This window comes from Zootoca vivipara, chromosome 13 (genome assembly GCF_965207765.1).
Source record: "Zootoca vivipara chromosome 13, rZooViv2.hap1.1, whole genome shotgun sequence".
Lineage (NCBI taxonomy): Eukaryota > Metazoa > Chordata > Lepidosauria > Squamata > Lacertidae > Zootoca > Zootoca vivipara.
In genome coordinates, this window is record NC_142596.1 from 14,238 (window position 1) to 158,416 (window position 144,179).

A 144,179-nucleotide genomic window follows, 5' to 3' on the forward strand; every position below is an offset into this window, starting at 1 on the left:
GAGTGAATATGCAGTTCTACTCAACAGTAAGCAACTAAGCGAAATAAAGCCATGGAACGCTTATTTGCCTTCTATCTATGCATTCTGACACTCCAACAATGTGTTCTGCTTCAATTTGGCTCATTTTTCAAAGATGCTTATTCCTGGAGTGAATATGCAGTTCTACTCAAGAGTAAGCAACTAAGCGAAATAAAGCCATGGAACGCTTATTTGCCTTCTATCTATGCATTCTGACACTCCAACAATGTGTTCTGCTTCAATTTGGTTCATTTTTCAAAGATGCTTATTCCTGGAGTGAATATGCAGTTCTACTCAAGAGTAAGCAACTAAGCGAAATAAAGCCATGGAACGCTTATTTGCCTTCTATGTATGGATTCTGACACTCCAACAATGTGTTCTGATTCAATTTGGTTCATTTTACAAAGGTGCTTATTGCTGGAGTGAATATGCAGTTCTACTCAAGAGTAAGCAACTAAGCAAAATAAAGCCATGGAACGCTTTTTTGCCTTCTATCTATGCATTCTGACACTCCAACAATGTGTTCTGCTTCAATTTGACTCATTTTACAAAGGTGCTTATTCCTGGAGTGAATATGCAGTTCTACTCAAGAGTAAGCAACTAAGCGAAATAAAGCCATGGAACGCTTATTTGCCTTCTATCTATGCTTTCTGACACTCCAACAATGTGTTCTGCTTCAATTTGGCTCATTTTTCAAAGATGCTTATTCCTGGAGTGAACATGCAGTTCTACTCAAGAGTAAGCAACTAAGCGAAATAAAGCCATGGAACGCTTATTTGCCTTCTATCTATGCATTCTGACACTCCAACAATGTGTTCTGCTTCAATTTGGCTCATTTTTCAAAGATGCTTATTCCTGGAGTGAATATGCAGTTCTACTCAAGAGTAAGCAACTAAGCGAAATAAAGCCATGGAACGCTTATTTGCCTTCTATCTATGGATTCTGACACTCCAACAATGTGTTCTGATTCAATTTGGTTCATTTTACAAAGGTGCTTACTGCTGGAGTGAATATGCAGTTCTACTCAAGAGTAAGCAACTAAGCGAAATAAAGCCATGGAACGCTTATTTGCCTTCTATCTATGCATTCTGACACTCCAACAATGTGTTCTGCTTCAATTTGGCTCATTTTACAAAGATGCTTATTTCTGGAGTGAACATGCAGTTCTACTCAAGAGTAAGCAACTAAGCGAAATAAAGCCATAGAACGCTTATTTGCCTTCTATCTATGCATACTGACACTCCAATAATGTGTTCTGCTTCAATTTGGCTCATTTTACAAAGATGATTATTTCTGGAGTGAACATGCAGTTCTCCTCAAGAGTAAGCAACTAAGCGAAATAAAGCCATGGAACGCTTATTTGCCTTCTATCTATGTATTCTGACACTCGAACAATGTGTTCTGCTTCAATGTGGGTCATTTTACAAAGGTGCTTATTGCTGGAGTGAATATGCAGTTCTACTCAAGAGTAAGCAACTAAGCGAAATAAAGCCATGGAATGCTTATTTGCCTTCTATGTATGGATTCTGACACTCCAACAATGTGTTCTGATTCAATTTGGTTCATTTTACAAAGGTGCTTATTGCTGGAGTGAATATGCAGTTCTACTCAAGAGTAAGCAACTAAGCGAAATAAAGCCATGGAACGCTTTTTTGCCTTCTATCTATGCATTCTGACACTCCAACAATGTGTTCTGCTTCAATTTGGCTCATTTTACAAAGATGCTTATTTCTGGAGTGAACATGCAGTTCTACTCAAGAGTAAGCAACTAAGCGAAATAAAGCCATGGAACGCTTATTTGCTTTCTATCTTTGCATTCTGACACTCCAACAATGTGTTCTGCTTCAATTTGATTCATTTTACAAAGGTGCTTATTCCTGGAGTGAACATGCAGTTCTACTCAAGAGTAAGCAACTAAGCGAAATAAAGCCATGGAACGCTTATTTGCCTTCTATCTATGGATTCTGACACTCCAACAATGTGTTCTGCTTCAATTTGGTTCATTTTACAAAGGTGCTTATTGCTGGAGTGAATATGCAGTTCTACTCAAGAGTAAGCAACTAAGCGAAATAAAGCCATGGAACGCTTATTTGCCTTCTATCTATGCATTCTGACACTCCAACAATGTGTTCTGCTTCAATTTGGCTCATTTTTCAAAGATGCTTATTCCTGGAGTGAATATGCAGTTCTACTCAAGAGTAAGCAACTAAGCGAAATAAAGCCATGGAACGCTTATTTGCCTTCTATCTATGCATTCTGACACTCCAACAATGTGTTCTGCTTCAATTTGGTTCATTTTACAAAGGTGCTTATTGCTGGAGTGAATATGCAGTTCTACTCAAGAGTAAGCAACTAAGCGAAATAAAGCCATAGAACGCTTACTTGCCTCCTATCTATGCATTCTGACACTCCAACAATGTGTTCTGCTTCAATTTGGCTCATTTTACAAAGGTGCTTATTGCTGGAGTGAATATGCAGTTCTACTCCAGATTAAGCAACTCCGCGAAATAAAGCCATAGAACGCTTATTTGCCTTCAATCTATGCATTCTGACACTCCAACAATGTGTTCTGCTTCAATTTGGTTCATTTTACAAAGGTGCTTATTGCTGGAGTGAATATGCAGTTCTACTCAAGAGTAAGCAACTAAGCGAAATAAAGCCATGGAACGCTTATTTGCCTTCTATCTATGGATTCTGACACTCCAACAATGTGTTCTGCTTCAATTTGGTTCATTTTACAAAGGTGCTTATTGCTGGAGTGAATATGCAGTTCTACTCAAGAGTAAGCAACTAAGCGAAATAAAGCCATGGAACGCTTTTTTGCCTTCTATCTATGCATTCTGACACTCCAACAATGTGTTCTGCTTCAATTTGGCTCATTTTACAAAGATGCTTATTTCTGGAGTGAACATGCAGTTCTACTCAAGAGTAAGCAACTAAGCGAAATAAAGCCATAGAACGCTTATTTGCCTTCTATCTATGCATTCTGACACTCCAACAATGTGTTCTGCTTCAATTTGACTCATTTTACAAAGGTGCTTATTCCTGGAGTGAATATGCAGTTCTACTCAAGAGTAAGCAACTAAGCGAAATAAAGCCATGGAACGCTTATTTGCCTTCTATCTATGCATTCTGACACTCCAACAATGTGTTCTGCTTCAATTTGGCTCATTTTTCAAAGATGCTTATTCCTGGAGTGAAGATGCAGTTCTACTCAAGAGTAAGCAACTAAGCGAAATAAAGCCATGGAACGCTTATTTGCCTTCTATCTATGGATTCTGACACTCCAACAATGTGTTCTGCTTCAATTTGGTTCATTTTACAAAGGTGCTTATTGCTGGAGTGAATATGCAGTTCTACTCAAGAGTAAGCAACTAAGCGAAATAAAGCCATGGAACGCTTATTTGCCTTCTATCTATGCATTCTGACACTCCAACAATGTGTTCTGCTTCAATTTGGCTCATTTTTCAAAGATACTTATTCCTGGAGTGAATATGCAGTTCTACTCAAGAGTAAGCAACTAAGCGAAATAAAGCCATGGAACACTTATTTGCTTTCTATCTATACATTCTGACACTCCAACAATGTGTTCTGCTTCAATTTGATTCATTTTACAAAGGTGCTTATTCCTGGAGTGAACATGCAGTTCTACTCAAGAGTAAGCAACTAAGCGAAATAAAGCCATGGAACGCTTATTTGCCTTCTATCTATGGATTCTGCACACTCCAACAATGTGTTCTGCTTCAATGTGGTTCATTTTACAAAGGTGCTTATTCCTGGAGTGAACATGCAGTTCTACTCAAGAGTAAGCAACTAAGCGAAATAAAGCCATGGAACGCTTATTTGCCTTCTATCTATGGATTCTGACACTCCAACACTGTGTTCTGCTTCAATTTGGTTCATTTTACAAAGGTGCTTATTGCTGGAGTGAATATGCAGTTCTACTCAGGAGTAAGCAACTAAGCGAAATAAAGCCATGGAACGCTTATTTGCCTTCTATCTATGCATTCTGACACTCCAACAATGTGTTCTGCTTCAATTTGGCTCATTTTTCAAAGATGCTTATTCCTGGAGTGAATATGCAGTTCTACTCAAGAGTAAGCAACTAAGCGAAATAAAGCCATGGAACGCTTATTTGCCTTCTATCTATGCATTCTGACACTCCAACAATGTGTTCTGCTTCAATTTGGTTCATTTTACAAAGGTGCTTATTGCTGGAGTGAATATGCAGTTCTACTGAAGAGTAAGCAACTAAGCGAAATAAAGCCATAGAACGCTTACTTGCCTCCTATCTATGCATTCTGACACTCCAACAATGTGTTCTGCTTCAATTTGGATCATTTTACAAAGGTGCTTATTGCTGGAGTGAATATGCAGTTCTACTCCAGATTAAGCAACTCCGCGAAATAAAGCCATAGAACGCTTATTTGCCTTCTATCTATGCATTCTGACACTCCAACAATGTGTTCTGCTTCAATTTGGTTCATTTTACAAAGGTGCTTATTGCTGGAGTGACTATGCAGTTCTACTCAAGAGTAAGCAACTAAGCGAAATAAAGCCATGGAACGCTTATTTGCCTTCTATCTATGGATTCTGACACTCCAACAATGTGTTCTGCTTCAATTTGGTTCATTTTACAAAGGTGCTTATTGCTGGAGTGAATATGCAGTTCTACTCAAGAGTAAGCAACTAAGCGAAATAAAGCCATGGAACGCTTTTTTGCCTTCTATCTATGCATTCTGACACTCCAACAATGTGTTCTGCTTCAATTTGGCTCATTTTACAAAGATGCTTATTTCTGGAGTGAACATGCAGTTCTACTCAAGAGTAAGCAACTAAGCGAAATAAAGCCATAGAACGCTTATTTGCCTTCTATCTATGCATTCTGACACTCCAACAATGTGTTCTGCTTCAATTTGACTCATTTTACAAAGGTGCTTATTCGTGGAGTGATTATGCAGTTCTACTCAAGAGTAAGCAACTAAGCGAAATAAAGCCATGGAACGCTTATTTGCCTTCTATCTATGCATTCTTACACTCCAACAATGTGTTCTGCTTCAATTTGGCTCATTTTTCAAAGATGCTTATTCCTGGAGTGAATATGCAGTTCTACTCAAGAGTAAGCAACTAAGCGAAATAAAGCCATGGAATGCTTATTTGCCTTCTATCTATGGATTCTGACACTCCAACAATGTGTTCTGCTTCAATTTGGTTCATTTTACAAAGGTGCTTATTGCTGGAGTGAATATGCAGTTCTACTCAAGAGTAAGCAACTAAGCGAAATAAAGCCATGGAACGCTTATTTGCCTTCTATCTATGCATTCTGACACTCCAACAATGTGTTCTGCTTCAATTTGGCTCATTTTTCAAAGATACTTATTCCTGGAGTGAATATGCAGTTCTACTCAAGAGTAAGCAACTAAGCGAAATAAAGCCATGGAACGCTTATTTGCTTTCTATCTATGCATTCTGAAACTCCAACAATGTGTTCTGCTTCAATTTGATTCATTTTACAAAGGTGCTTATTCCTGGAGTGAACATGCAGTTCTACTCAAGAGTAAGCAACTAAGCGAAATAAAGCCATGGAACGCTTATTTGCCTTCGATCTATGGATTCTGACACTCCAACAATGTGTTCTGCTTCAATTTGGTTCATTTTACAAAGGTGCTTATTGCTGGAGTGAATATGCAGTTCTACTCAAGAGTAAGCAACTAAGCGAAATAAAGCCATGGAACGCTTATTTGCCTTCTATCTATGCATTCTGACACTCCAACAATGTGTTCTGCTTCAATTTGGCTCATTTTTCAAAGATGCTTATTCCTGGAGTGAATATGCAGTTCTACTCAAGAGTAAGCAACTAAGCGAAATAAAGCCATGGAACGCTTATTTGCCTTCTATCTATGCATTCTGACACTCCAACAATGTGTTCTGCTTCAATTTGGTTCATTTTACAAAGGTGCTTATTGCTGGAGTGAATATGCAGTTCTACTCAAGAGTAAGCAACTAAGCGAAATAAAGCCATAGAACGCTTACTTGCCTCCTATCTATGCATTCTGACACTCCAACAATGTGTTCTGCTTCAATTTGGCTCATTTTACAAAGGTGCTTATTGCTGGAGTGAATATGCAGTTCTACTCCAGATTAAGCAACTCCGCGAAATAAAGCCATAGAACGCTTATTTGCCTTCTATCTATGCATTCTGACACTCCAACAATGTGTTCTGCTTCAATTTGGTTCATTTTACAAAGGTGCTTATTGCTGGAGTGAATATGCAGTTCTACTCAAGAGTAAGCAACTAAGCGAAATAAAGCCATAGAACGCTTACTTGCCTCCTATCTATGCATTCTGACATTCCAACAATGTGTTCTGCTTCAATTTGGCTCATTTTACAAAGGTGCTTATTGCTGGAGTGAATATGCAGTTCTACTCCAGATTAAGCAACTCCGCGAAATAAAGCCATAGAACGCTTATTTGCCTTCTATCTATGCATTCTGACACTCCAACAATGTGTTCTGCTTCAATTTGGTTCATTTTACAAAGGTGCTTATTGCTGGAGTGAATATGCAGTTCTACTCAAGAGTAAGCAACTAAGCGAAATAAAGCCATGGAACGCTTATTTGCCTTCTATCTATGGATTCTGACACTCCAACAATGTGTTCTGCTTCAATTTGGTTCATTTTACAAAGGTGCTTATTGCTGGAGTGAATATGCAGTTCTACTCAACAGTAAGCAACTAAGCGAAATAAAGCCATGGAACGCTTATTTGCCTTCTATCTATGCATTCTGACACTCCAACAATGTGTTCTGCTTCAATTTGGCTCATTTTTCAAAGATGCTTATTCCTGGAGTGAATATGCAGTTCTACTCAAGAGTAAGCAACTAAGCGAAATAAAGCCATGGAACGCTTATTTGCCTTCTATCTATGCATTCTGACACTCCAACAATGTGTTCTGCTTCAATTTGGTTCATTTTTCAAAGATGCTTATTCCTGGAGTGAATATGCAGTTCTACTCAAGAGTAAGCAACTAAGCGAAATAAAGCCATGGAACGCTTATTTGCCTTCTATCTATGGATTCTGACACTCCAACAATGTGTTCTGATTCAATTTGGTTCATTTTACAAAGGTGCTTATTGCTGGAGTGAATATGCAGTTCTACTCAAGAGTAAGCAACTAAGCAAAATAAAGCCATGGAACGCTTTTTTGCCTTCTATCTATGCATTCTGACACTCCAACAATGTGTTCTGCTTCAATTTGGCTCATTTTACAAAGGTGCTTATTTCTGGAGTGAACATGCAGTTCTACTCAAGAGTAAGCAACTAAGCGAAATAAAGCCATAGAACGCTTATTTGCCTTCTATCTATGCATTCTGACACTCCAACAATGTGTTCTGCTTCAATTTGACTCATTTTACAAAGGTGCTTATTCCTGGAGTGAATATGCAGTTCTACTCAAGAGTAAGCAACTAAGCGAAATAAAGCCATGGAACGCTTATTTGCCTTCTATCTATGCTTTCTGACACTCCAACAATGTGTTCTGCTTCAATTTGGCTCATTTTTCAAAGATGCTTATTCCTGGAGTGAACATGCAGTTCTACTCAAGAGTAAGCAACTAAGCGAAATAAAGCCATGGAACGCTTATTTGCCTTCTATCTATGCATTCTGACACTCCAACAATGTGTTCTGCTTCAATTTGGCTCATTTTTCAAAGATGCTTATTCCTGGAGTGAATATGCAGTTCTACTCAAGAGTAAGCAACTAAGCGAAATAAAGCCATGGAACGCTTATTTGCCTTCTATCTATGCATTCTGACACTCCAACAATGTGTTCTGATTCAATTTGGTTCATTTTACAAAGGTGCTTACTGCTGGAGTGAATATGCAGTTCTACTCAAGAGTAAGCAACTAAGCGAAATAAAGCCATGGAACGCTTTTTTGCCTTCTATCTATGCATTCTGACACTCCAACAATGTGTTCTGCTTCAATTTGGCTCATTTTACAAAGATGCTTATTTCTGGAGTGAACATGCAGTTCTACTCAAGAGTAAGCAACTAAGCGAAATAAAGCCATGGAACGCTCATTTGCTTTCTATCTATGCATTCTGACACTCCAACAATGTGTTCTGCTTCAATTTGATTCATTTTACAAAGGTGCTTATTCCTGGAGTGAACATGCAGTTCTACTCAAGAGTAAGCAACTAAGCGAAATAAAGCCATGGAACGCTTATTTGCCTTCTATCTATGGATTCTGACACTCCAACAATGTGTTCTGCTTCAATTTGGTTCATTTTACAAAGGTGCTTATTGCTGGAGTGAATATGCAGTTCTACTCAAGAGTAAGCAACTAAGCGAAATAAAGCCATGGAACGCTTATTTGCCTTCTATGTATGGATTCTGACACTCCAACAATGTGTTCTGATTCAATTTGGTTCATTTTACAAAGGTGCTTATTGCTGGAGTGAATATGCAGTTCTACTCAAGAGTAAGCAACTAAGCGAAATAAAGCCATGGAACGCTTATTTGCCTTCTATCTATGCATTCTGACACTCCAACAATGTGTTCTGCTTCAATTTGGCTCATTTTACAAAGATGCTTATTCCTGGAGTGAATATGCAGTTCTACTCAAGAGTAAGCAACTAAGCGAAATAAAGCCATGGAACGCTTATTTGCCTTCTATCTATGCATTCTGACACTCCAACAATGTGTTCTGATTCAATTTGGTTCATTTTACAAAGGTGCTTACTGCTGGAGTGAATATGCAGTTCTACTCAAGAGTAAGCAACTAAGCGAAATAAAGCCATGGAACGCTTATTTGCCTTCTATCTATGCATTCTGACACTCCAACAATGTGTTCTGCTTCAATTTGGTTCATTTTACAAAGGTGCTTATTGCTGGAGTGAATATGCAGTTCTACTCAAGAGTAAGCAACTAAGCGAAATAAAGCCATAGAACGCTTACTTGCCTCCTATCTATGCATTCTGACATTCCAACAATGTGTTCTGCTTCAATTTGGCTCATTTTACAAAGGTGCTTATTGCTGGAGTGAATATGCAGTTCTACTCCAGATTAAGCAACTCCGCGAAATAAAGCCATAGAACGCTTATTTGCCTTCTATCTATGCATTCTGACACTCCAACAATGTGTTCTGCTTCAATTTGGTTCATTTTACAAAGGTGCTTATTGCTGGAGTGACTATGCAGTTCTACTCAAGAGTAAGCAACTAAGCGAAATAAAGCCATGGAACGCTTATTTGCCTTCTATCTATGGATTCTGACACTCCAACAATGTGTTCTGCTTCAATTTGGTTCATTTTACAAAGGTGCTTATTGCTGGAGTGAATATGCAGTTCTACTCAAGAGTAAGCAACTAAGCGAAATAAAGCCATGGAACGCTTTTTTGCCTTCTATCTATGCATTCTGACACTCCAACAATGTGTTCTGCTTCAATTTGGCTCATTTTACAAAGATGCTTATTTCTGGAGTGAACATGCAGTTCTACTCAAGAGTAAGCAACTAAGCGAAATAAAGCCATAGAACGCTTATTTGCCTTCTATCTATGCATTCTGACACTCCAACAATGTGTTCTGCTTCAATTTGACTCATTTTACAAAGGTGCTTATTCGTGGAGTGATTATGCAGTTCTACTCAAGAGTAAGCAACTAAGCGAAATAAAGCCATGGAACGCTTATTTGCCTTCTATCTATGCATTCTTACACTCCAACAATGTGTTCTGCTTCAATTTGGCTCATTTTTCAAAGATGCTTATTCCTGGAGTGAATATGCAGTTCTACTCAAGAGTAAGCAACTAAGCGAAATAAAGCCATGGAATGCTTATTTGCCTTCTATCTATGGATTCTGACACTCCAACAATGTGTTCTGCTTCAATTTGGTTCATTTTACAAAGGTGCTTATTGCTGGAGTGAATATGCAGTTCTACTCCAGATTAAGCAACTCCGCGAAATAAAGCCATAGAACGCTTATTTGCCTTCTATCTATGCATTCTGACACTCCAACAATGTGTTCTGCTTCAATTTGGTTCATTTTACAAAGGTGCTTATTGCTGGAGTGAATATGCAGTTCTACTCAAGAGTAAGCAACTAAGCGAAATAAAGCCATAGAACGCTTACTTGCCTCCTATCTATGCATTCTGACATTCCAACAATGTGTTCTGCTTCAATTTGGCTCATTTTACAAAGGTGCTTATTGCTGGAGTGAATATGCAGTTCTACTCCAGATTAAGCAACTCCGCGAAATAAAGCCATAGAACGCTTATTTGCCTTCTATCTATGCATTCTGACACTCCAACAATGTGTTCTGCTTCAATTTGGTTCATTTTACAAAGGTGCTTATTGCTGGAGTGAATATGCAGTTCTACTCAAGAGTAAGCAACTAAGCGAAATAAAGCCATGGAACGCTTATTTGCCTTCTATCTATGGATTCTGACACTCCAACAATGTGTTCTGCTTCAATTTGGTTCATTTTACAAAGGTGCTTATTGCTGGAGTGAATATGCAGTTCTACTCAACAGTAAGCAACTAAGCGAAATAAAGCCATGGAACGCTTATTTGCCTTCTATCTATGCATTCTGACACTCCAACAATGTGTTCTGCTTCAATTTGGCTCATTTTTCAAAGATGCTTATTCCTGGAGTGAATATGCAGTTCTACTCAAGAGTAAGCAACTAAGCGAAATAAAGCCATGGAACGCTTATTTGCCTTCTATCTATGCATTCTGACACTCCAACAATGTGTTCTGCTTCAATTTGGTTCATTTTTCAAAGATGCTTATTCCTGGAGTGAATATGCAGTTCTACTCAAGAGTAAGCAACTAAGCGAAATAAAGCCATGGAACGCTTATTTGCCTTCTATCTATGGATTCTGACACTCCAACAATGTGTTCTGATTCAATTTGGTTCATTTTACAAAGGTGCTTATTGCTGGAGTGAATATGCAGTTCTACTCAAGAGTAAGCAACTAAGCAAAATAAAGCCATGGAACGCTTTTTTGCCTTCTATCTATGCATTCTGACACTCCAACAATGTGTTCTGCTTCAATTTGGCTCATTTTACAAAGGTGCTTATTTCTGGAGTGAACATGCAGTTCTACTCAAGAGTAAGCAACTAAGCGAAATAAAGCCATAGAACGCTTATTTGCCTTCTATCTATGCATTCTGACACTCCAACAATGTGTTCTGCTTCAATTTGACTCATTTTACAAAGGTGCTTATTCCTGGAGTGAATATGCAGTTCTACTCAAGAGTAAGCAACTAAGCGAAATAAAGCCATGGAACGCTTATTTGCCTTCTATCTATGCTTTCTGACACTCCAACAATGTGTTCTGCTTCAATTTGGCTCATTTTTCAAAGATGCTTATTCCTGGAGTGAACATGCAGTTCTACTCAAGAGTAAGCAACTAAGCGAAATAAAGCCATGGAACGCTTATTTGCCTTCTATCTATGCATTCTGACACTCCAACAATGTGTTCTGCTTCAATTTGGCTCATTTTTCAAAGATGCTTATTCCTGGAGTGAATATGCAGTTCTACTCAAGAGTAAGCAACTAAGCGAAATAAAGCCATGGAACGCTTATTTGCCTTCTATCTATGCATTCTGACACTCCAACAATGTGTTCTGATTCAATTTGGTTCATTTTACAAAGGTGCTTACTGCTGGAGTGAATATGCAGTTCTACTCAAGAGTAAGCAACTAAGCGAAATAAAGCCATGGAACGCTTTTTTGCCTTCTATCTATGCATTCTGACACTCCAACAATGTGTTCTGCTTCAATTTGGCTCATTTTACAAAGATGCTTATTTCTGGAGTGAACATGCAGTTCTACTCAAGAGTAAGCAACTAAGCGAAATAAAGCCATGGAACGCTCATTTGCTTTCTATCTATGCATTCTGACACTCCAACAATGTGTTCTGCTTCAATTTGATTCATTTTACAAAGGTGCTTATTCCTGGAGTGAACATGCAGTTCTACTCAAGAGTAAGCAACTAAGCGAAATAAAGCCATGGAACGCTTATTTGCCTTCTATCTATGGATTCTGACACTCCAACAATGTGTTCTGCTTCAATTTGGTTCATTTTACAAAGGTGCTTATTGCTGGAGTGAATATGCAGTTCTACTCAAGAGTAAGCAACTAAGCGAAATAAAGCCATGGAACGCTTATTTGCCTTCTATGTATGGATTCTGACACTCCAACAATGTGTTCTGATTCAATTTGGTTCATTTTACAAAGGTGCTTATTGCTGGAGTGAATATGCAGTTCTACTCAAGAGTAAGCAACTAAGCGAAATAAAGCCATGGAACGCTTTTTTGCCTTCTATCTATGCATTCTGACACTCCAACAATGTGTTCTGCTTCAATTTGGCTCATTTTACAAAGATGCTTATTTCTGGAGTGAACATGCAGTTCTACTCAAGAGTAAGCAACTAAGCGAAATAAAGCCATGGAACGCTCATTTGCTTTCTATCTATGCATTCTGACACTCCAACAATGTGTTCTGCTTCAATTTGATTCATTTTACAAAGGTGCTTATTCCTGGAGTGAACATGCAGTTCTACTCAAGAGTAAGCAACTAAGCGAAATAAAGCCATGGAACGCTTATTTGCCTTCTATCTATGGATTCTGACACTCCAACAATGTGTTCTGCTTCAATTTGGTTCATTTTACAAAGGTGCTTATTGCTGGAGTGAATATGCAGTTCTACTCAAGAGTAAGCAACTAAGCGAAATAAAGCCATGGAACGCTTATTTGCCTTCTATCTATGCATTCTGACACTCCAACAATGTGTTCTGCTTCAATTTGGCTCATTTTTCAAAGATGCTTATTCCTGGAGTGAATATGCAGTTCTACTCAAGAGTAAGCAACTAAGCGAAATAAAGCCATGGAACGCTTATTTGCCTTCTATCTATGCATTCTGACACTCCAACAATGTGTTCTGCTTCAATTTGGTTCATTTTACAAAGGTGCTTATTGCTGGAGTGAATATGCAGTTCTACTCAAGAGTAAGCAACTAAGCGAAATAAAGCCATAGAACGCTTACTTGCCTCCTATCTATGCATTCTGACACTCCAACAATGTGTTCTGCTTCAATTTGGCTCATTTTACAAAGATGCTTATTTCTGGAGTGAACATGCAGTTCTACTCAAGAGTAAGCAACTAAGCGAAATAAAGCCATAGAACGCTTATTTGCCTTCTATCTATGCATTCTGACACTCCAACAATGTGTTCTGCTTCAATTTGACTCATTTTACAAAGGTGCTTATTCCTGGAGTGAATATGCAGTTCTACTCAAGAGTAAGCAACTAAGCGAAATAAAGCCATGGAACGCTTATTTGCCTTCTATCTATGCATTCTGACACTCCAACAATGTGTTCTGCTTCAATTTGGCTCATTTTTCAAAGATGCTTATTCCTGGAGTGAATATGCAGTTCTACTCAAGAGTAAGCAACTAAGCGAAATAAAGCCATGGAATGCTTATTTGCCTTCTATCTATGGATTCTGACACTCCAACAATGTGTTCTGCTTCAATTTGGTTCATTTTACAAAGGTGCTTATTGCTGGAGTGAATATGCAGTTCTACTCAAGAGTAAGCAACTAAGCGAAATAAAGCCATGGAACGCTTATTTGCCTTCTATCTATGCATTCTGACACTCCAACAATGTGTTCTGCTTCAATTTGGCTCATTTTTCAAAGATACTTATTCCTGGAGTGAATATGCAGTTCTACTCAAGAGTAAGCAACTAAGCGAAATAAAGCCATGGAACGCTTATTTGCTTTCTATCTATGCATTCTGACACTCCAACAATGTGTTCTGCTTCAATTTGATTCATTTTACAAAGGTGCTTATTCCTGGAGTGAACATGCAGTTCTACTCAAGAGTAAGCAACTAAGCGAAATAAAGCCATGGTACGCTTATTTGCCTTCTATCTATGGATTCTGACACTCCAACAATGTGTTCTGCTTCAATTTGGTTCATTTTACAAAGGTGCTTATTGCTGGAGTGAATATGCAGTTCTACTCAAGAGTAAGCAACTAAGCGAAATAAAGCCATGGAACACTTATTTGCCTTCTATCTATGCATTCTGACACTCCAACAATGTGTTCTGCTTCAATTTGGCTCATTTTTCAAAGATGCTTATTCCTGGAGTGAATATGCAGTTCTACTCAAGAGTAAGCAACTAAGCGAAATAAAGCCATGGAACGCTTATTTGCCTTCTATCTATGCATTCTGACACTCCAACAATGTGTTCTGCTTCAATTTGGTTCATTTTACAAAGGTGCTTATTGCTGGAGTGAATATGCAGTTCTACTCAAGAGTAAGCAACTAAGCGAAATAAAGCCATAGAACGCTTACTTGCCTCCTATCTATGCATTCTGACATTCCAACAATGTGTTCTGCTTCAATTTGGATCATTTTACAAAGGTGCTTATTGCTGGAGTGAATATGCAGTTCTACTCCAGATTAAGCAACTCCGCGAAATAAAGCCATAGAACGCTTATTTGCCTTCTATCTATGCATTCTGACACTCCAACAATGTGTTCTGCTTCAATTTGGTTCATTTTACAAAGGTGCTTATTGCTGGAGTGAATATGCAGTTCTACTCAAGAGTAAGCAACTAAGCGAAATAAAGCCATGGAACGCTTATTTGCCTTCTATCTATGGATTCTGACACTCCAACAATGTGTTCTGCTTCAATTTGGTTCATTTTACAAAGGTGCTTATTGCTGGAGTGAATATGCAGTTCTACTCAACAGTAAGCAACTAAGCGAAATAAAGCCATGGAACGCTTATTTGCCTTCTATCTATGCATTCTGACACTCCAACAATGTGTTCTGCTTCAATTTGGCTCATTTTTCAAAGATGCTTATTCCTGGAGTGAATATGCAGTTCTACTCAAGAGTAAGCAACTAAGCGAAATAAAGCCATGGAACGCTTATTTGCCTTCTATCTATGCATTCTGACACTCCAACAATGTGTTCTGCTTCAATTTGGTTCATTTTTCAAAGATGCTTATTCCTGGAGTGAATATGCAGTTCTACTCAAGAGTAAGCAACTAAGCGAAATAAAGCCATGGAACGCTTATTTGCCTTCTATGTATGGATTCTGACACTCCAACAATGTGTTCTGATTCAATTTGGTTCATTTTACAAAGGTGCTTATTGCTGGAGTGAATATGCAGTTCTACTCAAGAGTAAGCAACTAAGCGAAATAAAGCCATGGAACGCTTATTTGCCTTCTATCTATGCATTCTGACACTCCAACAATGTGTTCTGCTTCAATTTGGTTCATTTTACAAAGGTGCTTATTGCTGGAGTGAATATGCAGTTCTACTCAAGAGTAAGCAACTAAGCGAAATAAAGCCATGGAACGCTTATTTGCCTTCTATCTATGCATTCTGACACTCCAACAATGTGTTCTGCTTCAATTTGGCTCATTTTTCAAAGATACTTATTCCTGGAGTGAATATGCAGTTCTACTCAAGAGTAAGCAACTAAGCGAAATAAAGCCATGGAACGCTTATTTGCTTTCTATCTATGCATTCTGACACTCCAACAATGTGTTCTGCTTCAATTTGATTCATTTTACAAAGGTGCTTATTCCTGGAGTGAACATGCAGTTCTACTCAAGAGTAAGCAACTAAGCGAAATAAAGCCATGGTACGCTTATTTGCCTTCTATCTATGGATTCTGACACTCCAACAATGTGTTCTGCTTCAATTTGGTTCATTTTACAAAGGTGCTTATTGCTGGAGTGAATATGCAGTTCTACTCAAGAGTAAGCAACTAAGCGAAATAAAGCCATGGAACACTTATTTGCCTTCTATCTATGCATTCTGACACTCCAACAATGTGTTCTGCTTCAATTTGGCTCATTTTTCAAAGATGCTTATTCCTGGAGTGAATATGCAGTTCTACTCAAGAGTAAGCAACTAAGCGAAATAAAGCCATGGAACGCTTATTTGCCTTCTATCTATGCATTCTGACACTCCAACAATGTGTTCTGCTTCAATTTGGTTCATTTTACAAAGGTGCTTATTGCTGGAGTGAATATGCAGTTCTACTCAAGAGTAAGCAACTAAGCGAAATAAAGCCATAGAACGCTTACTTGCCTCCTATCTATGCATTCTGACATTCCAACAATGTGTTCTGCTTCAATTTGGCTCATTTTACAAAGGTGCTTATTGCTGGAGTGAATATGCAGTTCTACTCCAGATTAAGCAACTCCGCGAAATAAAGCCATAGAACGCTTATTTGCCTTCTATCTATGCATTCTGACACTCCAACAATGTGTTCTGCTTCAATTTGGTTCATTTTACAAAGGTGCTTATTGCTGGAGTGAATATGCAGTTCTACTCAAGAGTAAGCAACTAAGCGAAATAAAGCCATGGAACGCTTATTTGCCTTCTATCTATGGATTCTGACACTCCAACAATGTGTTCTGCTTCAATTTGGTTCATTTTACAAAGGTGCTTATTGCTGGAGTGAATATGCAGTTCTACTCAACAGTAAGCAACTAAGCGAAATAAAGCCATGGAACGCTTATTTGCCTTCTATCTATGCATTCTGACACTCCAACAATGTGTTCTGCTTCAATTTGGCTCATTTTTCAAAGATGCTTATTCCTGGAGTGAATATGCAGTTCTACTCAAGAGTAAGCAACTAAGCGAAATAAAGCCATGGAACGCTTATTTGCCTTCTATCTATGCATTCTGACACTCCAACAATGTGTTCTGCTTCAATTTGGTTCATTTTTCAAAGATGCTTATTCCTGGAGTGAATATGCAGTTCTACTCAAGAGTAAGCAACTAAGCGAAATAAAGCCATGGAACGCTTATTTGCCTTCTATGTATGGATTCTGACACTCCAACAATGTGTTCTGATTCAATTTGGTTCATTTTACAAAGGTGCTTATTGCTGGAGTGAATATGCAGTTCTACTCAAGAGTAAGCAACTAAGCGAAATAAAGCCATGGAACGCTTATTTGCCTTCTATCTATGCATTCTGACACTCCAACAATGTGTTCTGCTTCAATTTGGTTCATTTTACAAAGGTGCTTATTGCTGGAGTGAATATGCAGTTCTACTCAAGAGTAAGCAACTAAGCGAAATAAAGCCATAGAACGCTTACTTGCCTCCTATCTATGCATTCTGACATTCCAACAATGTGTTCTGCTTCAATTTGGCTCATTTTACAAAGGTGCTTATTGCTGGAGTGAATATGCAGTTCTACTCCAGATTAAGCAACTCCGCGAAATAAAGCCATAGAACGCTTATTTGCCTTCTATCTATGCATTCTGACACTCCAACAATGTGTTCTGCTTCAATTTGGTTCATTTTACAAAGGTGCTTATTGCTGGAGTGAATATGCAGTTCTACTCAAGAGTAAGCAACTAAGCGAAATAAAGCCATGGAACGCTTATTTGCCTTCTATCTATGGATTCTGACACTCCAACAATGTGTTCTGCTTCAATTTGGTTCATTTTACAAAGGTGCTTATTGCTGGAGTGAATATGCAGTTCTACTCAACAGTAAGCAACTAAGCGAAATAAAGCCATGGAACGCTTATTTGCCTTCTATCTATGCATTCTGACACTCCAACAATGTGTTCTGCTTCAATTTGGCTCATTTTTCAAAGATGCTTATTCCTGGAGTGAATATGCAGTTCTACTCAAGAGTAAGCAACTAAGCGAAATAAAGCCATGGAACGCTTATTTGCCTTCTATCTATGCATTCTGACACTCCAACAATGTGTTCTGCTTCAATTTGGTTCATTTTTCAAAGATGCTTATTCCTGGAGTGAATATGCAGTTCTACTCAAGAGTAAGCAACTAAGCGAAATAAAGCCATGGAACGCTTATTTGCCTTCTATGTATGGATTCTGACACTCCAACAATGTGTTCTGATTCAATTTGGTTCATTTTACAAAGGTGCTTATTGCTGGAGTGAATATGCAGTTCTACTCAAGAGTAAGCAACTAAGCAAAATAAAGCCATGGAACGCTTTTTTGCCTTCTATCTATGCATTCTGACACTCCAACAATGTGTTCTGCTTCAATTTGACTCATTTTACAAAGGTGCTTATTCCTGGAGTGAATATGCAGTTCTACTCAAGAGTAAGCAACTAAGCGAAATAAAGCCATGGAACGCTTATTTGCCTTCTATCTATGCTTTCTGACACTCCAACAATGTGTTCTGCTTCAATTTGGCTCATTTTTTAAAGATGCTTATTCCTGGAGTGAACATGCAGTTCTACTCAAGAGTAAGCAACTAAGCGAAATAAAGCCATGGAACGCTTATTTGCCTTCTATGTATGGATTCTGTCACAGTGGCCGGAGTGGACTACTTCAGAGTAACGACGCTACGCAGCTCTGCATTTTATTCTTTTATTGGTGCTGCGTATTTACAGTGCTCAAGTCATTGCTATTTACACGGAGCGATGTTGTCAGTCGGTTTCAGAACCTCCTAATGGCTTTTGGCGCGTCTTTCTCCAACACAAAAGCTTTGGCAGACCCATCCTCTTGCCCCTCCTCTTCCTGCGTAATTCTGGAGTTGGGGGGATGGGTCTTCCCCCCTTACTTGCCCCTTCCTGTCCCACCTGGGACCCTGGCTCCTCTACCTTGCCTGAGCCTCGGACACGACTTCCTGCTTCCCCACTGGAATCGGAACTCTCCCTGCTTTCCCCTTTGCTCGGGGACGGGCTTGAACTCAGGAGGGGAGGGACTTCGCGATATCCCCTGTCCCTCACATCCACCCCCCTCCCAAGCTCTCCTTCACCCCTCCCCAGGCCCCCCCCATGTGTCGGTGACGACTGGAAGCCTAAAAACTCGGTGCTCTCCGAGCCCGTTGGTGTGAACACCTCCCCCCAGTCCTGCGAGCCCCCCCCTTCCGCCTGGGAGGACGGGAATCCCAAAAAGTCCGTGGCGTCAGAGCTGGTGGGGGTAAAAATGTTTTGCCAATCTGCTCCTTCCTCTGACTGGGTGGATCTCGGCGACACCCATACCTCATCCTCTGGTTCCTCAAACTCCGCTTCCCAGCGCCATGGTGAGCTGTTCTCCCGTGCCTCCTCCTCCTCCCCCTCCCTTTCCATGTGCCAGGGCTTGGGTCTGTGGGGAAAGAGGGCGTGAAATTCTTCCACCAAGAATTCCTCCTGTATCTGAGTGGCGGGAACCCATTCATTCTGGGACGGTGGAGCATCCTCCCATGCCATGAGGTACTCCAGGCCCCCCACCCCCCACCTTGAATCCAGGATGGCCGTGGCCTCATTGAGTTGCTCCCTGCTTTCCCTCTCCCCCCCTCCCTCGGGGGTTTGTTCGCTGTCTCGGAGCCTGCTGCTTTCCCTGTACGGCGACAGCAGCGATCTATGAAACACTGGATGCACCCTCATGTCCTCTGGCAGTGCCAGCCTGTATGCCACCGGGTTGACCTGTTGCGTGACCGTGAAGGGGCCCAGCCATTTGGGTGCCAGCTTTTTGCACCTCCCTCTGGTGGGAAGGCCCTCCGAGGACAACCACACCTTGTCCCCCACCCTGATGACCTCCCCTTGTCGCCTGTGGCGATCTGCCCCCTTTTTGTACGCTTCCTTGGCCCTCTCCAAGTGTTCTCTGAGCTGCTGGTGCACCGTCTCCAGTTCCTCTGCCCAATCCTCAGCCTGTGGGCCCTCCTCCTCCTCCTCCCTCTCCCTCTCTGGGAAAGATCTGAGGTCGCGCCCGTAATTGGCCTTAAAGGGCGACACCCCTGTGGAGACGTGCACTGCATTGTTGTAGGCAAATTCTGCTAGTGGCAAGCGATCCACCCAGTCCGTTTGCCGCTGGCTGACGTAGCATCTCAGGTACTGCTGCAGAATGGCGTTGACCCTCTCCGCTTGTCCGTTGGTCTGCGGGTGTCTAGCCGTCGACAAGCTGACCTCCACCTGCAGGAGGTTCATGAGCCGCCGCCAGAACCTGGAAACAAATTGGCGGCCACGATCCGAAATAACCCTTAAAGGTAATCCATGCAGTCTGAAAACGTGATCAACAAACAGTTTGGCTGTCTCTTCTGCCGAGACTGCCCTGGCACACGGTATAAAGTGACACATTTTGGACATGAGGTCCACCACCACCAACACTGCAGTCTTACCCCTGGACGAAGGCAGATCTGTGATGAAGTCCATGGACACCACTTCCCACGGCCTGTGTGGTGTGGCTAAGGGCTCCAGCAACCCTGGTGGCGCTGCTCTGACCACCTTCGCCCGCTGGCAGGTGGTACAGCCCCTTACATAGTCTCGAACATCTTCCCTCACCCCTGGCCACCAGAAGTGTCTCATGACTAGGTGAGTGGTCTTGTCCCTTCCAAAATGCCCCGCTGTAGGGTTGTCGTGCATCTGCTTGAGGACCGTACGTCGAAGCTGGGTGGTGGGTAGGTACAGCGCACCCTTGTAGAAAAGCAGCCCTCTGCGTTCTGCAAAGTCTTTTGCCTGCTCCCTCCCCCCTCTCAGTTCTCTGAAGATGCGGTTGGCAAATTCATCCGCTGCCGTCAGTGCTGTGAGTTCTGCCTCGCTCACCACTGCTGCTCCGCAGGACCATGCCGACGGGGGGAAAATGTGCCTTGGGGCTGGTGGCGCCTCCTCCTCCATGTACTCTGGCTTGCGGGAGAGGGCATCCGCCCTGACATTCTGCTCTCCTGGGATGTAGTGTATGGAGAAGTTGAAGTTCGAGAAGAACTCCGCCCACCGTATCTGCCGCTGGTTGAGCACCCTGGCAGTTCTCCAGAACTCCAGGTTCTTGTGGTCTGTGCACACCTGGATGGGGTGCTTGGCGCCCACCAGGAAGTGTCTCCAGTGCTGGAACGCTGCGTGGATCGCAAGAAGTTCCCGATCAAAAACTGTGTAGTTTCGCTCGGGCTGGGTCAACTTCCTGGAGAAGAAGGCACAGGGTCTCCACTCTCTGTTGGCGTCCAGTTGCAACAAAATGGCGCCCACAGCCTTATCAGAAGCATCTGTTTCAATGCGTAGGGGCGCGTCCTGAACCACGTGGAACAGGTTCTGGTCTGAGGCGAACACCCTCTTGAGGCTTTCGAACGCTGCTTGCGCCTCTGGTGTCCACCTGAACTTCTGCTTGCCTCTCAGGCAGTCAGTGATGGGAGCCGTAACTCGAGAGAAGTTCTTGATGAACTTCCTGTAGAAGTTGGCAAAGCCTAGTAGGCGTTGGGCATCTTTGCGCGTCCTGGGGCTGTGCCAGTCCAGGATGGTCTGCACCTTGTCCTTGTCCATTGCCAGCCCCTTGTCTGACAGCTTGTAGCCCAGGAAGTCCACCTCCTTGGTGTGAAACTTGCACTTCTCCAGCTTCACATACAGGTGGTTCTCCTTCAGGCGCTGCAACACCTCCCTGACGTCCTTCACGTGCTGCACTGGGTCGTTGGAGTAAATAAGGATGTCATCCAGAAAGACCAAGCATTTCCTGAAGAGTAGGGACCCCAGGACGTGGTGCATGAAGGCCTGGAAGCATGCTGAGCCCCCTTGCAACCCGAAGGGCATCACCAGATATTCAAAAGAGCCCAGAGGCGTGAACATCGTGGTTTTCCACTCATCGCCTTCCCGGATCCTGATCAAGTTGTACGCCCCCCTCAGGTCTAGCTTGGTGAAAATCTTGCCCCTGCGTGCCGCTGTCAGGAGATCATCCACTCTGGGCATGGGGAAAGCCACTGGCTCTGTCACCGAATTCAGCCGTCTAAAATCCACCACAAGACGGCGCTGTTGCGTGTCTTTCTTGTCCACCCAGAAGACCGGGCTGCCCCCTGCTGCCTTGCTTTCTCTGATGAACCCCCGCTTGAGGTTCTTGTCAATAAAAGCGCGCAGATCCTCCAGTTCCTGGTCTGACATGGCGTACAGCTTGGCTGGGGGTATAGTTGCCCCAGGCACCAGGTTGATCTGGCAGTCAAAAGGCCTGTGTGGGGGCAGGTGGTCGGACTCCGCTTCACTGAAGACCTCCTGCAGGTCCCAGTATGGTTTGGGTATCGCCTCACCCCCTTTGACGTGCATGGTGGCCACCGTGGCTATCGGAGGCCCCTCCCCTGGTTGGTGCTGCATGCAATGTTCCAGGCAAAAGTCCGATCCAAAAGTGATGCATCTCTGATGCCAACTTATGGAGGGGTCGTGGCGCGCCAGCCAGCTCATGCCCAAAACGATTGGGGGGTCTGAGATGGTGGTGACGTTGAATGCCAGTGTCTCTGCATCCAGCTTGTTTTGGAGGTCTACCGCCACCGCCCTTAAATGCTGCTCTTTTTCCTGGAGCTCTCTCACCTGTTCCGCAAGTTGTAGCCGGTCGTCCTGGACCTTCTTAGTCTCCTCTTTAGCTGCCTTCAATTCTCCCTGCGCCTGCAGCGACAGCTGTTGCAGTTCTAGCTGGGCTTGCTCAGCGATCTGCCGCCACTTCTCCGCCTCTGACACGCTCATCCCGGCAACTCCAAAGTAGCCCAAAAATGATTAGGAGGTTGCTGTCACAGTGGCCGGAGTGGACTACTTCAGAGTAACGACGCTACGCAGCTCTGCATTTTATTCTTTTATTGGTGCTGCGTATTTACAGTGCTCAAGTCATTGCTATTTACACGGAGCGATGTTGTCAGTCGGTTTCAGAACCTCCTAATGGCTTTTGGCGCGTCTTTCTCCAACACAAAAGCTTTGGCAGACCCATCCTCTTGCCCCTCCTCTTCCTGCGTAATTCTGGAGTTGGGGGGATGGGTCTTCCCCCCTTACTTGCCCCTTCCTGTCCCACCTGGGACCCTGGCTCCTCTACCTTGCCTGAGCCTCGGACACGACTTCCTGCTTCCCCACTGGAATCGGAACTCTCCCTGCTTTCCCCTTTGCTCGGGGACGGGCTTGAACTCAGGAGGGGAGGGACTTCGCGATATCCCCTGTCCCTCACAGATTCTGACACTCCAACAATGTGTTCTGATTCAATTTGGTTCATTTTACAAAGGTGCTTATTGCTGGAGTGAATATGCAGTTCTACTCAAGAGTAAGCAACTAAGCGAAATAAAGCCATGGAACGCTTTTTTGCCTTCTATCTATGCATTCTGACACTCCAACAATGTGTTCTGCTTCAATTTGGCTCATTTTACAAAGATGCTTATTTCTGGAGTGAACATGCAGTTCTACTCAAGAGTAAGCAACTAAGCGAAATAAAGCCATGGAACGCTTATTTGCTTTCTATCTTTGCATTCTGACACTCCAACAATGTGTTCTGCTTCAATTTGATTCATTTTACAAAGGTGCTTATTCCTGGAGTGAACATGCAGTTCTACTCAAGAGTAAGCAACTAAGCGAAATAAAGCCATGGAACGCTTATTTGCCTTCTATCTATGGATTCTGACACTCCAACAATGTGTTCTGCTTCAATTTGGTTCATTTTACAAAGGTGCTTATTGCTGGAGTGAATATGCAGTTCTACTCAAGAGTAAGCAACTAAGCGAAATAAAGCCATGGAACGCTTATTTGCCTTCTATCTATGCATTCTGACACTCCAACAATGTGTTCTGCTTCAATTTGGCTCATTTTTCAAAGATGCTTATTCCTGGAGTGAATATGCAGTTCTACTCAAGAGTAAGCAACTAAGCGAAATAAAGCCATGGAACGCTTATTTGCCTTCTATCTATGCATTCTGACACTCCAACAATGTGTTCTGCTTCAATTTGGTTCATTTTACAAAGGTGCTTATTGCTGGAGTGAATATGCAGTTCTACTCAAGAGTAAGCAACTAAGCGAAATAAAGCCATAGAACGCTTACTTGCCTCCTATCTATGCATTCTGACACTCCAACAATGTGTTCTGCTTCAATTTGGCTCATTTTACAAAGGTGCTTATTGCTGGAGTGAATATGCAGTTCTACTCCAGATTAAGCAACTCCACGAAATAAAGCCATAGAACGCTTATTTGCCTTCAATCTATGCATTCTGACACTCCAACAATGTGTTCTGCTTCAATTTGGTTCATTTTACAAAGGTGCTTATTGCTGGAGTGAATATGCAGTTCTACTCAAGAGTAAGCAACTAAGCGAAATAAAGCCATGGAACGCTTATTTGCCTTCTATCTATGGATTCTGACACTCCAACAATGTGTTCTGCTTCAATTTGGTTCATTTTACAAAGGTGCTTATTGCTGGAGTGAATATGCAGTTCTACTCAAGAGTAAGCAACTAAGCGAAATAAAGCCATGGAACGCTTTTTTGCCTTCTATCTATGCATTCTGACACTCCAACAATGTGTTCTGCTTCAATTTGGCTCATTTTACAAAGATGCTTATTTCTGGAGTGAACATGCAGTTCTACTCAAGAGTAAGCAACTAAGCGAAATAAAGCCATAGAACGCTTATTTGCCTTCTATCTATGCATTCTGACACTCCAACAATGTGTTCTGCTTCAATTTGACTCATTTTACAAAGGTGCTTATTCCTGGAGTGAATATGCAGTTCTACTCAAGAGTAAGCAACTAAGCGAAATAAAGCCATGGAACGCTTATTTGCCTTCTATCTATGCATTCTGACACTCCAACAATGTGTTCTGCTTCAATTTGGCTCATTTTTCAAAGATGCTTATTCCTGGAGTGAAGATGCAGTTCTACTCAAGAGTAAGCAACTAAGCGAAATAAAGCCATGGAACGCTTATTTGCCTTCTATCTATGGATTCTGACACTCCAACAATGTGTTCTGCTTCAATTTGGTTCATTTTACAAAGGTGCTTATTGCTGGAGTGAATATGCAGTTCTACTCAAGAGTAAGCAACTAAGCGAAATAAAGCCATGGAACGCTTATTTGCCTTCTATCTATGCATTCTGACACTCCAACAATGTGTTCTGCTTCAATTTGGCTCATTTTTCAAAGATACTTATTCCTGGAGTGAATATGCAGTTCTACTCAAGAGTAAGCAACTAAGCGAAATAAAGCCATGGAACACTTATTTGCTTTCTATCTATACATTCTGACACTCCAACAATGTGTTCTGCTTCAATTTGATTCATTTTACAAAGGTGCTTATTCCTGGAGTGAACATGCAGTTCTACTCAAGAGTAAGCAACTAAGCGAAATAAAGCCATGGAACGCTTATTTGCCTTCTATCTATGGATTCTGCACACTCCAACAATGTGTTCTGCTTCAATGTGGTTCATTTTACAAAGGTGCTTATTCCTGGAGTGAACATGCAGTTCTACTCAAGAGTAAGCAACTAAGCGAAATAAAGCCATGGAACGCTTATTTGCCTTCTATCTATGGATTCTGACACTCCAACAATGTGTTCTGCTTCAATTTGGTTCATTTTACAAAGGTGCTTATTGCTGGAGTGAATATGCAGTTCTACTCAGGAGTAAGCAACTAAGCGAAATAAAGCCATGGAACGCTTATTTGCCTTCTATCTATGCATTCTGACACTCCAACAATGTGTTCTGCTTCAATTTGGCTCATTTTTCAAAGATGCTTATTCCTGGAGTGAATATGCAGTTCTACTCAAGAGTAAGCAACTAAGCGAAATAAAGCCATGGAACGCTTATTTGCCTTCTATCTATGCATTCTGACACTCCAACAATGTGTTCTGCTTCAATTTGGTTCATTTTACAAAGGTGCTTATTGCTGGAGTGAATATGCAGTTCTACTCCAGATTAAGCAACTCCGCGAAATAAAGCCATAGAACGCTTATTTGCCTTCTATCTATGCATTCTGACACTCCAACAATGTGTTCTGCTTCAATTTGGTTCATTTTACAAAGGTGCTTATTGCTGGAGTGAATATGCAGTTCTACTCAAGAGTAAGCAACTAAGCGAAATAAAGCCATGGAACGCTTATTTGCCTTCTATCTATGCATTCTGACACTCCAACAATGTGTTCTGCTTCAATTTGGTTCATTTTACAAAGGTGGTTATTGCTGGAGTGAATATGCAGTTCTACTCAAGAGTAAGCAACTAAGCGAAATAAAGCCATAGAACGCTTACTTGCCTCCTATCTATGCATTCTGACACTCCAACAATGTGTTCTGCTTCAATTTGGATCATTTTACAAAGGTGCTTATTGCTGGAGTGAATATGCAGTTCTACTCCAGATTAAGCAACTCCGCGAAATAAAGCCATAGAACGCTTATTTGCCTTCTATCTATGCATTCTGACACTCCAACAATGTGTTCTGCTTCAATTTGGTTCATTTTACAAAGGTGCTTATTGCTGGAGTGACTATGCAGTTCTACTAAAGAGTAAGCAACTAAGCGAAATAAAGCCATGGAACGCTTATTTGCCTTCTATCTATGGATTCTGACACTCCAACAATGTGTTCTGCTTCAATTTGGTTCATTTTACAAAGGTGCTTATTGCTGGAGTGAATATGCAGTTCTACTCAAGAGTAAGCAACTAAGCGAAATAAAGCCATGGAACGCTTTTTTGCCTTCTATCTATGCATTCTGACACTCCAACAATGTGTTCTGCTTCAATTTGGTTCATTTTACAAAGGTGGTTATTGCTGGAGTGAATATGCAGTTCTACTCAAGAGTAAGCAACTAAGCGAAATAAAGCCATAGAACGCTTACTTGCCTCCTATCTATGCATTCTGACACTCCAACAATGTGTTCTGCTTCAATTTGGATCATTTTACAAAGGTGCTTATTGCTGGAGTGAATATGCAGTTCTACTCCAGATTAAGCAACTCCGCGAAATAAAGCCATAGAACGCTTATTTGCCTTCTATCTATGCATTCTGACACTCCAACAATGTGTTCTGCTTCAATTTGGTTCATTTTACAAAGGTGCTTATTGCTGGAGTGACTATGCAGTTCTACTCAAGAGTAAGCAACTAAGCGAAATAAAGCCATGGAACGCTTATTTGCCTTCTATCTATGGATTCTGACACTCCAACAATGTGTTCTGCTTCAATTTGGTTCATTTTACAAAGGTGCTTATTGCTGGAGTGAATATGCAGTTCTACTCAAGAGTAAGCAACTAAGCGAAATAAAGCCATGGAACGCTTTTTTGCCTTCTATCTATGCATTCTGACACTCCAACAATGTATTCTGCTTCAATTTGGCTCATTTTACAAAGATGCTTATTTCTGGAGTGAACATGCAGTTCTACTCAAGAGTAAGCAACTAAGCGAAATAAAGCCATAGAACGCTTATTTGCCTTCTATCTATGCATTCTGACACTCCAACAATGTGTTCTGCTTCAATTTGACTCATTTTACAAAGGTGCTTATTCCTGGAGTGAATATGCAGTTCTACTCAAGAGTAAGCAACTAAGCGAAATAAAGCCATGGAACGCTTATTTGCCTTCTATCTATGCATTCTGACACTCCAACAATGTGTTCTGCTTCAATTTGGCTCATTTTTCAAAGATGCTTATTCCTGGAGTGAATATGCAGTTCTACTCAAGAGTAAGCAACTAAGCGAAATAAAGCCATGGAATGCTTATTTGCCTTCTATCTATGGATTCTGACACTCCAACAATGTGTTCTGCTTCAATTTGGTTCATTTTACAAAGGTGCTTATTGCTGGAGAGAATATGCAGTTCTACTCAAGAGTAAGCAACTAAGCGAAATAAAGCCATGGAACGCTTATTTGCCTTCTATCTATGCATTCTGACACTCCAACAATGTGTTCTGCTTCAATTTGGCTCATTTTTCAAAGATACTTATTCCTGGAGTGAATATGCAGTTCTACTCAAGAGTAAGCAACTAAGCGAAATAAAGCCATGGAACGCTTATTTGCTTTCTATCTATGCATTCTGACACTCCAACAATGTGTTCTGCTTCAATTTGATTCATTTTACAAAGGTGCTTATTCCTGGAGTGAACATGCAGTTCTACTCAAGAGTAAGCAACTAAGCGAAATAAAGCCATGGAACGCTTATTTGCCTTCTATCTATGGATTCTGACACTCCAACAATGTGTTCTGCTTCAATTTGGTTCATTTTACAAAGGTGCTTATTGCTGGAGTGAATATGCAGTTCTACTCAAGAGTAAGCAACTAGGCGAAATAAAGCCATGGAACGCTTATTTGCCTTCAATCTATGCATTCTGACACTCCAACAATGTGTTCTGCTTCAATTTGGCTCATTTTTCAAAGATGCTTATTCCTGGAGTGAATATGCAGTTCTACTCAAGAGTAAGCAACTAAGCGAAATAAAGCCATGGAACGCTTATTTGCCTTCTATCTATGCATTCTGACACTCCAACAATGTGTTCTGCTTCAATTTGGTTCATTTTACAAAGGTGCTTATTGCTGGAGTGAATATGCAGTTCTACTCAAGAGTAAGCAACTAAGCGAAATAAAGCCATAGAACGCTTACTTGCCTCCTATCTATGCATTCTGACATTCCAACAATGTGTTCTGCTTCAATTTGGCTCATTTTACAAAGGTGCTTATTGCTGGAGTGAATATGCAGTTCTACTCCAGATTAAGCAACTCCGCGAAATAAAGCCATAGAACGCTTATTTGCCTTCTATCTATGCATTCTGACACTCCAACAATGTGTTCTGCTTCAATTTGGTTCATTTTACAAAGGTGCTTATTGCTGGAGTGAATATGCAGTTCTACTCAAGAGTAAGCAACTAAGCGAAATAAAGCCATGGAACGCTTATTTGCCTTCTATCTATGGATTCTGACACTCCAACAATGTGTTCTGCTTCAATTTGGTTCATTTTACAAAGGTGCTTATTGCTGGAGTGAATATGCAGTTCTACTCAAGAGTAAGCAACTAAGCGAAATAAAGCCATGGAACGCTTATTTGCCTTCTATCTATGCATTCTGACACTCCAACAATGTGTTCTGCTTCAATTTGGCTCATTTTTCAAAGATGCTTATTCCTGGAGTGAATATGCAGTTCTACTCAAGAGTAAGCAACTAAGCAAAATAAAGCCATGGAACGCTTATTTGCCTTCTATCTATGCATTCTGACACTCCAACAATGTGTTCTGCTTCAATTTGGTTCATTTTTCAAAGATGCTTATTCCTGGAGTGAATATGCAGTTCTACTCAAGAGTAAGCAACTAAGCGAAATAAAGCCATGGAACGCTTATTTGCCTTCTATGTATGGATTCTGACACTCCAACAATGTGTTCTGATTCAATTTGGTTCATTTTACAAAGGTGCTTATTGCTGGAGTGAATATGCAGTTCTACTCAAGAGTAAGCAACTAAGCGAAATAAAGCCATGGAACGCTTTTTTGCCTTCTATCTATGCATTCTGACACTCCAACAATGTGTTCTGCTTCAATTTGGCTCATTTTACAAAGATGCTTATTTCTGGAGTGAACATGCAGTTCTACTCAAGAGTAAGCAACTAAGCGAAATAAAGCCATAGAACGCTTATTTGCCTTCTATCTATGCATTCTGACACTCCAACAATGTGTTCTGCTTCAATTTGACTCATTTTACAAAGGTGCTTATTCCTGGAGTGAATATGCAGTTCTACTCAAGAGTAAGCAACTAAGCGAAATAAAGCCTTGGAACGCTTATTTGCCTTCTATCTATGCTTTCTGACACTCCAACAATGTGTTCTGCTTCAATTTGGCTCATTTTTCAAAGATGCTTATTCCTGGAGTGAACATGCAGTTCTACTCAAGAGTAAGCAACTAAGCGAAATAAAGCCATGGAACGCTTATTTGCCTTCTATCTATGCATTCTGACACTCCAACAATGTGTTCTGCTTCAATTTGGCTCATTTTTCAAAGATGCTTATTCCTGGAGTGAATATGCAGTTCTACTCAAGAGTAAGCAACTAAGCGAAATAAAGCCATGGAACGCTTATTTGCCTTCTATCTATGGATTCTGACACTCCAACAATGTGTTCTGATTCAATTTGGTTCATTTTACAAAGGTGCTTACTGCTGGAGTGAATATGCAGTTCTACTCAAGAGTAAGCAACTAAGCGAAATAAAGCCATGGAACGCTTATTTGCCTTCTATCTATGCATTCTGACACTCCAACAATGTGTTCTGCTTCAATTTGGCTCATTTTACAAAGATGCTTATTTCTGGAGTGAACATGCAGTTCTACTCAAGAGTAAGCAACTAAGCGAAATAAAGCCATAGAACGCTTATTTGCCTTCTATCTATGTATTCTGACACTCCAACAATGTGTTCTGCTTCAATGTGGGTCATTTTACAAAGGTGCTTATTGCTGGAGTGAATATGCAGTTCTACTCAAGAGTAAGCAACTAAGCGAAATAAAGCCATAGAACGCTTATTTGCCTTCTATCTATGCATTCTGACACTCCAACAATGTGTTCTGCTTCAATTTGACTCATTTTACAAAGGTGCTTATTCCTGGAGTGAATATGCAGTTCTACTCAAGAGTAAGCAACTAAGCGAAATAAAGCCATGGAACGCTTATTTGCCTTCTATCTATGCTTTCTGACACTCCAACAATGTGTTCTGCTTCAATTTGGCTCATTTTTCAAAGATGCTTATTCCTGGAGTGAACATGCAGTTCTACTCAAGAGTAAGCAACTAAGCGAAATAAAGCCATGGAACGCTTATTTGCCTTCTATCTATGCATTCTGACACTCCAACAATGTGTTCTGCTTCAATTTGGCTCATTTTTCAAAGATGCTTATTCCTGGAGTGAATATGCAGTTCTACTCAAGAGTAAGCAACTAAGCGAAATAAAGCCATGGAACGCTTATTTGCCTTCTATCTATGGATTCTGACACTCCAACAATGTGTTCTGATTCAATTTGGTTCATTTTACAAAGGTGCTTACTGCTGGAGTGAATATGCAGTTCTACTCAAGAGTAAGCAACTAAGCGAAATAAAGCCATGGAACGCTTATTTGCCTTCTATCTATGCATTCTGACACTCCAACAATGTGTTCTGCTTCAATTTGGCTCATTTTACAAAGATGCTTATTTCTGGAGTGAACATGCAGTTCTACTCAAGAGTAAGCAACTAAGCGAAATAAAGCCATAGAACGCTTATTTGCCTTCTATCTATGCATACTGACACTCCAATAATGTGTTCTGCTTCAATTTGGCTCATTTTACAAAGATGATTATTTCTGGAGTGAACATGCAGTTCTCCTCAAGAGTAAGCAACTAAGCGAAATAAAGCCATGGAACGCTTATTTGCCTTCTATCTATGTATTCTGACACTCCAACAATGTGTTCTGCTTCAATTTGGCTCATTTTACAAAGATGCTTATTTCTGGAGTGAACATGCAGTTCTACTCAAGAGTAAGCAACTAAGCGAAATAAAGCCATGGAACGCTTATTTGCTTTCTATCTATGCATTCTGACACTCCAACAATGTGTTCTGCTTCAATTTGATTCATTTTACAAAGGTGCTTATTCCTGGAGTGAACATGCAGTTCTACTCAAGAGTAAGCAACTAAGCGAAATAAAGCCATGGAACGCTTATTTGCCTTCTATCTATGCATTCTGACACTCCAACAATGTGTTCTGCTTCAATTTGGTTCATTTTACAAAGGTGCTTATTGCTGGAGTGAATATGCAGTTCTACTCAAGAGTAAGCAACTAAGCGAAATAAAGCCATGGAACGCTTATTTGCCTTCAATCTATGCATTCTGACACTCCAACAATGTGTTCTGCTTCAATTTGGCTCATTTTTCAAAGATGCTTATTCCTGAAGTGAATATGCAGTTCTACTCAAGAGTAAGCAACTAAGCGAAATAAAGCCATGGAACGCTTATTTGCCTTCTATCTATGCATTCTGACACTCCAACAATGTGTTGTGCTTCAATTTGGTTCATTTTACAAAGGTGCTTATTGCTGGAGTGAATATGCAGTTCTACTCAAGAGTAAGCAACTAAGCGAAATAAAGCCATAGAACGCTTACTTGCCTCCTATCTATGCATTCTGACACTCCAACAATGTGTTCTGCTTCAATTTGGCTCATTTTACAAAGGTGCTTATTGCTGGAGTGAATATGCAGTTCTACTCCAGATTAAGCAACTCCGCGAAATAAAGCCATAGAACGCTTATTTGCCTTCTATCTATGCATTCTGACACTCCAACAATGTGTTCTGCTTCAATTTGGTTCATTTTATAAAGGTGCTTATTGCTGGAGTGAATATGCAGTTCTACTCAAGAGTAAGCAACTAAGTGAAATAATGCCATGGAACGCTTATTTGCCTTCTATCTATGGATTCTGACACTCCAACAATGTGTTCTGCTTCAATTTGGTTCATTTTACAAAGGTGCTTATTGCTGGAGTGAATATGCAGTTCTACTCAAGAGTAAGCAACTAAGCGAAATAAAGCCATGGAACGCTTTTTTGCCTTCTATCTATGCATTCTGACACTCCAACAATGTGTTCTGCTTCAATTTGGCTCATTTTACAAAGATGCTTATTTCTGGATTGAACATGCAGTTCTACTCAAGAGTAAGCAACTAAGCGAAATAAAGCCATAGAACGCTTATTTGCCTTCTATCTATGCATTCTGACACTCCAACAATGTGTTCTGCTTCAATTTGGTTCATTTTACAAAGGTGCTTATTGCTGGAGTGAATATGCAGTTCTACTCAAGAGTAAGCAACTAAGCGAAATAAAGCCATGGAACGCTTATTTGCCTTCTATCTATGCATTCTGACACTCCAACAATGTGTTCTGCTTCAATTTGGCTCATTTTTCAAAGATGCTTATTCCTGGAGTGAATATGCAGTTCTACTCAAGAGTAAGCAACTAAGCGAAATAAAGCCATGGAACGCTTATTTGCCTTCTATCTATGCATTCTGACACTCCAACAATGTGTTCTGCTTCAATTTGGTTCATTTTACAAAGGTGCTTATTGCTGGAGTGAATATGCAGTTCTACTCAAGAGTAAGCAACTAAGCGAAATAAAGCCATAGAACGCTTACTTGCCTCCTATCTATGCATTCTGACATTCCAACAATGTGTTCTGCTTCAATTTGGCTCATTTTACAAAGGTGCTTATTGCTGGAGTGAATATGCAGTTCTACTCCAGATTAAGCAACTCCGCGAAATAAAGCCATAGAACGCTTATTTGCCTTCTATCTATGCATTCTGACACTCCAACAATGTGTTCTGCTTCAATTTGGTTCATTTTACAAAGGTGCTTATTGCTGGAGTGAATATGCAGTTCTACTCAAGAGTAAGCAACTAAGCGAAATAAAGCCATGGAACGCTTATTTGCCTTCTATCTATGGATTCTGACACTCCAACAATGTGTTCTGCTTCAATTTGGTTCATTTTACAAAGGTGCTTATTGCTGGAGTGAATATGCAGTTGTACTCAACAGTAAGCAACTAAGCGAAATAAAGCCATGGAACGCTTATTTGCCTTCTATCTATGCATTCTGACACTCCAACAATGTGTTCTGCTTCAATTTGGCTCATTTTTCAAAGATGCTTATTCCTGGAGTGAATATGCAGTTCTACTCAAGAGTAAGCAACTAAGCGAAATAAAGCCATGGAACGCTTATTTGCCTTCTATCTATGCATTCTGACACTCCAACAATGTGTTCTGCTTCAATTTGGTTCATTTTTCAAAGATGCTTATTCCTGGAGTGAATATGCAGTTCTACTCAAGAGTAAGCAACTAAGCGAAATAAAGCCATGGAACGCTTATTTGCCTTCTATGTATGGATTCTGACACTCCAACAATGTGTTCTGATTCAATTTGGTTCATTTTACAAAGGTGCTTATTGCTGGAGTGAATATGCAGTTCTACTCAAGAGTAAGCAACTAAGCAAAATAAAGCCATGGAACGCTTTTTTGCCTTCTATCTATGCATTCTGACACTCCAACAATGTGTTCTGCTTCAATTTGGCTTATTTTACAAAGATGCTTATTTCTGGAGTGAACATGCAGTTCTACTCAAGAGTAAGCAACTAAGCGAAATAAAGCCATAGAACGCTTATTTGCCTTCTATCTATGCATTCTGACACTCCAACAATGTGTTCTGCTTCAATTTGATTCATTTTACAAAGGTGCTTATTCCTGGAGTGAACATGCAGTTCTACTCAAGAGTAAGCAACTAAGCGAAATAAAGCCATGGAACGCTTATTTGCCTTCTATCTATGCATTCTGACACTCCAACAATGTGTTCTGCTTCAATTTGGTTCATTTTACAAAGGTGCTTATTGCTGGAGTGAATATGCAGTTCTACTCAAGAGTAAGCAACTAAGCGAAATAAAGCCATGGAACGCTTATTTGCCTTCTATCTATGCATTCTGACACTCCAACAATGTGTTCTGCTTCAATTTGGCTCATTTTTCAAAGATGCTTATTCCTGGAGTGAATATGCAGTTCTACTCAAGAGTAAGCAACTAAGCGAAATAAAGCCATGGAACGCTTATTTGCCTTCTATCTATGCATTCTGACACTCCAACAATGTGTTGTGCTTCAATTTGGTTCATTTTACAAAGGTGCTTATTGCTGGAGTGAATATGCAGTTCTACTCAAGAGTAAGCAACTAAGCGAAATAAAGCCATAGAACGCTTACTTGCCTCCTATCTATGCATTCTGACACTCCAACAATGTGTTCTGCTTCAATTTGGCTCATTTTACAAAGGTGCTTATTGCTGGAGTGAATATGCAGTTCTACTCCAGATTAAGCAACTCCGCGAAATAAAGCCATAGAACGCTTATTTGCCTTCTATCTATGCATTCTGACACTCCAACAATGTGTTCTGCTTCAATTTGGTTCATTTTACAAAGGTGCTTATTGCTGGAGTGAATATGCAGTTCTACTCAAGAGTAAGCAACTAAGCGAAATAAAGCCATGGAACGCTTATTTGCCTTCTATCTATGGATTCTGACACTCCAACAATGTGTTCTGCTTCAATTTGGTTCATTTTACAAAGGTGCTTATTGCTGGAGTGAATATGCAGTTCTACTCAAGAGTAAGCAACTAAGCGAAATAAAGCCATGGAACGCTTTTTTGCCTTCTATCTATGCATTCTGACACTCCAACAATGTGTTCTGCTCCAATTTGGCTCATTTTACAAAGATGCTTATTTCTGGAGTGAACATGCAGTTCTACTCAAGAGTAAGCAACTAAGCGAAATAAAGCCATAGAACGCTTATTTGCCTTCTATCTATGCATTCTGACACTCCAACAATGTGTTCTGCTTCAATTTGACTCATTTTACAAAGGTGCTTATTCCTGGAGTGAATATGCAGTTCTACTCAAGAGTAAGCAACTAAGCAAAATAAAGCCATGGAACGCTTATTTGCCTCCTATCTATGCATTCTGACACTCCAACAATGTGTTCTGCTTCAATTTGGCTCATTTTTCAAAGATGCTTATTCCTGGAGTGAATATGCAGTTCTACTCAAGAGTAAGCAACTAAGCGAAATAAAGCCATGGAACGCTTATTTGCCTTCTATCTATGGATTCTGACACTCCAACAATGTGTTCTGCTTCAATTTGGTTCATTTTACAAAGGTGCTTATTGCTGGAGTGAACATGCAGTTCTACTCAAGAGTAAGCAACTAAGCGAAATAAAGCCATGGAACGCTTATTTGCCTTCTATCTATGCATTCTGACACTCCAACAATGTGTTCTGCTTCAATTTGGCTCATTTTTCAAAGATACTTATTCCTGGAGTGAATATGCAGTTCTACTCAAGAGTAAGCAACTAAGCGAAATAAAGCCATGGAACGCTTATTTGCCTTCTATCTATGCATTCTGACACTCCAACAATGTGTTCTGCTTCAATTTGATTCATTTTACAAAGGTGCTTATTCCTGGAGTGAACATGCAGTTCTACTCAAGAGTAAGCAACTAAGCGAAATAAAGCCATGGAACGCTTATTTGCCTTCTATCTATGGATTCTGACACTCCAACAATGTGTTCTGCTTCAATGTGGTTCATTTTACAAAGGTGCTTATTGCTGGAGTGAATATGCAGTTCTACTCAAGAGTAAGCAACTAAGCGAAATAAAGCCATGGAACGCTTATTTGCCTTCTATCTATGCATTCTGACACTCCAACAATGTGTTCTGCTTCAATTTGGCTCATTTTTCAAAGATGCTTATTTCTGGAGTGAACATGCAGTTCTACTCAAGAGTAAGCAACTAAGCGAAATAAAGCCATAGAACGCTTATTTGCCTTCTATCTATGCATTCTGACACTCCAACAATGTGTTCTGCTTCAATTTGGTTCATTTTACAAAGGTGCTTATTGCTGGAGTGAATATGCAGTTCTACTCAAGAGTAAGCAACTAAGCGAAATAAAGCCATAGAACGCTTACTTGCCTCCTATCTATGCATTCTGACACTCCAACAATGTGTTCTGCTTCAATTTGGCTCATTTTACAAAGGTGCTTATTGCTGGAGTGAATATGCAGTTCTACTCCAGATTAAGCAACTCCGCGAAATAAAGCCATAGAACGCTTATTTGCCTTCTATCTATGCATTCTGACACTCCAACAATGTGTTCTGCTTCAATTTGGTTCATTTTACAAAGGTGCTTATTGCTGGAGTGAATATGCAGTTCTACTCAAGAGTAAGCAACTAAGTGAAATAAAGCCATGGAACGCTTATTTGCCTTCTATCTATGGATTCTGACACTCCAACAATGTGTTCTGCTTCAATTTGGTTCATTTTTCAAAGATGCTTATTCCTGGAGTGAATATGCAGTTCTACTCAAGAGTAAGCAAGTAAGCGAAATAAAGCCATGGAACGCTTATTTGCCTCCTATGTATGGATTCTGACACTCCAACAATGTGTTCTGATTCAATTTGGTTCATTTTACAAAGGTGCTTATTGCTGGAGTGAATATGCAGTTCTACTCAAGAGTAAGCAACTAAGCGAAATAAAGCCATGGAGCGCTTTTTTGCCTTCTATCTATGCATTCTGACACTCCAACAATGTGTTCTGCTTCAATTTGGCTCATTTTACAAAGATGCTTATTTCTGGAGTGAACATGCAGTTCTACTCAAGAGTAAGCAACTAAGCGAAATAAAGCCATAGAACGCTTATTTGCCTTCTATCTATGCATTCTGACACTCCAACAATGTGTTCTGCTTCAATTTGACTCATTTTACAAAGGTGCTTATTCCTGGAGTGAATATGCAGTTCTACTCAAGAGTAAGCAACTAAGCGAAATAAAGCCATGGAACGCTTATTTGCCTTCTATCTATGCATTCTGACACTCCAACAATGTGTTCTGCTTCAATTTGATTCATTTTACAAAGGTGCTTATTCCAGGAGTGAACATGCAGTTCTACTCAAGAGTAAGCAACTAAGCGAAATAAAGCCATGGAACGCTTATTTGCCTTCTATCTATGGATTCTGACACTCCAACAATGTGTTCTGCTTCAATGTGGTTCATTTTACAAAGGTGCTTATTGCTGGAGTGAATATGCAGTTCTACTCAAGAGTAAGCAACTAAGCGAAATAAAGCCATGGAACGCTTATTTGCCTTCTATCTATGCATTCTGACACTCCAACAATGTGTTCTGCTTCAATTTGGCTCATTTTTGCAAGATGCTTATTCCTGGAGTGAATATGCAGTTCTACTCAAGAGTAAGCAACTAAGCGAAATAAAGCCATGGAACGCTTATTTGCCTTCTATCTATGGATTCTGACACTCCAACAATGTGTTCTGCTTCAATTTGGTTCATTTTACAAAGGTGCTTATTGCTGGAGTGAATATGCAGTTCTACTCAAGAGTAAGCAACTAAGCGAAATAAAGCCATAGAACGCTTACTTGCCTCCTATCTATGCATTCTGACACTCCAACAATGTGTTCTGCTTCAATTTGGCTCATTTTACAAAGGTGCTTATTGCTGGAGTGAATATGCAGTTCTACTCCAGATTAAGCAACTCCGCGAAATAAAGCCATAGAACGCTTATTTGCCTTCTATCTATGCATTCTGACACTCCAACAATGTGTTCTGCTTCAATTTGGTTCATTTTACAAAGGTGCTTATTGCTGGAGTGAATATGCAGTTCTACTCAAGAGTAAGCAACTAAGCGAAATAAAGCCATGGAACGCTTATTTGCCTTCTATCTATGGATTCTGACACTCCAACAATGTGTTCTGCTTCAATTTGGTTCATTTTACAAAGGTGCTTATTGCTGGAGTGAATATGCAGTTCTACTCAAGAGTAAGCAACTAAGCGAAATAAAGCCATGGAACGCTTATTTGCCTTCTATCTATGCATTCTGACACTCCAACAATGTGTTCTGCTTCAATTTGGCTCATTTTTCAAAGATGCTTATTCCTGGAGTGAATATGCAGTTCTACTCAAGAGTAAGCAACTAAGCGAAATAAAGCCATGGAACGCTTATTTGCCTTCTATGTATGGATTCTGACACTCCAACAATGTGTTCTGATTCAATTTGGTTCATTTTACAAAGGTGCTTATTGCTGGAGTGAATATGCAGTTCTACTCAAGAGTAAGCAACTAAGCAAAATAAAGCCATGGAACGCTTTTTTGCCTTCTATCTATGCATTCTGACACTCCAACAATGTGTTCTGCTTCAATTTGGCTTATTTTACAAAGATGCTTATTTCTGGAGTGAACATGCAGTTCTACTCAAGAGTAAGCAACTAAGCGAAATAAAGCCATAGAACGCTTATTTGCCTTCTATCTATGCATTCTGACACTCCAACAATGTGTTCTGCTTCAATTTGATTCATTTTACAAAGGTGCTTATTCCTGGAGTGAACATGCAGTTCTACTCAAGAGTAAGCAACTAAGCGAAATAAAGCCATGGAACGCTTATTTGCCTTCTATCTATGCATTCTGACACTCCAACAATGTGTTCTGCTTCAATTTGGTTCATTTTACAAAGGTGCTTATTGCTGGAGTGAATATGCAGTTCTACTCAAGAGTAAGCAACTAAGCGAAATAAAGCCATGGAACGCTTATTTGCCTTCTATCTATGCATTCTGACACTCCAACAATGTGTTCTGCTTCAATTTGGCTCATTTTTCAAAGATGCTTATTCCTGGAGTGAATATGCAGTTCTACTCAAGAGTAAGCAACTAAGCGAAATAAAGCCATGGAACGCTTATTTGCCTTCTATCTATGCATTCTGACACTCCAACAATGTGTTGTGCTTCAATTTGGTTCATTTTACAAAGGTGCTTATTGCTGGAGTGAATATGCAGTTCTACTCAAGAGTAAGCAACTAAGCGAAATAAAGCCATAGAACGCTTACTTGCCTCCTATCTATGCATTCTGACACTCCAACAATGTGTTCTGCTTCAATTTGGCTCATTTTACAAAGGTGCTTATTGCTGGAGTGAATATGCAGTTCTACTCCAGATTAAGCAACTCCGCGAAATAAAGCCATAGAACGCTTATTTGCCTTCTATCTATGCATTCTGACACTCCAACAATGTGTTCTGCTTCAATTTGGTTCATTTTACAAAGGTGCTTATTGCTGGAGTGAATATGCAGTTCTACTCAAGAGTAAGCAACTAAGCGAAATAAAGCCATGGAACGCTTATTTGCCTTCTATCTATGGATTCTGACACTCCAACAATGTGTTCTGCTTCAATTTGGTTCATTTTACAAAGGTGCTTATTGCTGGAGTGAATATGCAGTTCTACTCAAGAGTAAGCAACTAAGCGAAATAAAGCCATGGAACGCTTTTTTGCCTTCTATCTATGCATTCTGACACTCCAACAATGTGTTCTGCTCCAATTTGGCTCATTTTACAAAGATGCTTATTTCTGGAGTGAACATGCAGTTCTACTCAAGAGTAAGCAACTAAGCGAAATAAAGCCATAGAACGCTTATTTGCCTTCTATCTATGCATTCTGACACTCCAACAATGTGTTCTGCTTCAATTTGACTCATTTTACAAAGGTGCTTATTCCTGGAGTGAATATGCAGTTCTACTCAAGAGTAAGCAACTAAGCAAAATAAAGCCATGGAACGCTTATTTGCCTCCTATCTATGCATTCTGACACTCCAACAATGTGTTCTGCTTCAATTTGGCTCATTTTTCAAAGATGCTTATTCCTGGAGTGAATATGCAGTTCTACTCAAGAGTAAGCAACTAAGCGAAATAAAGCCATGGAACGCTTATTTGCCTTCTATCTATGGATTCTGACACTCCAACAATGTGTTCTGCTTCAATTTGGTTCATTTTACAAAGGTGCTTATTGCTGGAGTGAACATGCAGTTCTACTCAAGAGTAAGCAACTAAGCGAAATAAAGCCATGGAACGCTTATTTGCCTTCTATCTATGCATTCTGACACTCCAACAATGTGTTCTGCTTCAATTTGGCTCATTTTTCAAAGATACTTATTCCTGGAGTGAATATGCAGTTCTACTCAAGAGTAAGCAACTAAGCGAAATAAAGCCATGGAACGCTTATTTGCCTTCTATCTATGCATTCTGACACTCCAACAATGTGTTCTGCTTCAATTTGATTCATTTTACAAAGGTGCTTATTCCTGGAGTGAACATGCAGTTCTACTCAAGAGTAAGCAACTAAGCGAAATAAAGCCATGGAACGCTTATTTGCCTTCTATCTATGGATTCTGACACTCCAACAATGTGTTCTGCTTCAATTTGGTTCATTTTACAAAGGTGCTTATTGCTGGAGTGAATATGCAGTTCTACTCAAGAGTAAGCAACTAAGCGAAATAAAGCCATGGAACGCTTATTTGCCTTCTATCTATGCATTCTGACACTCCAACAATGTGTTCTGCTTCAATTTGGCTCATTTTTCAAAGATGCTTATTTCTGGAGTGAACATGCAGTTCTACTCAAGAGTAAGCAACTAAGCGAAATAAAGCCATAGAACGCTTATTTGCCTTCTATCTATGCATTCTGACACTCCAACAATGTGTTCTGCTTCAATTTGGTTCATTTTACAAAGGTGCTTATTGCTGGAGTGAATATGCAGTTCTACTCAAGAGTAAGCAACTAAGCGAAATAAAGCCATAGAACGCTTACTTGCCTCCTATCTATGCATTCTGACACTCCAACAATGTGTTCTGCTTCAATTTGGCTCATTTTACAAAGGTGCTTATTGCTGGAGTGAATATGCAGTTCTACTCCAGATTAAGCAACTCCGCGAAATAAAGCCATAGAACGCTTATTTGCCTTCTATCTATGCATTCTGACACTCCAACAATGTGTTCTGCTTCAATTTGGTTCATTTTACAAAGGTGCTTATTGCTGGAGTGAATATGCAGTTCTACTCAAGAGTAAGCAACTAAGTGAAATAAAGCCATGGAACGCTTATTTGCCTTCTATCTATGGATTCTGACACTCCAACAATGTGTTCTGCTTCAATTTGGTTCATTTTTCAAAGATGCTTATTCCTGGAGTGAATATGCAGTTCTACTCAAGAGTAAGCAAGTAAGCGAAATAAAGCCATGGAACGCTTATTTGCCTCCTATGTATGGATTCTGACACTCCAACAATGTGTTCTGATTCAATTTGGTTCATTTTACAAAGGTGCTTATTGCTGGAGTGAATATGCAGTTCTACTCAAGAGTAAGCAACTAAGCGAAATAAAGCCATGGAGCGCTTTTTTGCCTTCTATCTATGCATTCTGACACTCCAACAATGTGTTCTGCTTCAATTTGGCTCATTTTACAAAGATGCTTATTTCTGGAGTGAACATGCAGTTCTACTCAAGAGTAAGCAACTAAGCGAAATAAAGCCATAGAACGCTTATTTGCCTTCTATCTATGCATTCTGACACTCCAACAATGTGTTCTGCTTCAATTTGACTCATTTTACAAAGGTGCTTATTCCTGGAGTGAATATGCAGTTCTACTCAAGAGTAAGCAACTAAGCGAAATAAAGCCATGGAACGCTTATTTGCCTTCTATCTATGCATTCTGACACTCCAACAATGTGTTCTGCTTCAATTTGATTCATTTTACAAAGGTGCTTATTCCAGGAGTGAACATGCAGTTCTACTCAAGAGTAAGCAACTAAGCGAAATAAAGCCATGGAACGCTTATTTGCCTTCTATCTATGGATTCTGACACTCCAACAATGTGTTCTGCTTCAATGTGGTTCATTTTACAAAGGTGCTTATTGCTGGAGTGAATATGCAGTTCTACTCAAGAGTAAGCAACTAAGCGAAATAAAGCCATGGAACGCTTATTTGCCTTCTATCTATGCATTCTGACACTCCAACAATGTGTTCTGCTTCAATTTGGCTCATTTTTGCAAGATGCTTATTCCTGGAGTGAATATGCAGTTCTACTCAAGAGTAAGCAACTAAGCGAAATAAAGCCATGGAACGCTTATTTGCCTTCTATCTATGGATTCTGACACTCCAACAATGTGTTCTGCTTCAATTTGGTTCATTTTACAAAGGTGCTTATTGCTGGAGTGAATATGCAGTTCTACTCAAGAGTAAGCAACTAAGCGAAATAAAGCCATAGAACGCTTACTTGCCTCCTATCTATGCATTCTGACACTCCAACAATGTGTTCTGCTTCAATTTGGCTCATTTTACAAAGGTGCTTATTGCTGGAGTGAATATGCAGTTCTACTCCAGATTAAGCAACTCCGCGAAATAAAGCCATAGAACGCTTATTTGCCTTCTATCTATGCATTCTGACACTCCAACAATGTGTTCTGCTTCAATTTGGTTCATTTTACAAAGGTGCTTATTGCTGGAGTGAATATGCAGTTCTACTCAAGAGTAAGCAACTAAGCGAAATAAAGCCATGGAACGCTTATTTGCCTTCTATCTATGGATTCTGACACTCCAACAATGTGTTCTGCTTCAATTTGGTTCATTTTACAAAGGTGCTTATTGCTGGAGTGAATATGCAGTTCTACTCAAGAGTAAGCAACTAAGCGAAATAAAGCCATGGAACGCTTATTTGCCTTCTATCTATGCATTCTGACACTCCAACAATGTGTTCTGCTTCAATTTGGCTCATTTTTGCAAGATGCTTATTCCTGGAGTGAATATGCAGTTCTACTCAAGAGTAAGCAACTAAGCGAAATAAAGCCATGGAACGCTTATTTGCCTTCTATCTATGCATTCTGACACTCCAACAATGTGTTCTGCTTCAATTTGGTTCATTTTACAAAGGTGCTTATTGCTGGAGTGACTATGCAGTTCTACTCAAGAGTAAGCAACTAAGCGAAATAAAGCCATAGAACGCTTACTTGCCTCCTATCTATGCATTCTGACACTCCAACAATGTGTTCTGCTTCAATTTGGCTCATTTTACAAAGGTGCTTATTGCTGGAGTGAATATGCAGTTCTACTCCAGATTAAGCAACTCCGCGAAATAAAGCCATAGAACGCTTATTTGCCTTCTATCTATGCATTCTGACACTCCAACAATGTGTTCTGCTTCAATTTGGTTCATTTTTCAAAGATGCTTATTCCTGGAGTGAATATGCAGTTCTACTCAACAGTAAGAAACTAAGCGAAATAAAGCCATGGAACGCTTATTTGCCTTCTATGTATGGATTCTGACACTCCAACAATGTGTTCTGATTCAATTTGGTTCATTTTACAAAGGTGCTTATTGCTGGAGTGAATATGCAGTTCTACTCAAGAGTAAGCAACTAAGCGAAATAAAGCCATGGAACGCTTTTTTGCCTTCTATCTATGCATTCTGACACTCCAACAATGTGTTCTGCTTCAATTTGGCTCATTTTACAAAGATGCTTATTTCTGGAGTGAACATGCAGTTCTACTCAAGAGTAATCAACTAAGCGAAATAAAGCCATAGAACGCTTATTTGCCTTCTATCTATGCATTCTGACACTCCAACAATGTGTTCTGCTTCAATTTGACTCATTTCACAAAGGTGCTTATTCCTGGAGTGAATATGCAGTTCTACTCAAGAGTAAGCAACTAAGCGAAATAAAGCCATGGAACGCTTATTTGCCTTCTATCTATGCATTCTGACACTCCAACAATGTGTTCTGCTTCAATTTGGCTCATTTTTCAAAGATGCTTATTCCTGGAGTGAACATGCAGTTCTACTCAAGAGTAAGCAACTAAGCGAAATAAAGCCATGGAACGCTTATTTGCCTTCTATCTATGCATTCTGACACTCCAACAATGTGTTCTGCTTCAATTTGGCTCATTTTTCAAAGATGCTTATTCCTGGAGTGAATATGCAGTTCTACTCAAGAGTAAGCAACTAAGCGAAATAAAGCCATGGAACGCTTATTTGCCTTCTATCTATGGATTCTGACACTCCAACAATGTGTTCTGATTCAATTTGGTTCATTTTACAAAGGTGCTTATTGCTGGAGTGAATATGCAGTTCTACTCAAGAGTAAGCAACTAAGCGAAATAAAGCCATGGAACGCTTATTTGCCTTCTATCTATGCATTCTGACACTCCAACAATGTGTTCTGCTTCAATTTGGCTCATTTTACAAAGATGCTTATTTCTGGAGTGAACATGCAGTTCTACTCAAGAGTAAGCAACTAAGTGAAATAAAGCCATAGAACGCTTATTTGCCTTCTATCTATGCATACTGACACTCCAACAATGTGTTCTGCTTCAATTTGGCTCATTTTACAAAGATGATTATTTCTGGAGTGAACATGCAGTTCTCCTCAAGAGTAAGCAACTAAGCGAAATAAAGCCATGGAACGCTTATTTGCCTTCTATCTATGTATTCTGACACTCCAACAATGTGTTCTGCTTCAATGTGGGTCATTTTACAAAGGTGCTTATTGCTGGAGTGAATATGCAGTTCTACTCAAGAGTAAGCAACTAAGCGAAATAAAGCCATGGAACGCTTATTTGCCTTCTATGTATGGATTCTGACACTCCAACAATGTGTTCTGATTCAATTTGGTTCATTTTACAAAGGTGCTTATTGCTGGAGTGAATATGCAGTTCTACTCAAGAGTAAGCAACTAAGCGAAAGAAAGCCATGGAACGCTTTTTTGCCTTCTATCTATGCATTCTGACACTCCAACAATGTGTTCTGCTTCAATTTGGCTCATTTTACAAAGATGCTTACTTCTGGAGTGAACATGCAGTTCTACTCAAGAGTAAGTAACTAAGCGAAATAAAGCCATAGAACGCTTATTTGCCTTCTATCTATGCATTCTGACACTCCAACAATGTGTTTTGCTTCAATTTGACTCATTTTACAAAGGTGCTTATTCCTGGAGTGAATATGCAGTTCTACTCAAGAGTAAGCAACTAAGCGAAATAAAGCCATTGAACGCTTATTTGCCTTCTATCTATGCATTCTGACACTCCAACAATGTGTTCTGCTACAATTTGGCTCATTTTTCAAAGATGCTTATTCCTGGAGTGAACATGCAGTTCTACTCAAGAGTAAGCAACTAAGCGAAATAAAGCCATGGAACGCTTATTTGCCTTCTATCTATGCATTCTGACACTCCAACAATGTGTTCTGCTTCAATTTGGCTCATTTTTCAAAGATGCTTATTCCTGGAGTGAATATGCAGTTCTACTCAAGACTAAGCAACTAAGCGAAATAAAGCCATGGAACGCTTATTTGCCTTCTATCTATGGATTATGACACTCCAACAATGTGTTCTGATTCAATTTGGTTCATTTTACAAAGGTGCTTATTGCTGGAGTGAATATGCAGTTCTACTCAAGAGTAAGCAACTAAGCGAAATAAAGCCATGGAACGCTTATTTGCCTTCTATCTATGCATTCTGACACTCCAACAATGTGTTCTGCTTCAATTTGGCTCATTTTACGAAGATGCTTATTTCTGGAGTGAACATGCAGTTCTACTCAAGAGTAAGCAACTAAGCGAAATAAAGCCATAGAACGCTTATTTGCCTTCTATCTATGCATACTGACACTCCAATAATGTGTTCTGCTTCAATTTGGCTCATTTTACAAAGATGATTATTTCTGGAGTGAACATGCAGTTCTCCTCAAGAGTAAGCAACTAAGCGAAATAAAGCCATGGAACGCTTATTTGCCTTCTATCTATGTATTCTGACACTCCAACAATGTGTTCTGCTTCAATGTGGGTCATTTTACAAAGGTGCTTATTCCTGGAGTGAACATGCAGTTCTACTCAAGAGTAAGCAACTAAGCGAAATAAAGCCATAGAACGCTTATTTGCCTTCTATCTATGCATTCTGACACTCCAACAATGTGTTCTGCTTCAATTTGACTCATTTTACAAAAGTGCTTATTCCTGGAGTGAGCATGCAGTTCTACTCAAGAGTAAGCATCTAAGCGAAATAAAGCCATGGAACGCTTATTTGCCTTCTATCTGTGCAATCTGACACTCCAACAATGTGTTCTGCTTCAATGTGGGTCATTTTACAAAGGTGCTTATTCCTGGAGTGAACATGCAGTTCTACTCAAGAGTAAGCAACTAAGCGAAATAAAGCCATGGAACGCTTATTTGCCTTCTATCTATGCATTCTGACACTCCAACAATGTATTCTGCTTCAATTTGACTCATTTTACAAAGGTGCTTATTCCTGGAGTGAACATGCAGTTCTACTCAAGAGTAAGCATCTAAGCGAAATAAAGCCATGGAACGCTTATTTGCTTTCTATCTATGCATTCTGACACTCCAACAATGTGTTCTGCTTCAATTTGATTCATTTTACAAAGGTGCTTATTCCTGGAGTGAACATGCAGTTCTACTCAAGAGTAAGCAACTAAGCGAAATAAAGCCATGGAACGCTTATTTGCCTTCTATCTATGCATTCTGACACTCCAACAATGTGTTCTGCTTCAATTTGGATCATTTTACAAAGATGATTATTTCTGGAGTGAACATGCAGTTCTCCTCAAGAGTAAGCAACTAAGCGAAATAAAGCCATGGAACGCTTATTTGCCTTCTATCTATGTATTCTGACACTCCAACAATGTGTTCTGCTTCAATGTGGGTCATTTTACAAAGGTGCTTATTCCTGGAGTGAACATGCAGTTCTACTCAAGAGTAAGCAACTAAGCGAAATAAAGCCATGGAACGCTTATTTGCCTTCTATCTATGCATTCTGACACTCCAACAATGTGTTCTGCTTCAATTTGACTCATTTTACAAAGGTGCTTATTCCTGGAGTGAACATGCAGTTCTACTCAAGAGTAAGCAACTAAGCGAAATAAAGCCATGGAACGCTTATTTGCCTTCTATCTATGCATTCTGAGACTCCAACAATGTGTTCTGCTTCAATTTGACTCATTTTACAAAGGTGCTTATTCCTGGAGTGACTATGCAGTTCTACTCAAGAGTAAGCAACTAAGCGAAATAAAGCTATAGAACGCTTATTTGCCTTCTATCTATGTATTCTGACACTCCAACAATGTGTTCTGCTTCAATGTGGGTCATTTTACAAAGGTGCTTATTCCTGGAGTGAACATGCAGTTCTACTCAAAAGTAAGCAACTAAGCGAAATAAAGCCATGGAACGCTTATTTGCCTTCTATCTATGCATTCTGACACGCCAACAATGTATTCTGCTTCAATTTGACTCATTTTACAAAGGTGCTTATTTCTGGAGTGAACATGCAGTTCTACTCAAGAGTAAGCAACTAAGCGAAATGAAGCCATGGAATGCTTATTTGCCTTCTATCTATGCATTCTGACACTCCAACAATGTGTTCTGCTTCAATTTGGCTCATTTTACAAAGATGCTTATTTCTGGAGTGAGCATGCAGTTCTACTCAAGAGTAAGCATCTAAGCGAAATAAAGCCATGGAACGCTTATTTGCCTTCTATCTATGCATTCTGACACTCCAACAATGTGTTCTGCTTCAATTTGGCTCATTTTACAAACGTGATCATTTCTGGAGAGCAGATGCAGTTCTACTCAAGAGTAAGCAACTAAGCGAAATAAAGCCATAGAACGCTTACTTGCCTCCTATCTATGCATTCTGACATTCCAACAATGTGTTCTGCTTCAATTTGGCTCATTTTACAAAGGTGCTTATTGCTGGAGTGAATATGCAGTTCTACTCCAGATTAAGCAACTCCGCGAAATAAAGCCATAGAACGCTTATTTGCCTTCTATCTATGCATTCTGACACTCCAACAATGTGTTCTGCTTCAATTTGGTTCATTTTACAAAGGTGCTTATTGCTGGAGTGAATATGCAGTTCTACTCAAGAGTAAGCAACTAAGCGAAATAAAGCCATGGAACGCTTATTTGCCTTCTATCTATGGATTCTGACACTCCAACAATGTGTTCTGCTTCAATTTGGTTCATTTTACAAAGGTGCTTATTGCTGGTGAGCAGATGCATTTCTACGCAAGAGTAAGCAACTCAGCGAAATAAAGAACATAGAACGCTTATTTGCCTTCTATCTATGCAATCTGACACTCCAACAATGTGTTCTGCTTCCATTTGGCTCATTTTACAAACGTGATCATTTCTGGAGAGCAGATGCAGTTCTACTCAAGAGTAAGCAACTCAGCGAAATAAAGCCATAGAACGCTTATTTGCCTCCTATCTATGCATTCTGACACTCCAACAATGTGTTCTGCTTCAATTTGGCTCATTTTATAAAGGTGCTTATTGCTGGAGTGAATATGCAGTTCTACTCAAGAGTAAGCAACTCAGCGAAATAAAGCCATAGAACGCTTATTTGCCTTCTATCTATGCATTCTGACACTCCAACAATGTTTTCTGCTTCAATTTGACTCATTTTACAAAGGTGCTTATTCCTGGAGTGAACATGCAGTTCTACTCAAGAGTAAGCAACTAAGCGAAATGAAGCCATGGAACGCTTATTTGCCTTCTATCTATGCATTCTGACACTCCAACAATGTGTTCTGCTTCAATTTGGCTCATTTTATAAAGATGCTTATTTCTGGAGTGAACATGCAGTTCTACAGAAGAGTAAGCATCTAAGCGAAATAAAGCCATGGAACGCTTATTTGCTTTCTATCTATGCATTCTGACACTCCAACAATGTGTTCTGCTTCAATTTGATTCATTTTACAAAGGTGCTTATTCCTGGAGTGAACATGCAGTTCTACTCAAGAGTAAGCAACTAAGCGAAATAAAGCCATGGAACGCTTATTTGCCTTCTATCTATGCATTCTGACACTCCAACAATGTGTTCTGCTTCAATTTGGCTCATTTTTCAAAGATGCTTATTCCTGGAGTGAATATGCAGTTCTACTCAAGAGTAAGCAACTAAGCGAAATAAAGCCATGGAACGCTTATTTGCCTTCTATCTATGGATTCTGACACTCCAAAAATGTGTTCTGCTTCAATTTGGTTCATTTTACAAAGGTGCTTATTGCTGGAGTGAATATGCAGTTCTACTCAAGAGTAAGCAACTAAGCGAAATAAAGCCATGGAACGCTTATTTGCCTTCTATCTATGCATTCTGACACTCCAACAATGTGTTCTGCTTCAATTTGATTCATTTTACAAAGGTGCTTATTCCTGGAGTGAACATGCAGTTCTACTCAAGAGTAAGCAACTAAGCGAAATAAAGCCATGGAACGCTTATTTGCCTTCTATCTATGCATTCTGACACTCCAACAATGTGTTCTGCTTCAATTTGGATCATTTTACAAAGATGATTATTTCTGGAGTGAACATGCAGTTCTCCTCAAGAGTAAGCAACTAAGCGAAATAAAGCCATGGAACGCTTATTTGCCTTCTATGTATGGATTCTGACACTCCAACAATGTGTTCTGATTCAATTTGGTTCATTTTACAAAGGTGCTTATTGCTGGAGTGAATATGCAGTTCTACTCAAGAGTAAGCAACTAAGCGAAATAAAGCCATGGAACGCTTTTTTGCCTTCTATCTATGCATTCTGACACTCCAACAATGTGTTCTGCTTCAATTTGGCTCATTTTACAAAGATGCTTATTTCTGGAGTGAACATGCAGTTCTACTCAAGAGTAAGCAACTAAGCGAAATAAAGCCATAGAACGCTTATTTGCCTTCTATCTATGCATTCTGACACTCCAACAATGTGTTCTGCTTCAATTTGACTCATTTTACAAAGGTGCTTATTCCTGGAGTGAATATGCAGTTCTACTCAAGAGTAAGCAACTAAGCGAAATAAAGCCATGGAACGCTTATTTGCCTGCTATCTATGCATTCTGACACTCCAACAATGTGTTCTGCTTCAATTTGGCTCATTTTTCAAAGATGCTTATTCCTGGAGTGAACATGCAGTTCTACTCAAGAGTAAGCAACTAAGCGAAATAAAGCCATGGAACGCTTATTTGCCTTCTATCTATGCATTCTGACACTCCAACAATGTGTTCTGCTTCAATTTGGCTCATTTTTCAAAGATGCTTATTCCTGGAGTGAATATGCAGTTCTACTCAAGAGTAAGCAACTAAGCGAAATAAAGCCATGGAACGCTTATTTGCCTTCTATCTATGGATTCTGACACTCCAACAATGTGTTCTGATTCAATTTGGTTCATTTTACAAAGGTGCTTATTGCTGGAGTGAATATGCAGTTCTACTCAAGAGTAAGCAACTAAGCGAAATAAAGCCATGGAACGCTAATTTGCCTTCTATCTATGCATTCCGACACTCCAAGAATGTGTTCTGCTTCAATTTGGCTCATTTTACAAAGATGCTTATTTCTGGAGTGAACATGCAGTTCTACTCAAGAGTAAGCAACTAAGCGAAATAAAGCCATAGAACGCTTATTTGCCTTCTATCTATGCATTCTGAGACTCCAACAATGTGTTCTGCTTCAATTTGACTCATTTTACAAAGGTGCTTATTCCTGGAGTGACTATGCAGTTCTACTCAAGAGTAAGCAACTAAGCGAAATAAAGCTATAGAACGCTTATTTGCCTTCTATCTATGTATTCTGACACTCCAACAATGTGTTCTGCTTCAATGTGGGTCATTTTACAAAGGTGCTCATTCCTGGAGTGAACATGCAGTTCTACTCAAAAGTAAGCAACTAAGCGAAATAAAGCCATGGAACGCTTATTTGCCTTCTATCTATGCATTCTGACACGCCAACAATGTATTCTGCTTCAATTTGACTCATTTTACAAAGGTGCTTATTCCTGGAGTGAATATGCAGTTCTACTCAAGAGTAAGCAACTAAGCGAAATAAAGCCATAGAACGCTTACTTGCCTCCTATCTATGCATTCTGACATTCCAACAATGTGTTCTGCTTCAATTTGGTTCATTTTACAAAGGTGCTTATTGCTGGAGTGAATATGCAGTTCTACTCAAGAGTAAGCAACTAAGCGAAATAAAGCCATGGAACGCTTATTTGCCTTCTATCTATGGATTCTGACACTCCAACAATGTGTTCTGCTTCAATTTGGTTCATTTTACAAAGGTGCTTATTGCTGGTGAGCAGATGCATTTCTACGCAAGAGTAAGCAACTCAGCGAAATAAAGAACATAGAACGCTTATTTGCCTTCTATCTATGCAATCTGACACTCCAACAATGTGTTCTGCTTCCATTTGGCTCATTTTACAAACGTGATCATTTCTGGAGAGCAGATGCAGTTCTACTCAAGAGTAAGCAACTCAGCGAAATAAAGCCATAGAACGCTTATTTGCCTCCTATCTATGCATTCTGACACTCCAACAATGTGTTCTGCTTCAATTTGGCTCATTTTATAAAGGTGCTTATTGCTGGAGTGAATATGCAGTTCTACTCAAGAGTAAGCAACTCAGCGAAATAAAGCCATAGAACGCTTATTTGCCTTCTATCTATGCATTCTGACACTCCAACAATGTTTTCTGCTTCAATTTGACTCATTTTACAAAGGTGCTTATTCCTGGAGTGAACATGCAGTTCTACTCAAGAGTAAGCAACTAAGCGAAATGAAGCCATGGAACGCTTATTTGCCTTCTATCTATGCATTCTGACACTCCAACAATGTGTTCTGCTTCAATTTGGCTCATTTTACAAAGATGCTTATTTCTGGAGTGAACATGCAGTTCTACAGAAGAGTAAGCATCTAAGCGAAATAAAGCCATGGAACGCTTATTTGCTTTCTATCTATTCATTCTGACACTCCAACAATGTGTTCTGCTTCAATTTGATTCATTTTACAAAGGTGCTTATTCCTGGAGTGAACATGCAGTTCTACTCAAGAGTAAGCAACTAAGCGAAATAAAGCCATGGAACGCTTATTTGCCTTCTATCTATGCATTCTGACACTCCAACAATGTGTTCTGCTTCAATTTGGCTCATTTTTCAAAGATGCTTATTCCTGGAGTGAATATGCAGTTCTACTCAAGAGTAAGCAACTAAGCGAAATAAAGCCATGGAACGCTTATTTGCCTTCTATCTATGGATTCTGACACTCCAAAAATGTGTTCTGCTTCAATTTGGTTCATTTTACAAAGGTGCTTTTTGCTGGAGTGAATATGCAGTTCTACTCAAGAGTAAGCAACTAAGCGAAATAAAGCCATGGAACGCTTATTTGCCTTCTATCTATGCATTCTGACACTCCAACAATGTGTTCTGCTTCAATTTGATTCATTTTACAAAGGTGCTTATTCCTGGAGTGAACATGCAGTTCTACTCAAGAGTAAGCAACTAAGCGAAATAAAGCCATGGAACGCTTATTTGCCTTCTATCTATGCATTCTGACACTCCAACAATGTGTTCTGCTTCAATTTGGATCATTTTACAAAGATGATTATTTCTGGAGTGAACATGCAGTTCTCCTCAAGAGTAAGCAACTAAGCGAAATAAAGCCATGGAACGCTTATTTGCCTTCTATGTATGGATTCTGACACTCCAACAATGTGTTCTGATTCAATTTGGTTCATTTTACAAAGGTGCTTATTGCTGGAGTGAATATGCAGTTCTACTCAAGAGTAAGCAACTAAGCGAAATAAAGCCATGGAATGCTTTTTTGCCTTCTATCTATGCATTCTGACACTCCAACAATGTGTTCTGCTTCAATTTGGCTCATTTTACAAAGATGCTTATTTCTGGAGTGAACATGCAGTTCTACTCAAGAGTAAGCAACTAAGCGAAATAAAGCCATAGAACGCTTATTTGCCTTCTATCTATGCATTCTGACACTCCAACAATGTGTTCTGCTTCAATTTGACTCATTTTACAAAGGTGCTTATTCCTGGAGTGAATATGCAGTTCTACTCAAGAGTAAGCAACTAAGCGAAATAAAGCCATGGAACGCTTATTTGCCTGCTATCTATGCATTCTGACACTCCAACAATGTGTTCTGCTTCAATTTGGCTCATTTTTCAAAGATGCTTATTCCTGGAGTGAACATGCAGTTCTACTCAAGAGTAAGCAACTAAGCGAAATAAAGCCATGGAACGCTTATTTGCCTTCTATCTATGCATTCTGACACTCCAACAATGTGTTCTGCTTCAATTTGGCTCATTTTTCAAAGATGCTTATTCCTGGAGTGAATATGCAGTTCTACTCAAGAGTAAGCAACTAAGCGAAATAAAGCCATGGAACGCTTATTTGCCTTCTATCTATGGATTCTGACACTCCAACAATGTGTTCTGATTCAATTTGGTTCATTTTACAAAGGTGCTTATTGCTGGAGTGAATATGCAGTTCTACTCAAGAGTAAGCAACTAAGCGAAATAAAGCCATGGAACGCTAATTTGCCTTCTATCTATGCATTCCGACACTCCAAGAATGTGTTCTGCTTCAATTTGGCTCATTTTACAAAGATGCTTATTTCTGGAGTGAACATGCAGTTCTACTCAAGAGTAAGCAACTAAGCGAAATAAAGCCATAGAACGCTTATTTGCCTTCTATCTATGCATTCTGACACTCCAACAATGTGTTCTGCTTCAATTTGGCTCATTTTACAAAGATGCTTATTTCTGGAGTGAGCATGCAGTTCTACTCAAGAGTAAGCATCTAAGCGAAATAAAGCCATGGAACGCTTATTTGCCTTCTATCTATGCATTCTGACACTCCAACAATGTGTTCTGCTTCAATTTGGCTCATTTTACAAACGTGATCATTTCTGGAGAGCAGATGCAGTTCTACTCAAGAGTAAGCAACTAAGCGAAATAAAGCCATAGAACGCTTACTTGCCTCCTATCTATGCATTCTGACATTCCAACAATGTGTTCTGCTTCAATTTGGCTCATTTTACAAAGGTGCTTATTGCTGGAGTGAATATGCAGTTCTACTCCAGATTAAGCAACTCCGCGAAATAAAGCCATAGAACGCTTATTTGCCTTCTATCTATGCATTCTGACACTCCAACAATGTGTTCTGCTTCAATTTGGTTCATTTTACAAAGGTGCTTATTGCTGGAGTGAATATGCAGTTCTACTCAAGAGTAAGCAACTAAGCGAAATAAAGCCATGGAACGCTTATTTGCCTTCTATCTATGGATTCTGACACTCCAACAATGTGTTCTGCTTCAATTTGGTTCATTTTACAAAGGTGCTTATTGCTGGTGAGCAGATGCATTTCTACGCAAGAGTAAGCAACTCAGCGAAATAAAGAACATAGAACGCTTATTTGCCTTCTATCTATGCAATCTGACACTCCAACAATGTGTTCTGCTTCCATTTGGCTCATTTTACAAACGTGATCATTTCTGGAGAGCAGATGCAGTTCTACTCAAGAGTAAGCAACTCAGCGAAATAAAGCCATAGAACGCTTATTTGCCTCCTATCTATGCATTCTGACACTCCAACAATGTGTTCTGCTTCAATTTGGCTCATTTTATAAAGGTGCTTATTGCTGGAGTGAATATGCAGTTCTACTCAAGAGTAAGCAACTCAGCGAAATAAAGCCATAGAACGCTTATTTGCCTTCTATCTATGCATTCTGACACTCCAACAATGTTTTCTGCTTCAATTTGACTCATTTTACAAAGGTGCTTATTCCTGGAGTGAACATGCAGTTCTACTCAAGAGTAAGCAACTAAGCGAAATGAAGCCATGGAACGCTTATTTGCCTTCTATCTATGCATTCTGACACTCCAACAATGTGTTCTGCTTCAATTTGGCTCATTTTACAAAGATGCTTATTTCTGGAGTGAACATGCAGTTCTACAGAAGAGTAAGCATCTAAGCGAAATAAAGCCATGGAACGCTTATTTGCTTTCTATCTATGCATTCTGACACTCCAACAATGTGTTCTGCTTCAATTTGATTCATTTTACAAAGGTGCTTATTCCTGGAGTGAACATGCAGTTCTACTCAAGAGTAAGCAACTAAGCGAAATAAAGCCATGGAACGCTTATTTGCCTTCTATCTATGCATTCTGACACTCCAACAATGTGTTCTGCTTCAATTTGGCTCATTTTTCAAAGATGCTTATTCCTGGAGTGAATATGCAGTTCTACTCAAGAGTAAGCAACTAAGCGAAATAAAGCCATGGAACGCTTATTTGCCTTCTATCTATGGATTCTGACACTCCAAAAATGTGTTCTGCTTCAATTTGGTTCATTTTACAAAGGTGCTTTTTGCTGGAGTGAATATGCAGTTCTACTCAAGAGTAAGCAACTAAGCGAAATAAAGCCATGGAACGCTTATTTGCCTTCTATCTATGCATTCTGACACTCCAACAATGTGTTCTGCTTCAATTTGATTCATTTTACAAAGGTGCTTATTCCTGGAGTGAACATGCAGTTCTACTCAAGAGTAAGCAACTAAGCGAAATAAAGCCATGGAACGCTTATTTGCCTTCTATCTATGCATTCTGACACTCCAACAATGTGTTCTGCTTCAATTTGGATCATTTTACAAAGATGATTATTTCTGGAGTGAACATGCAGTTCTCCTCAAGAGTAAGCAACTAAGCGAAATAAAGCCATGGAACGCTTATTTGCCTTCTATGTATGGATTCTGACACTCCAACAATGTGTTCTGATTCAATTTGGTTCATTTTACAAAGGTGCTTATTGCTGGAGTGAATATGCAGTTCTACTCAAGAGTAAGCAACTAAGCGAAATAAAGCCATGGAATGCTTTTTTGCCTTCTATCTATGCATTCTGACACTCCAACAATGTGTTCTGCTTCAATTTGGCTCATTTTACAAAGATGCTTATTTCTGGAGTGAACATGCAGTTCTACTCAAGAGTAAGCAACTAAGCGAAATAAAGCCATAGAACGCTTATTTGCCTTCTATCTATGCATTCTGACACTCCAACAATGTGTTCTGCTTCAATTTGACTCATTTTACAAAGGTGCTTATTCCTGGAGTGAATATGCAGTTCTACTCAAGAGTAAGCAACTAAGCGAAATAAAGCCATGGAACGCTTATTTGCCTGCTATCTATGCATTCTGACACTCCAACAATGTGTTCTGCTTCAATTTGGCTCATTTTTCAAAGATGCTTATTCCTGGAGTGAACATGCAGTTCTACTCAAGAGTAAGCAACTAAGCGAAATAAAGCCATGGAACGCTTATTTGCCTTCTATCTATGCATTCTGACACTCCAACAATGTGTTCTGCTTCAATTTGGCTCATTTTTCAAAGATGCTTATTCCTGGAGTGAATATGCAGTTCTACTCAAGAGTAAGCAACTAAGCGAAATAAAGCCATGGAACGCTTATTTGCCTTCTATCTATGGATTCTGACACTCCAACAATGTGTTCTGATTCAATTTGGTTCATTTTACAAAGGTGCTTATTGCTGGAGTGAATATGCAGTTCTACTCAAGAGTAAGCAACTAAGCGAAATAAAGCCATGGAACGCTAATTTGCCTTCTATCTATGCATTCCGACACTCCAAGAATGTGTTCTGCTTCAATTTGGCTCATTTTACAAAGATGCTTATTTCTGGAGTGAACATGCAGTTCTACTCAAGAGTAAGCAACTAAGCGAAATAAAGCCATAGAACGCTTATTTGCCTTCTATCTATGCATACTGACACTCCAATAATGTGTTCTGCTTCAATTTGGCTCATTTTACAAAGATGATTATTTCTGGAGTGAACATGCAGTTCTCCTCAAGAGTAAGCAACTAAGCGAAATAAAGCCATGGAACGCTTATTTGCCTTCTATCTATGTATTCTGACACTCCAACAATGTGTTCTGCTTCAATGTGGGTCATTTTACAAAGGTGCTTATTGCTGGAGTGAATATGCAGTTCTACTCAAGAGTAAGCAACTAAGCGAAATAAAGCCATGGAACGCTTATTTGCCTTCTATTTATGCATTCTGACACTCCAACAATGTGTTCTGCTTCAATTTGGCTCATTTTTCAAAGATGCTTATTCCTGGAGTGAATATGCTGTTCTACTCAAGAGTAAGCAACTAAGCGAAATAAAGCCATGGAACGCTTATTTGCCTTCTATCTATGGATTCTGACACTCCAACAATGTGTTCTGCTTCAATTTGGTTCATTTTACAAAGGTGCTTATTGCTGGAGTGAATATGCAGTTCTACTCAAGAGTAAGCAACTAAGCGAAATAAAGCCATGGAACGCTTTTTTGCCTTCTATCTATGCATTCTGACACTCCAACAATGTGTTCTGCTTCAATTTGATTCATTTTACAAAGGTGCTTATTCCTGGAGTGAACATGCAGTTCTACTCAAGAGTAAGCAACTAAGCGAAATAAAGCCATGGAACGCTTATTTGCCTTCTATCTATGCATTCTGACACTCCAACAATGTGTTCTGCTTCAATTTGGATCATTTTACGAAGATGATTATTTCTGGAGTGAACATGCAGTTCTCCTCAAGAGTAAGCAACTAAGCGAAATAAAGCCATGGAATGCTTATTTGCCTTCTATGTATGGATTCTGACACTCCAACAATGTGTTCTGATTCAATTTGGTTCATTTTACCAAGGGGGTTATTGCTGGAGTGAATATGCAGTTCTACTCAAGAGTAAGCAACTAAGCGAAATAAAGCCATGGAACGCTTTTTTGCCTTCTATCTATGCATTCTGACACTCCAACAATGTGTTCTGCTTCAATTTGATTCATTTTACAAAGGTGCTTATTCCTGGAGTGAACATGCAGTTCTACTCAAGAGTAAGCAACTAAGCGAAATAAAGCCATGGAACGCTTATTTGCCTTCTATCTATGCATTCTGACACTCCAACAATGTGTTCTGCTTCAATTTGGATCATTTTACGAAGATGATTATTTCTGGAGTGAACATGCAGTTCTCCTCAAGAGTAAGCAACTAAGCGAAATAAAGCCATGGAATGCTTATTTGCCTTCTATGTATGGATTCTGACACTCCAACAATGTGTTCTGATTCAATTTGGTTCATTTTACAAAGGTGCTTATTGCTGGAGTGAATATGCAGTTCTACTCAAGAGTAAGCAACTAAGCGAAATAAAGCCATGGAACGCTTTTTTGCCTTCTATCTATGCATTCTGACACTCCAACAATGTGTTCTGCTTCAATTTGGCTCATTTTACAAAGATGCTTATTTCTGGAGTGAACATGCAGTTCTACTCAAGAGTAAGCAACTAAGCAAAATAAAGCCATAGAACGCTTATTTGCCTTCTATCTATGCATTCTGACACTCCAACAATGTGTTCTGCTTCAATTTGACTCATTTTACAAAGGTGCTTATTCCTGGAGTGAATATGCAGTTCTACTCAAGAGTAAGCAACTAAGCGAAATAAAGCCATGGAACGCTTATTTGCCTTCTATCTATGCATTCTGACACTCCAACAATGTGTTCTGCTTCAATTTGGCTCATTTTTCAAAGATGCTTATTCCTGGAGTGAACATGCAGTTCTACTCAAGAGTAAGCAACTAAGCGAAATAAAGCCATGGAACGCTTATTTGCCTTCTATCTATGCATTCTGACACTCCAACAATGTGTTCTGCTTCAATTTGGTTCATTTTACAAAGGTGCTTATTGCTGGAGTGAATATGCAGTTCTACTCAAGAGTAAGCAACTAAGCGAAATAAAGCCATGGAACGCTTTTTTGCCTTCTATCTATGCATTCTGACACTCCAACAATGTGTTCTGCTTCAATTTGGCTCATTTTACAAAGATGCTTATTTCTGGAGTGAACATGCAGTTCTACTCAAGAGTAAGCAACTAAGCGAAATAAAGCCATAGAACGCTTATTTGCCTTCTATCTATGCATTCTGACACTCCAACAATGTGTTCTGCTTCAATTTGACTCATTTTACAAAGGTGCTTATTCGTGGAGTGATTATGCAGTTCTACTCAAGAGTAAGCAACTAAGCGAAATAAAGCCATGGAACGCTTATTTGCCTTCTATCTATGCATTCTTACACTCCAACAATGTGTTCTGCTTCAATTTGGTTCATTTTACAAAGATGATTATTTCTGGAGTGAACATGCAGTTCTCCTCAAGAGTAAGCAACTAAGCGAAATAAAGCCATGGAACGCTTATTTGCCTTCTATCTATGTAATCTGACACTCCAACAATGTGTTCTGCTTCAATGTGGGTCATTTTACAAAGGTGCTTATTGCTGGAGTGAATATGCAGTTCTACTCAAGAGTAAGCAACTAAGCGAAATAAAGCCATGGAACGCTTATTTGCCTTCTATGTATGGATTCTGACACTCCAACAATGTGTTCTGATTCAATTTGGTTCATTTTACAAAGGTGCTTATTGCTGGAGTGAATATGCAGTTCTACTCAAGAGTAAGCAACTAAGCGAAATAAAGCCATGGAACGCTTTTTTGCCTTCTATCTATGCATTCTGACACTCCAACAATGTGTTCTGCTTCAATTTGGCTCATTTTACAAAGATGCTTATTTCTGGAGTGAACATGCAGTTCTACTCAAGAGTAAGTAACTAAGCGAAATAAAGCCATAGAACGCTTATTTGCCTTCTATCTATGCATTCTGACACTCCAACAATGTGTTCTGCTTCAATTTGACTCATTTTACAAAGGTGCTTATTCCTGGAGTGAATATGCAGTTCTACTCAAGAGTAAGCAACTAAGCGAAATAAAGCCATGGAACGCTTATTTGCCTTCTATCTATGCATTCTGACACTCCAACAATGTGTTCTGCTTCAATTTGGCTCATTTTTCAAAGATGCTTATTCCTGGAGTGAACATGCAGTTCTACTCAAGAGTAAGCAACAAAGCGAAATAAAGCCATGGAACGCTTATTTGCCTTCTATCTATGCATTCTGACACTCCAACAATGTGTTCTGCTTCAATTTGGCTCATTTTTCAAAGATGCTTATTCCTGGAGTGAATATGCAGTTCTACTCAAGAGTAAGCAACTAAGCGAAATAAAGCCATGGAACGCTTATTTGCCTTCTATCTATGGATTCTGACACTCCAACAATGTGTTCTGATTCAATTTGGTTCATTTTACAAAGGTGCTTATTGCTGGAGTGAATATGCAGTTCTACTCAAGAGTAAGCAACTAAGCGAAATAAAGCCATGGAACGCTTATTTGCCTTCTATCTATGCATTCTGACACTCCAACAATGTGTTCTGCTTCAATTTGGCTCATTTTACGAAGATGCTTATTTCTGGAGTGAACATGCAGTTCTACTCAAGAGTAAGCAACTAAGCGAAATAAAGCCATAGAACGCTTATTTGCCTTCTATCTATGCATAATGACACTCCAATAATGTGTTCTGCTTCAATTTGGCTCATTTTACAAAGATGATTATTTCTGGAGTGAACATGCAGTTCTACTCAAGAGTAAGCAACTAAGCGAAATAAAGCCATGGAACGCTAATTTGCCTTCTATCTATGCATTCCGACACTCCAAGAATGTGTTCTGCTTCAATTTGGCTCATTTTACAAAGATGCTTATTTCTGGAGTGAACATGCAGTTCTACTCAAGAGTAAGCAACTAAGCGAAATAAAGCCATAGAACGCTTATTTGCCTTCTATCTATGCATACTGACACTCCAATAATGTGTTCGGCTTCAATTTGGCTCATTTTACAAAGATGATTATTTCTGGAGTGAACATGCAGTTCTCCTCAAGAGTAAGCAACTAAGCGAAATAAAGCCATGGAACGCTTATTTGCCTTCTATGTATGGATTCTGACACTCCAACAATGTGTTCTGATTCAATTTGGTTCATTTTACAAAGGTGCTTATTGCTGGAGTGAATATGCAGTTCTACTCAAGAGTAAGCAACTAAGCGAAATAAAGCCATGGAACGCTTTTTTGCCTTCTATCTATGCATTCTGACACTCCAACAATGTGTTCTGCTTCAATTTGGCTCATTTTTCAAAGATGCTTATTCCTGGAGTGAATATGCAGTTCTACTCAAGAGTAAGCAACTAAGCGAAATAAAGCCATGGAACGCTTATTTGCCTTCTATCTATGCATTCTGACACTCCAACAATGTGTTCTGCTTCAATTTGACTCATTTTACAAAGGTGCTTATTCCTGGAGTGAATATGCAGTTCTACTCAAGAGTAAGCAACTAAGCGAAATAAAGCCATGGAACGCTTATTTGCCTTCTATCTATGCATTCTGACACTCCAACAATGTGTTCTGCTTCAATTTGGCTCATTTTTCAAAGATGCTTATTCCTGGAGTGAACATGCAGTTCTACTCAAGAGTAAGCAACAAAGCGAAATAAAGCCATGGAACGCTTATTTGCCTTCTATCTATGCATTCTGACACTCCAACAATGTGTTCTGCTTCAATTTGGCTCATTTTTCAAAGATGCTTATTCCTGGAGTGAATATGCAGTTCTACTCAAGAGTAAGCAACTAAGCGAAATAAAGCCATGGAACGCTTATTTGCCTTCTATCTATGGATTCTGACACTCCAACAATGTGTTCTGATTCAATTTGGTTCATTTTACAAAGGTGCTTATTGCTGGAGTGAATATGCAGTTCTACTCAAGAGTAAGCAACTAAGCGAAATAAAGCCATGGAACGCTTATTTGCCTTCTATCTATGCATTCTGACACTCCAACAATGTGTTCTGCTTCAATTTGGCTCATTTTACGAAGATGCTTATTTCTGGAGTGAACATGCAGTTCTACTCAAGAGTAAGCAACTAAGCGAAATAAAGCCATAGAACGCTTATTTGCCTTCTATCTATGCATAATGACACTCCAATAATGTGTTCTGCTTCAATTTGGCTCATTTTACAAAGATGATTATTTCTGGAGTGAACATGCAGTTCTACTCAAGAGTAAGCAACTAAGCGAAATAAAGCCATGGAACGCTAATTTGCCTTCTATCTATGCATTCCGACACTCCAAGAATGTGTTCTGCTTCAATTTGGCTCATTTTACAAAGATGCTTATTTCTGGAGTGAACATGCAGTTCTACTCAAGAGTAAGCAACTAAGCGAAATAAAGCCATAGAACGCTTATTTGCCTTCTATCTATGCATACTGACACTCCAATAATGTGTTCGGCTTCAATTTGGCTCATTTTACAAAGATGATTATTTCTGGAGTGAACATGCAGTTCTCCTCAAGAGTAAGCAACTAAGCGAAATAAAGCCATGGAACGCTTATTTGCCTTCTATGTATGGATTCTGACACTCCAACAATGTGTTCTGATTCAATTTGGTTCATTTTACAAAGGTGCTTATTGCTGGAGTGAATATGCAGTTCTACTCAAGAGTAAGCAACTAAGCGAAATAAAGCCATGGAACGCTTTTTTGCCTTCTATCTATGCATTCTGACACTCCAACAATGTGTTCTGCTTCAATTTGGCTCATTTTACAAAGATGCTTATTTCTGGAGTGAACATGCAGTTCTACTCAAGAGTAAGTAACTAAGCGAAATAAAGCCATAGAACGCTTATTTGCCTTCTATCTATGCATTCTGACACTCCAACAATGTGTTCTGCTTCAATTTGACTCATTTTACAAAGGTGCTTATTCCTGGAGTGAATATGCAGTTCTACTCAAGAGTAAGCAACTAAGCAAAATAAAGCCATGGAACGCTTATTTGCCTTCTATCTATGCATTCTGACACTCCAACAATGTGTTCTGCTTCAATTTGGCTCATTTTTCAAAGATGCTTATTCCTGGAGTGAACATGCAGTTCTACTCAAGAGTAAGCAACTAAGCGAAATAAAGCCATGGAACGCTTATTTGCCTTCTATCTATGCATTCTGACACTCCAACAATGTGTTCTGCTTCAATTTGGCTCATTTTTCAAAGATGCTTATTCCTGGAGTGAATATGCAGTTCTACTCAAGAGTAAGCAACTAAGCGAAATAAAGCCATGGAACGCTTATTTGCCTTCTATCTATGGATTCTGACACTCCAACAATGTGTTCTGATTCAATTTGGTTCATTTTACAAAGGTGCTTATTGCTGGAGTGAATATGCAGTTCTACTCAAGAGTAAGCAACTAAGCGAAATAAAGCCATGGAACGCTTATTTGCCTTCTATCTATGCATTCTGACACTCCAACAATGTGTTCTGCTTCAATTTGGCTCATTTTACGAAGATGCTTATTTCTGGAGTGAACATGCAGTTCTACTCAAGAGTAAGCAACTAAGCGAAATAAAGCCATAGAACGCTTATTTGCCTTCTATCTATGCATAATGACACTCCAATAATGTGTTCTGCTTCAATTTGGCTCATTTTACAAAGATGATTATTTCTGGAGTGAACATGCAGTTCTCCTCAAGAGTAAGCAACTAAGCGAAATAAAGCCATGGAACGCTTATTTGCCTTCTATCTATGTATTCTGACACTCCAACAATGTGTTCTGCTTCAATGTGGGTCATTTTACAAAGGTGCTTATTCCTGGAGTGAACATGCAGTTCTACTCAAGAGTAAGCAACTAAGCGAAATAAAGCCATAGAACGCTTATTTGCCTTCTATCTATGCATTCTGACACTCCAACAATGTGTTCTGCTTCAATTTGACTCATTTTACAAAAGTGCTTATTCCTGGAGTGAGCATGCAGTTCTACTCAAGAGTAAGCAACTAAGCGAAATAAAGCCATGGAACGCTTATTTGCCTCCTATCTATGCATTCTGAGACTCCAACAATGTGTTCTGCTTCAATTTGACTCATTTTACAAAGGTGCTTATTCCTGGAGTGAATATGCAGTTCTACTCAAGAGTAAGCAACTAAGTGAAATAAAGCTATAGAACGCTTATTTGCCTTCTATCTATGTATTCTGACACTCCAACAATGTGTTCTGCTTCAATGTGGGTCATTTTACAAAGGTGCTTATTCCTGGAGTGAACATGCAGTTCTACTCAAGAGTAAGCAACTAAGCGAAATAAAGCCATGGAACGCTTATTTGCCTTCTATCTATGCATTCTGACACTCCAACAATGTATTCTGCTTCAATTTGACTCATTTTACAAAGGTGCTTATTCCTGGAGTGAACATGCAGTTCTACTCAAGAGTAAGCATCTAAGCGAAATAAAGCCATGGAACGCTTATTTGCTTTCTATCTATGCATTCTGACACTCCAACAATGTGTTCTGCTTCAATTTGATTCATTTTACAAAGGTGCTTATTCCTGGAGTGAACATGCAGTTCTACTCAAGAGTAAGCAACTAAGCGAAATAAAGCCATGGAACGCTTATTTGCCTTCTATCTATGCATTCTGACACTCCAACAATGTGTTCTGCTTCAATTTGGATCATTTTACAAAGATGATTATTTCTGGAGTGAACATGCAGTTCTCCTCAAGAGTAAGCAACTAAGCGAAATAAAGCCATGGAACGCTTATTTGCCTTCTATCTATGTATTCTGACACTCCAACAATGTGTTCTGCTTCAATGTGGGTCATTTTACAAAGGTGCTTATTCCTGGAGTGAACATGCAGTTCTACTCAAGAGTAAGCAACTAAGCGAAATAAAGCCATGGAACGCTTATTTGCCTTCTATCTATGCATTCTGACACTCCAACAATGTGTTCTGCTTCAATTTGACTCATTTTACAAAGGTGCTTATTCCTGGAGTGAACATGCAGTTCTACTCAAGAGTAAGCAACTAAGCGAAATAAAGCCATGGAACGCTTATTTGCCTTCTATCTATGCATTCTGAGACTCCAACAATGTGTTCTGCTTCAATTTGACTCATTTTACAAAGGTGCTTATTCCTGGAGTGACCATGCAGTTCTACTCAAGAGTAAGCAACTAAGCGAAATAAAGCTATAGAACGCTTATTTGCCTTCTATCTATGTATTCTGACACTCCAACAATGTGTTCTGCTTCAATGTGGGTCATTTTACAAAGGTGCTTATTCCTGGAGTGAACATGCAGTTCTACTCAAGAGTAAGCAACTAAGCGAAATAAAGCCATAGAACGCTTATTTGCCTTCTATCTATGCATTCTGACACTCCAACAATGTGTTCTGCTTCAATTTGACTCATTTTACAAAAGTGCTTATTCCTGGAGTGAGCATGCAGTTCTACTCAAGAGTAAGCAACTAAGCGAAATAAAGCCATGGAACGCTTATTTGCCTCCTATCTATGCATTCTGAGACTCCAACAATGTGTTCTGCTTCAATTTGACTCATTTTACAAAGGTGCTTATTCCTGGAGTGAATATGCAGTTCTACTCAAGAGTAAGCAACTAAGTGAAATAAAGCTATAGAACGCTTATTTGCCTTCTATCTATGTATTCTGACACTCCAACAATGTGTTCTGCTTCAATGTGGGTCATTTTACAAAGGTGCTTATTCCTGGAGTGAACATGCAGTTCTACTCAAGAGTAAGCAACTAAGCGAAATAAAGCCATGGAACGCTTATTTGCCTTCTATCTATGCATTCTGACACTCCAACAATGTATTCTGCTTCAATTTGACTCATTTTACAAAGGTGCTTATTCCTGGAGTGAACATGCAGTTCTACTCAAGAGTAAGCATCTAAGCGAAATAAAGCCATGGAACGCTTATTTGCTTTCTATCTATGCATTCTGACACTCCAACAATGTGTTCTGCTTCAATTTGATTCATTTTACAAAGGTGCTTATTCCTGGAGTGAACATGCAGTTCTACTCAAGAGTAAGCAACTAAGCGAAATAAAGCCATGGAACGCTTATTTGCCTTCTATCTATGCATTCTGACACTCCAACAATGTGTTCTGCTTCAATTTGGATCATTTTACAAAGATGATTATTTCTGGAGTGAACATGCAGTTCTCCTCAAGAGTAAGCAACTAAGCGAAATAAAGCCATGGAACGCTTATTTGCCTTCTATCTATGTATTCTGACACTCCAACAATGTGTTCTGCTTCAATGTGGGTCATTTTACAAAGGTGCTTATTCCTGGAGTGAACATGCAGTTCTACTCAAGAGTAAGCAACTAAGCGAAATAAAGCCATGGAACGCTTATTTGCCTTCTATCTATGCATTCTGACACTCCAACAATGTGTTCTGCTTCAATTTGACTCATTTTACAAAGGTGCTTATTCCTGGAGTGAACATGCAGTTCTACTCAAGAGTAAGCAACTAAGCGAAATAAAGCCATGGAACGCTTATTTGCCTTCTATCTATGCATTCTGAGACTCCAACAATGTGTTCTGCTTCAATTTGACTCATTTTACAAAGGTGCTTATTCCTGGAGTGACTATGCAGTTCTACTCAAGAGTAAGCAACTAAGCGAAATAAAGCTATAGAACGCTTATTTGCCTTCTATCTATGTATTCTGACACTCCAACAATGTGTTCTGCTTCAATGTGGGTCATTTTACAAAGGTGCTTATTCCTGGAGTGAACATGCAGTTCTACTCAAGAGTAAGCAACTAAGCGAAATAAAGCCATGGAACGCTTATTTGCCTTCTATCTATGCATTCTGACACTCCAACAATGTATTCTGCTTCAATTTGACTCATTTTACAAAGGTGCTTATTCCTGGAGTGAACATGCAGTTCTACTCAAGAGTAAGCAACTAAGCGAAATGAAGCCATGGAACGCTTATTTGCCTTCTATCTATGCATTCTGACACTCCAACAATGTGTTCTGCTTCAATTTGGCTCATTTTACAAAGATGCTTATTTCTGGAGTGAGCATGCAGTTCTACTCAAGAGTAAGCATCTAAGCGAAATAAAGCCATGGAACGCTTATTTGCCTTCTATCTATGCATTCTGACACTCCAACAATGTGTTCTGCTTCAATGTGGCTCATTTTACAAACGTGATCATTTCTGGAGAGCAGATGCAGTTCTACTCAAGAGTAAGCAACTCAGCGAAATAAAGCCATAGAACGCTTGCTTGCCTCCTATCTATGCATTCTGACACTCCAACAATGTGTTCTGCTTCAATTTGGTTCATTTTACAAAGGTGCTTATTGCTGGTGAGCAGATGCATTTCTACGCAAGAGTAAGCAACTCAGCGAAATAAAGAACATAGAACGCTTATTTGCCTTCTATCTATGCAATCTGACACTCCAACAATGTGTTCTGCTTCCATTTGGCTCATTTTACAAACGTGATCATTTCTGGAGAGCAGATGCAGTTCTACTCAAGAGTAAGCAACTCAGCGAAATAAAGCCATAGAACGCTTATTTGCCTCCTATCTATGCATTCTGACACTCCAACAATGTGTTCTGCTTCAATTTGGCTCATTTTATAAAGGTGCTTATTGCTGGAGTGAATATGCAGTTCTACTCAAGAGTAAGCAACTCAGCGAAATAAAGCCATAGAACGCTTATTTGCCTTCTATCTATGCATTCTGACACTCCAACAATGTTTTCTGCTTCAATTTGACTCATTTTACAAAGGTGCTTATTCCTGGAGTGAACATGCAGTTCTACTCAAGAGTAAGCAACTAAGCGAAATGAAGCCATGGAACGCTTATTTGCCTTCTATCTATGCATTCTGACACTCCAACAATGTGTTCTGCTTCAATTTGGCTCATTTTACAAAGATGCTTATTTCTGGAGTGAACATGCAGTTCTACTCAAGAGTAAGCATCTAAGCGAAATAAAGCCATGGAACGCTTATTTGCTTTCTATCTATGCATTCTGACACTCCAACAATGTGTTCTGCTTCAATTTGATTCATTTTACAAAGGTGCTTATTCCTGGAGTGAACATGCAGTTCTACTCAAGAGTAAGCAACTAAGCGAAATAAAGCCATGGAACGCTTATTTGCCTTCTATCTATGCATTCTGACACTCCAACAATGTGTTCTGCTTCAATTTGGTTCATTTTACAAAGGTGCTTATTGCTGGAGTGAATATGCAGTTCTACTCAAGAGTAAGCAACTAAGCGAAATAAAGCCATAGAACGCTTACTTGCCTCCTATCTATGCATTCTGACACTCCAACAATGTATTCTGCTTCAATTTGACTCATTTTACAAAGGTGCTTATTCCTGGAGTGAACATGCAGTTCTACTCAAGAGTAAGCAACTAAGCGAAATGAAGCCATGGAACGCTTATTTGCCTTCTATCTATGCATTCTGACACTCCAACAATGTGTTCTGCTTCAATTTGGCTCATTTTACAAAGATGCTTATTTCTGGAGTGAGCATGCAGTTCTACTCAAGAGTAAGCATCTAAGCGAAATAAAGCCATGGAACGCTTATTTGCCTTCTATCTATGCATTCTGACACTCCAACAATGTGTTCTGCTTCAATGTGGCTCATTTTACAAACGTGATCATTTCTGGAGAGCAGATGCAGTTCTACTCAAGAGTAAGCAACTCAGCGAAATAAAGCCATAGAACGCTTGCTTGCCTCCTATCTATGCATTCTGACACTCCAACAATGTGTTCTGCTTCAATTTGGTTCATTTTACAAAGGTGCTTATTGCTGGTGAGCAGATGCATTTCTACGCAAGAGTAAGCAACTCAGCGAAATAAAGAACATAGAACGCTTATTTGCCTTCTATCTATGCAATCTGACACTCCAACAATGTGTTCTGCTTCCATTTGGCTCATTTTACAAACGTGATCATTTCTGGAGAGCAGATGCAGTTCTACTCAAGAGTAAGCAACTCAGCGAAATAAAGCCATAGAACGCTTATTTGCCTCCTATCTATGCATTCTGACACTCCAACAATGTGTTCTGCTTCAATTTGGCTCATTTTATAAAGGTGCTTATTGCTGGAGTGAATATGCAGTTCTACTCAAGAGTAAGCAACTCAGCGAAATAAAGCCATAGAACGCTTATTTGCCTTCTATCTATGCATTCTGACACTCCAACAATGTTTTCTGCTTCAATTTGACTCATTTTACAAAGGTGCTTATTCCTGGAGTGAACATGCAGTTCTACTCAAGAGTAAGCAACTAAGCGAAATGAAGCCATGGAACGCTTATTTGCCTTCTATCTATGCATTCTGACACTCCAACAATGTGTTCTGCTTCAATTTGGCTCATTTTACAAAGATGCTTATTTCTGGAGTGAACATGCAGTTCTACTCAAGAGTAAGCATCTAAGCGAAATAAAGCCATGGAACGCTTATTTGCTTTCTATCTATGCATTCTGACACTCCAACAATGTGTTCTGCTTCAATTTGATTCATTTTACAAAGGTGCTTATTCCTGGAGTGAACATGCAGTTCTACTCAAGAGTAAGCAACTAAGCGAAATAAAGCCATGGAACGCTTATTTGCCTTCTATCTATGCATTCTGACACTCCAACAATGTGTTCTGCTTCAATTTGGTTCATTTTACAAAGGTGCTTATTGCTGGAGTGAATATGCAGTTCTACTCAAGAGTAAGCAACTAAGCGAAATAAAGCCATAGAACGCTTACTTGCCTCCTATCTATGCATTCTGACACTCCAACAATGTGTTCTGCTTCAATGTGGCTCATTTTACAAAGGTGCTTATTGCTGGAGTGAATATGCAGTTCTACTCCAGATTAAGCAACTCCGCGAAATAAAGCCATAGAACGCTTATTTGCCTTCTATCTATTCATTCTGACACTCCAACAATGTGTTCTGCTTCAATTTGGTTCATTTTACAAAGGTGCTTATTGCTGGAGTGAATATGCAGTTCTACTCAAGAGTAAGCAACTAAGCGAAATAAAGCCATGGAACGCTTATTTGCCTTCTATCTATGGATTCTGACACTCCAACAATGTGTTCTGCTTCAATTTGGTTCATTTTACAAAGGTGCTTATTGCTGGAGTGAATATGCAGTTCTACTCAAGAGTAAGCAACTAAGCGAAATAAAGCCATGGAACGCTTATTTGCCTTCTATCTATGCATTCTGACACTCCAACAATGTGTTCTGCTTCAATTTGGCTCATTTTTCAAAGATGCTTATTCCTGGAGTGAATATGCAGTTCTACTCAAGAGTAAGCAACTAAGCGAAATAAAGCCATGGAACGCTTATTTGCCTTCTATCTATGCATTCTGACACTTCAACAATGTGTTCTGCTTCAATTTGGTTCATTTTTCAAAGATGCTTATTCCTGGAGTGAATATGCAGTTCTACTCAAGAGTAAGCATCTAAGCGAAATAAAGCCATGGAACGCTTATTTGCTTTCTATCTATGCATTTTGACACTCCAACAATGTGTTCTGCTTCAATTTGATTCATTTTACAAAGGTGCTTATTCCTGGAGTGAACATGCAGTTCTACTCAAGAGTAAGCAACTAAGCGAAATAAAGCCATGGAACGCTTATTTGCCTTCTATCTATGCATTCTGACACTCCAACAATGTGTTCTGCTTCAATTTGGCTCATTTTTCAAAGATGCTTATTCCTGGAGTGAATATGCAGTTCTACTCAAGAGTAAGCAACTAAGCGAAATAAAGCCATGGAACGCTTATTTGCCTTCTATCTATGGATTCTGACACTCCAACAATGTGTTCTGCTTCAATTTGGTTCATTTTACAAAGGTGCTTATTGCTGGAGTGAATATGCAGTTCTACTCAAGAGTAAGCAACTAAGCGAAATAAAGCCATGGAACGCTTATTTGCCTTCTATCTATGCATTCTGACACTCCAACAATGTGTTCTGCTTCAATTTGGCTCATTTTTCAAAGATGCTTATTCCTGGAGTGAATATGCAGTTCTACTCAAGAGTAAGCAACTAAGCGAAATAAAGCCATGGAACGCTTATTTGCTTTCTATCTATGCATTCTGACACTCGAACAATGTGTTCTGCTTCAATTTGATTCATTTTACAAAGGTGCTTATTCCTGGAGTGAACATGCAGTTCTACTCAAGAGTAAGCAACTAAGCGAAATAAAGCCATGGAACGCTTATTTGCCTTCTATCTATGGATTCTGACACTCCAACAATGTGTTCTGCTTCAATTTGGTTCATTTTACAAAGGTGCTTATTGCTGGAGCGAATATGCAGTTCTACTCAAGAGTAAGCAACTAAGCGAAATAAAGCCATGGAACGCTTATTTGCCTTCTATCTATGCATTCTGACACTCCAACAATGTGTTCTGCTTCAATTTGGTTCATTTTACAAAGGTGCTTATTGCTGGAGTGAATATGCAGTTCTACTCAAGAGTAAGCAACTAAGCGAAATAAAGCCATAGAACGCTTACTTGCCTCCTATCTATGCATTCTGACACTCCAACAATGTGTTCTGCTTCAATGTGGCTCATTTTACAAAGGTGCTTATTGCTGGAGTGAATATGCAGTTCTACTCCAGATTAAGCAACTCCGCGAAATAAAGCCATAGAACGCTTATTTGCCTTCTATCTATGCATTCTGACACTCCAACAATGTGTTCTGCTTCAATTTGGTTCATTTTACAAAGGTGCTTATTGCTGGAGTGAATATGCAGTTCTACTCAAGAGTAAGCAACTAAGCGAAATAAAGCCATGGAACGCTTATTTGCCTTCTATCTATGGATTCTGACACTCCAACAATGTGTTCTGCTTCAATTTGGTTCATTTTACAAAGGTGCTTATTGCTGGAGTGAATATGCAGTTCTACTCAAGAGTAAGCAACTAAGCGAAATAAAGCCATGGAACGCTTATTTGCCTTCTATCTATGCATTCTGACACTCCAACAATGTGTTCTGCTTCAATTTGGCTCATTTTTCAAAGATGCTTATTCCTGGAGTGAATATGCAGTTCTACTCAAGAGTAAGCAACTAAGTGAAATAAAGCCATGGAACGCTTATTTGCCTTCTATCTATGCATTCTGACACTTCAACAATGTGTTCTGCTTCAATTTGGTTCATTTTTCAAAGATGCTTATTCCTGGAGTGAATATGCAGTTCTACTCAAGAGTAAGCAACTAAGCGAAATAAAGCCATGGAACGCTTATTTGCCTTCTATCTATGCATTCTGACACTCCAACAATGTGTTCTGCTTCAATTTGGCTCATTTTTCAAAGATGCTTATTCCTGGAGTGAACATGCAGTTCTACTCAAGAGTAAGCAACTAAGCGAAATAAAGCCATGGAACGCTTATTTGCCTTCTATCTAAGCATTCTGACACTCCAACAATGTGTTCTGATTCAATTTGGTTCATTTTACAAAGGTGCTTATTGCTGGAGTGAATATGCAGTTCTACTCAAGAGTAAGCAACTAAGCGAAATAAAGCCATGGAACGCTTATTTGCCTTCTATCTATGCATTCTGACACTCCAACAATGTGTTCTGCTTCAATTTGGCTCATTTTACAAAGATGCTTATTTCTGGAGTGAACATGCAGTTCTACTCAAGAGTAAGCAACTAAGCGAAATAAAGCCATAGAACGCTTATTTGCCTTCTATCTATGCATACTGAAACTCCAATAATGTGTTCTGCTTCAATTTGGCTCATTTTACAAAGATGATTATTTCTGGAGTGAACATGCAGTTCTCCTCAAGAGTAAGCAACTAAGCGAAATAAAGCCATGGAACGCTTATTTGCCTTCTATCTATGTATTCTGACACTCCAACAATGTGTTCTGCTTCAATGTGGGTCATTTTACAAAGGTGCTTATTCCTGGAGTGAACATGCAGTTCTACTCAAGAGTAAGCAACTAAGCGAAATAAAGCCATGGAACGCTTATTTGCCTTCTATCTATGCATTCTGACACTCCAACAATGTGTTCTGCTTCAATGTGGGTCATTTTACAAAGGTGCTTATTCCTGGAGTGAACATGCAGTTCTACTCAAGAGTAAGCAACTAAGCGAAATAAAGCCATGGAACGCTTATTTGCCTTCTATCTATGCATTCTGACACTCCAACAATGTATTCTGCTTCAATTTGACTCATTTTACAAAGGTGCTTATTCCTGGAGTGAACATGCAGTTCTACTCAAGAGTAAGCAACTAAGCGAAATGAAGCCATGGAACGCTTATTTGCCTTCTATCTATGCATTCTGACACTCCAACAATGTGTTCTGCTTCAATTTGGCTCATTTTACAAAGATGCTTATTTCTGGAGTGAACATGCAGTTCTACTCAAGAGTAAGCATCTAAGCGAAATAAAGCCATGGAACGCTTATTTGCTTTCTATCTATGCATTCTGACACTCCAACAATGTGTTCTGCTTCAATTTGATTCATTTTACAAAGGTGCTTATTCCTGGAGTGAACATGCAGTTCTACTCAAGAGTAAGCAACTAAGCGAAATAAAGCCATGGAACGCTTATTTGCCTTCTATCTATGCATTCTGACACTCCAACAATGTGTTCTGCTTCAATTTGGCTCATTTTTCAAAGATGCTTATTCCTGGAGTGAATATGCAGTTCTACTCAAGAGTAAGCAACTAAGCGAAATAAAGCCATGGAACGCTTATTTGCCTTCTATCTATGGATTCTGACACTCCAACAATGTGTTCTGCTTCAATTTGGTTCATTTTACAAAGGTGCTTATTGCTGGAGTGAATATGCAGTTCTACTCAAGAGTAAGCAACTAAGCGAAATAAAGCCATGGAACGCTTATTTGCCTTCTATCTATGCATTCTGACACTCCAACAATGTGTTCTGCTTCAATTTGGCTCATTTTTCAAAGATGCTTATTCCTGGAGTGAATATGCAGTTCTACTCAAGAGTAAGCAACTAAGCGAAATAAAGCCATGGAACGCTTATTTGCTTTCTATCTATGCATTCTGACACTCGAACAATGTGTTCTGCTTCAATTTGATTCATTTTACAAAGGTGCTTATTCCTGGAGTGAACATGCAGTTCTACTCAAGAGTAAGCAACTAAGCGAAATAAAGCCATGGAACGCTTATTTGCCTTCTATCTATGGATTCTGACACTCCAACAATGTGTTCTGCTTCAATTTGGTTCATTTTACAAAGGTGCTTATTGCTGGAGTGAATATGCAGTTCTACTCAAGAGTAAGCAACTAAGCGAAATAAAGCCATGGAACGCTTATTTGCCTTCTATCTATGCATTCTGACACTTCAACAATGTGTTCTGCTTCAATTTGGTTCATTTTACAAAGGTGCTTATTGCTGGAGTGAATATGCAGTTCTACTCAAGAGTAAGCAACTAAGCGAAATAAAGCCATAGAACGCTTACTTGCCTCCTATCTATGCATTCTGACACTCCAACAATGTGTTCTGCTTCAATGTGGCTCATTTTACAAAGGTGCTTATTGCTGGAGTGAATATGCAGTTCTACTCCAGATTAAGCAACTCCGCGAAATAAAGCCATAGAACGCTTATTTGCCTTCTATCTATGCATTCTGACACTCCAACAATGTGTTCTGCTCCAATTTGGTTCATTTTACAAAGGTGCTTATTGCTGGAGTGAATATGCAGTTCTACTCAAGAGTAAGCAACTAAGCGAAATAAAGCCATGGAACGCTTATTTGCCTTCTATCTATGGATTCTGACACTCCAACAATGTGTTCTGCTTCAATTTGGTTCATTTTACAAAGGTGCTTATTGCTGGAGTGAATATGCAGTTCTACTCAAGAGTAAGCAACTAAGCGAAATAAAGCCATGGAACGCTTATTTGCCTTCTATCTATGCATTCTGACACTCCAACAATGTGTTCTGCTTCAATTTGGCTCATTTTTCAAAGATGCTTATTCCTGGAGTGAATATGCAGTTCTACTCAAGAGTAAGCAACTAAGCGAAATAAAGCCATGGAACGCTTATTTGCCTTCTATCTATGCATTCTGACACTTCAACAATGTGTTCTGCTTCAATTTGGTTCATTTTTCAAAGATGCTTATTCCTGGAGTGAATATGCAGTTCTACTCAAGAGTAAGCAACTAAGCGAAATAAAGCCATGGAACGCTTATTTGCCTTCTATCTATGCATTCTGACACTCCAACAATGTGTTCTGCTTCAATTTGGCTCATTTTTCAAAGATGCTTATTCCTGGAGTGAACATGCAGTTCTACTCAAGAGTAAGCAACTAAGCGAAATAAAGCCATGGAACGCTTATTTGCCTTCTATCTAAGCATTCTGACACTCCAACAATGTGTTCTGATTCAATTTGGTTCATTTTACAAAGGTGCTTATTGCTGGAGTGAATATGCAGTTCTACTCAAGAGTAAGCAACTAAGCGAAATAAAGCCATGGAACGCTTATTTGCCTTCTATCTATGCATTCTGACACTCCAACAATGTGTTCTGCTTCAATTTGGCTCATTTTACAAAGATGCTTATTTCTGGAGTGAACATGCAGTTCTACTCAAGAGTAAGCAACTAAGCGAAATAAAGCCATAGAACGCTTATTTGCCTTCTATCTATGCATACTGAAACTCCAATAATGTGTTCTGCTTCAATTTGGCTCATTTTACAAAGATGATTATTTCTGGAGTGAACATGCAGTTCTCCTCAAGAGTAAGCAACTAAGCGAAATAAAGCCATGGAACGCTTATTTGCCTTCTATCTATGTATTCTGACACTCCAACAATGTGTTCTGCTTCAATGTGGGTCATTTTACAAAGGTGCTTATTCCTGGAGTGAACATGCAGTTCTACTCAAGAGTAAGCAACTAAGCGAAATAAAGCCATGGAACGCTTATTTGCCTTCTATCTATGCATTCTGACACTCCAACAATGTGTTCTGCTTCAATTTGACTCATTTTACAAAGGTGCTTATTCCTGGAGTGAACATGCAGTTCTACTCAAGAGTAAGCAACTAAGCGAAATAAAGCCATGGAACGCTTATTTGCCTTCTATCTATGCATTCTGAGATTCCAACAATGCGTTCTGCTTCAATTTGACGCATTTTACAAAGGTGCTTATTCCTGGAGTGAATATGCAGTTCTACTCAAGAGTAAGCAACTAAGTGAAATAAAGCTATAGAACGCTTATTTGCCTTCTATCTATGTATTCTGACACTCCAACAATGTGTTCTGCTTCAATGTGGGTCATTTTACAAAGGTGCTTATTCCTGGAGTGAACATGCAGTTCTACTCAAGAGTAAGCAACTAAGCGAAATAAAGCCATGGAACGCTTATTTGCCTTCTATCTATGCATTCTGACACTCCAACAATGTATTCTGCTTCAATTTGACTCATTTTACAAAGGTGCTTATTCCTGGAGTGAACATGCAGTTCTACTCAAGAGTAAGCAACTAAGCGAAATGAAGCCATGGAACGCTTATTTGCCTTCTATCTATGCATTCTGACACTCCAACAATGTGTTCTGCTTCAATTTGGCTCATTTTACAAAGATGCTTATTTCTGGAGTGAACATGCAGTTCTACTCAAGAGTAAGCATCTAAGCGAAATAAAGCCATGGAACGCTTATTTGCTTTCTATCTATGCATTCTGACACTCCAACAATGTGTTCTGCTTCAATTTGATTCATTTTACAAAGGTGCTTATTCCTGGAGTGAACATGTAGTTCTACTCAAGAGTAAGCAACTAAGCGAAATAAAGCCATGGAACGCTTATTTGCCTTCTATCTATGCATTCTGACACTCCAACAATGTGTTCTGCTTCAATTTGGCTCATTTTTCAAAGATGCTTATTCCTGGAGTGAATATGCAGTTCTACTCAAGAGTAAGCAACTAAGCGAAATAAAGCCATGGAACGCTTATTTGCCTTCTATCTATGGATTCTGACACTCCAACAATGTGTTCTGATTCAATTTGGTTCATTTTACAAAGGTGCTTATTGCTGGAGTGAATATGCAGTTCTACTCAAGAGTAAGCAACTAAGCGAAATAAAGCCATGGAACGATTATTTGCCTTCTATCTATGCATTCTGACACTCCAACAATGTGTTCTGCTTCAATGTGGCTCATTTTACAAAGGTGCTTATTCCTGGAGTGAACATGCAGTTCTACTCAAGAGTAAGCAACTAAGCAAAATAAAGCCATAGAACGCTTGTTTGCCTTCTATCTATGCATTCTGACACTCCAACAATGTGTTCTGCTTCAATTTGACTCATTTTACAAAGGTGCTTATTCCTGGAGTGAATATGCAGTTCTACTCAAGAGTAAGCAACTAAGTGAAATAAAGCTATAGAACGCTTATTTGCCTTCTATCTATGTATTCTGACACTCCAACAATGTGTTCTGCTTCAATGTGGGTCATTTTACAAATGTGCTTATTCCTGGAGTGAACATGCAGTTCTACTCAAGAGTAAGCAAGTAAGCGAAATAAAGCCATGGAACGCTTATTTGCCTTCTATCTATGCATTCTGACACTCCAACAATGTGTTCTGCTTCAATTTGGTTCATTTTACAAAGGTGCTTATTGCTGGAGTGAACATGCAGTTCTACTCAAGAGTAAGCAACTAAGCGAAATAAAGCCATAGAACGCTTACTTGCCTTCTATCTATGCATTCTGACACTCCAACAATGTGTTCTGCTTCAATTTGGCTCATTTTTCAAAGATGCTTATTCCTGGAGTGAATATGCAGTTCTACTCAAGAGTAAGCAACTAAGCGAAATAAAGCCATGGAACGCTTATTTGCCTTCTATCTATGGATTCTGACACTCCAACAATGTGTTCTGCTTCAATTTGGTTCATTTTACAAAGGTGCTTATTGCTGGAGTGAATATGCAGTTCTACTCAAGAGTAAGCAACTAAGCGAAATAAAGCCATGGAACGCTTATTTGCCTTCTATCTATGCATTCTGACACTCCAACAATGTGTTCTGCTTCAATTTGGCTCATTTTTCAAAGATGCTTATTCCTGGAGTGAATATGCAGTTCTACTCAAGAGTAAGCAACTAAGCGAAATAAAGCCATGGAACGCTTATTTGCCTTCTATCTATGGATTCTGACACTCCAACAATGTGTTCTGCTTCAATTTGGTTCATTTTACAAAGGTGCTTATTGCTGGAGTGAATATGCAGTTCTACTCAAGAGTAAGCAACTAAGCGAAATAAAGCCATAGAACGCTTACTTGCCTCCTATCTATGCATTCTGACACTCCAACAATGTGTTCTGCTTCAATTTGGCTCATTTTACAAAGGTGCTTATTGCTGGAGTGAATATGCAGTTCTACTCCAGATTAAGCAACTCCGCGAAATAAAGCCATAGAACGCTTATTTGCCTTCTATCTATGCATTCTGACACTCCAACAATGTGTTCTGCTTCAATTTGGTTCATTTTACAAAGGTGCTTATTGCTGGAGTGAATATGCAGTTCTACTCAAGAGTAAGCAACTAAGCGAAATAAAGCCATAGAACGCTTACTTGCCTCCTATCTATGCAATCTGACACTCCAACAATGTGTTCTGCTTCAATTTGGCTCATTTTACAAAGGTGCTTATTGCTGGTGAGCAGATGCATTTCTACGCAAGAGTAAGCAACTCAGCCAAATAAAGAACATAGAACGCTTATTTGCCTTCTATCTATGCATTCTGACACTCCAACAATGTGTTCTGCTTCCATTTGGCTCATTTTACAAACGTGATCATTTCTGGAGAGCAGATGCAGTTCTACTCAAGAGTAAGCAACTCAGCGAAATAAAGCCATAGAACGCTTATTTGCCTCCTATCTATGCATTCTGACACTCCAACAATGTGTTCTGCTTCAATTTGGCTCATTTTACAAAGGTGCTTATTGAGGGGGGGGGCAGATGCATTTCTACGCAAGAGTAAGCAATTCAGCGAAATAAAGCCATAGAACGCTTATTTGCCTTCTATCTATGCATTCTGACACTCCAACAATGTGTTCTGCTTCAATTTGGTTCATTTTACAAAGGTGCTTATTGCTGGAGTGAATATGCAGTTCTACTCAAGAGTAAGCAACTAAGCGAAATAAAGCCATGGAATGCTTTTTTGCCTTCTATCTATGCATTCTGACACTCCAACAATGTGTTCTGCTTCAATTTGGTTCATTTTACAAAGGTGCTTATTCCTGGAGTGAACATGCAGTTCTACTCAAGAGTAAGCAACTAAGCGAAATAAAGCCATGGAACTCTTATTTGCCTTCTATCTATGCATTCTGACACTCCAACAATGTGTTCTGCTTCAATTTGACTCATTTTACAAAGGTGCTTATTCCTGGAGTGAACATGCAGTTCTAATCAAGAGTAAGCAACTAAGCGAAATAAAGCCATAGAACGCTTATTTGCCTTCTATCTATGCATTCTGACACTCCAACAATGTGTTCTGCTTCAATTTGACTCATTTTACAAAGGTGCTTATTCCTGGAGTGAATATGCAGTTCTACTCAAGAGTAAGCAACTAAGCGAAATAAAGCCATGGAACGCTTATTTGCCTTCTATCTATGCATACAGACACTCCAATAATGTGTTCTGCTTCAATTTGGCTCATTTTAGAAAGATGCTTATTTCTGGAGTGAACATGCAGTTCTACTCAAGATTAAGCAACTAAGCGAAATAAAGCCATGGAACGCTTATTTGCCTTCTATCTATGCATTCTGACACTCCAACAATGTGTTCTGCTTCAATTTGGTTCATTTTACAAAGGTGCTTATTGCTGGAGTGAATATGCAGTTCTACTCAAGAGTAAGCAACTCAGCGAAATAAAGCCATAGAACGCTTACTTGCCTCCTATCTATGCATTCTGACACTCCAACAATGTGTTCTGCTTCAATTTGGTTCATTTTACAAAGGTGCTTATTGCTGGTGAGCAGATGCATTTCTACACAAGAGCAAGCAACTCAGCGAAATAAAGAACATAGAACGCTTATTTGCCTTCTATCTATGCAATCTGACAATCCAACAATGTGTTCTGCTTCCATTTGGCTCTTTTTACAAACGTGATCATTTCTGGAAAGCAGATGCAGTTCTACTCAAGAGTAAGCAACTCAGCGAAATAAAGCCATAGAACGCTTACTTGCCTCCTATCTATGCATTCTGACACTCCAACAATGTGTTCTGCTTCAATTTGGCTCATTTTATAAAGGTGCTTATTGCTGGAGTGAATATGCAGTTCTACTCAAGAGTAAGCAACTCAGCGAAATAAAGCCATAGAACGCTTATTTGCCTTCTATCTATGCATTCTGACACTCCAACAATGTTTTCTGCTTCAATTTGACTCATTTTACAAAGGTGCTTATTCCTGGAGTGAACATGCAGTTCTACTCAAGAGTAAGCAACTAAGCAAAATAAAGCCATAGAACGCTTATTTGCCTTCTATCTATGCATTCTGACACTCCAACAATGTGTTCTGCTTCAATTTGACTCATTTTACAAAGGTGCTTATTCCTGGAGTGAATATGCAGTTCTACTCAAGAGTAAGCAACTAAGCGAAATAAAGCCATGGAACGCTTATTTGCCTTCTATCTATGCATACTGACACTCCAATAATGTGTTCTGTTTCAATTTGGCTCATTTTACAAAGATGCTTATTTCTGGAGTGAACATGCAGTTCTACTCAAGAGTAAGCATCTAAGCGAAATAAAGCCATGGAACGCTTATTTGCCTTCTATCTATGCATTCTGACACTCCAACAATGTGTTCTGCTTCAATTTGACTCATTTTACAAAGGTGCTTATTCCTGGAGTGAATATGCAGTTCTACTCAAGAGTAAGCAACTAAGTGAAATAAAGCTATAGAACGCTTATTTGCCTTCTATCTATGTATTCTGACACTCCAACAATGTGTTCTGCTTCAATGTGGGTCATTTTACAAAGGTGCTTATTCCTGGAGTGAACATGCAGTTCTACTCAAGAGTAAGCAACTAAGCGAAATAAAGCCATGGAACGCTTATTTGCCTTCTATCTATGCATTCTGAGACTCCAACAATGTGTTCTGCTTCAATTTGACTCATTTTACAAAGGTGCTTATTCCTGGAGTGAATATGCAGTTCTACTCAAGAGTAAGCAACTAAGTGAAATAAAGCTATAGAACGCTTATTTGCCTTCTATCTATGTATTCTGACACTCCAACAATGTGTTCTGCTTCAATGTGGGTCATTTTACAAAGGTGCTTATTCCTGGAGTGAACATGCAGTTCTACTCAACAGTAAGCAACTAAGCGAAATGAAGCCATGGAACGCTTATTTGCCTTCTATCTATGCATTCTGAGACTCCAACAATGTGTTCTGCTTCAATTTGACTCATTTTACAAAGGTGCTTATTCCTGGAGTGAATATGCAGTTCTACTCAAGAGTAAGCAACTAAGTGAAATAAAGCTATAGAACGCTTATTTGCCTTCTATCTATGTATTCTGACACTCCAACAATGTGTTCTGCTTCAATTTGACTCATTTTACAAAGGTGCTTATTCCTGGAGTGAATATGCAGTTCTACTCAAGAGTAAGCAACTAAGCGAAATAAAGCCATGGAACGCTTATTTGCCTTCTATCTATGCATACTGACACTCCAATAATGTGTTCTGTTTCAATTTGGCTCATTTTACAAAGATGCTTATTTCTGGAGTGAACATGCAGTTCTACTCAAGAGTAAGCATCTAAGCGAAATAAAGCCATGGAACGCTTATTTGCCTTCTATCTATGCATTCTGAGACTCCAACAATGTGTTCTGCTTCAATTTGACTCATTTTACAAAGGTGCTTATTCCTGGAGTGAATATGCAGTTCTACTCAAGAGTAAGCAACTAAGTGAAATAAAGCTATAGAACGCTTATTTGCCTTCTATCTATGTATTCTGACACTCCAACAATGTGTTCTGCTTCAATGTGGGTCATTTTACAAAGGTGCTTATTCCTGGAGTGAACATGCAGTTCTACTCAACAGTAAGCAACTAAGCGAAATGAAGCCATGGAACGCTTATTTGCCTTCTATCTATGCATTCTGACACTCCAACAATGTGTTCTGCTTGAATTTGACTCATTTTACAAAGGTGCTTATTCCTGGAGTGAACATGCAGTTCTACTCAAGAGTAAGCAACTAAGCGAAATGAAGCCATGGAACGCTTATTTGCCTTCTATCTATGCATTCTGACACTCCAACAATGTGTTCTGCTTCAATTTGGCTCATTTTTCAAAGATGCTTATTTCTGGAGTGAACATGCAGTTCTACTCAAGAGTAAGCATGTAAGCGAAATAAAGCCATGGAACGCTTATTTGCTTTCTATCTATGCATTCTGACACTCCAACAATGTGTTCTGCTTCAATTTGATTCATTTTACAAAGGTGCTTATTCCTGGAGTGAACATGCAGTTCTACTCAAGAGTAAGCAACTAAGCAAAATAAAGCCATGGAACGCTTATTTGCCTTCTATCTATGGATTCTGACACTCCAACAATGTGTTCTGCTTCAATTTGGTTCATTTTACAAAGGTGCTTATTGCTGGAGTGAATATGCAGTTCTACTCAAGAGTAAGCAACTAAGCGAAATAAAGCCATGGAACGCTTATTTGCCTTCTATCTATGCATTCTGACACTCCAACAATGTGTTCTGCTTCAATTTGGCTCATTTTTCAAAGATGCTTATTCCTGGAGTGAATATGCAGTTCTACTCAAGAGTAAGCAACTAAGCGAAATAAAGCCATGGAACGCTTATTTGCCTTCTATCTATGGATTCTGACACTCCAACAATGTGTTCTGCTTCAATTTGGTTCATTTTACAAAGGTGCTTATTGCTGGAGTGATTATGCAGTTCTACTCAAGAGTAAGCAACTAAGCGAAATAAAGCCATGGAACGCTTATTTGCCTTCTATCTATGCATTCTGACACTCCAACAATGTGTTCTGCTTCAATTTGGCTCATTTTTCAAAGATGCTTATTCCTGGAGTGAATATGCAGTTCTACTCAAGAGTAAGCAACTAAGCGAAATAAAGCCATGGAACGCTTATTTGCCTTCTATCTATGCATTCTGACACTCCAACAATGTGTTCTGCTTCAATTTGGTTCATTTTACAAAGGTGCTTATTGCTGGAGTGAATATGCAGTTCTACTCAAGAGTAAGCAACTCAGCGAAATAAAGAACATAGAACGCTTATTTGCCTTCTATCTATGCATTCTGACACTCCAACAATGTGTTCTGCTTCCATTTGGCTCATTTTACAAACGTGATCATTTCTGGAGAGCAGATGCAGTTCTACTCAAGAGTAAGCAACTCAGCGAAATAAAGCCATAGAACGCTTATTTGCCTCCTATCTATGCATTCTGACACTCCAACAATGTGTTCTACTTCAATTTGGCTCATTTTACAAAGGTGCTTATTCCTGGAGTGGATATGCAGTTCTACTCAAGAGTAAGCAACTAAGCGAAATAAAGCCATGGAACGCTTATTTGCCTTCTATCTATGCATACTGACACTCCAATAATGTGTTCTGCTTCAATTTGGCTCATTTTACAAAGATGCTTATTTCTGGAGTGAACATGCAGTTCTACTCAAGAGTAAGCAACTAAGCGAAATAAAGCCATGGAACGCTTATTTGCCTTCTATCTATGCATTCTGACACTCCAACAATGTGTTCTGCTTCAATTTGGCTCATTTTACAAAGGTGCTTATTGCTGGAATGAATATGCAGTTCTACTCCAGATTAAGCAACTCCGCGAAATAAAGCCATAGAACGCTTATTTGCCTTCTATCTATGCATTCTGACACTCCAACAATGTGTTCTGCTTCAATTTGGTTCATTTTACAAAGGTGCTTATTCCTGGAGTGAACATGCAGTTCTACTCAAGAGTAAGCAACTAAGCGAAATAAAGCCATGGAACGCTTATTTGCCTTCTATCTATGCATTCTGAGACTCCAACAATGTGTTCTGCTTCAATTTGACTCATTTTACAAAGGTGCTTATTCCTGGAGTGAATATGCAGTTCTACTCAAGAGTAAGCAAGTAAGTGAAATAAAGCCATAGAACGCTTATTTGCCTTCTATCTATGCATTCTGACACTCCAACAATGTTTTCTGCTTCAATGTGGGTCATTTTACAAAGGTGCTTATTCCTGGAGTGAACATGCAGTTCTACTCAACAGTAAGCAACTAAGCGAAATAAAGCCATGGAACGCTTATTTGCCTTCTATCTATGCATTCTGACACTCCAACAATGTGTTCTGCTTCAATTTGACTCATTTTACAAAGGTGCTTATTCCTGGAGTGAATATGCAGTTCTACTCAAGAGTAAGCAACTAAGTGAAATAAAGCTATAGAACGCTTATTTGCCTTCTATCTATGCATTCTGACACTCCAACAATGTTTTCTGCTTCAATGTGGGTCATTTTACAAAGGTGCTTATTCCTGGAGTGAACATGCAGTTCTACTCAACAGTAAGCAACTAAGCGAAATAAAGCCATGGAACGCTTATTTGCCTTCTATCTATGCATTCTGACACTCCAACAATGTGTTCTGCTTCAATTTGGCTCATTTTACAAAGATGCTTATTTCTGGAGTGAACATGCAGTTCTACTCAAGAGTAAGCATCTAAGCGAAATAAAGCCATGGAACGCTTATTTGCCTTCTATCTATGCATTCTGACACTCCAACAATGTGTTCTGCTTCAATTTGACTCATTTTACAAAGGTGCTTATTCCTGGAGTGAATATGCAGTTCTACTCAAGAGTAAGCAACTAAGTGAAATAAAGCTATAGAACGCTTATTTGCCTTCTATCTATGTATTCTGACACTCCAACAATGTGCTCTGCTTCAATGTGGGTCATTTTACAAAGGTGCTTATTCCTGGAGTGAACATGCAGTTCTACTCAACAGTAAGCAACTAAGCGAAATAAAGCCATGGAACGCTTATTTGCCTTCTATCTATGCATTCTGACACTCCAACAATGTGTTCTGCTTCAATTTGACTCATTTTACAAAGGTGCTTATTCCTGGAGTGAACATGCAGTTCTACTCAAGAGTAAGCAACTAAGCGAAATGAAGCCATGGAACGCTTATTTGCCTTCTATCTATGCATTCTGACACTCCAACAATGTGTTCTGCTTCAATTTGGCTCATTTTTCAAAGATGCTTATTTCTGAAGTGAACATGCAGTTCTACTCAAGAGTAAGCATGTAAGCGAAATAAAGCCATGGAACGCTTATTTGCTTTCTATCTATGCATTCTGACACTCCAACAATGTGTTCTGCTTCAATTTGATTCATTTTACAAAGGTGCTTATTCCTGGAGTGAACATGCAGTTCTACTCAAGAGTAAGCAACTAAGCGAAATAAAGCCATGGAACGCTTATTTGCCTTCTACCTATGCATTCTGACACTCCAACAATGTGTTCTGCTTCAATTTGGCTCATTTTTCAAAGATGCTTATTCCTGGAGTGAATATGCAGTTCTACTCAAGAGTAAGCAACTAAGCGAAATAAAGCCACGGAACGCTTATTTGCCTTTTATCTATGGATTCTGACACTCCAACAATGTGTTCTGCTTCAATTTGGCTCATTTTTCAAAGATGCTTATTCCTGGAGTGAATATGCAGTTCTACTCAAGAGTAAGCAACTAAGCGAAATAAAGCCATGGAACGCTTATTTGCCTTCTATCTATGCATTCTGACACTCCAACAATGTGTTCTGCTTCAATTTGGTTCATTTTACAAAGGTGCTTATTGCTGGAGTGAATATGCAGTTCTACTCAAGAGTAAGCAACTCAGCGAAATAAAGAACATAGAACGCTTATTTGCCTTCTATCTATGCATTCTGACACTCCAACAATGTGTTCTGCTTCCATTTGGCTCATTTTACAAACGTGATCATTTCTGGAGAGCAGATGCAGTTCTACTCAAGAGTAAGCAACTCAGCGAAATAAAGCCATAGAACGCTTATTTGCCTCCTATCTATGCATTCTGACACTCCAACAATGTGTTCTGCTTCAATTTGGCTCATTTTACAAAGATGCTTATTTCTGGAGTGAACATGCAGTTCTACTCAAGAGTAAGCAACTAAGCGAAATAAAGCCATAGAACGCTTATTTGCCTTCTATCTATGCATTCTGACACTCCAACAATGTGTTCTGCTTCAATTTGACTAATTTTACAAAGGTGCTTATTCCTGGAGTGAATATGCAATTCTACTCAAGAGTAAGCAACTAAGCGAAATAAAGCCATGGAACGCTTATTTGCCTTCTATCTATGCATACTGACACTCCAATAATGTGTTCTGCTTCAATTTGGCTCATTTTACAAAGATGCTTATTTCTGGAGTGAACATGCAGTTCTACTCAAGAGTAAGCAACTAAGCGAAATAAAGCCATGGAACGCTTATTTGCCTTCTATCTATGCATTCTGACACTCCAACAATGTGTTCTGCTTCAATTTGGCTCATTTTACAAAGGTGCTTATTGCTGGAGTGAATATGCAGTTCTACTCCAGATTAAGCAACTCCGCGAAATAAAGCCATAGAACGCTTATTTGCCTTCTATCTATGCATTCTGACACTCCAACAATGTGTTCTGCTTCAATTTGGTTCATTTTACAAAGGTGCTTATTCCTGGAGTGAACATGCAGTTCTACTCAAGAGTAAGCAACTAAGCGAAATAAAGCCATGGAACGCTTATTTGCCTTCTATCTATGCATTCTGAGACTCCAACAATGTGTTCTGCTTCAATTTGACTCATTTTACAAAGGTGCTTATTCCTGGAGTGAATATGCAGTTCTACTCAAGAGTAAGCAAGTAAGTGAAATAAAGCCATAGAACGCTTATTTGCCTTCTATCTATGCATTCTGACACTCCAACAATGTTTTCTGCTTCAATGTGGGTCATTTTACAAAGGTGCTTATTCCTGGAGTGAACATGCAGTTCTTCTCAACAGTAAGCAACTAAGCGAAATAAAGCCATGGAACGCTTATTTGCCTTCTATCTATGCATTCTGACACTCCAACAATGTGTTCTGCTTCAATTTGACTCATTTTACAAAGGTGCTTATTCCTGGAGTGAACATGCAGTTCTACTCAAGAGTAAGCAACTAAGCGAAATAAAGCCATGGAACGCTTATTTGCCTTCTATCTATGCATTCTGACACTCCAACAATGTGTTCTGCTTCAATTTGGTTCTTTTTACAAAGGTGCTTATTGCTGGAGTGAATATGCAGTTCTACTAAAGAGTAAGCAACTAAGCGAAATAAAACCATAGAACGCTTACTTGCCTCCTATCTATGCATTCTGACACTCCAACAATGTGTTCTGCTTCAATTTGGCTCATTTTACAAAGGTGCTTATTGCTGGAGTGAATATGCAGTTCTACTCCAGATTAAGCAACTCCGCGAAATAAAGCCATAGAACGCTTACTTGCCTTCTATCTATGCATTCTGACACTCCAACAATGTGTTCTGCTTCAATTTGGTTCCTTTTACAAAGGTGCTTATTGCTGGTGAGCAGATGCATTTCTACGCAAGAGTAAGCAACTCAGCCAAATAAAGAACATAGAACGCTTATTTGCCTCCTATCTATGCATTCTGCCACTCCAACAATGTGTTCTGCTTCAATTTGGCTCATTTTACAAAGATGCTTATTTCTGTAGTGAACATGCAGTTCTACTCAAGAGTAAGCAACTAAGCGAAATAAAGCCATGGAACGCTTATTTGCCTTCTATCTATGCATTCTGACACTCCAACAATGTGTTCTGCTTCAATTTGGTTCATTTTACAAAGGTGCTTATTGCTGGTGAGCAGATGCATTTCTACGCAAGAGTAAGCAACTCAGTCAAATAAAGAACATAGAACGCTTATTTGCCTTCTATCTATGCATTCTGACACTCCAACAATGTGTTCTGCTTCAATTTGATTCATTTTACAAAGGTGCTTATTCCTGGAGTGAACATGCAGTTCTACTCAAGAGTAAGCAACTAAGCGAAATAAAGCCATGGAACGCTTATTTGCCTTCTATCTATGCATTCTGACACTCCAACAATGTGTTCTGCTTCAATTTGGTTCTTTTTACAAAGGTGCTTATTGCTGGAGTGAATATGCAGTTCTACTAAAGAGTAAGCAACTAAGCGAAATAAAGCCATAGAACGCTTACTTGCCTCCTATCTATGCATTCTGACACTCCAACAATGTGTTCTGCTTCAATTTGACTCATTTTACAAAGGTGCTTATTGCTGGTGAGCAGATGCATTTCTACACAAGAGCAAGCAACTCAGCGAAATAAAGAACATAGAACGCTTATTTGCCTTCTATCTATGCAATCTGACAATCCAACAATGTGTTCTGCTTCCATTTGGCTCATTTTACAAACGTGATCATTTCTGGAGAGCAGATGCAGTTCTACTCAAGAGTAAGCAACTCAGCGAAATAAAGCCATAGAACGCTTACTTGCCTCCTATCTATGCATTCTGACACTCCAACAATGTGTTCTGCTTCAATTTGGCTCATTTTATAAAGGTGCTTATTGCTGGAGTGAATATGCAGTTCTACTCAAGAGTAAGCAACTCAGCGAAATAAAGCCATAGAACGCTTATTTGCCTTCTATCTATGCATTCTGACACTCCAACAATGTGTTCTGCTTCAATTTGACTCATTTTACAAAGGTGCTTATTCCTGGAGTGAACATGCAGTTCTACTCAAGAGTAAGCAACTAAGCAAAATAAAGCCATAGAACGCTTATTTGCCTTCTATCTATGCATTCTGACACTCCAACAATGTGTTCTGCTTCAATTTGACTCATTTTACAAAGGTGCTTATTCCTGGAGTGAATATGCAGTTCTACTCAAGAGTAAGCAACTAAGCGAAATAAAGCCATGGAACGCTTATTTGCCTTCTATCTATGCATACTGACACTCCAATAATGTGTTCTGTTTCAATTTGGCTCATTTTACAAAGATGCTTATTTCTGGAGTGAACATGCAGTTCTACTCAAGAGTAAGCATCTAAGCGAAATAAAGCCATGGAACGCTTATTTGCCTTCTATCTATGCATTCTGACACTCCAACAATGTGTTCTGCTTCAATTTGACTCATTTTACAAAGGTGCTTATTCCTGGAGTGAATATGCAGTTCTACTCAAGAGTAAGCAACTAAGTGAAATAAAGCTATAGAACGCTTATTTGCCTTCTATCTATGTATTCTGACACTCCAACAATGTGTTCTGCTTCAATGTGGGTCATTTTACAAAGGTGCTTATTCCTGGAGTGAACATGCAGTTCTACTCAAGAGTAAGCAACTAAGCGAAATAAAGCCATGGAACGCTTATTTGCCTTCTATCTATGCATTCTGAGACTCCAACAATGTGTTCTGCTTCAATTTGACTCATTTTACAAAGGTGCTTATTCCTGGAGTGAATATGCAGTTCTACTCAAGAGTAAGCAACTAAGTGAAATAAAGCTATAGAACGCTTATTTGCCTTCTATCTATGTATTCTGACACTCCAACAATGTGTTCTGCTTCAATGTGGGTCATTTTACAAAGGTGCTTATTCCTGGAGTGAACATGCAGTTCTACTCAACAGTAAGCAACTAAGCGAAATAAAGCCATGGAACGCTTATTTGCCTTCTATCTATGCATTCTGACACTCCAACAATGTGTTCTGCTTCAATTTGACTCATTTTACAAAGGTGCTTATTCCTGGAGTGAACATGCAGTTCTACTCAAGAGTAAGCAACTAAGCGAAATGAAGCCATGGAACGCTTATTTGCCTTCTATCTATGCATTCTGACACTCCAACAATGTGTTCTGCTTCAATTTGGCTCATTTTTCAAAGATGCTTATTTCTGGAGTGAACATGCAGTTCTACTCAAGAGTAAGCATGTAAGCGAAATAAAGCCATGGAACGCTTATTTGCTTTCTATCTATGCATTCTGACACTCCAACAATGTGTTCTGCTTCAATTTGATTCATTTTACAAAGGTGCTTATTCCTGGAGTGAACATGCAGTTCTACTCAAGAGTAAGCAACTAAGCGAAATAAAGCCATGGAACGCTTATTTGCCTTCTATCTATGCATTCTGACACTCCAACAATGTGTTCTGCTTCAATTTGGCTCATTTTTCAAAGATGCTTATTCCTGGAGTGAATATGCAGTTCTACTCAAGAGTAAGCAACTAAGCGAAATAAAGCCATGGAACGCTTATTTGCCTTCTATCTATGGATTCTGACACTCCAACAATGTGTTCTGCTTCAATTTGGTTCATTTTACAAAGGTGCTTATTCCTGGAGTGAACATGCAGTTCTACTCAAGAGTAAGCAACTAAGCGAAATAAAGCCATGGAACGCTTATTTGCCTTCTATCTATGCATTCTGACACTCCAACAATGTGTTCTGCTTCAATTTGGTTCTTTTTACAAAGGTGCTTATTGCTGGAGTGAATATGCAGTTCTACTAAAGAGTAAGCAACTAAGCGAAATAAAGCCATAGAACGCTTACTTGCCTCCTATCTATGCATTCTGACACTCCAACAATGTGTTCTGCTTCAATTTGACTCATTTTACAAAGGTGCTTATTGCTGGTGAGCAGATGCATTTCTACACAAGAGCAAGCAACTCAGCGAAATAAAGAACATAGAACGCTTATTTGCCTTCTATCTATGCAATCTGACAATCCAACAATGTGTTCTGCTTCCATTTGGCTCATTTTACAAACGTGATCATTTCTGGAGAGCAGATGCAGTTCTACTCAAGAGTAAGCAACTCAGCGAAATAAAGCCATAGAACGCTTACTTGCCTCCTATCTATGCATTCTGACACTCCAACAATGTGTTCTGCTTCAATTTGGCTCATTTTATAAAGGTGCTTATTGCTGGAGTGAATATGCAGTTCTACTCAAGAGTAAGCAACTCAGCGAAATAAAGCCATAGAACGCTTATTTGCCTTCTATCTATGCATTCTGACACTCCAACAATGTGTTCTGCTTCAATTTGACTCATTTTACAAAGGTGCTTATTCCTGGAGTGAACATGCAGTTCTACTCAAGAGTAAGCAACTAAGCAAAATAAAGCCATAGAACGCTTATTTGCCTTCTATCTATGCATTCTGACACTCCAACAATGTGTTCTGCTTCAATTTGACTCATTTTACAAAGGTGCTTATTCCTGGAGTGAATATGCAGTTCTACTCAAGAGTAAGCAACTAAGCGAAATAAAGCCATGGAACGCTTATTTGCCTTCTATCTATGCATACTGACACTCCAATAATGTGTTCTGTTTCAATTTGGCTCATTTTACAAAGATGCTTATTTCTGGAGTGAACATGCAGTTCTACTCAAGAGTAAGCATCTAAGCGAAATAAAGCCATGGAACGCTTATTTGCCTTCTATCTATGCATTCTGACACTCCAACAATGTGTTCTGCTTCAATTTGACTCATTTTACAAAGGTGCTTATTCCTGGAGTGAATATGCAGTTCTACTCAAGAGTAAGCAACTAAGTGAAATAAAGCTATAGAACGCTTATTTGCCTTCTATCTATGTATTCTGACACTCCAACAATGTGTTCTGCTTCAATGTGGGTCATTTTACAAAGGTGCTTATTCCTGGAGTGAACATGCAGTTCTACTCAAGAGTAAGCAACTAAGCGAAATAAAGCCATGGAACGCTTATTTGCCTTCTATCTATGCATTCTGAGACTCCAACAATGTGTTCTGCTTCAATTTGACTCATTTTACAAAGGTGCTTATTCCTGGAGTGAATATGCAGTTCTACTCAAGAGTAAGCAACTAAGTGAAATAAAGCTATAGAACGCTTATTTGCCTTCTATCTATGTATTCTGACACTCCAACAATGTGTTCTGCTTCAATGTGGGTCATTTTACAAAGGTGCTTATTCCTGGAGTGAACATGCAGTTCTACTCAACAGTAAGCAACTAAGCGAAATAAAGCCATGGAACGCTTATTTGCCTTCTATCTATGCATTCTGACACTCCAACAATGTGTTCTGCTTCAATTTGACTCATTTTACAAAGGTGCTTATTCCTGGAGTGAACATGCAGTTCTACTCAAGAGTAAGCAACTAAGCGAAATGAAGCCATGGAACGCTTATTTGCCTTCTATCTATGCATTCTGACACTCCAACAATGTGTTCTGCTTCAATTTGGCTCATTTTTCAAAGATGCTTATTTCTGGAGTGAACATGCAGTTCTACTCAAGAGTAAGCATGTAAGCGAAATAAAGCCATGGAACGCTTATTTGCTTTCTATCTATGCATTCTGACACTCCAACAATGTGTTCTGCTTCAATTTGATTCATTTTACAAAGGTGCTTATTCCTGGAGTGAACATGCAGTTCTACTCAAGAGTAAGCAACTAAGCGAAATAAAGCCATGGAACGCTTATTTGCCTTCTATCTATGCATTCTGACACTCCAACAATGTGTTCTGCTTCAATTTGGCTCATTTTTCAAAGATGCTTATTCCTGGAGTGAATATGCAGTTCTACTCAAGAGTAAGCAACTAAGCGAAATAAAGCCATGGAACGCTTATTTGCCTTCTATCTATGGATTCTGACACTCCAACAATGTGTTCTGCTTCAATTTGGTTCATTTTACAAAGGTGCTTATTGCTGGAGTGAATATGCAGTTCTACTCAAGAGTAAGCAACTAAGCGAAATAAAGCCATGGAACGCTTATTTGCCTTCTATCTATGCATTCTGACACTCCAACAATGTGTTCTGCTTCAATTTGGCTCATTTTTCAAAGATGCTTATTCCTGGAGTGAATATGCAGTTCTACTCAAGAGTAAGCAACTAAGCGAAATAAAGCCATGGAACGCTTATTTGCCTTCTATCTATGCATTCTGACACTCCAACAATGTGTTCTGCTTCAATTTGATTCATTTTACAAAGGTGCTTATTCCTGGAGTGAACATGCAGTTCTACTCAAGAGTAAGCAACTAAGCGAAATAAAGCCATGGAACGCTTATTTGCCTTCTATCTATGCATTCTGACACTCCAACAATGTGTTCTGCTTCAATTTGGTTCTTTTTACAAAGGTGCTTATTGCTGGAGTGAATATGCAGTTCTACTAAAGAGTAAGCAACTAAGCGAAATAAAGCCATAGAACGCTTACTTGCCTCCTATCTATGCATTCTGACACTCCAACAATGTGTTCTGCTTCAATTTGACTCATTTTACAAAGGTGCTTATTGCTGGTGAGCAGATGCATTTCTACACAAGAGCAAGCAACTCAGCGAAATAAAGAACATAGAACGCTTATTTGCCTTCTATCTATGCAATCTGACAATCCAACAATGTGTTCTGCTTCCATTTGGCTCATTTTACAAACGTGATCATTTCTGGAGAGCAGATGCAGTTCTACTCAAGAGTAAGCAACTCAGCGAAATAAAGCCATAGAACGCTTACTTGCCTCCTATCTATGCATTCTGACACTCCAACAATGTGTTCTGCTTCAATTTGGCTCATTTTATAAAGGTGCTTATTGCTGGAGTGAATATGCAGTTCTACTCAAGAGTAAGCAACTCAGCGAAATAAAGCCATAGATCGCTTATTTGCCTTCTATCTATGCATTCTGACACTCCAACAATGTTTTCTGCTTCAATTTGACTCATTTTACAAAGGTGCTTATTCCTGGAGTGAACATGCAGTTCTACTCAAGAGTAAGCAACTAAGCAAAATAAAGCCATAGAACGCTTATTTGCCTTCTATCTATGCATTCTGACACTCCAACAATGTGTTCTGCTTCAATTTGACTCATTTTACAAAGGTGCTTATTCCTGGAGTGAATATGCAGTTCTACTCAAGAGTAAGCAACTAAGCGAAATAAAGCCATGGAACGCTTATTTGCCTTCTATCTATGCATACTGACACTCCAATAATGTGTTCTGTTTCAATTTGGCTCATTTTACAAAGATGCTTATTTCTGGAGTGAACATGCAGTTCTACTCAAGAGTAAGCATCTAAGCGAAATAAAGCCATGGAACGCTTATTTGCCTTCTATCTATGCATTCTGAGACTCCAACAATGTGTTCTGCTTCAATTTGACTCATTTTACAAAGGTGCTTATTCCTGGAGTGAATATGCAGTTCTACTCAAGAGTAAGCAACTAAGTGAAATAAAGCTATAGAACGCTTATTTGCCTTCTATCTATGTATTCTGACACTCCAACAATGTGTTCTGCTTCAATGTGGGTCATTTTACAAAGGTGCTTATTCCTGGAGTGAACATGCAGTTCTACTCAACAGTAAGCAACTAAGCGAAATAAAGCCATGGAACGCTTATTTGCCTTCTATCTATGCATTCTGACACTCCAACAATGTGTTCTGCTTCAATTTGACTCATTTTACAAAGGTGCTTATTCCTGGAGTGAACATGCAGTTCTACTCAAGAGTAAGCAACTAAGCGAAATGAAGCCATGGAACGCTTATTTGCCTTCTATCTATGCATTCTGACACTCCAACAATGTGTTCTGCTTCAATTTGGCTCATTTTTCAAAGATGCTTATTTCTGGAGTGAACATGCAGTTCTACTCAAGAGTAAGCATGTAAGCGAAATAAAGCCATGGAACGCTTATTTGCTTTCTATCTATGCATTCTGACACTCCAACAATGTGTTCTGCTTCAATTTGATTCATTTTACAAAGGTGCTTATTCCTGGAGTGAACATGCAGTTCTACTCAAGAGTAAGCAACTAAGCGAAATAAAGCCATGGAACGCTTATTTGCCTTCTATCTATGCATTCTGACACTCCAACAATGTGTTCTGCTTCAATTTGGCTCATTTTTCAAAGATGCTTATTCCTGGAGTGAATATGCAGTTCTACTCAAGAGTAAGCAACTAAGCGAAATAAAGCCATGGAACGCTTATTTGCCTTCTATCTATGGATTCTGACACTCCAACAATGTGTTCTGCTTCAATTTGGTTCATTTTACAAAGGTGCTTATTGCTGGAGTGAATATGCAGTTCTACTCAAGAGTAAGCAACTAAGCGAAATAAAGCCATGGAACGCTTATTTGCCTTCTATCTATGCATTCTGACACTCCAACAATGTGTTCTGCTTCAATTTGGCTCATTTTTCAAAGATGCTTATTCCTGGAGTGAATATGCAGTTCTACTCAAGAGTAAGCAACTAAGCGAAATAAAGCCATGGAACGCTTATTTGCCTTCTATCTATGGATTCTGACACTCCAACAATGTGTTCTGCTTCAATTTGGTTCATTTTACAAAGGTGCTTATTGCTGGAGTGAATATGCAGTTCTACTCAAGAGTAAGCAACTAAGCGAAATAAAGCCATGGAACGCTTATTTGCCTTCTATCTATGCATTCTGACACTCCAACAATGTGTTCTGCTTCAATTTGGCTCATTTTTCAAAGATGCTTATTCCTGGAGTGAATATGCAGTTCTACTCAAGAGTAAGCAACTAAGCGAAATAAAGCCATGGAACGCTTATTTGCCTTCTATCTATGCATTCTGACACTCCAACAATGTGTTCTGCTTCAATTTGGTTCATTTTACAAAGGTGCTTATTGCTGGAGTGAATATGCAGTTCTACTCAAGAGTAAGCAACTCAGCGAAATAAAGAACATAGAACGCTTATTTGCCTTCTATCTATGCATTCTGACACTCCAACAATGTGTTCTGCTTCCATTTGGCTCATTTTACAAACGTGATCATTTCTGGAGAGCAGATGCAGTTCTACTCAAGAGTAAGCAACTCAGCGAAATAAAGCCATAGAACGCTTATTTGCCTCCTATCTATGCATTCTGACACTCCAACAATGTGTTCTGCTTCATTTTGGCTCATTTTACAAAGGTGCTTATTCCTGGAGTGGATATGCAGTTCTACTCAAGAGTAAGCAACTAAGCGAAATAAAGCCATGGAACGCTTATTTGCCTTCTATCTATGCATACTGACACTCCAATAATGTGTTCTGCTTCAATTTGGCTCATTTTACAAAGATGCTTATTTCTGGAGTGAACATGCAGTTCTACTCAAGAGTAAGCAACTAAGCGAAATAAAGCCATGGAACGCTTATTTGCCTTCTATCTATGCATTCTGACACTCCAACAATGTGTTCTGCTTCAATTTGGTTCATTTTACAAAGGTGCTTATTCCTGGAGTGAACATGCAGTTCTACTCAAGAGTAAGCAACTAAGCGAAATAAAGCCATGGAACGCTTATTTGCCTTCTATCTATGCATTCTGAGACTCCAACAATGTGTTCTGCTTCAATTTGACTCATTTTACAAAGGTGCTTATTCCTGGAGTGAATATGCAGTTCTACTCAAGAGTAAGCAAGTAAGTGAAATAAAGCCATAGAACGCTTATTTGCCTTCTATCTATGCATTCTGACACTCCAACAATGTTTTCTGCTTCAATGTGGGTCATTTTACAAAGGTGCTTATTCCTGGAGTGAACATGCAGTTCTACTCAACAGTAAGCAACTAAGCGAAATAAAGCCATGGAACGCTTATTTGCCTTCTATCTATGCATTCTGACACTCCAACAATGTGTTCTGCTTCAATTTGACTCATTTTACAAAGGTGCTTATTCCTGGAGTGAATATGCAGTTCTACTCAAGAGTAAGCAACTAAGTGAAATAAAGCTATAGAACGCTTATTTGCCTTCTATCTATGCATTCTGACACTCCAACAATGTTTTCTGCTTCAATGTGGGTCATTTTACAAAGGTGCTTATTCCTGGAGTGAACATGCAGTTCTCCTCAACAGTAAGCAACTAAGCGAAATAAAGCCATGGAACGCTTATTTGCCTTCTATCTATGCATTCTGACACTCCAACAATGTGTTCTGCTTCAATTTGGCTCATTTTACAAAGATGCTTATTTCTGGAGTGAACATGCAGTTCTACTCAAGAGTAAGCATCTAAGCGAAATAAAGCCATGGAACGCTTATTTGCCTTCTATCTATGCATTCTGACACTCCAAAAATGTGTTCTGCTTCAATTTGACTCATTTTACAAAGGTGCTTATTCCTGGAGTGAATATGCAGTTCTACTCAAGAGTAAGCAACTAAGTGAAATAAAGCTATAGAACGCTTATTTGCCTTCTATCTATGTATTCTGACACTCCAACAATGTGTTCTGCTTCAATGTGGGTCATTTTACAAAGGTGCTTATTCCTGGAGTGAACATGCAGTTCTACTCAACAGTAAGCAACTAAGCGAAATAAAGCCATGGAACGCTTATTTGCCTTCTATCTATGCATTCTGACACTCCAACAATGTGTTCTGCTTCAATTTGACTCATTTTACAAAGGTGCTTATTCCTGGAGTGAACATGCAGTTCTACTCAAGAGTAAGCAACTAAGCGAAATGAAGCCATGGAACGCTTATTTGCCTTCTATCTATGCATTCTGACACTCCAACAATGTGTTCTGCTTCAATTTGGCTCATTTTTCAAAGATGCTTATTTCTGAAGTGAACATGCAGTTCTACTCAAGAGTAAGCATGTAAGCGAAATAAAGCCATGGAACGCTTATTTGCTTTCTATCTATGCATTCTGACACTCCAACAATGTGTTCTGCTTCAATTTGATTCATTTTACAAAGGTGCTTATTCCTGGAGTGAACATGCAGTTCTACTCAAGAGTAAGCAACTAAGCGAAATAAAGCCATGGAACGCTTATTTGCCTTCTATCTATGCATTCTGACACTCCAACAATGTGTTCTGCTTCAATTTGGCTCATTTTTCAAAGATGCTTATTCCTGGAGTGAATATGCAGTTCTACTCAAGAGTAAGCAACTAAGCGAAATAAAGCCACGGAACGCTTATTTGCCTTTTATCTATGGATTCTGACACTCCAACAATGTGTTCTGCTTCAATTTGGTTCATTTTACAAAGGTGCTTATTGCTGGAGTGAATATGCAGTTCTACTCAAGAGTAAGCAACTAAGCGAAATAAAGCCATGGAACGCTTATTTGCCTTCTATCTATGCATTCTGACACTCCAACAATGTGTTCTGCTTCCATTTGGCTCATTTTACAAACGTGATCATTTCTGGAGAGCAGATGCAGTTCTACTCAAGAGTAAGCAACTCAGCGAAATAAAGCCATAGAACGCTTATTTGCCTCCTATCTATGCATTCTGACACTCCAACAATGTGTTCTGCTTCAATTTGGCTCATTTTACAAAGATGCTTATTTCTGGAGTGAACATGCAGTTCTACTCAAGAGTAAGCAACTAAGCGAAATAAAGCCATAGAACGCTTATTTGCCTTCTATCTATGCATTCTGACACTCCAATAATGTGTTCTGCTTCAATTTGGCTCATTTTACAAAGATGCTTATTTCTGGAGTGAACATGCAGTTCTACTCAAGAGTAAGCAACTAAGCGAAATAAAGCCATGGAACGCTTATTTGCCTTCTATCTATGCATTCTGACAGTCCAACAATGTGTTCTGCTTCAATTTGGCTCATTTTACAAAGGTGCTTATTGCTGGAGTGAATATGCAGTTCTACTCCAGATTAAGCAACTCCGCGAAATAAAGCCATAGAACGCTTATTTGCCTTCTATCTATGCATTCTGACACTCCAACAATGTGTTCTGCTTCAATTTGGTTCATTTTACAAAGGTGCTTATTCCTGGAGTGAACATGCAGTTCTACTCAAGAGTAAGCAACTAAGCGAAATAAAGCCATGGAACGCTTATTTGCCATTCTATCTATGCATTCTGAGACTCCAACAATGTGTTCTGCTTCAATTTGACTCATTTTACAAAGGTGCTTATTCCTGGAGTGAATATGCAGTTCTACTCAAGAGTAAGCAAGTAAGTGAAATAAAGCCATAGAACGCTTATTTGCCTTCTATCTATGCATTCTGACACTCCAACAATGTTTTCTGCTTCAATGTGGGTCATTTTACAAAGGTGCTTATTCCTGGAGTGAACATGCAGTTCTACTCAACAGTAAGCAACTAAGCGAAATAAAGCCATGGAACGCTTATTTGCCTTCTATCTATGCATTCTGACACTCCAACAATGTGTTCTGCTTCAATTTGACTCATTTTACAAAGGTGCTTATTCCTGGAGTGAACATGCAGTTCTACTCAAGAGTAAGCAACTAAGCGAAATAAAGCCATGGAACGCTTATTTGCCTTCTATCTATGCATTCTGACACTCCAACAATGTGTTCTGCTTCAATTTGGCTCATTTTACAAAGATGCTTATTTCTGGAGTGAATATGCAGTTCTACTCAAGAGTAAGCAACTAAGCGAAATAAAGCCATGGAACGCTTATTTGCCTTCTATCTATGCATTCTGACACTCCAACAATGTGTTCTGCTTCAATTTGGTTCTTTTTACAAAGGTGCTTATTGCTGGAGTGAATATGCAGTTCTACTAAAGAGTAAGCAACTAAGCGAAATAAAACCATAGAACGCTTACTTGCCTCCTATCTATGCATTCTGACACTCCAACAATGTGTTCTGCTTCAATTTGGCTCATTTTACAAAGGTGCTTATTGCTGGAGTGAATATGCAGTTCTACTCCAGATTAAGCAACTCCGCGAAATAAAGCCATAGAACGCTTACTTGCCTTCTATCTATGCATTCTGACACTCCAACAATGTGTTCTGCTTCAATTTGGTTCATTTTACAAAGGTGCTTATTGCTGGTGAGCAGATGCATTTCTACGCAAGAGTAAGCAACTCAGCCAAATAAAGAACATAGAACGCTTATTTGCCTCCTATCTATGCATTCTGCCACTCCAACAATGTGTTCTGCTTCAATTTGGTTCATTTTACAAAGATGCTTATTTCTGGAGTGAACATGCAGTTCTACTCAAGAGTAAGCATCTAAGCGAAATAAAGCCATGGAACGCTTATTTGCTTTCTATCTATGCATTCTGACACTCCAACAATGTGTTCTGCTTCAATTTGGTTCATTTTACAAAGGTGCTTATTGCTGGTGAGCAGATGCATTTCTACGCAAGAGTAAGCAACTCAGTCAAATAAAGAACATAGAACGCTTATTTGCCTTCTATCTATGCATTCTGACACTCCAACAATGTGTTCTGCTTCAATTTGGCTCATTTTACAAAGGTGCTTATTGCTGGAGTGAATATGCAGTTCTACTCCAGATTAAGCAACTCCGCGAAATAAAGCCATAGAACGCTTACTTGCCTTCTATCTATGCATTCTGACACTCCAACAATGTGTTCTGCTTCAATTTGGTTCATTTTACAAAGGTGCTTATTCCTGGAGTGAACATGCAGTTCTACTCAAGAGTAAGCATCTAAGCGAAATAAAGCCATGGAACGCATATTTGCCTTCTATCTATGCATTCTGACAATCCAACAATGTGTTCTGCTTCAATTTGACTCATTTTACAAAGGTGCTTATTCCTGGAGTGAATATGCAGTTCTACTCCAGAGTAAGCAACTAAGCGAAATAAAGCCATAGAACGCTTATTTGCCTTCTATGTATTCTGACACTCCAACAATGTGTTCTGCTTCAATGTGGGTCATTTTAAAGGTGCTTATTCCTGGAGTGAACATGCAGTTCTACTCAAGAGTAAGGAGCTAAGCGAAATAAAGCCATGGAACGCTTATTTGCCTTCTATCTATGCATTCTGACACTCCAACAATGTGTTCTGCTTCAATTTGACTCATTTTACAAAGGTGCTTATTCCTGGAGTGAACATGCAGTTCTACTCAAGAGTAAGCAGCTAAGCGAAATAAAGCCATGGAACGCTTATTTGCCTTCTATCTATGCATTCTGACACTCCAACAATGTGTTCTGCTTCAATTTGACTCATTTTACAAAGATGCTTATTTCTGGAGTGAACATGCAGTTCTACTCAAGAGTAAGCATCTAAGCGAAATAAAGCCATGGAACGCATATTTGCCTTCTATCTATGCATTCTGACAATCCAACAATGTGTTCTGCTTCAATTTGACTCATTTTACAAAGGTGCTTATTCCTGGAGTGAATATGCAGTTCTACTCCAGAGTAAGCAACTAAGCGAAATAAAGCCATAGAACGCTTATTTGCCTTCTATGTATTCTGACACTCCAACAATGTGTTCTGCTTCAATGTGGGTCATTTGAAAGGTGCTTATTCCTGGAGTGAACATGCAGTTCTACTCAAGAGTAAGCAACTAAGCGAAATAAAGCCATGGAACGCTTATTTGCCTTCTATCTATGCATTCTGACACTCCAACAATGTGTTCTGCTTCAATTTGACTCATTTTACAAAGGTGCTTATTCCTGGAGTGAACATGCAGTTCTCCTCAAGAGTAAGCAACTAAGCGAAATAAAGCCATGGAACGCTTCTTTGCCTTCTATCTATGCATTCTGGCACTTCAACAATGTGTTCTGCTTCAATTTGGCTCATTTTACAAAGGTGCTTATTCCTGGAGTGAATATGCAGTTCTACTCAAGAGTAAGCAACTAAGCGAAATAAAGCCATGGAACGCTTATTTGCCTTCTATCTATGCATTCTGACACTCCAACAATGTGTTCTGCTTCAATTTGACTCATTTTACAAAGGTGCTTATTGCTGGAGTGAATATGCAGTTCTACTCCAGAGTAAGCAACCAAGCGAAATAAAGCCATAGAACGCTTATTTGCCTTCTATGTATTCTGACACTCCAACAATGTGTTCTGCTTCAATGTGGGTCATTTTAAAGGTGCTTATTCCTGGAGTGAACATGCAGTTCTACTCAAGAGTAAGGAGCTAAGCGAAATAAAGCCATGGAACGCTTATTTGCCTTCTATCTATGCATTCTGACACTCCAACAATGTGTTCTGCTTCAATTTGACTCATTTTACAAAGGTGCTTATTCCTGGAGTGAACATGCAGTTCTACTCAAGAGTAAGCAGCTAAGCGAAATAAAGCCATGGAACGCTTATTTGCCTTCTATCTATGCATTCTGACACTCCAACAATGTGTTCTGCTTCAATTTGACTCATTTTACAAAGATGCTTATTTCTGGAGTGAACATGCAGTTCTACTCAAGAGTAAGCATCTAAGCGAAATAAAGCCATGGAACGCATATTTGCCTTCTATCTATGCATTCTGACAATCCAACAATGTGTTCTGCTTCAATTTGACTCATTTTACAAAGGTGCTTATTCCTGGAGTGAATATGCAGTTCTACTCCAGAGTAAGCAACTAAGCGAAATAAAGCCATAGAACGCTTATTTGCCTTCTATGTATTCTGACACTCCAACAATGTGTTCTGCTTCAATGTGGGTCATTTGAAAGGTGCTTATTCCTGGAGTGAACATGCAGTTCTACTCAAGAGTAAGCAGCTAAGCGAAATAAAGCCATGGAACGCTTATTTGCCTTCTATCTATGCATTCTGACACTCCAACAATGTGTTCTGCTTCAATTTGACTCATTTTACAAAGGTGCTTATTCCTGGAGTGAACATGCAGTTCTACTCAAGAGTAAGCAACTAAGCGAAATAAAGCCATGGAACGCTTATTTGCCTTCTATCTATGCATTCTGACACTCCAACAATGTGTTCTGCTTCAATTTGACTCATTTTACAAAGGTGCTTATTCCTGGAGTGAACATGCAGTTCTACTCAAGAGTAAGCAGCTAAGCGAAATAAAGCCATGGAACGCTTATTTGCCTTCTATCTATGCATTCTGACACTCCAACAATGTGTTCTGCTTCAATTTGACTCATTTTACAAAGGTGCTTATTCCTGGAGTGAACATGCAGTTCTACTCAAGAGTAAGCAACTAAGCGAAATAAAGCCATGGAACGCTTATTTGCCTTCTATCTATGCATTCTGACACTCCAACAATGTGTTCTGCTTCAATTTGGCTCATTTTACAAAGATGCTTATTCCTGGAGTGAATATGCAGTTCTACTCAAGAGTAAGCAACTAAGCGAAATAAAGCCATGGAACGCTTATTTGCCTTCTATCTATGCATTCTGACACTCCAACAATGTGTTCTGCTTCAATTTGGCTCATTTTACAAAGATGCTTATTCCTGGAGTGAATATGCAGTTCTACTCAAGAGTAAGCAACTAAGCGAAATAAAGCCATGGAACGCTTATTTGCCTTCTATCTATGCATTCTGACACTCCAACAATGTGTTCTGCTTCAATTTGGTTCTTTTTACAAAGGTGCTTATTGCTGGAGTGAATATGCAGTTCTACTAAAGAGTAAGCAACTAAGCGAAATAAAGCCATAGAACGCTTACTTGCCTCCTATCTATGCATTCTGACACTCCAACAATGTGTTCTGCTTCAATTTGGCTCATTTTACAAAGGTGCTTATTGCTGGAGTGAATATGCAGTTCTACTCCAGATTAAGCAACTCCGCGAAATAAAGCCATAGAACGCTTATTTGCCTTCTATCTATGCATTCTGACACTCCAACAATGTGTTCTGCTTCAATTTGGTTCATTTTACAAAGGTGCTTATTGCTGGTGAGCAGATGCATTTCTACGCAAGAGTAAGCAACTCAGCCAAATAAAGAACATAGAACGCTTATTTGCCTCCTATCTATGCATTCTGCCACTCCAACAATGTGTTCTGCTTCAATTTGGCTCATTTTACAAAGATGCTTATTTCTGGAGTGAACATGCAGTTCTACTCAAGAGTAAGCATCTAAGCGAAATAAAGCCATGGAACGCTTATTTGCTTTCTATCTATGCATTCTGACACTCCAACAATGTGTTCTGCTTCAATTTGGTTCATTTTACAAAGGTGCTTATTGCTGGTGAGCAGATGCATTTCTACGCAAGAGTAAGCAACTCAGTCAAATAAAGAACATAGAACGCTTATTTGCCTTCTATCTATGCATTCTGACACTCCAACAATGTGTTCTGCTTCAATTTGGCTCATTTTACAAAGATGCTTATTTCTGGAGTGAACATGCAGTTCTACTCAAGAGTAAGCATCTAAGCGAAATAAAGCCATGGAACGCTTATTTGCTTTCTATCTATGCATTCTGACACTCCAACAATGTGTTCTGCTTCAATTTGATTCATTTTACAAAGGTGCTTATTCCTGGAGTGAACATGCAGTTCTACTCAAGAGTAAGCAACTAAGCGAAATAAAGCCATGGAACCCTTATTTGCCTTCTATCTATGCATTCTGACACTCCAACAATGTGTTCTGCTTCAATTTGGCTCATTTTTCAAAGATGCTTATTCCTGGAGTGAATATGCAGTTCTACTCAAGAGTAAGCAACTAAGCGAAATAAAGCCATGGAACGCTTATTTGCCTTCTATCTATGTATTCTGACACTCCAACAATGTGTTCTGCTTCAATGTGGGTCATTTTACAAAGGTGCTTATTCCTGGAGTGAACATGCAGTTCTACTCAACAGTAAGCAACTAAGCGAAATAAAGCCATGGAACGCTTATTTGCCTTCTATCTATGCATTCTGACACTCCAACAATGTGTTCTGCTTCAATTTGACTCATTTTACAAAGGTGCTTATTCCTGGAGTGAACATGCAGTTCTACTCAAGAGTAAGCAACTAAGCGAAATGAAGCCTTAGAACGCTTATTTGCCTTCTATCTATGCATTCTGACACTCCAACAATGTGTTCTGCTTCAATTTGGCTCATTTTTCAAAGATGCTTATTTCTGGAGTGAACATGCAGTTCTACTCAAGAGTAAGCATGTAAGCGAAATAAAGCCATGGAACGCTTATTTGCTTTCTATCTATGCATTCTGACACTCCAACAATGTGTTCTGCTTCAATTTGGCTCATTTTTCAAAGATGCTTATTCCTGGAGTGAATATGCAGTTCTACTCAAGAGTAAGCAACTAAGCGAAATAAAGCTATGGAACGCTTATTTGCCTTCTATCTATGCATTCTGACACTCCAACAATGTGTTCTGCTTCAATTTGGTTCATTTTACAAAGGTGCTTATTGCTGGAGTGAATATGCAGTTCTACTCCAGATTAAGCAACTCCGCGAAATAAAGCCATAGAACGCTTATTTGCCTTCTATCTATGCATTCTGACACTCCAACAATGTGTTCTGCTTCAATTTGGTTCATTTTACAAAGGTGCTTATTGCTGGAGTGAATATGCAGTTCTACTCAAGAGTAAGCAACTAAGCGAAATAAAGCCATAGAACGCTTACTTGCCTCCTATCTATGCAATCTGACACTCCAACAATGTGTTCTGCTTCAATTTGGCTCATTTTACAAAGGTGCTTATTGCTGGTGAGCAGATGCATTTCTACGCAAGAGTAAGCAACTCGGCCAAATAAAGAACATAGAACGCTTATTTGCCTTCTATCTATGCATTCTGACACTCCAACAATGTGTTCTGCTTCCATTTGGCTCATTTTACAAACGTGATCATTTCTGGAGAGCAGATGCAGTTCTACTCAAGAGTAAGCAACTCAGCGAAATAAAGCCATAGAACGCTTATTTGCCTCCTATCTATGCAATCTGACACTCCAACAATGTGTTCTGCTTCAATTTGACTCATTTTACAAAGGTGCTTATTGCTGGAGTGAATATGCAGTTCTACTCAAGAGTAAGCAACTAAGCGAAATAAAGCCATGGAACGCTTATTTGCCTTCTATCTATGTATTCTGACACTCCAACAATGTGTTCTGCTTCAATGTGGGTCATTTTACAAAGGTGCTTATTCCTGGAGTGAACATGCAGTTCTACTCAACAGTAAGCAACTAAGCGAAATAAAGCCATGGAACGCTTATTTGCCTTCTATCTATGCATTCTGACACTCCAACAATGTGTTCTGCTTCAATTTGACTCATTTTACAAAGGTGCTTATTCCTGGAGTGAACATGCAGTTCTACTCAAGAGTAAGCAACTAAGCGAAATGAAGCCTTAGAACGCTTATTTGCCTTCTATCTATGCATTCTGACACTCCAACAATGTGTTCTGCTTCAATTTGGCTCATTTTTCAAAGATGCTTATTTCTGGAGTGAACATGCAGTTCTACTCAAGAGTAAGCATGTAAGCGAAATAAAGCCATGGAACGCTTATTTGCTTTCTATCTATGCATTCTGACACTCCAACAATGTGTTCTGCTTCAATTTGGCTCATTTTTCAAAGATGCTTATTCCTGGAGTGAATATGCAGTTCTACTCAAGAGTAAGCAACTAAGCGAAATAAAGCTATGGAACGCTTATTTGCCTTCTATCTATGCATTCTGACACTCCAACAATGTGTTCTGCTTCAATTTGGTTCATTTTACAAAGGTGCTTATTGCTGGAGTGAATATGCAGTTCTACTCCAGATTAAGCAACTCCGCGAAATAAAGCCATAGAACGCTTATTTGCCTTCTATCTATGCATTCTGACACTCCAACAATGTGTTCTGCTTCAATTTGGTTCATTTTACAAAGGTGCTTATTGCTGGAGTGAATATGCAGTTCTACTCAAGAGTAAGCAACTAAGCGAAATAAAGCCATAGAACGCTTACTTGCCTCCTATCTATGCAATCTGACACTCCAACAATGTGTTCTGCTTCAATTTGGCTCATTTTACAAAGGTGCTTATTGCTGGTGAGCAGATGCATTTCTACGCAAGAGTAAGCAACTCGGCCAAATAAAGAACATAGAACGCTTATTTGCCTTCTATCTATGCATTCTGACACTCCAACAATGTGTTCTGCTTCCATTTGGCTCATTTTACAAACGTGATCATTTCTGGAGAGCAGATGCAGTTCTACTCAAGAGTAAGCAACTCAGCGAAATAAAGCCATAGAACGCTTATTTGCCTCCTATCTATGCAATCTGACACTCCAACAATGTGTTCTGCTTCAATTTGACTCATTTTACAAAGGTGCTTATTGCTGGAGTGAATATGCAGTTCTACTCCAGATTAAGCAACTCCGCGAAATAAAGCCATAGAACGCTTATTTGCCTTCTATCTATGCATTCTGACACTCCAACAATGTGTTCTGCTTCAATTTGGTTCATTTTACAAAGGTGCTTATTGCTGGAGTGAATATGCAGTTCTACTCCAGATTAAGCAACTCCGCGAAATAAAGCCATAGAACGCTTATTTGCCTTCTATCTATGCATTCTGACACTCCAACAATGTGTTCTGCTTCAATTTGGTTCATTTTACAAAGGTGCTTATTGCTGGAGTGAATATGCAGTTCTAATCAAGAGTAAGCAACTCAGCGAAATAAAGCCATAGAACGCTTACTTGCCTCCTATCTATGCATTCTGACACTCCAACAATGTGTTCTGCTTCAATTTGGTTCATTTTACAAAGGTGCTTATTGCTGATGAGCAGATGCATTTCTACGCAAGAGTAAGCAACTCAGCGAAATAAAGAACATAGAACGCTTATTTGCCTTCTATCTATGCATTCTGACACTCCAACAATGTGTTCTGCTTCAATTTGACTCATTTTACAAAGGTGCTTATTCCTGGAGTGAACATGCAGTTCTACTCAAGAGTAAGCAACTAAGCGAAATAAAGCCATGGAACGCTTATTTGCCTTCTATCTATGCATTCTGACACTCCAACAATGTGTTCTGCTTCAATTTGGCTCATTTTACAAAGATGCTTATTCCTGGAGTGAATATGCAGTTCTACTCAAGAGTAAGCAACTAAGCGAAATAAAGCCATGGAACGCTTATTTGCCTTCTATCTATGCATTCTGACACTCCAACAATGTGTTCTGCTTCAATTTGGCTCATTTTACAAAGATGCTTATTCCTGGAGTGAATATGCAGTTCTACTCAAGAGTAAGCAACTAAGCGAAATAAAGCCATGGAACGCTTATTTGCCTTCTATCTATGCATTCTGACACTCCAACAATGTGTTCTGCTTCAATTTGGTTCTTTTTACAAAGGTGCTTATTGCTGGAGTGAATATGCAGTTCTACTAAAGAGTAAGCAACTAAGCGAAATAAAGCCATAGAACGCTTACTTGCCTCCTATCTATGCATTCTGACACTCCAACAATGTGTTCTGCTTCAATTTGGCTCATTTTACAAAGGTGCTTATTGCTGGAGTGAATATGCAGTTCTACTCCAGATTAAGCAACTCCGCGAAATAAAGCCATAGAACGCTTATTTGCCTTCTATCTATGCATTCTGACACTCCAACAATGTGTTCTGCTTCAATTTGGTTCATTTTACAAAGGTGCTTATTGCTGGTGAGCAGATGCATTTCTACGCAAGAGTAAGCAACTCAGCCAAATAAAGAACATAGAACGCTTATTTGCCTCCTATCTATGCATTCTGCCACTCCAACAATGTGTTCTGCTTCAATTTGGCTCATTTTACAAAGATGCTTATTTCTGGAGTGAACATGCAGTTCTACTCAAGAGTAAGCATCTAAGCGAAATAAAGCCATGGAACGCTTATTTGCTTTCTATCTATGCATTCTGACACTCCAACAATGTGTTCTGCTTCAATTTGGTTCATTTTACAAAGGTGCTTATTGCTGGTGAGCAGATGCATTTCTACGCAAGAGTAAGCAACTCAGTCAAATAAAGAACATAGAACGCTTATTTGCCTTCTATCTATGCATTCTGACACTCCAACAATGTGTTCTGCTTCAATTTGGCTCATTTTACAAAGATGCTTATTTCTGGAGTGAACATGCAGTTCTACTCAAGAGTAAGCATCTAAGCGAAATAAAGCCATGGAACGCTTATTTGCTTTCTATCTATGCATTCTGACACTCCAACAATGTGTTCTGCTTCAATTTGATTCATTTTACAAAGGTGCTTATTCCTGGAGTGAACATGCAGTTCTACTCAAGAGTAAGCAACTAAGCGAAATAAAGCCATGGAACCCTTATTTGCCTTCTATCTATGCATTCTGACACTCCAACAATGTGTTCTGCTTCAATTTGGCTCATTTTTCAAAGATGCTTATTCCTGGAGTGAATATGCAGTTCTACTCAAGAGTAAGCAACTAAGCGAAATAAAGCCATGGAACGCTTATTTGCCTTCTATCTATGTATTCTGACACTCCAACAATGTGTTCTGCTTCAATGTGGGTCATTTTACAAAGGTGCTTATTCCTGGAGTGAACATGCAGTTCTACTCAACAGTAAGCAACTAAGCGAAATAAAGCCATGGAACGCTTATTTGCCTTCTATCTATGCATTCTGACACTCCAACAATGTGTTCTGCTTCAATTTGACTCATTTTACAAAGGTGCTTATTCCTGGAGTGAACATGCAGTTCTACTCAAGAGTAAGCAACTAAGCGAAATGAAGCCTTAGAACGCTTATTTGCCTTCTATCTATGCATTCTGACACTCCAACAATGTGTTCTGCTTCAATTTGGCTCATTTTTCAAAGATGCTTATTTCTGGAGTGAACATGCAGTTCTACTCAAGAGTAAGCATGTAAGCGAAATAAAGCCATGGAACGCTTATTTGCTTTCTATCTATGCATTCTGACACTCCAACAATGTGTTCTGCTTCAATTTGGCTCATTTTTCAAAGATGCTTATTCCTGGAGTGAATATGCAGTTCTACTCAAGAGTAAGCAACTAAGCGAAATAAAGCTATGGAACGCTTATTTGCCTTCTATCTATGCATTCTGACACTCCAACAATGTGTTCTGCTTCAATTTGGTTCATTTTACAAAGGTGCTTATTGCTGGAGTGAATATGCAGTTCTACTCCAGATTAAGCAACTCCGCGAAATAAAGCCATAGAACGCTTATTTGCCTTCTATCTATGCATTCTGACACTCCAACAATGTGTTCTGCTTCAATTTGGTTCATTTTACAAAGGTGCTTATTGCTGGAGTGAATATGCAGTTCTACTCAAGAGTAAGCAACTAAGCGAAATAAAGCCATAGAACGCTTACTTGCCTCCTATCTATGCAATCTGACACTCCAACAATGTGTTCTGCTTCAATTTGGCTCATTTTACAAAGGTGCTTATTGCTGGTGAGCAGATGCATTTCTACGCAAGAGTAAGCAACTCGGCCAAATAAAGAACATAGAACGCTTATTTGCCTTCTATCTATGCATTCTGACACTCCAACAATGTGTTCTGCTTCCATTTGGCTCATTTTACAAACGTGATCATTTCTGGAGAGCAGATGCAGTTCTACTCAAGAGTAAGCAACTCAGCGAAATAAAGCCATAGAACGCTTATTTGCCTCCTATCTATGCAATCTGACACTCCAACAATGTGTTCTGCTTCAATTTGACTCATTTTACAAAGGTGCTTATTGCTGGAGTGAATATGCAGTTCTACTCCAGATTAAGCAACTCCGCGAAATAAAGCCATAGAACGCTTATTTGCCTTCTATCTATGCATTCTGACACTCCAACAATGTGTTCTGCTTCAATTTGGTTCATTTTACAAAGGTGCTTATTGCTGGAGTGAATATGCAGTTCTACTCCAGATTAAGCAACTCCGCGAAATAAAGCCATAGAACGCTTATTTGCCTTCTATCTATGCATTCTGACACTCCAACAATGTGTTCTGCTTCAATTTGGTTCATTTTACAAAGGTGCTTATTGCTGGAGTGAATATGCAGTTCTAATCAAGAGTAAGCAACTCAGCGAAATAAAGCCATAGAACGCTTACTTGCCTCCTATCTATGCATTCTGACACTCCAACAATGTGTTCTGCTTCAATTTGGTTCATTTTACAAAGGTGCTTATTGCTGATGAGCAGATGCATTTCTACGCAAGAGTAAGCAACTCAGCGAAATAAAGAACATAGAACGCTTATTTGCCTTCTATCTATGCATTCTGACACTCCAACAATGTGTTCTGCTTCCATTTGGCTCATTTTACAAACGTGATCATTTCTGGAGAGCAGATGCAGTTCTACTCAAGAGTAAGCAACTCAGCGAAATAAAGCCATAGAACGCTTATTTGCCTCCTATCTATGCAATCTGACACTCCAACAATGTGTTCTGCTTCAATTTGACTCATTTTACAAAGGTGCTTATTCCTGGAGTGAATATGCAGTTTTACTCAAGAGTAAGCAACTAAGAGAACTAAAGCCATGGAACGCTTATTTGCCTTCTATCTATGCATACTGACACTCCAATAATGTGTTCTGCTTCAATTTGGCTCATTTTACAAAGATGCTTATTCCTGGAGTGAATATGCAGCTACTCAAGAGTAAGCAACTAAGCGAAATAAAGCCATGGAACGCTTATTTACCTTATATCTATGCATTCTGACACTCCAACAATGTGTTCTGCTTCAATTTGGTTCATTTTACAAAGGTGCTTATTGCTGGAGTGAATATGCAGTTCTACTCCAGATTAAGCAACTCCGCGAAATAAAGCCATAGAACGCTTATTTGCCTTCTATCTATGCATTCTGACACTCCAACAATGTGTTCTGCTTCAATTTGGTTCATTTTACAAAGGTGCTTATTGCTGGAGTGAATATGCAGTTCTAGTCAAGAGTAAGCAACTCAGCGAAATAAAGCCATAGAACGCTTACTTGCCTCCTATCTATGCATTCTGACACTCCAACAATGTGTTCTGCTTCAATTTGGTTCATTTTACAAAGGTGCTTATTGCTGATGAGCAGATGCATTTCTACGCAAGAGTAAGCAACTCAGCGAAATAAAGAACATAGAACGCTTATTTGCCTTCTATCTATGCATTCTGACACTCCAACAATGTGTTCTGCTTCCATTTGGCTCATTTTACAAACGTGATCATTTCTGGAGAGCAGATGCAGTTCTACTCAAGAGTAAGCAACTCAGCGAAATAAAGCCATAGAACGCTTATTTGCCTCCTATCTATGCAATCTGACACTCCAACAATGTGTTCTGCTTCAATTTGACTCATTTTACAAAGGTGCTTATTCCTGGAGTGAATATGCAGTTTTACTCAAGAGTAAGCAACTAAGAGAACTAAAGCCATGGAACGCTTATTTGCCTTCTATCTATGCATACTGACACTCCAATAATGTGTTCTGCTTCAATTTGGCTCATTTTACAAAGATGCTTATTCCTGGAGTGAATATGCAGTTCTACTCAAGAGTAAGCAACTAAGCGAAATAAAGCCATGGCACGCTTATTTGCCTTCTATCTATGCATTCTGACACTCCAACAATGTGTTCTGCTTCAATTTGGTTCATTTTACAAAGGTGCTTATTGCTGGAGTGAATATGCAGTTCTACTCAAGAGTAAGCAACTAAGCGAAATAAAGCCATAGAACGCTTACTTGCCTACTATCTATGCACTCTGACACTTCAACAATGTGTTCTGCTTCCATTTGGCTCATTTTACAAACGTGATCATTTCTGAAGAGCAGATGCAGTTCTACTCAAGAGTAAGCAACTCAGCGAAATAAAGCCATAGAACGCTTATTTGCCTCCTATCTATGCAATCTGACACTCCAACAATGTGTTCTGCTTCAATTTGGCTCATTTTACAAAGGTGCTTATTGCTGGAGAGCAGATGCATTTCTACGCAAGAGTAAGCAACTCAGCGAAATAAAGCCATAGAACGCTTATTTGCCTTCTATCTATGCATTCTGACACTCCAACAATGTGTTCTGCTTCAATTTGGCTCATTTTACAAAGGTGATTATTTCTGGAGTGAACATGCAATTCTACTCAAGAGTAAGGAACAAAGCGAAATAAAGCCATAGAAGGCTTATTTGCCTTCTATCTATGCATTCTGACACTCCAACAATGTGTTCTGCTTCAATTTGGCTCATTTTACAAAGGTGCTTATTGCTGGAGTGAATATGGAGTTCTACTCAAGAGTAAGCAACTAAGCGAAATAAAGCCATGGAACGCTTATTTGCCTTCTATCTATGCATACTGACACTCCAATAATGTGTTCTGCTTCAATTTGACTCATTTTACAAAGATGCTTATTTCTGGAGTGAACATGCAGTTCTACTCAAGAGTAATCATCTAAGCGAAATAAAGCCATGGAACGCTTATTTGCCTTCTATCTATGCATTCTGACACTCCAACAATGTGTTCTGCTTCAATTTGACTCATTTTACAAAGGTGCTTATTCCTGGAGTGAATATGCAGTTCTACTCAAGAGTAAGCAACTAAGTGAAATAAAGCTATAAAACGCTTATTTGCCTTCTATCTATGTATTCTGACACTCCAACAATGTGTTCTGCTTCAATGTGGGTCATTTTACAAAGGTGCTTATTCCTGGAGTGAACATGCAGTTCTACTCAAGAGTAAGCAACTAAGCGAAATAAAGCCATGGAACGCTTATTTGCCTTCTATCTATGCATTCTGACACTCCAACAATGTGTTCTGCTTCAATTTGGTTCATTTTACAAAGGTGCTTATTGCTGGTGAGCAGATGCATTTCTACTCAAGAGTAAGCAACTCAGCGAAATAAAGCCATAGAACGCTTATTTGCCTTCTATCTATGCATTCTGACACTCCAACAATGTGTTCTGCTTCAATTTGGCTCGTTTTACAAAGGTGATTATTTCTGGAGTGAACATGCAATTCTACTCAAGAGTAAGCAACTCAGCGAAATAAAGCCATAGAACGCTTATTTGAATCCTATCTATGCATTCTGACACTCCAACAATGTGTTCTGCTTCAATTTGTCTCATTTTATAAAGGTGCTTATTGCTGGAGTGAATATGCAGTTCTACTCAAGAGTAAGCAACTCAGCGAAATAAAGCCATAGAACGCTTATTTGCCTCCTATCTATGCATTCTGACACTCCAACAATGTTTTCTGCTTCAATTTGACTCATTTTACAAAGGTGCTTATTCCTGGAGTGAACATGCAGTTCTCCTCAAGAGTAAGCAACTAAGCGAAATAAAGCCATAGAACGCTTATTTGCCTTCTATCTATGCATTCTGACACTCCAACAATGTGTTCTGCTTCAATTTGACTCATTTTACAAAGATGCTTATTCCTGGAGTGAATATGCAGTTCTACTCAAGAGTAAGCAACTAAGAGAAATAAAGCCATGGAACGCTTATTTGCCTTCTATTTATGCATACTGACACTCCAATAATGTGTTCTGCTTCAATTTGTCTCATTTTACAAAGATGCTTATTTCTGGAGTGAACATGTAGTTCTACTCAAGAGTAAGCATCTAAGCGAAATATAGCCATGGAACGCTTATTTGCCTTCTATCTATGCATTCTGACACTCCAACAATGTGTTCTGCTTCAATTTGACTCATTTTACAAAGGTGCTTATTCCTGGAGTGAATATGCAGTTCTACTCAAGAGTAAGCAACTAAGTGAAATAAAGCTATAGAACGCTTATTTGCCTTCTATCTATGGATTCTGACACTCCAAAAATGTGTTCTGCTTCAATTTGGCTCATTTTACAAAGATGCTTATTGCTGGAGTGAATATGCAGTTCTACTCCAGATTAAGCAACTCAGCGAAATAAAGCCATAGAACGCTTATTTGCCTTCTATCTATGCATTCTGACACTCCAACAATGTGTTCTGCTTCAATTTGGCTCATTTTACAAAGGTGATTATTTCTGGAGAGAACATGCAGTTCTACTCAAGAGTAAGCAACTAAGCGAAATAAAGCCATAGAACGCTTATTTGCCTTCTATCTATGCATTCTGACACTCCAACAATGTGTTCTGCTTCAATTTGGTTCATTTTACAAAGGTGCTTTTTGCTGGAGTGAATATGCAGTTCTACTCAAGAGTAAGCAACTAAGCGAAATAAAGCCATAGAACGCTTACTTGCCTTCTATCTATGCATTCTGACACTCCAACAATGTGTTCTGCTTCAATTTGGCTCATTTTACAAAGGTGCTTATTGCTGGAGTGAATATGCAGTTCTACTCCAGATTAAGCAACTCAGCGAAATAAAGCCATAGAACGCTTATTTGCCTTCTATTTATGCATTCTGACAATCCAACAATGTGTTCTGCTTCAATTTGACTCATTTTACAAAGGTGCTTATTCCTGGAGTGAATATGCAGTTCTACTCAAGAGTAAGCAACTAAGCGAAATAAAGCCATAGAACGCTTATTTGCCTTCTATGTATTCTGACACTCCAACAATGTGTTCTGCTTCAATGTGGGTCATTTTAAAGGTGCTTATTCCTGGAGTGAACATGCAGTTCTACTCAAGAGTAAGCATCTAAGCGAAATAAAGCCATGGAACGCTTATTTGGCTTCTATCTATGCATTCTGACACTCCAACAATGTGTTCTGCTTCAATGTGGGTCATTTTACAAAGGTGCTTATTCCTGGAGTGAACATGCAGTTCTACTCAAGAGTAAGGAACTAAGCGAAATAAAGCCATGGAACGCTTATTTGCTTTCTATCTATGCATTCTGACACTCCAACAATGTGTTCTGCTTCAATTTGACTCATTTTACAAAGGTGCTTATTCCTGGAGTGAACATGCAGTTCTACTCAAGAGTAAGCAACTAAGCGAAATAAAGCCATGGAACGCTTACTTGCCTTCTATCTATGCATTCTGACACTCCAACAATGTGTTCTGCTTCAATTTGACTCATTTTACAAAGGTGCTTATTCCCGGAGTGAACATGCAGTTCTCCTCAACAGTAAGCAACTAAGCGAAATAAAGCCATGGAACGCTTATTTGCCTTCTATCTATGCATTCTGACACTCCAATAATGTGTTCTGCTTCAATTTAGCTCATTTTACAAAGATGCTTATTTCTGGAGTGAACATGCAGTTCTACTCAAGAGTAGGCATCTAAGCAAAATAAAGCCATGGAACGCTTATTTGCCTTCTATGTATTCTGACACTCCAATAATGTGTTCTGCTTCAATTTGACTCATTTTACAAAGGTGCTTATTCCTGGAGTGAATATGCAGTTCTACTCAAGAGTAAGCAACTAAGCGAAATAAAGCCATAGAACGCTTATTTGCCTTCTATATATTCTGACACTCCAACAATGTGTTCTGCTTCAATGTGGGTCATTTTACAAAGGTGCTTATTCCTGGAGTGAACATGCAGTTCTACTCAAGAGTAAGGAACTAAGCGAAATAAAGCCATGGAACGCTTATTTGCTTTCTATCTATGCATTCTGACACTCCAACAATGTGTTCTGCTTCAATTTGACTCATTTTACAAAGGTGCTTATTCCTGGAGTGAACATGCAGTTCTACTCAAGAGTAAGCAACTAAGCGAAATAAAGCCATGGAACGCTTATTTGCCTTCTATCTATGGATTCTGACACTCCAACAATGTGTAATGCTTCAATTTGGTTCATTTTACAAAGGTGCTTATTGCTGGAGTGAACATGCAGTTCTACTCAAGAGTAAGCAACTAAGCGAAATAAAGCCATGGAACGCTTATTTGCCTTCTATCTATGCATTCTGGCACTCCAACAATGTGTTCTGCTTCAATTTGGCTCATTTTACAAAGGTGCTTATTCCTGGAGTGAATATGCAGTTCTACTCAAGAGTAAGCAACTAAGCGAAATAAAGCCATGGAACGCATATTTGCCTTCTATCTATGCATTCTGACAATCCAACAATGTGTTCTGCTTCAATTTGACTCATTTTACAAAGGTGCTTATTCCTGGAGTGAATATGCAGTTCTACTCAAGAGTAAGCAACTAAGCGAAATAAAGCCATAGAACGCTTATTTGCCTTCTATGTATTCTGACACTCCAACAATGTGTTCTGCTTCAATGTGGGTCATTTTAAAGGTGCTTATTCCTGGAGTGAACATGCAGTTCTACTCAAGAGTAAGCAGCTAAGCGAAATAAAGCCATGGAACGCTTATTTGCCTTCTATCTATGCATTCTGACACTCCAACAATGTGTTCTGCTTCAATTTGACTCATTTTACAAAGGTGCTTATTCCTGGAGTGAACATGCAGTTCTCCACAAGAGTAAGCAACTAAGCGAAATAAAGCCATGGAACGCTTATTTGCCTTCTATCTATGCATTCTGACACTCCAACAATGTGTTCTGCTTCAATTTGGCTCATTTTACAAAGATGCTTATTCCTGGAGTGAATATGCAGTTCTACTCAAGAGTAAGCAACTAAGCGAAATAAAGCCATGGAACGCTTATTTGCCTTCTATCTATGCATTCTGACACTCCAACAATGTGTTCTGCTTCAATTTGACTCATTTTACAAAGGTGCTTATTCCTGGAGTGAACATGCAGTTCTACTCAAGAGTAAGCAACTAAGCGAAATAAAGCCATGGAACGCTTATTTGCTTTCTATCTATGCATTCTGACACTCCAACAATGTGTTCTGCTTCAATTTGACTCATTTTACAAAGGTGCTTATTCCTGGAGTGAACATGCAGTTCTACTCAAGAGTAAGCAACTAAGCGAAATAAAGCCATGGAACGCTTATTTGCCTTCTATCTATGCATTCTGACACTCCAACAATGTGTTCTGCTTCAATTTGACTCATTTTACAAAGGTGCTTATTCCTGGAGTGAATATGCAGTTCTACTCAAGAGTAAGCAACTAAGCGAAATAAAGCCATGGAACGCTTATTTGCCTTCTATCTATGCATTCTGACACTCCAACAATGTGTTCTGCTTCAATTTGACTCATTTTACAAAGGTGCTTATTCCTGGAGTGAATATGCAGTTCTACTCAAGAGTAAGCAACTAAGCGAAATAAAGCCATGGAACGCTTATTTGCCTTCTATCTATGCATTCTGACACTCCAACAATGTGTTCTGCTTCAATTTGACTCATTTTACAAAGATGCTTATTTCTGGAGTGAACATGCAGTTCTACTCAAGAGTAAGCAACTAAGCAAAATAAAGCCATGGAGCGCTTATTTGCCTTCTATCTATGTATTCTGACACTCCAACAATGTGTTCTGCTTCAATGTGGGTCATTTTACAAAGGTGCTTATTCCTGGAGTGAACATGCAGTTCTACTCAAGAGTAAGGAACTAAGCGAAATAAAGCCATGGAACGCTTATTTGCCTTCTATCTATGCATTCTGACACTCCAACAATGTGTTCTGCTTCAATTTGACTCATTTTACAAAGGTGCTTATTCCTGGAGTGAATATGCAGTTCTACTCAAGAGTAAGCAACTAAGCGAAATAAAGCCATGGAACGCTTATTTGCCTTCTATCTATGCATTCTGACACTCCAACAATGTGTTCTGCTTCAATTTGACTCATTTTACAAAGATGCTTATTTCTGGAGTGAACATGCAGTTCTACTCAAGAGTAAGCAACTAAGCGAAATAAAGCCATGGAGCGCTTATTTGCCTTCTATCTATGTATTCTGACACTCCAACAATGTGTTCTGCTTCAATGTGGGTCATTTTACAAAGGTGCTTATTCCTGGAGTGAACATGCAGTTCTACTCAAGAGTAAGGAACTAAGCGAAATAAAGCCATGGAACTCTTATTTGCCTTCTATCTATGCATTCTGACACTCCAACAATGTGTTCTGCTTCAATTTGGATCATTTTACAAAGGTGCTTATTCCTGGAGTGAATATGCAGTTCTACTCAAGAGTAAGCAACTAAGCGAAATAAAGCCATGGAACGCTTATTTGCCTTCTATCTATGCATTCTGACACTCGAACAATGTGTTCTGCTTCAATTTTACTCATTTTACAAAGGTGCTTATTCCTGGAGTGAATATGCAGTTCTACTCAAGAGTAAGCAACTAAGCGAAATAAAGCCATGGAACGCTTATTTGCCTTCTATCTATGCATTCTGACACTCCAACAATGTGTTCTGCTTCAATTTTACTCATTTTACAAAGGTGCTTATTCCTGGAGTGAATATGCAGTTCTACTCAAGAGTAAGCAACTAAGCGAAATAAAGCCATGGAACGCTTATTTGCCTTCTATCTATGCATTCTGACACTCCAACAATGTGTTCTGCTTCAATTTGACTCATTTTACAAAGATGCTTATTTCTGGAGTGAACATGCAGTTCTACTCAAGAGTAAGCAACTAAGCGAAATAAAGCCATGGAACGCTTATTTGCCTTCTATCTATGCATTCTGACACTCGAACAATGTGTTCTGCTTCAATTTGACTCATTTTACAAAGGTGCTTATTCCTGGAGTGAATATGCAGTTCTACTCAAGAGTAAACAACTAAGCGAAATAAAGCCATGGAACGCTTATTTGCTTTCTATCTATGCATTCTGACACTCCAACAATGTGTTCTGCTTCAATTTGACTCATTTTACAAAGGTGCTTATTCCTGGAGTGAACATGCAGTTCTACTCAAGAGTAAGCAACTAAGCGAAATAAAGCCATGGAACGCTTATTTGCCTTCTATCTATGCATTCTGACACTCCAACAATGTGTTCTGCTTCAATTTGACTCATTTTACAAAGGTGCTTATTCCTGGAGTGAACATGCAGTTCTCCACAAGAGTAAGCAACTAAGCGAAATAAAGCCATGGAACGCTTATTTGCCTTCTATCTATGCATTCTGACACTCCAACAATGTGTTCTGCTTCAATTTGACTCATTTTACAAAGGTGCTTATTCCTGGAGTGAATATGCAGTTCTACTCAAGAGTAAGCAACTAAGCGAAATAAAGCCATGGAACGCTTATTTGCCTTCTATCTATGCATTCTGACACTCCAACAATGTGTTCTGCTTCAATTTGACTCATTTTACGAAGGTGCTTATTCCTGGAGTGAATATGCAGTTCTACTCAAGAGTAAGCAACTAAGCGAAATAAAGCCATGGAACGCTTATTTGCCTTCTATCTATGCATTCTGACACTCCAACAATGTGTTCTGCTTCAATTTGACTCATTTTACAAAGATGCTTATTTCTGGAGTGAACATGCAGTTCTACTCAAGAGTAAGCAACTAAGCGAAATAAAGCCATGGAGCGCTTATTTGCCTTCTATCTATGTATTCTGACACTCCAACAATGTGTTCTGCTTCAATGTGGGTCATTTTACAAAGGTGCTTATTCCTGGAGTGAACATGCAGTTCTACTCAAGAGTAAGGAACTAAGCGAAATAAAGCCATGGAACTCTTATTTGCCTTCTATCTATGCATTCTGACACTCCAACAATGTGTTCTGCTTCAATTTGGATCATTTTACAAAGGTGCTTATTCCTGGAGTGAATATGCAGTTCTACTCAAGAGTAAGCAACTAAGCGAAATAAAGCCATGGAACGCTTATTTGCCTTCTATCTATGCATTCTGACACTCGAACAATGTGTTCTGCTTCAATTTGACTCATTTTACAAAGGTGCTTATTCCTGGAGTGAATATGCAGTTCTACTCAAGAGTAAACAACTAAGCGAAATAAAGCCATGGAACACTTATTTGCCTTCTAACTATGTATTCTGACACTCCAACAATGTGTTCTGCTTCAATTTGACTCATTTTACAAAGCTGCAAATTCCTGGAGTGAACATGCAGTTCTACTCAAGAGTAAGGAACTAAGCGAAATAATGCCATGGAACGCTTATTTGCCTTCTATCTATGCATTCTGACACTCCAACAATGTTTTCTGCTTCAATTTGACTCATTTTTCAAAGGTGCTTATTCCTGGAGTGAACATGCAGTTCTACTCAAGAGTAAGGAACTAAGCGAAATAATGCCATGGAACGCTTCTTTGCCTTCTATCTATGCATTCTGACACTCCAACAATGTGTTCTGCTTCAATTTGACTCATTTTACAAAGATGCTTATTTCTGGAGTGAACATGCAGTTCTACTCAAGAGTAAGCAACTAAGCGAAATAAAGCCATGGAACGCTTATTTGCCTTCTATCTATGCATTCTGACACTCCAACAATGTGTTCTGCTTCAATTTGGTTCATTTTACAAGGGTGCTTATTGCTGGAGTGAATATGCAGTTCTAGTCAAGAGTAAGCAACTCAGCGAAATAAAGCCATAGAACGCTTACTTGCCTCCTATCTATGCATTCTGACACTCCAACAATGTGTTCTGCTTCAATTTGGTTCATTTTACAAAGGTGCTTATTGCTGGTGAGCAGATGCATTTCTACGCAAGAGTAAGCAACTCAGCGAAATAAAGAACATAGAACGCTTATTTGCCTTCTATCTATGCATTCTGACACTCCAACAATGTGTTCTGCTTCCATTTGGCTCATTTTACAAACGTGATCATTTCTGAAGAGCAGATGCAGTTCTACTCAAGAGTAAGCAACTCAGCGAAATAAAGCCATAGAACGCTTATTTGCCTCCTATCTATGCAATCTGACACTCCAACAATGTGTTCTGCTTCAATTTGGCTCATTTTACAAAGGTGCTTATTGCTGGAGAGCAGATGCATTTCTACGCAAGAGTAAGCAACTCAGCGAAATAAAGCCATAGAACGCTTATATGCCTCCTATCTATGCAATCTGACACTCCAACAATGTGTTCTGCTTCAATTTGGCTCATTTTACAAAGGTCCTTATTGCTGGAGAGCAGATGCATTTCTACGCAAGAGTAAGCAACTCAGCGAAATAAAGCCATAGAACGCTTATATGCCTCCTATCTATGCAATCTGACACTCCAACAATGTGTTCTGCTTCAATTTGGCTCATTTTACAAAGATGCTTATTCCTGGAGTGAATATGCAGTTCTACTCAAGAGTAAGCAACTAAGCGAAATAAAGCCATGGAACGCTTATTTGCCTTCTATCTATGCATTCTGACACTCCAACAATGTGTTCTGCTTCAATTTGACTCATTTTACAAAGGTGCTTATTCCTGGAGTGAATATGCAGTTTTACTCAAGAGTAAGCAACTAAGAGAACTAAAGCCATGGAACGCTTATTTGCCTTCTATCTATGCATACTGACACTCCAATAATGTGTTCTGCTTCAATTTGGCTCATTTTACAAAGATGCTTATTCCTGGAGTGAATATGCAGTTCTACTCAAGAGTAAGCAACTAAGCGAAGTAAAGCCATGGAACGCTTATTTGCCTTCTATCTATGCATTCTGACACTCCAACAATGTGTTCTGCTTCAATTTGGTTCATTTTACAAAGGTGCTTATTGCTGGAGTGAATATGCAGTTCTACTCAAGAGTAAGCAACTAAGCGAAATAAAGCCATAGAAAGCTTACTTGCCTCCTATCTATGCATTCTGACACTCCAACAATGTGTTCTGCTTCAATTTGGCTCATTTTACAAAGATGCTTATTCCTGGAGTGAATATGCAGTTCTACTCAAGAGTAAGGAACTAAGCGAAATAAAGCCATGGAACTCTTATTTGCCTTCTATCTATGCATTCTGACACTCCAACAATGTGTTCTGCTTCAATTTGGATCATTTTACAAAGGTGCTTATTCCTGGAGTGAATATGCAGTTCTACTCAAGAGTAAGCAACTAAGCGAAATAAAGCCATGGAACGCTTATTTGCCTTCTATCTATGCATTCTGACACTCGAACAATGTGTTCTGCTTCAATTTGACTCATTTTACAAAGGTGCTTATTCCTGGAGTGAATATGCAGTTCTACTCAAGAGTAAACAACTAAGCGAAATAAAGCCATGGAACACTTATTTGCCTTCTATCTATGCATTCTGACACTCCAACAATGTGTTCTTCTTCAATTTGGTTCATAATACAAAGGTGCAAATTCCTGGAGTGAATATGCAGTTCTACTCAAGAGTAAGGAACTAAGCGAAATAAAGCCATAGAAAGCTTACTTGCCTCCTATCTATGCATTCTGACACTCCAACAATGTGTTGTGCTTCAATTTGGCTCATTTTACAAAGATGCTTATTCCTGGAGTGAATATGCAGTTCTACTCAAGAGTAAGGAACTAAGCGAAATAAAGCCATGGAACTCTTATTTGCCTTCTATCTATGCATTCTGACACTCCAACAATGTGTTCTGCTTCAATTTGGATCATTTTACAAAGGTGCTTATTCCTGGAGTGAATATGCAGTTCTACTCAAGAGTAAGCAACTAAGCGAAATAAAGCCATGGAACGCTTATTTGCCTTCTATCTATGCATTCTGACACTCGAACAATGTGTTCTGCTTCAATTTGACTCATTTTACAAAGGTGCTTATTCCTGGAGTGAATATGCAGTTCTACTCAAGAGTAAACAACTAAGCGAAATAAAGCCATGGAACACTTATTTGCCTTCTAACTATGTATTCTGACACTCCAACAATGTGTTCTGCTTCAATTTGACTCATTTTACAAAGTTGCAAATTCCTGGAGTGAACATGCAGTTCTACTCAAGAGTAAGCAACTAAGCGAAATAAAGCCATGGAACGCTTATTTGCCTTCTATCTATGCATTCTGACACTCCAACAATGTGTTCTGCTTCAATTTGACTCATTTTACAAAGGTGCTTATTCCTGGAGTGAATATGCAGTTCTACTCAAGAGTAAGCAACTAAGCGAAATAAAGCCATGGAACGCTTATTTGCCTTCTATCTATGCATTCTGACACTCCAACAATGTGTTCTGCTTCAATTTGACTCATTTTACAAAGGTGCTTATTCCTGGAGTGAATATGCAGTTTTACTCAAGAGTAAGCAACTAAGAGAACTAAAGCCATGGAACGCTTATTTGCCTTCTATCTATGCATACTGACACTCCAATAATGTGTTCTGCTTCAATTTGGCTCATTTTACAAAGATGCTTATTCCTGGAGTGAATATGCAGTTCTACTCAAGAGTAAGCAACTAAGCGAAGTAAAGCCATGGAACGCTTATTTGCCTTCTATCTATGCATTCTGACACTCCAACAATGTGTTCTGCTTCAATTTGGTTCATTTTACAAAGGTGCTTATTGCTGGAGTGAATATGCAGTTCTACTCAAGAGTAAGCAACTAAGCGAAGTAAAGCCATAGAAAGCTTACTTGCCTCCTATCTATGCATTCTGACACTCCAGCAATGTGTTCTGCTTCAATTTGGCTCATTTTACAAAGGTGCTTATTGCTGGGGTGAATATGCAGTTCTACTCAAGAGTAAGCAACTAAGAGAACTAAAGCCATGGAACGCTTATTTGCCTTCTATCTATGCATACTGACACTCCAATAATGTGTTCTGCTTCAATTTGGCTCATTTTACAAAGATGCTTATTCCTGGAGTGAATATGCAGTTCTACTCAAGAGTAAGCAACTAAGCGAAGTAAAGCCATGGAACGCTTATTTGCCTTCTATCTATGCATTCTGACACTCCAACAATGTGTTCTGCTTCAATTTGGTTCATTTTACAAAGGTGCTTATTGCTGGAGTGAATATGCAGTTCTACTCAAGAGTAAGCAACTAAGCGAAATAAAGCCATAGAAAGCTTACTTGCCTCCTATCTATGCATTCTGACACTCCAACAATGTGTTCTGCTTCAATTTGGCTCATTTTACAAAGATGCTTATTCCTGGAGTGAAAATGCAGTTCTACTCAAGAGTAAGGAACTAAGCGAAATAAAGCCATGGAACTCTTATTTGCCTTCTATCTATGCATTCTGACACTCCAACAATGTGTTCTGCTTCAATTTGGATCATTTTACAAAGGTGCTTATTCCTGGAGTGAATATGCAGTTCTACTCAAGAGTAAGCAACTAAGCGAAATAAAGCCATGGAACGCTTATTTGCCTTCTATCTATGCATTCTGACACTCGAACAATGTGTTCTGCTTCAATTTGACTCATTTTACAAAGGTGCTTATTCCTGGAGTGAATATGCAGTTCTACTCAAGAGTAAACAACTAAGCGAAATAAAGCCATGGAACACTTATTTGCCTTCTAACTATGTATTCTGACACTCCAACAATGTGTTCTGCTTCAATTTGACTCATTTTACAAAGGTGCAAATTCCTGGAGTGAACATGCAGTTCTACTCAAGAGTAAGGAACTAAGCGAAATAATGCCATGGAACGCTTATTTGCCTTCTATCTATGCATTCTGACACTCCAACAATGTTTTCTGCTTCAATTTGACTCATTTTTCAAAGGTGCTTATTCCTGGAGTGAACATGCAGTTCTACTCAAGAGTAAGCAACTAAGCGAAATAAAGCCATGGAACGCTTATTTGCCTTCTATCTATGCATTCTGACACTCCAACAATGTGTTCTGCTTCAATTTGACTCATTTTACAAAGATGCTTATTTCTGGAGTGAACATGCAGTTCTACTCAAGAGTAAGCAACTAAGCGAAATAAAGCCATGGAACGCTTATTTGCCTTCTATCTATGCATTCTGACACTCCAACAATGTGTTCTGCTTCAATTTGGTTCATTTTACAAGGGTGCTTATTGCTGGAGTGAATATGCAGTTCTAGTCAAGAGTAAGCAACTCAGCGAAATAAAGCCATAGAACGCTTACTTGCCTCCTATCTATGCATTCTGACACTCCAACAATGTGTTCTGCTTCAATTTGGTTCATTTTACAAAGGTGCTTATTGCTGGTGAGCAGATGCATTTCTACGCAAGAGTAAGCAACTCAGCGAAATAAAGAACATAGAACGCTTATTTGCCTTCTATCTATGCATTCTGACACTCCAACAATGTGTTCTGCTTCCATTTGGCTCATTTTACAAACGTGATCATTTCTGAAGAGCAGATGCAGTTCTACTCAAGAGTAAGCAACTCAGCGAAATAAAGCCATAGAACGCTTATTTGCCTCCTATCTATGCAATCTGACACTCCAACAATGTGTTCTGCTTCAATTTGGTTCATTTTACAAAGGTGCTTATTGCTGGTGAGCAGATGCATTTCTACGCAAGAGTAAGCAACTCAGCGAAATAAAGAACATAGAACGCTTATTTGCGTTCTATCTATGCATTCTGACACTCCAACAATGTGTTCTGCTTCCATTTGGCTCATTTTACAAACGTGATCATTTCTGAAGAGCAGATGCAGTTCTACTCAAGAGTAAGCAACTCAGCGAAATAAAGCCATAGAACGCTTATTTGCCTCCTATCTATGCAATCTGACACTCCAACAATGTGTTCTGCTTCAATTTGGCTCATTTTACAAAGGTCCTTATTGCTGGAGAGCAGATGCATTTCTACGCAAGAGTAAGCAACTCAGCGAAATAAAGCCATAGAACGCTTATTTGCCTTCTATCTATGCATTCTGACACTCCAACAATGTGTTCTGCTTCAATTTGGCTCATTTTACAAAGATGCTTATTCCTGGAGTGAATATGCAGTTCTACTCAAGAGTAAGCAACTAAGCGAAATAAAGCCATGGAACGCTTATTTGCCTTCTATCTATGCATTCTGACACTCCAACAATGTGTTCTGCTTCAATTTGACTCATTTTACAAAGGTGCTTATTCCTGGAGTGAATATGCAGTTCTACTCAAGAGTAAGCAACTAAGCGAAATAAAGCCATGGAACGCTTATTTGCCTTCTATCTATGCATTCTGAAACTCCAACAATGTGTTCTGCTTCAATTTGACTCATTTTACAAAGGTGCTTATTCCTGGAGTGAATATGCAGTTTTACTCAAGAGTAAGCAACTAAGAGAACTAAAGCCATGGAACGCTTATTTGCCTTCTATCTATGCATACTGACACTCCAATAATGTGTTCTGCTTCAATTTGGCTCATTTTACAAAGATGCTTATTCCTGGAGTGAATATGCAGTTCTACTCAAGAGTAAGCAACTAAGCGAAGTAAAGCCATGGAACGCTTATTTGCCTTCTATCTATGCATTCTGACACTCCAACAATGTGTTCTGCTTCAATTTGGTTCATTTTACAAAGGTGCTTATTGCTGGAGTGAATATGCAGTTCTACTCAAGAGTAAGCAACTAAGCGAAATAAAGCCATAGAAAGCTTACTTGCCTCCTATCTATGCATTCTGACACTTCAACAATGTGTTCTGCTTCAATTTGGCTCATTTTACAAAGGTCCTTATTGCTGGAGAGCAGATGCATTTCTACGCAAGAGTAAGCAACTCAGCGAAATAAAGCCATAGAACGCTTATTTGCCTTCTATCTATGCATTCTGACACTCCAACAATGTGTTCTGCTTCAATTTGGCTCATTTTACAAAGATGCTTATTCCTGGAGTGAATATGCAGTTCTACTCAAGAGTAAGCAACTAAGCGAAATAAAGCCATAGAAAGCTTACTTGCCTCCTATCTATGCATTCTGACACTCCAACAATGTGTTCTGCTTCAATTTGGCTCATTTTACAAAGGTCCTTATTGCTGGAGAGCAGATGCATTTCTACGCAAGAGTAAGCAACTCAGCGAAATAAAGCCATAGAACGCTTATTTGCCTTCTATCTATGCATTCTGACACTCCAACAATGTGTTCTGCTTCAATTTGGCTCATTTTACAAAGATGCTTATTCCTGGAGTGAATATGCAGTTCTACTCAAGAGTAAGCAACTAAGCGAAATAAAGCCATGGAACGCTTATTTGCCTTCTATCTATGCATTCTGACACTCCAACAATGTGTTCTGCTTCAATTTGACTCATTTTACAAAGGTGCTTATTCCTGGAGTGAATATGCAGTTCTACTCAAGAGTAAGCAACTAAGCGAAATAAAGCCATGGAACGCTTATTTGCCTTCTATCTATGCATTCTGAAACTCCAACAATGTGTTCTGCTTCAATTTGACTCATTTTACAAAGGTGCTTATTCCTGGAGTGAATATGCAGTTTTACTCAAGAGTAAGCAACTAAGAGAACTAAAGCCATGGAACGCTTATTTGCCTTCTATCTATGCACACTGACACTCCAATAATGTGTTCTGCTTCAATTTGGCTCATTTTACAAAGATGCTTATTCCTGGAGTGAATATGCAGTTCTACTCAAGAGTAAGCAACTAAGCGAAGTAAAGCCATGGAACGCTTATTTGCCTTCTATCTATGCATTCTGACACTCCAACAATGTGTTCTGCTTCAATTTGGTTCATTTTACAAAGGTGCTTATTGCTGGAGTGAATATGCAGTTCTACTCAAGAGTAAGCAACTAAGCGAAATAAAGCCATAGAAAGCTTACTTGCCTCCTATCTATGCATTCTGACACTTCAACAATGTGTTCTGCTTCAATTTGGTTCATTTTACAAAGGTGCTTATTGCTGGTGAGCAGATGCATTTCTACGCAAGAGTAAGCAACTCAGCGAAATAAAGAACATAGAACGCTTATTTGCCTTCTATCTATGCCTTCTGACACTCCAACAATGTGTTCTGCTTCCATTTGGCTCATTTTACAAACGTGATCATTTCTGAAGAGCAGATGCAGTTCTACTCAAGAGTAAGCAACTCAGCGAAATAAAGCCATAGAACGCTTATTTGCCTCCTATCTATGCAATCTGACACTCCAACAATGTGTTCTGCTTCAATTTGGCTCATTTTACAAAGGTGCTTATTGCTGGAGAGCAGATGCATTTCTACGCAAGAGTAAGCAACTCAGCGAAATAAAGCCATAGAACGCTTATTTGCCTTCTATCTATGCATTCTGACACTCCAACAATGTGTTCTGCTTCAATTTGGCTCATTTTACAAAGGTGATTATTTCTGGAGTGAACATGCAATTCTACTCAAGAGTAAGGAACTAAGCGAAATAAAGCCATAGAAGGCTTATTTGCCTTCTATCTATGCATTCTGACACTCCAATAATGTGTTCTGCTTCAATTTGGATCATTTTACAAAGGTGTTTATTCCTGGAGTGAATATGCAGTTCTACTCAAGAGTAAGCAACTAAGCGAAATAAAGCCATGGAACGCTTATTTGCCTTCTATCTATGCATTCTGACACTCCAACAATGTTTTCTGCTTCAATTTGACTCATTTTTCAAAGGTGCTTATTCCTGGAGTGAACATGCAGTTCTACTCAAGAGTAAGCAACTAAGCGAAATAAAGCCATGGAACGCTTATTTGCCTTCTATCTATGCATTCTGACACTCCAACAATGTGTTCTGCTTCAATTTGACTCATTTTACAAAGATGCTTATTTCTGGAGTGAACATGCAGTTCTACTCAAGAGTAAGCAACTAAGCGAAATAAAGCCATGGAACGCTTATTTGCCTTCTATCTATGCATTCTGACACTCCAACAATGTGTTCTGCTTCAATTTGGTTCATTTTAAAAGGGTGCTTATTGCTGGAGTGAATATGCAGTTCTAGTCAAGAGTAAGCAACTCAGCGAAATAAAGCCATAGAACGCTTACTTGCCTCCTATCTATGCATTCTGACACTCCAACAATGTGTTCTGCTTCAATTTGGTTCATTTTACAAAGGTGCTTATTGCTGGTGAGCAGATGCATTTCTACGCAAGAGTAAGCAACTCAGCGAAATAAAGAACATAGAACGCTTATTTGCCTTCTATCTATGCATTCTGACACTCCAACAATGTGTTCTGCTTCCATTTGGCTCATTTTACAAACGTGATCATTTCTGAAGAGCAGATGCAGTTCTACTCAAGAGTAAGCAACTCAGCGAAATAAAGCCATAGAACGCTTATTTGCCTCCTATCTATGCAATCTGACACTCCAACAATGTGTTCTGCTTCAATTTGGCTCATTTTACAAAGGTGCTTATTGCTGGAGAGCAGATGCATTTCTACGCAAGAGTAAGCAACTCAGCGAAATAAAGCCATAGAACGCTTATATGCCTCCTATCTATGCAATCTGACACTCCAACAATGTGTTCTGCTTCAATTTGGCTCATTTTACAAAGGTCCTTATTGCTGGAGAGCAGATGCATTTCTACGCAAGAGTAAGCAACTCAGCGAAATAGAGCCATAGAACGCTTATTTGCCTTCTATCTATGCATTCTGACACTCCAACAATGTGTTCTGCTTCAATTTGGCTCATTTTACAAAGATGCTTATTCCTGGAGTGAATATGCAGTTCTACTCAAGAGTAAGCAACTAAGCGAAATAAAGCCATGGAACGCTTATTTGCCTTCTATCTATGCATTCTGACACTCCAACAATGTGTTCTGCTTCAATTTGGTTCATTTTACAAAGGTGCTTATTGCTGGTGAGCAGATGCATTTCTACGCAAGAGTAAGCAACTCAGCGAAATAAAGAACATAGAACGCTTATTTGCCTTCTATCTATGCATTCTGACACTCCAACAATGTGTTCTGCTTCCATTTGGCTCATTTTACAAACGTGATCATTTCTGAAGAGCAGATGCAGTTCTACTCAAGAGTAAGCAACTAAGCGAAGTAAAGCCATGGAACGCTTATTTGCCTTCTATCTATGCATTCTGACACTCCAACAATGTGTTCTGCTTCAATTTGGTTCATTTTACAAAGGTGCTTATTGCTGGAGTGAATATGCAGTTCTACTCAAGAGTAAGCAACTAAGCGAAATAAAGCCATAGAAAGCTTACTTGCCTCCTATCTATGCATTCTGACACTTCAACAATGTGTTCTGCTTCAATTTGGTTCATTTTACAAAGGTGCTTATTGCTGGTGAGCAGATGCATTTCTACGCAAGAGTAAGCAACTCAGCGAAATAAAGCCATAGAACGCTTATTTGCCTTCTATCTATGCATTCTGACACTCCAACAATGTGTTCTGCTTCAATTTGGCTCATTTTACAAAGGTGATTATTTCTGGAGTGAACATGCAATTCTACGCAAGAGTAAGCAACTCAGCGAAATAAAGCCATAGAACGCTTATTTGCCTTCTATCTATGCATTCTGACACTCCAACAATGTGTTCTGCTTCAATTTGGCTCATTTTACAAAGGTGATTATTTCTGGAGTGAACATGCAATTCTACTCAAGAGTAAGGAACTAAGCGAAATAAAGCCATAGAAGGCTTATTTGCCTTCTATCTATGCATTCTGACACTCCAATAATGTGTTCTGCTTCAATTTGGATCATTTTACAAAGGTGTTTATTCCTGGAGTGAATATGCAGTTCTACTCAAGAGTAAGCAACTCAGCGAAATAAAGCCATAGAACGCTTACTTGCCTCCTATCTATGCATTCTGACACTCCAACAATGTGTTCTGCTTCAATTTGGTTCATTTTACAAAGGTGCTTATTGCTGGTGAGCAGATGCATTTCTACGCAAGAGTAAGCAACTCAGCGAAATAAAGAACATAGAACGCTTATTTGCCTTCTATCTATGCATTCTGACACTCCAACAATGTGTTCTGCTTCCATTTGGCTCATTTTACAAACGTGATCATTTCTGAAGAGCAGATGCAGTTCTACTCAAGAGTAAGCAACTCAGCGAAATAAAGCCATAGAACGCTTATTTGCCTCCTATCTATGCAATCTGACACTCCAACAATGTGTTCTGCTTCAATTTGGCTCATTTTACAAAGGTGCTTATTGCTGGAGAGCAGATGCATTTCTACGCAAGAGTAAGCAACTCAGCGAAATAAAGCCATAGAACGCTTATATGCCTCCTATCTATGCATTCTGACACTTCAACAATGTGTTCTGCTTCAATTTGGTTCATTTTACAAAGGTGCTTATTGCTGGTGAGCAGATGCATTTCTACGCAAGAGTAAGCAACTCAGCGAAATAAAGCCATAGAACGCTTATTTGCCTTCAATCTATGCATTCTGACACTCCAACAATGTGTTCTGCTTCAATTTGGCTCATTTTACAAAGGTGATTATTTCTGGAGTGAACATGCAATTCTACGCAAGAGTAAGCAACTCAGCGAAATAAAGCCATAGAACGCTTATTTGCCTTCTATCTATGCATTCTGACACTCCAACAATGTGTTCTGCTTCAATTTGGCTCATTTTACAAAGGTGATTATTTCTGGAGTGAACATGCAATTCTACTCAAGAGTAAGGAACTAAGCGAAATAAAGCCATAGAAGGCTTATTTGCCTTCTATCTATGCATTCTGACACTCCAATAATGTGTTCTGCTTCAATTTGGATCATTTTACAAAGGTGTTTATTCCTGGAGTGAATATGCAGTTCTACTCAAGAGTAAGCAACTAAGCGAAATAAAGCCATGGAACGCTTATTTGCCTTCTATCTATGCATTCTGACACTCCAACAATGTTTTCTGCTTCAATTTGACTCATTTTTCAAAGGTGCTTATTCCTGGAGTGAACATGCAGTTCTACTCAAGAGTAAGCAACTAAGCGAAATAAAGCCATGGAACGCTTATTTGCCTTCTATCTATGCATTCTGACACTCCAACAATGTGTTCTGCTTCAATTTGACTCATTTTACAAAGATGCTTATTTCTGGAGTGAACATGCAGTTCTACTCAAGAGTAAGCAACTAAGCGAAATAAAGCCATGGAACGCTTATTTGCCTTCTATCTATGCATTCTGACACTCCAACAATGTGTTCTGCTTCAATTTGGTTCATTTTAAAAGGGTGCTTATTGCTGGAGTGAATATGCAGTTCTAGTCAAGAGTAAGCAACTCAGCGAAATAAAGCCATAGAACGCTTACTTGCCTCCTATCTATGCATTCTGACACTCCAACAATGTGTTCTGCTTCAATTTGGTTCATTTTACAAAGGTGCTTATTGCTGGTGAGCAGATGCATTTCTACGCAAGAGTAAGCAACTCAGCGAAATAAAGAACATAGAACGCTTATTTGCCTTCTATCTATGCATTCTGACACTCCAACAATGTGTTCTGCTTCCATTTGGCTCATTTTACAAACGTGATCATTTCTGAAGAGCAGATGCAGTTCTACTCAAGAGTAAGCAACTCAGCGAAATAAAGCCATAGAACGCTTATTTGCCTCCTATCTATGCAATCTGACACTCCAACAATGTGTTCTGCTTCAATTTGGCTCATTTTACAAAGGTGCTTATTGCTGGAGAGCAGATGCATTTCTACGCAAGAGTAAGCAATTCAGCGAAATAAAGCCATAGAACGCTTATATGCCTCCTATGTATGCAATCTGACACTCCAACAATGTGTTCTGCTTCAATTTGGCTCATTTTACAAAGGTCCTTATTGCTGGAGAGCAGATGCATTTCTACGCAAGAGTAAGCAACTCAGCGAAATAGAGCCATAGAACGCTTATTTGCCTTCTATCTATGCATTCTGACACTCCAACAATGTGTTCTGCTTCAATTTGGCTCATTTTACAAAGATGCTTATTCCTGGAGTGAATATGCAGTTCTACTCAAGAGTAAGCAACTAAGCGAAATAAAGCCATGGAACGCTTATTTGCCTTCTATCTATGCATTCTGACACTCCAACAATGTGTTCTGCTTCAATTTGGTTCATTTTACAAAGGTGCTTATTGCTGGTGAGCAGATGCATTTCTACGCAAGAGTAAGCAACTCAGCGAAATAAAGAACATAGAACGCTTATTTGCCTTCTATCTATGCATTCTGACACTCCAACAATGTGTTCTGCTTCCATTTGGCTCATTTTACAAACGTGATCATTTCTGAAGAGCAGATGCAGTTCTACTCAAGAGTAAGCAACTCAGCGAAATAAAGCCATAGAACGCTTATTTGCCTCCTATCTATGCAATCTGACACTCCAACAATGTGTTCTGCTTCAATTTGGCTCATTTTACAAAGGTGCTTATTGCTGGAGAGCAGATGCATTTCTACGCAAGAGTAAGCAACTCAGCGAAATAAAGCCATAGAACGCTTATTTGCCTTCTATCTATGCATTCTGACACTCCAACAATGTGTTCTGCTTCCATTTGGCTCATTTTACAAACGTGATCATTTCTGAAGAGCAGATGCAGTTCTACTCAAGAGTAAGCAACTAAGCGAAGTAAAGCCATGGAACGCTTATTTGCCTTCTATCTATGCATTCTGACACTCCAACAATGTGTTCTGCTTCAATTTGGTTCATTTTACAAAGGTGCTTATTGCTGGAGTGAATATGCAGTTCTACTCAAGAGTAAGCAACTAAGCGAAATAAAGCCATAGAAAGCTTACTTGCCTCCTATCTATGCATTCTGACACTTCAACAATGTGTTCTGCTTCAATTTGGTTCATTTTACAAAGGTGCTTATTGCTGGTGAGCAGATGCATTTCTACGCAAGAGTAAGCAACTCAGCGAAATAAAGAACATAGAACGCTTATTTGCCTTCTATCTATGCATTCTGACACTCCAACAATGTGTTCTGCTTCCATTTGGCTCATTTTACAAACGTGATCATTTCTGAAGAGCAGATGCAGTTCTACTCAAGAGTAAGCAACTCAGCGAAATAAAGCCATAGAACGCTTATTTGCCTCCTATCTATGCAATCTGACACTCCAACAATGTGTTCTGCTTCAATTTGGCTCATTTTACAAAGGTGCTTATTGCTGGAGAGCAGATGCATTTCTACGCAAGAGTAAGCAACTCAGCGAAATAAAGCCATAGAACGCTTATTTGCCTTCTATCTATGCATTCTGACACTCCAACAATGTGTTCTGCTTCAATTTGGCTCATTTTACAAAGGTGATTATTTCTGGAGTGAACATGCAATTCTACTCAAGAGTAAGGAACTAAGCGAAATAAAGCCATAGAAGGCTTATTTGCCTTCTATCTATGCATTCTGACACTCCAATAATGTGTTCTGCTTCAATTTGGCTCATTTTACAAAGATGCTTATTTCTGGAGTGAACATGCAGTTCTACTCAAGAGTAATCATCTAAGCGAAATAAAGCCATGGAACGCTTATTTGCCTTCTATCTATGCATTCTGACACTCCAACAATGTGTTCTGCTTCAATTTGACTCATTTTACAAAGGTGCTTATTCCTGGAGTGAATATGCAGTTCTACTCAAGAGTAAGCAACTAAGTGAAATAAAGCTATAGAACGCTTATTTGCCTTCTATCTATGTATTCTGACACTCCAACAATGTGTTCTGCTTCAATGTGGGTCATTTTACAAAGGTGCTTATTCCTGGAGTGAACATGCAGTTCTACTCAAGAGTAAGCAACTAAGCGAAATAAAGCCATGGAACGCTTATTTGCCTTCTATCTATGCATTCTGACACTCCAACAATGTGTTCTGCTTCAATTTGGTTCATTTTACAAAGGTGCTTATTGCTAGAGTGAATATGCAGTTCTACTCAAGAGTAAGCAACTAAGCGAAATAAAGCCATAGAACGCTTACTTGCCTCCTATCTATGCATTCTGACACTCCAACAATGTGTTCTGCTTCAATTTGGCTCATTTTACAAAGGTGCTTATTGCTGGAGTGAATATGCAGTTCTACTCCAGATTAAGCAACTCCGCGAAAAAAAGCCATGGAACGCTTATTTGCCTTCTATCTATGCATTCTGACACTCCAACAATGTGTTCTCCTTCAATTTGGTTCATTTTACAAAGGTGCTTATTGCTGGAGTGAATATGCAGTTCTACTCAAGAGTAAGCAACTCAGCGAAATAAAGCCATAGAACGCTTACTTGCCTCCTATCTATGCATTCTGACACTCCAACAATGTGTTCTGCTTCAATTTGGTTCATTTTACAAAGGTGCTTATTGCTGGTGAGCAGATGCATTTCTACTCAAGAGTAAGCAACTCAGCGAAATAAAGCCATAGAACGCTTATTTGCCTTCTATCTATGCATTCTGACACTCCAACAATGTGTTCTGCTTCAATTTGGCTCGTTTTACAAAGGTGATTATTTCTGGAGTGAACATGCAATTCTACTCAAGAGTAAGCAACTCAGCGAAATAAAGCCATAGAACGCTCATTTGCCTCCTATCTATGCATTCTGACACTCCAACAATGTGTTCTGCTTCAATTTGGCTCATTTTATAAAGGTGCTTATTGCTGGAGTGAATATGCAGTTCTACTCAAGAGTAAGCAACTCAGCGAAATAAAGCCATAGAATGCTTATTTGCCTCCTATCTATGCATTCTGACACTCCAACAATGTTTTCTGCTTCAATTTGACTCATTTTACAAAGGTGCTTATTCCTGGAGTGAACATGCAGTTCTCCTCAAGAGTAAGCAACTAAGCGAAATAAAGCCATAGAACGCTTATTTGCCTGCTATCTATGCATTCTGACACTCCAACAATGTGTTCTGCTTCAATTTGACTTATTTTACAAAGGTGCTTATTCCTGGAGTGAATATGCAGTTCTACTCAAGAGTAAGCAACTAAGAGAAATAAAGCCATGGAACGCTTATTTGCCTTCTATCTATGCATACTGAAACTCCAATAATGTGTTCTGCTTCAATTTGGCTCATTTTACAAAGATGCTTATTTCTGGAGTGAACATGTAGTTCTACTCAAGAGTAAGCATCTAAGCGAAATATAGCCATGGAACGCTTATTTGCCTTCTATCTATGCATTCTGACACTCCAACAATGTGTTCTGCTTCAATTTGACTCATTTTACAAAGGTGCTTATTCCTGGAGTGAATATGCAGTTCTACTCAAGAGTAAGCAACTATGTGAAATAAAGCTATAGAACGCTTATTTGCCTTCTATCTATGCATTCTGACACTCCAACAATGTGTTCTGCTTCAATTTGGCTCATTTTACAAAGATGCTTATTGCTGGAGTGAATATGCAGTTCTACTCCAGATTAAGCAACTCAGCGAAATAAAGCCATAGAACGCTTATTTGCCTTCTATCTATGCATTCTGACACTCCAACAATGTGTTCTGCTTCAATTTGGCTCATTTTACAAAGGTGATTATTTCTGGAGAGAGCATGCAGTTCTACTCAAGAGTAAGCAACTAAGCGAAATAAAGCCATAGAACGCTTATTTGCCTTCTATCTATGCATTCTGACACTCCAACAATGTGTTCTGCTTCCATTTGGCTCATTTTACAAACGTGATCATTTCTGAAGAGCAGATGCAGTTCTACTCAAGAGTAAGCAACTCAGCGAAATAAAGCCATAGAACGCTTATTTGCCTCCTATCTATGCAATCTGACACTCCAACAATGTGTTCTGCTTCAATTTGGCTCATTTTACAAAGGTGCTTATTGCTGGAGAGCAGATGCATTTCTACGCAAGAGTAAGCAACTCAGCGAAATAAAGCCATAGAACGCTTATTTGCCTTCTATCTATGCATTCTGACACTCCAACAATGTGTTCTGCTTCAATTTGGCTCATTTTACAAAGGTGATTATTTCTGGAGTGAACATGCAATTCTACTCAAGAGTAAGGAACTAAGCGAAATAAAGCCATAGAAGGCTTATTTGCCTTCTATCTATGCATTCTGACACTCCAATAATGTGTTCTGCTTCAATTTGGCTCATTTTACAAAGATGCTTATTTCTGGAGTGAACATGCAGTTCTACTCAAGAGTAATCATCTAAGCGAAATAAAGCCATGGAACGCTTATTTGCCTTCTATCTATGCATTCTGACACTCCAACAATGTGTTCTGCTTCAATTTGACTCATTTTACAAAGGTGCTTATTCCTGGAGTGAATATGCAGTTCTACTCAAGAGTAAGCAACTAAGTGAAATAAAGCTATAGAACGCTTATTTGCCTTCTATCTATGTATTCTGACACTCCAACAATGTGTTCTGCTTCAATGTGGGTCATTTTACAAAGGTGCTTATTCCTGGAGTGAACATGCAGTTCTACTCAAGAGTAAGCAACTAAGCGAAATAAAGCCATGGAACGCTTATTTGCCTTCTATCTATGCATTCTGACACTCCAACAATGTGTTCTGCTTCAATTTGGTTCATTTTACAAAGGTGCTTATTGCTAGAGTGAATATGCAGTTCTACTCAAGAGTAAGCAACTAAGCGAAATAAAGCCATAGAACGCTTACTTGCCTCCTATCTATGCATTCTGACACTCCAACAATGTGTTCTGCTTCAATTTGGCTCATTTTACAAAGGTGCTTATTGCTGGAGTGAATATGCAGTTCTACTCCAGATTAAGCAACTCCGCGAAAAAAAGCCATGGAACGCTTATTTGCCTTCTATCTATGCATTCTGACACTCCAACATTGTGTTCTCCTTCAATTTGGTTCATTTTACAAAGGTGCTTATTGCTGGAGTGAATATGCAGTTCTACTCAAGAGTAAGCAACTCAGCGAAATAAAGCCATAGAACGCTTACTTGCCTCCTATCTATGCATTCTGACACTCCAACAATGTGTTCTGCTTCAATTTGGTTCATTTTACAAAGGTGCTTATTGCTGGTGAGCAGATGCATTTCTACTCAAGAGTAAGCAACTCAGCGAAATAAAGCCATAGAACGCTTATTTGCCTTCTATCTATGCATTCTGACACTCCAACAATGTGTTCTGCTTCAATTTGGCTCGTTTTACAAAGGTGATTATTTCTGGAGTGAACATGCAATTCTACTCAAGAGTAAGCAACTCAGCGAAATAAAGCCATAGAACGCTCATTTGCCTCCTATCTATGCATTCTGACACTCCAACAATGTGTTCTGCTTCAATTTGGCTCATTTTATAAAGGTGCTTATTGCTGGAGTGAATATGCAGTTCTACTCAAGAGTAAGCAACTCAGCGAAATAAAGCCATAGAATGCTTATTTGCCTCCTATCTATGCATTCTGACACTCCAACAATGTTTTCTGCTTCAATTTGACTCATTTTACAAAGGTGCTTATTCCTGGAGTGAACATGCAGTTCTCCTCAAGAGTAAGCAACTAAGCGAAATAAAGCCATAGAACGCTTATTTGCCTGCTATCTATGCATTCTGACACTCCAACAATGTGTTCTGCTTCAATTTGACTTATTTTACAAAGGTGCTTATTCCTGGAGTGAATATGCAGTTCTACTCAAGAGTAAGCAACTAAGAGAAATAAAGCCATGGAACGCTTATTTGCCTTCTATCTATGCATACTGAAACTCCAATAATGTGTTCTGCTTCAATTTGGCTCATTTTACAAAGATGCTTATTTCTGGAGTGAACATGTAGTTCTACTCAAGAGTAAGCATCTAAGCGAAATATAGCCATGGAACGCTTATTTGCCTTCTATCTATGCATTCTGACACTCCAACAATGTGTTCTGCTTCAATTTGACTCATTTTACAAAGGTGCTTATTCCTGGAGTGAATATGCAGTTCTACTCAAGAGTAAGCAACTATGTGAAATAAAGCTATAGAACGCTTATTTGCCTTCTATCTATGCATTCTGACACTCCAACAATGTGTTCTGCTTCAATTTGGCTCATTTTACAAAGATGCTTATTGCTGGAGTGAATATGCAGTTCTACTCCAGATTAAGCAACTCAGCGAAATAAAGCCATAGAACGCTTATTTGCCTTCTATCTATGCATTCTGACACTCCAACAATGTGTTCTGCTTCAATTTGGCTCATTTTACAAAGGTGCTTATTCCTGGAGTGAACATGCAGTTCTCCTCAAGAGTAAGCAACTAAGCGAAATAAAGCCATAGAACGCTTATTTGCCTGCTATCTATGCATTCTGACACTCCAACAATGTGTTCTGCTTCAATTTGACTTATTTTACAAAGGTGCTTATTCCTGGAGTGAATATGCAGTTCTACTCAAGAGTAAGCAACTAAGAGAAATAAAGCCATGGAACGCTTATTTGCCTTCTATCTATGCATACTGAAACTCCAATAATGTGTTCTGCTTCAATTTGGCTCATTTTACAAAGATGCTTATTTCTGGAGTGAACATGTAGTTCTACTCAAGAGTAAGCATCTAAGCGAAATATAGCCATGGAACGCTTATTTGCCTTCTATCTATGCATTCTGACACTCCAACAATGTGTTCTGCTTCAATTTGACTCATTTTACAAAGGTGCTTATTCCTGGAGTGAATATGCAGTTCTACTCAAGAGTAAGCAACTATGTGAAATAAAGCTATAGAACGCTTATTTGCCTTCTATCTATGCATTCTGACACTCCAACAATGTGTTCTGCTTCAATTTGGCTCATTTTACAAAGATGCTTATTGCTGGAGTGAATATGCAGTTCTACTCCAGATTAAGCAACTCAGCGAAATAAAGCAATAGAACGCTTATTTGCCTTCTATCTATGCATTCTGACACTCCAACAATGTGTTCTGCTTCAATTTGGCTCATTTTACAAAGGTGATTATTTCTGGAGAGAGCATGCAGTTCTACTCAAGAGTAAGCAACTAAGCGAAATAAAGCCATAGAACGCTTATTTGCCTTCTATCTATGCATTCTGACACTCCAACAATGTGTTCTGCTTCCATTTGGCTCATTTTACAAACGTGATCATTTCTGAAGAGCAGATGCAGTTCTACTCAAGAGTAAGCAACTCAGCGAAATAAAGCCATAGAACGCTTATTTGCCTCCTATCTATGCAATCTGACACTCCAACAATGTGTTCTGCTTCAATTTGGCTCATTTTACAAAGGTGCTTATTGCTGGAGAGCAGATGCATTTCTACGCAAGAGTAAGCAACTCAGCGAAATAAAGCCATAGAACGCTTATTTGCCTTCTATCTATGCATTCTGACACTCCAACAATGTGTTCTGCTTCAATTTGGCTCATTTTACAAAGATGCTTATTGCTGGAGTGAATATGCAGTTCTACTCCAGATTAAGCAACTCAGCGAAATAAAGCCATAGAACGCTTATTTGCCTTCTATCTATGCATTCTGACACTCCAACAATGTGTTCTGCTTCAATTTGGCTCATTTTACAAAGGTGCTTATTCCTGGAGTGAACATGCAGTTCTCCTCAAGAGTAAGCAACTAAGCGAAATAAAGCCATAGAACGCTTATTTGCCTGCTATCTATGCATTCTGACACTCCAACAATGTGTTCTGCTTCAATTTGACTTATTTTACAAAGGTGCTTATTCCTGGAGTGAATATGCAGTTCTACTCAAGAGTAAGCAACTAAGAGAAATAAAGCCATGGAACGCTTATTTGCCTTCTATCTATGCATACTGAAACTCCAATAATGTGTTCTGCTTCAATTTGGCTCATTTTACAAAGATGCTTATTTCTGGAGTGAACATGTAGTTCTACTCAAGAGTAAGCATCTAAGCGAAATATAGCCATGGAACGCTTATTTGCCTTCTATCTATGCATTCTGACACTCCAACAATGTGTTCTGCTTCAATTTGACTCATTTTACAAAGGTGCTTATTCCTGGAGTGAATATGCAGTTCTACTCAAGAGTAAGCAACTATGTGAAATAAAGCTATAGAACGCTTATTTGCCTTCTATCTATGCATTCTGACACTCCAACAATGTGTTCTGCTTCAATTTGGCTCATTTTACAAAGATGCTTATTGCTGGAGTGAATATGCAGTTCTACTCCAGATTAAGCAACTCAGCGAAATAAAGCCATAGAACGCTTATTTGCCTTCTATCTATGCATTCTGACACTCCAACAATGTGTTCTGCTTCAATTTGGCTCATTTTACAAAGGTGATTATTTCTGGAGAGAGCATGCAGTTCTACTCAAGAGTAAGCAACTAAGCGAAATAAAGCCATAGAACGCTTATTTGCCTTCTATCTATGCATTCTGACACTCCAACAATGTGTTCTGCTTCCATTTGGCTCATTTTACAAACGTGATCATTTCTGAAGAGCAGATGCAGTTCTACTCAAGAGTAAGCAACTCAGCGAAATAAAGCCATAGAACGCTTATTTGCCTCCTATCTATGCAATCTGACACTCCAACAATGTGTTCTGCTTCAATTTGGCTCATTTTACAAAGGTGCTTATTGCTGGAGAGCAGATGCATTTCTACGCAAGAGTAAGCAACTCAGCGAAATAAAGCCATAGAACGCTTATTTGCCTTCTATCTATGCATTCTGACACTCCAACAATGTGTTCTGCTTCAATTTGGCTCATTTTACAAAGGTGATTATTTCTGGAGTGAACATGCAATTCTACTCAAGAGTAAGGAACTAAGCGAAATAAAGCCATAGAAGGCTTATTTGCCTTCTATCTATGCATTCTGACACTCCAATAATGTGTTCTGCTTCAATTTGGCTCATTTTACAAAGATGCTTATTTCTGGAGTGAACATGCAGTTCTACTCAAGAGTAATCATCTAAGCGAAATAAAGCCATGGAACGCTTATTTGCCTTCTATCTATGCATTCTGACACTCCAACAATGTGTTCTGCTTCAATTTGACTCATTTTACAAAGGTGCTTATTCCTGGAGTGAATATGCAGTTCTACTCAAGAGTAAGCAACTAAGTGAAATAAAGCTATAGAACGCTTATTTGCCTTCTATCTATGTATTCTGACACTCCAACAATGTGTTCTGCTTCAATGTGGGTCATTTTACAAAGGTGCTTATTCCTGGAGTGAACATGCAGTTCTACTCAAGAGTAAGCAACTAAGCGAAATAAAGCCATGGAACGCTTATTTGCCTTCTATCTATGCATTCTGACACTCCAACAATGTGTTCTGCTTCAATTTGGTTCATTTTACAAAGGTGCTTATTGCTAGAGTGAATATGCAGTTCTACTCAAGAGTAAGCAACTAAGCGAAATAAAGCCATAGAACGCTTACTTGCCTCCTATCTATGCATTCTGACACTCCAACAATGTGTTCTGCTTCAATTTGGCTCATTTTACAAAGGTGCTTATTGCTGGAGTGAATATGCAGTTCTACTCCAGATTAAGCAACTCCGCGAAAAAAAGCCATGGAACGCTTATTTGCCTTCTATCTATGCATTCTGACACTCCAACAATGTGTTCTCCTTCAATTTGGTTCATTTTACAAAGGTGCTTATTGCTGGAGTGAATATGCAGTTCTACTCAAGAGTAAGCAACTCAGCGAAATAAAGCCATAGAACGCTTACTTGCCTCCTATCTATGCATTCTGACACTCCAACAATGTGTTCTGCTTCAATTTGGTTCATTTTACAAAGGTGCTTATTGCTGGTGAGCAGATGCATTTCTACTCAAGAGTAAGCAACTCAGCGAAATAAAGCCATAGAACGCTTATTTGCCTTCTATCTATGCATTCTGACACTCCAACAATGTGTTCTGCTTCAATTTGGCTCGTTTTACAAAGGTGATTATTTCTGGAGTGAACATGCAATTCTACTCAAGAGTAAGCAACTCAGCGAAATAAAGCCATAGAACGCTCATTTGCCTCCTATCTATGCATTCTGACACTCCAACAATGTGTTCTGCTTCAATTTGGCTCATTTTATAAAGGTGCTTATTGCTGGAGTGAATATGCAGTTCTACTCAAGAGTAAGCAACTCAGCGAAATAAAGCCATAGAATGCTTATTTGCCTCCTATCTATGCATTCTGACACTCCAACAATGTTTTCTGCTTCAATTTGACTCATTTTACAAAGGTGCTTATTCCTGGAGTGAACATGCAGTTCTCCTCAAGAGTAAGCAACTAAGCGAAATAAAGCCATAGAACGCTTATTTGCCTGCTATCTATGCATTCTGACACTCCAACAATGTGTTCTGCTTCAATTTGGCTCATTTTACAAAGATGCTTATTTCTGGAGTGAACATGTAGTTCTACTCAAGAGTAAGCATCTAAGCGAAATATAGCCATGGAACGCTTATTTGCCTTCTATCTATGCATTCTGACACTCCAACAATGTGTTCTGCTTCAATTTGACTCATTTTACAAAGGTGCTTATTCCTGGAGTGAATATGCAGTTCTACTCAAGAGTAAGCAACTATGTGAAATAAAGCTATAGAACGCTTATTTGCCTTCTATCTATGCATTCTGACACTCCAACAATGTGTTCTGCTTCAATTTGGCTCATTTTACAAAGATGCTTATTGCTGGAGTGAATATGCAGTTCTACTCCAGATTAAGCAACTCAGCGAAATAAAGCCATAGAACGCTTATTTGCCTTCTATCTATGCATTCTGACACTCCAACAATGTGTTCTGCTTCAATTTGGCTCATTTTACAAAGGTGATTATTTCTGGAGAGAGCATGCAGTTCTACTCAAGAGTAAGCAACTAAGCGAAATAAAGCCATAGAACGCTTATTTGCCTTCTATCTATGCATTCTGACACTCCAACAATGTGTTCTGCTTCAATTTGGTTCATTTTACAAAGGTGCTTTTTGCTGGAGTGAATATGCAGTTCTACTCAAGAGTAAGCAACTAAGCGAAATAAAGCCATAGAACGCTTACTTGCCTTCTATCTATGCATTCTGACACTCCAACAATGTGTTCTGCTTCAATTTGGCTCATTTTACAAAGGTGCTTATTCCTGGAGTGAATATGCAGTTCTACTCAAGAGTAAGCAACTCAGCGAAATAATGCCATAGAACACTTATGTGCCTTCTATCTATGCATTCTGACACTCCAATAATGTGTTCTGCTTCAGTTTAGCTCATTTTACAAAGATGCTTATTTCTGGAGTGAACATGCAGTTCTACTCAAGAGTAAGCATCTAAGCGAAATAAAGCCATGGAACGCTTATTTGCCTTCTATCTATGCATTCTGACAATCCAACAATGTGTTCTGCTTCAATTTGGCTCATTTTACAAAGGTGCTTATTCCTGGAGTGAATATGCAGTTCTACTCAAGAGTAAGCAACTAAGCGAAATAAAGCCATGGAACACTTATTTGCCTTCTATCTATGCATTCTGACACTCCAATAATGTGTTCTGCTTCAATTTAGCTCATTTTACAAAGATGCTTATTTCTGGAGTGAACATGCAGTTCTACTCAAGAGTAAGCAACTAAACGAAATAAAGCCATGGAACGCTTAATTGCCTTCTATCTATGCATTCTGACACTCCAACAATGTGTTCTGCTTCAATTTGGTTCATTTTACAAAGGTGCTTTTTGCTGGAGTGAATATGCAGTTCTACTCCAGATTAAGCAACTCAGCGAAATAAAGCCATAGAACGCTTATTTGCCTTCTATCTATGCATTCTGACACTCCAACAATGTGTTCTGCTTCAATTTGACTCATTTTACAAAGGTGCTTATTCCTGGAGTGAATATGCAGTTCTACTCAAGAGTAAGCAACTCAGCGAAATAATGCCATGGAACACTTATGTGCCTTCTATCTATGCATTCTGACACTCCAATAATGTGTTCTGCTTCAGTTTAGCTCATTTTACAAAGATGCTTATTTCTGGAGTGAACATGCAGTTCTACT